We start from the raw sequence: 144,179 nt of genomic DNA, 5'->3' as shown, positions 1-144,179 counted from the left end.
CTAAGTAAACCCCCTCAGCCACCACCCGTGAATCTGTGCATGTTGCGTATGTATTCTTTATAATTTGTGTCTTAGTTTTATTTAGTGCATACCCCGCAACCCGCCCAAATTGCTCCGTCTCCTGCTCCATTTTACTGATAGCCTCTGCCGGTGAGGGTGTGATAATTGCGATATCATCCGCGTATGCTAGTACCTTAATCGGTCCCATTTTAGTATCTAGCGGCTTAATTCGATCATTTAGCTCCAATTTCTTAATTAATGGGTCTATGTAAAGTGCAAAGAGCAGGGGTGAGCACGGGCACCCCTGTCGTGTGCCTTGTGTAATTCTAAATGGGATAGTGCGACCTGTATTCACCCTTACACACGCCGTTGGTCCTGCATATAATATTTGTATCGATTTTATAAATCCTTCCCCAAATCTCCCTTTCCTTAGCACTGCCCAAAGAAATTCCCACGCCACACGGTCGAAGGCCTTTTCGGCGTCTAATAACATGGCTGCCATTGGTTTCTCCTCCGCCCCTTGTACGTCAAATAACGTGATCATCTTTCTAACATGCAATGTTGTTCCTCTATGTGGGATAAATCCATGCTGGTTAATACTTACTAGTTGCCCTATTACCCTAGCAAGTCTGTTTGCTAATGTTTTAGAGAAGATTTTTAGGTCAGCATTAATCAGTGTAATCGGGCGGTATGATCCGGGCTCTGTGGGGGGTTTCCCTTTTTTAAGGATTACGACAATATCTGCCCCTGCCCAGCTGGCTGGTATAGAATGCCCCGCCTGTGCCTCCCTAAGTGTCCTGACTAGCTCTGAGATAATTGATGCAGAAAACAATTTGTAAAATTCCCCGGGTATCAGGTCCGGCCTGGCAGCCTTGCCGGAAGGCAAACTGAGCATAGCCTCTTTAATTTCTTCTGCCTCTAAACAAGTCTCGAGAGAGTCCCTATCTACCTCCTGTAGGGCTTTACTTGGTAGGTCTTGCAGGTACCTCTGAATATCAGCAGGATCCCTGTCCTGCTCCTCCTCATAAAACTTGCTATAGAACTCCCTAAAGACCTCGAGGATACCTTCGCTATCTGAAAACATATTGCCTCCGCTGTCTCTTATCTCCCTGGCTGCATCTCAGTGCTTTTTAAAATGTGTTTTAGCCACACTGCAAAGCATCTGTACTGCTGTGCAACATGGCTGCACAACATTGCCAAAGACAATAGCTCTCATAGGTGCGACCTTTTGGCTTTGTCAATGCTTGTTCTTCTTTCTGTTGATTCAATTTTCGCCTGCTGTCTTTAATCCCCTCCACCTCCACCTCTACAACCATAGCCCACTTGTGTCTTCTTCTGAGTGTGGGAGTTTAACACGAGCAGAGCCGCTCCTGCGAAGATGCTCGTGTTTGCACAATGATGGTGCACACACTATGTGTCTAGACACTACTCGACCTGTAGTGTTAGAGCCGGTACATAGAGCTTTACAAATTCAAACCACGGTTGAGAGAGATCCTTACTGTGTATTCATTACCAATCATCGCTTTTGTTCGCTATTTTCTTCTTCACCCTAAAACATTCCTTATTTGTGAAACTTTCGGACTTTTCACTTAGTATTCACTACTGACAGCGCACGGTCACCCAAAGCGGCCACTCTGCCCACGGCTGCCTTATTCAGGCCAAGGATGGCCACTGTTACCCAAGGGGGCTCTCTCATGCTCAGGACTGGACACAGGTGCCCAAAGCTGCTGTCTCCTGCCGCGGGCAGGATACTTCTGCCCAAGGCTCCCCCCTTCTACCCAGGACTGGGCACTGCCACGGAGGGCTCCCCCCTTCTACCACGGAGGGCTCCCCCCTTCTACCAAGGACTGGGCACTGCTGCCGCAGGCTGCTCTCCCCTGCAGAGGTCCTTAGCAGGCATCCCCATTGGCTAATGGTCTGTCTTGGACCTCCATGGGCAGTTGCAGAGGGTAGGCTGGAAGGGTGCGGGGGAAGCTGCGCTTCTGGTGGGCTGTTTGGTCAACCCCGCACATGCCAAGGGCGCAAGTAAGCTGGGCATAACGGCACAGCCCCTTTTGGAGATAAAGTTGAGGGTGCAGGGGGTGCCCGGGTGAGGTAACCTTCCGGCGAACTGGGCCCTCTGCGCAAGATCACTCCGATCGGAGGGTGGCACCTAGCGTGACCTTGACCTTGAACCAGTCATGGACCTCGCCGTCGGCTCAAACAGGGTTACGCAGGATCATTTTGTTGATCACTTAGCGCATGATAGGAACGGCAATGTATTAAAAACAAGTTAAGTGTAGCCAAAATCACACACTGTACATATCGATGAAATGGAACGGACTTTCTGCGTATTGTATAAATGATGTCAATATTGAGATGAATGTTTTGTTATTGCTATGAATTAAATATGGCTGGGGTTATTTCGACCCTTAAACCAAGCTGGTGTGTGTCCATATTGTTGCCTTGGGGAAAGAGGGCAGAGAATCTGACTGGCCTGTGGGGGGCGCAAAAGGTTTTGAGTTAAGAGTGGTTAGCTGGGATAAGGGAGGGGACTCAGCAGGGACTGCCCATATCACCTCTGGTGATTGTTTATGTGCACTGTGCAGGAAGGTGCGCCTTCCTGGACATAAACAATCCTTGAAATAAAGACGCTTTACAAGTTCCATGCGTGCTAATGCAGCGCCCATAGCAGTTGTAAAACGCCGTTTCTGATTGTTTCTGCGCAGCAAGGAGACCCTTCCCACACATAAACAATCCTCCCCGTGATGCAGGCATCCTTGCACCATGGTGCCTGTGCCGGCGCATGGCAGCCGTTTGTGCGCCAGCGCAGGGGGAAGCACAGAGATGCATCCCTGCGCTTCTTAACTAACGCAGTCCGTTGTAAATCTTCCCCTCAGGGCCCCAATTATGAAGGCCTGCGTCACTTTTGCGATACTGGTGCGTTAGTTTTAGAGACGCAGCGTAAATAATGCACCATGTTGCGCCATATTTACGAAGTGTTGCATCCAGGCAGATGCGTCACTTCTTAAACCCCTGCGTTACATTATACCTGCGTCAGGTATAATGTATGAAGGGTGGGCGTTTCCCGCAAGAAAGGGTCGTAGAAGTGTCGCAGTGAAATCTATGAGATTTCGCTGCTCCATTTCTAGGACGCCAATGAGTCAAAACCTTACGCCTGCCTCATGGCAGGCGTAAGACTGACGCAGGCCCTTTCACATGGGGCTTCCTCGTGTGAAAGGAACATTGCTGGAGTTGCGTCAGGCTTCCGACACAACTCCAGCAATGCGCCACATTTGCACCATCAGATACGTCAGTAATACTGACGTATCTGTTATTCCTTGTGACATGAAGCGTCATGCAGTAAATATGACGCATCATTGGTGTCGCAAGGAGGGCGCACTGAGAAGTGTCGCATCGCGGCTTTCACGCGCCCATGCGTCACTTCTCACATGCGAAGCCTCAGCCTTTCCTATGTGGGTGATGCCTCGTTCATCCTCCCAGGCTCGAGGCCTCCGTGGTTTGGGTGTAAGCTCTCCGGGTCACGAGTGAAGGGTCGTTCGCTTGTCTCTGGGTGTCTATATGATGCGGATTGTGGGAGAGGATAGCAGGGGGCTGAAAGGGACCCCCGCTCCACTCCCCCACCCCAATACTCATGCGTTTCGTACGTGTCTGTGGCTCGTGGCGCCGCCTTCCGGCAGCTCTTCGCTTTGTCCCTGCGTACCACTGACACCTCGTGTTCTCCTCTGCGAGGCGAGCCTGGAGCGGAGACATTAATACAGGGAATAGGGCCACTGAGAGGGGGGGGGGGGGGGGTGCCATGAGACGGTAGCCAGACAGCCTCCTGCCCCCACCCACACACTTTTCACCATCCCCTGTACCTGGCCCTGAGCACCTGCGAGAGAGTGGAGGGAAAGCACCGCAGGGGGCCGAGTGCTCAGCCCCTAACCCCCCTCCCCGTCACCATCCTTGTACCTGGCCCTGAGCACCGGGCGCAGCAGAGATGGGCAGACATTACCACCTCTTCGCGAGCTATACAAATGTATTGATTGACCTCTTCAAGAGGCGAGAAGTGGGGGGTCCCAGGACTCGCCTCACTGGGAGAGAAGCCGCTGCGGGGGGCTGAGTGCCCCCTCACCCCTCTTTATCAACCTTGTACCTGGCACAGCGAGGATGGGCAGCCGTTATCGCCTGCTCAATAGAAGAGAGATGGAATGGAGGGAGGGGGGGGGGGGGGCGGGCACAGGCAGATGGGGGGAGATTCTCGCCTCATTTCTGATGCCGGAGGCCTCGTTTACTCGTGTGATCTTGGGCAGCTCCGTAAGGGCCCAGTTCTCGAAGTCTGGCGCTGCCTGGAGCCGAGCGCGGGTGGCACCGTGCGAATGGATGCATTTTGTGATTTCTACCCTGGCATTCTTGGTTTGTTAATAATAACTGCGCCCGTCCAGGGGCGGGGGCGCTGTCATCTTATCTCTATTCTCTGTCACACACGCGCCGTTGTTTTCTCAGGTGACCTTGAGCTCACCACACCAGGCAGCACGACCACAAAGATAGCGACAAATATAACATATGAATGTGTTTAAAAGTCTGTGAAGTAGGAGAGGTTCATTGTGGCCTCTTTGTGCTGCCCCAGGAACCAGCTCACGTCACCAGGGAGCAGTTTTCTCTCTTTGTATATTGGTAATAAATGTTCCTCAGCGCCTAGAAGCCACTTTGGGGTGTAGGCTGTGATCTAAAAATCTGCCGAATAAACTCAAGGGCGGGTCATCAATGCCTCTACACTGAGGCGTGGCTCCCAGAGCCCCCCGGGCCCTGCAGTGTCTGCCGAGCGCCGCTCGCCTCTTTCAAGGCGCTAGATGGTTTTGATTCTGTGTTAACTGTTCTGTGTGTCCCTGTTCTGCGCCCATGGGCCGGGTTGAACACCGTTCCCACGAGAAGCTGCTCCTGGGACATGTATGACACACCCCTGGGGGTGCAGGCCTGCGCCCGTTGTGGGGTCTCCGGCCCCCTATGTGAGCTCGCCTTTCATGCCGCTCCTCCGGCTGGACCCAGACAGACTTTACCGAGAGGGTTAGCTCTGCTTGTAGGGACAGCTTCAGCGGGTATCCTCTTGGGGGAGAGGGCATGACGTGTTGTGGTAAACTGTGTGACCCAACTTGGGGCACGTGAACGACAATCAGGCCTAGTAAGACCCCCCATGCACAGTCTGCCCGAGTGACACCCCCGTGCCTGCCCGGGGCAGGGCCTCGAACGCCCCCCATGACCTTGGTTTAACTTTAAAAGTCGTGTTTTCATTCCCCCAGAGGGGCAGGGATGGCCTGTCCGCCCCCTCCCCTGGGGCTCAGCTGTCACCCCCAGGTGTTAGTTCTGCCTTTGCTCAAGCCCCCCCCCCCCCCCCCATCCCCTCCCACGTGTGAACTTGGACCGTCCTAGACGGACACGTCACCGGGGCCAGCACTTCACACCTCCCTGGACACCCCAGGGCTGAAGTCTCGTGCCGGAGGGGCGGGGGGCTCGGCCTAATCTCATCACCTGAACCCCGCCCCACAATGTTGCAAGGTGATCACATCAAGGGTCCAATCAGAGAGCCCCCCTGTGCAGGCTCCGGGGCCCCAGGTACAAGTACAGGCGCAGCCCCCCTGACTGCAGCTCTACGCGCCAGAGAACTGCAGAGGGTCCTGTGTGAGGGGGCACCTGCAGGTGAGGGGTGTCTCTGCCACTACCGAGGGGTGCTGAGCGATCTGGGGGGCTCTGACCAGCCTGAGGGGAGCCGATCGGTCTGAGGGGTGCTGACCGGTCTGAGGGGTGCACCTGCAGCCTGAGGGGTGCTGATCGGTCTGGGGGGCTCTGACCAGCCTGAGGGGTGCTGACCGGTCTGAGGGGTGCTGACCAGGCCGAAGAAGGAGTGCTACCAGAGGGGTGCTGACCTGCCTGAGGGGTGCACCTGCAGCCTGAGGGGTGCTGACCGATCTGAGGGGTGCTGACCGATCTGGGGGGTGCTGACCGGTCTGAGGGGTGCTGACCAGGCCGAAGAAGGAGTGCTACCAGAGGGGTGCTGACCTGCCTGAGGGGTGCACCTGCAGCCTGAGGGGTGCTGACCGATCTGAGGGGTGCTGACCGATCTGGGGGGTGCTGACCGGTCTGAGGGGTGCTGACCAGGCCTAAGAAGGAGTGCTACCTGAGCGGTGCTGACCGGTCTGAGGGGTGCTGACCAGCTTGAGGAGTCTCTGACCAGGCCGAAGAGGGGCCACGTACGCTGCGGACTGCGGGGACCCCCGAGACGAGGATATACGGTAAGCTCCCTCATCCGTTCAGCTTTCCTTTTCATTTTCTTTCACTCACTTTATGTCCTCTCCTCCCGCTTTCCTTCCGTCTCCTCCCTTCCCTTCGTGTCTTCCCTTCATGGCCTCCTCCTGTCTCTTTATTTCCTCTCCTCGCGCTTTCCTTTCCTCTCCTCCCTTCCCTTCCCTTCGTGTCTTCCCTTGATGGCCTCCTCCTGTCTCTTTATGTCCTCTCCTCCCGTTTTCCTTTCCTCTCCTCCCTTTGTGTCTTCCCTTCATGGCCTCCTCCTGTCTTCTTCTCCATCTCTCTTTTCTTCCACTCCCTGTTTTCTTTCGTTCTGGGCTTCATTCCTTCCGTCTCTTTCGATTTCCTTCTTTATTTCTCTCGCCTCTGCTTTATTTCTCAAAGTCTTGCTGTCACTCTCTCCGAACTACATTTATTCTTATCTTTTGTTTCTTTTTCCATCTCTCCCTTTCGTCCTGTTCTTTCTTTGTTGTTCGATGCCCTGTCGATCTCTTTCTCGCTTTATTGTGTATTTTTCGTTTTCTTTCGTCCCTCCCCGGGCACAACCATAGCTTTCCACCGGGACCCTCTCCTTCTTCCGGTCACTCCTGTATATACAAACTCCCTCCCCTGGGGGTCCCTGTCAGAGGTCACGGGGCCAGTCTGCGGGGGGTGGGGCCCTTGAGGGGGCCTTGGGAGCCAGTCTGAGGGTGGTGGGGGCCACCAGGGGGCTTTGAGAGACAGTCTGAGGGTTTTGTGGGCTCATGAGAGGTGTGAGAGCCAGTCTGCGGGTGGTGGGTCCCATGGGTGGGCTCTGAGAGTCAGTCTGAGGGTGGTGGGGTCCCATGGGTGGGCTCTGAGAGCCAGTCTGAGGGTGGTGGGGGCCACCAGGGGGCTTTGAGAGACAGTCTGAGGGTTTTGTGGGCTCATGAGAGGTGTGAGAGCCAGTCTGCGGGTGGTGGGTCCCATGGGTGGGCTCTGAGAGTCAGTCTGAGGGTGGTGGGGTCCCATGGGTGGGCTCTGAGAGCCAGTCTGAGGGTGGTGGGGGCCACCAGGGGGCTTTGAGAGACAGTCTGAGGGTTTTGTGGGCTCATGAGAGGTGTGAGAGCCAGTCTGCGGGTGGTGGGTCCCATGGGTGGGCTCTGAGAGTCAGTCTGAGGGTGGTGGGGTCCCATGGGTGGGCTCTGAGAGCCAGTCTGAGGGTGGTGGGGGCCACCAGGGGGCTTTGAAAGACAGTCTGAGGGTTTTGTGGGCTCATGAGAGATGTGAGAGCCAGTCTGCGGGTGGTGGGTCCCATGGGTGGGCTCGGAGAGTCAGTCTGAGGGTGGTGGGGTCCCATGGGTGGGCTCTGAGAGCCAGTCTGAGGGTGGTGGGGGCCACCAGGGGGCTTTGAGAGACAGTCTGAGGGTTTTGTGGGCTCATGAGAGGTGTGAGAGCCAGTCTGCGGGTGGTGGGTCCCATGGGTGGGCTCTGAGAGTCAGTCTGAGGGTGGTGGGGTCCCATGGGTGGGCTCTGAGAGCCAGTCTGAGGGTGGTGGGGGCCACCAGGGGGCTTTGAAAGACAGTCTGAGGGTTTTGTGGGCTCATGAGAGATGTGAGAGCCAGTCTGCGGGTGGTGGGTCCCATGGGTGGGCTCTGAGAGTCAGTCTGAGGGTGGTGGGGTCCCATGGGTGGGCTCTGAGAGTCAGTCTGCGGGTGGTGGGGGCCCATGAGGGGGTTTTGAATGCGAGTCTGTGGGTGGTTGGGGCCCATCAGCGGATGGGCTATTGGGGGGGGGCTCTGAGAGTCAGTCTGAGGGTGGTGGGGTCCCATGGGGGGGGCTCTGAGAGTCAGTCTGAGGGTGGTGGGGCCCTTCAGGGGCTCTGAGACTCAGTCTGCGGGTGGTGGGGCTCCATCCGTAGAGGGGCCCCTGCGGGGGCTTTGCGAGTCACTGACTTCAGTTTGATGCCTCTATTTGCAGTGTTTCTGGCCCCAGGGCCCCGCGTGCAGCTGGGGGCCCCATGGACCCGCCCCATGACACCGAGTCCCTCCTGAAGGAGCTGATGAAGGTCATCGCCCGGACCACGGACACGTTGGACATCGGGCAGCGCTTCGAGGTGGAGCAGAGGCTGGGCCAGGGCACCTACGGGAGGGTGCTGCGCGCCCGGCACCGCGAGTCCGGTAAGTCCGCCACACCCTGGGGCCAGGGGTCTTCAATCATGCGCAGCGATGCCCTCCTGCGTGTCTGCCTGCATTCCTTCCTGACTCATCACTGCACCCACCGGGGGCATTGGGCGGGAACAGCGCCCCCCAGAGGTGGGCCGGGCACTGGGGAGGTAGAGGCTAATGCTAACAGGTGCATGGAGGGGGCCTCACTGGGGTGGTGTAGGGGGGCTTTGAAATGTGCTCTCTTCTTCCCCTTGGAGGCCAGCAGCTGAGGTGTAGGTTTGCTAGAGGTAGCCAAGCTCTGAAGTGTGCTCTCTTGTCCTCATGAGCTGAGGGGAGAGGTCAGTGACGAGGCAGTGGTAGTCCAGTTCTGCAGTGTGCTCTCGTCTTCCTCCAGGGAGGCCAGCAGCTGAGGTATAGGGTTTGCCAGAGGTAGCCAAGCTCCAGAGTGTGCTCTCTTCTTCCCCGTGGAGGCCAGCAACTGAGGTATAGGTTTGCTAGAGGTAGCCAAACTCTGGAGTGTGCTTCCTTCTGCACCATAGGAGACCATCAGCTGAGCTATAGGGTTTGTTAGAGGTAGCCAAGCTCTGAAGTGTGCTCTCTTCTTCCTCCTAGGAAGCCAGCAGCTGAGGCATAGGGTTTGTTAGAGGTAGTCAAACTCTGAAGTGTGCTCTCTTCTTCCCCCTTGGAGGCCAGCAGATGAGGTATAGGTCTGGGTGAGGTAGCCAAGCTCCAGAGTGTTCTCTCTACTCCTTGGAGTCCACCAGCTGGGGTATAGGGTTTCTAGAGGTAGCCACGCTCTGCATTGTGCTCTCTTCTTCCCCCTTGGAGGTCAGCAGCTCCGGCATAGGTCTAGATGAGGTAGCCAAGCTCTGAAGTGTGCTCTCTTGTCCTCATGAGCTGAGGGGAGAGGTCAGTGACGAGGCAGTGGTAGTCCAGTTCTGCAGTGTGCTCTCGTCTTCCTCCAGGGAGGCCAGCAGCTGAGGTATAGGTTTGCTGGAGGTAGCCACGCTCTGCATTGTGCTCTCTTCTTCCCCCTTGGAGGCCAGCAGCTGAGGTATAGGTTTGCTAGAGGTAGCCAAGCTCTGAGGTGTGCTCTCGTCTTCCTCCAGGGAGGCAAGCATCTGAAGTATAGGTTTGCTAGAGGTAGCCAAGCTCTGCAGTTTGCTCTCCTGTCCCCAGGAGCTGGGGGCAGAGGTCAGCGGCATGGTGGTAGTCCAGTTCTGAAGTGTGTCCCTTCCTCCTCCAGGTTCAATGATGGCTCTGAAGTTACTGAGAAGGAACCAGATAAAGAGGAAGGCCTTCCTGCGGGAGCTCTGCATCTCGCTGCTGCTGTCGACTCACCCCTCCATCATCAGCACCTACCGGCTCTCCTGCCACACACCCTACCACTACGTGATCGTGCAGGAGCTGGCCGCCGCGGGGGACCTGCACTCCTGCGTGGATCCCAAGGTAGGGGCAGCCTCGGCTGTGTTGAAACCAGGCCTCAAACTCCAGAAACTGCTGAGGGACAGTAGCATTAGGTTGCGAAGGAGGGGGCCCTTGGGGTAGGGCTCTTCAAACTTTTTAATACTCCCCCCCCCCCCAGTGGCAAATCAAAGCACCACCCCCTCAGAAACGTTCACAATGATTGTATTAAATTGCCAATGTTTAAATATGTTTAGACTTATTAACGCATTGCATGTAAGTTCTGTTACCATTTTAAACAAGCATTTACAATGCAATGGTTTTGCCTTTGGAAAAGTTATTGGCATTGTAAATGACAACATTTGTATTTATGTGTTGGTTTTGAAAACAGATAAATAAATGGCATTGTCATTTACATTGGCATTAGCTTAATCTCTACAGTCACTCTACACTCTCTAGCACTCCCTAGAACTCCCTACTCACTCTGCACTCTCTAGCACTCCCTAGCACTCCCTACTCACTCTGCACTCTCTAGCACTCCCTACTCACTCTGCACTCTCTAGCACTCCCTACTCACTCTGCACTCTCGAGCACTCCCTAGAACTCCCTACTCACTCTGCACTCTCTAGCACTCCCTAGCACTCCCTACTCACTCTGCACTCTCTAGCACTCCCTACTCACTCTGCACTCTGCACTCTCTAGCACTCCCTACTCACTCTGCACTCTCTAGCACTCCCTACTCACTCTGCACTCTCTAGCACTCCCTACTCACTCTGCACTCTCTAGCACTCCCTAGAACTCCCTACTCACTCTGCACTCTCTAGCACTCCCTAGCACTCCCTACTCACTCTGCACTCTCTAGTACTCCCTAGCACTCCCTACTCACTCTGCACTCTCTAACACTCCCTAGAACTCCCTACTCACTCTGCACTCTCTAGCACTCCCTACTCACTCTGCACTCTCTAGCACTCCCTACTCACTCTGCACTCTCTAGCACTCCCTACTCACTCTGCACTCTCTAGCACTCCCTACTCACTCTGCACTCTCTAGCACTCCCTACTCACTCTGCACTCTCTAGCACTCCCTAGCACTCCCTACTCACTCTGCACTCTCTAGCAATCCCTACTCACTCTGCACTCTCTAGCACTCCCTACTCACTCTGCACTCTCTAGCACTCCCTACTCACTCTGCACTCCCTATGCACTCTGCACTCCCTATGCACTCTCCACTCCCTATGCACTCTCCACTCCCTATGCACTCTCCACTCCCTATGCACTCTCCACTCCCTATGCACTCTCCACTCCCTATGCACTCTCCACTCCCTATGCACTCTCCACTCCGCACTCCCTATGCACCATCCACTCCCTATGCACTCTCCACTCCCTATGCACTCCCCACTCCCTATGCACTCCCCACTCCCTATGCACTCTGCACTCCCTATGCACTCTCCACTCTGCACTCTATGCACTCTGCACTCCCTATGCACTCTCCACTCTGCACTCCCTATGCACTCTGCACCCCATATGCACTCTGCACTCCCTATGCACTCTGCACTCCCTATGCACTCTCCACTCCCTATGCACTCTCCACTCTGCACTCCCTATGCACTCTCCACTCCCTATGCACTCTGTGCTCCCTATGCACTCTCCACTCTGCACTCCCTATGCACTCTGCACTCCCTATGCACTCTGCACTCCCAATGCACACTCCACTCTGCACTCCCTATGCACTCTCCACTCTGCACTCCCTATGAACTCTGCACTCCCTGTGCACTCTCCACTCTCCACTCCCTATGCACTCTGCACTCTATGCACTCTGCACTCCCTATGCACTCTCCACTCTGCACTCCCTATGCACTCTGCACCCCATATGCACTCTGCACTCCCTATGCACTCTGCACTCCCTATGCACTCTCCACTCCCTATGCCCTCTGCACTCCCTATGCACTCTCCACTCTGCACTCCCTATGAACTCTGCACTCCCTGTGCACTCTCCACTCTCTATGCACTCTGCACTCCCTGTGCACTCTCCACTCCCTATGCACTCTCCACTCTGCACTCCCTATGCACTCTCCACTCCCTATGCACTCTTCACTCCCTATGCACTCTGCTCTCCCTATGCACTCTCCACTCCCTATGCACTCTGCACTGCCTATGCACTCTCCACTCTGCACTCCCTATGCACTCCCTATGCCAGAGGTCTTCAAACTTTTCCAGGTTGAGCCCCCCCAGCTGAATTCCCCCAGATGTTGGGGCCCCCCACCACCCGACAGAAACCTTGGGAATCCGGCACACCACATGATCGACTGCCACGCGCACACCACAGGCCATATCCGGCAAACAATGCTCAACACAACAAGAGTGCCTAGCAAACTGCAGGCCTGTGAGTGGGTGTGACGAAACGACAGAGGCATACCAGACAGCTCAAAACTCAATCCTCCAAGACAAAATGTGCGCAAATTCTCCCCACTAGGATGCCCTGCCTTACACAGTACACAGATCAACAACAACACCACCAACATGAATGTGACGGGTGTGCCGGTGCCCAGCCACACCTAGACTCTCAATCTGTGGGTGGATCCCTGCCACTGCCATCCTCAGGCTGTGCTCCACATCCAGTTCTAAACGGTACCTAGTCTTCAACACCGCAAGTGCTGAGAACCCAATCTCACAAACTCCCCAACAAATAAACAAATACATTGTAGGATGTAAAGCACCATCCACAAGTGAACCAAAGGGAGGACCGCCGTGATGAACCCACTATAGGGAACACACCATGGGTGCTTCACCAAGCGGAACCCAAAACATGGAACCCGACCTTGCCCATGGGGGCCCCGCATTCAAGTAGCAGCTGGACGTCACGCAAAATGTCACACGCATGATGCATAGATCCCACACATGAGCACACATAGAATACAGAACAGTAACACATAGGCAAGGGAGCAGCCAAACAATTCAAATACCTTCCACTCTGAACCACAGCTCTCATGGCACCAAGAAAGCAAAGGAAGTCATCACAACCCTCCCCATCCATCATGTACACCTTGTCATCCACCAACTCCCCCACCATTCATTCCGTCCCTCCATCTGAGCCCCATCCACATCCAAACCCCTTCAACCACTTGCAAACCCATCCACCTTCCATCCCTCCATCCATCATCTCACCTCTCCATCCCTCCATCCACCCCCTCACCCATACATCCTTCATCCATCCATCCATCCATCCCTTCACCCAATCTATCCCCTCACCAATCCATCCACTCTTCCACCCATCCATCCATCCAACCATTCACCCAAGCTATCCTCCCACTCATCCATCCACTCCTCCACTCATCCATCCACTCCTCCACTCATCCATCCACTCCTCCACTCATCCATCCACTCTTCCACCCATCCATCCATCTATCCATCCACTCATCCATCCAACCACCCACCCTCTCACCCATCCAGCCATCCCCCCACCCACTCATCCATCCACCCAGACACTCATCCGTCCACCCACTCAACCCCCCACTCATCCATCCACCCATCCATCCCGCTCTCCACCCCCCCACTCATGCATGCACTCTCTGACCCATCCATCTCCATGCTCCTCTCCTCACCCATCCATGCACACACCTGCCCATCCACTCTGCCAATCATTCATCCATGTCATCACTCATCCATCCATCCTCCCCCTCTCTCTCCATTCCCCCCTCACCCAGCCACCCATCCCTCCATCCACCCTTCACCCATCCACCCACGAATCCATCCATTGACCACTCATCCACCCCTTCACTCCTCCATCCACCCCCCCGTCCTTCCACCCTCCTCAATCACCCATCCATCCTCACATCCACCCCTTCACTCATCTATCCATCCATTCATTCATTCATTCATCCCTTCACCCATCAATACATCAAACCATCCATCACCTCTCTCATCCATCCACTCACCGACTCGTCCACCATCCACCCCCATCGATCCATCCACCATTTCACTGATCCATCCACCCCTCCACCCATCCATCTACCCTTCCAACCATACACACATCATCCACTCCCATCCATCCATCCACTCATGCATCCATCCTCTCTCACACCATCCATTCACCCCTTCACTCACCATCCATCCACCCCCCCACCCATACATCCACCACTCCACCCTCACACCTTTTATGATTCAAATTCGAATCTGCAGACCAACATCCCTGAACACTGGGTGCCCACACAAAGATCCTCATGAGTTGAGGACCGCAGACCAGAGCCCACTGTCCCGATTCATGGCCAAACCCGGATTGCAACCTCTCCCTCCCTTCCCAAAATAACTGAAGGACTCCCGCCCCCCCCCCCAACTCCCCCTCACTCCCACCCCCTTGAAAGGCTGGGGCCCTGGACCAGAGCCCACCCTGCCCGTGCCTCAAAACCTCTGCGAAACCTTCTCTCCCTTCTGGGAAGAGCTAACTCTCCCAGGAGACAATTAATTCACAGAGCTGACAGCTTCAGCTGCAGTGGGAGGCAAGGGGTCTCCTCTGCTAAAACTGAAAGCGTGTCTGTTTGTTTGCTTTCGTTTTTAGCAGAGGAGACCCCTGCCTCGCACGCAGTCGAAGGTGTCGACTCGTGAATTGGCCCCCTCCTGGGAGAATCACCCAGACAAAGAAACGGGCACAAAGGGAAGATCGAAGTGGAGCCCGCGCCCCCCCTGGGATGGCGCCGCGACCCCCTGGGATGGCGCCGCGACCCCCCAGGGGGGCGCGCCCCACAGATTGAAGAACCCTGCCCTATGCACTCTCCACTCCCTATGCACTCTGCACTCCCTATGCACTCTCCACTCCCTATGCACTCTCCACTCCCTATGCACTCTCCACTCCCTATGCACTTTCCACTCCCTATGCACTCTCCACTCCCTATGCACTCTCCACTCCCTATGCACTCTCCACTCCCTATGCACTCCCTATGCACTCTCCACTCCCTATGCACTCTCACTCTCCACTCCCTATGCACTCTCAACTCCCTATGCACTCTGCACTCCCTATGCACTCTCCACTCTGCACTCTCCACTCCCTATGCACTCTCCACTCTCCACTCCCTATGCACTCTCCACTCCCTATGCACTCCCTCTACACTATGCACTCTGCACTCACTACTCTGCTCACTCACTACTCTGCTCACTCACTCTGCACTCACTACTCTGCACACTCACTTTGCACTCTGCACTCACACTCTGCACTCAATTTTACCAAATACTGAGGAGAGGGGACTGCCTGGAGTGTGCTTATGTGGAGAGAGAGGCCGCCTGTCTGAGTTAAAACACCCCGTCAATTCTGCTCCACGTAGCCTGGGGGGGGGGGGGGCAGGAACGGTTAGACTGACAGCGGGAGGGGGGGCGGGAACGGACAGAGGGAGGGGGGGGTCGGGAACGGGATAAAAACAAAAGCAAACAGAAAAAAGACATTAAGAGCGAAAACGTCAAAATACGTAAACTTACAAAGTGAAAACACATTTATAAACAAAATGCTCCTTACCTGATTGCCTCGTGGGAACTCGAATCTTGCAGCCAACTCCAACAACAAACACTTGTAAAAAGAAGAAAACAGGCCGACTCAAAAAAAAAATAACACACACCCACCGCTGCGATGATGATCAGAAGTGGGTGGAGAGGGAAAAAATCGCGGGAACGCCCCCGAATCAGGTCCGGCCTTGACGGACAGATCCGGCTCCCAATGGCTAGCCTCCATTTATGGAGCTAGCCAATGGGAGTCGGGGGACGTTCCTATAGCCAATATTGTAAACATTAGATTTCGCCTGCGCGAACTGCTTGCGCAGATTGCCAGGTCGAAACCTAAAAAGCAATCAAATACATGATTGCAAAACATACTGTTCCGGCCAGGCGGGCCTTGCTAACGTGTAAAAGTATCCACAGTGTGATTATTAGAAATGGGGGTGGAAGTTTGAAGAATATTTGGAGTCCCTTCCCCTTTGATACCTTCTCCCAGCCAGGATTTAAATGACAGAAGATGCTAGTGCTGGCCCATGACAGAGCGGCTCACTGCGGCTCATTTTATTCCACTGAAACCAAAACACTTATCTGTATCAGGCCAGCAGCTGCTCCCCTTCTCTGGGTTCACCCTAGGGGGGTCCTCCCCTAGTTTGAAGACCCGCTGAATTAGGGGAATATTCTAAGGCTTTCTGCAGGAGTTCTAAAAAGGGATTTAACCGCGCATGTTCTACTTACCATGGAAGGACACTCAACAACCATACTACGGGCACATTTATAAAGGATTCAGGCAGCGCAGCGAACCATCTTTCTGGGATGGTTGAAAGGGCAGACAAGCCCCATATTCCAGGGGTAGTAAGCGCTATATAGATGCAATTACAATACAACACAATATTAACACAATGTGCTGCCTGGGCCAACGCAGGCACCCCCGCACCATGCTGCAAGGGCGCCTGCGTTGTAAGCAGGATTATTTTCATGGAGAAAGGGACACCTTCCTGCACAAACACAATCCATTGAGGCATTTCCTCTTTCTAGGTTTGCTGCAGAATGCAGTGCAAATAGAAAGAGGGAAAGAGTAGGAGAAATACAGATGTTCCTCCTCATTGTGCCTCATCTGGGCCGGCACAGAATTTGTACGCATTCACAGGTCTACTAGGAAATGTAAATCTGTGAATGCAGCAAAACCCCTGGATGGATGCGTGTGAACATCTGTGCTTCACCCATGGAACGCCTCCAGGGGGAGAGTAACGCAACACAGCGATGTGTTCTGCATTGCGTTACCCAGAATTATCAAACGACTCAATGTGGCCCTGCATAGCTTGATAAATCTAACTTGCTAGTTGCATCGCCCTTGCGTGGCAGAAGGACGACACAACTCATTTAAAAAAAAATTCCCATAGGTGCCTCTGCCCCTATGGTTAGCGCCGGTGTTCCACATTTTCTATTGCTTCCATCGGAACTCATGACACTTCCGTCACACGAGTGCTTCTATCTATCTTCTGTCATTTATAATGTCCGCTCTTATTGAGTGCTATAAATAACTGTAGCCAATTTCCCTTGCCTCAAAGCCGAATGATTTGTGCAACCATGAATATATTTTGTCTGATGGACAGGGAAGTCCAACACAACCCATTTGAACAGCAGTCCACTGGGGGAGGGGTTCACCAGTATCTTTGCTCCTTGTAGAACAAGGCATCCCATTGTTGGCATCCATCAGTCCGTCATCTTGTATAACTGGCTTCTCTCCTCTCTGGCACAGGTTGGCATGGCGGAGGAGAAGGTGAAGCGCGTGGCCAGGCAGCTGGCTTGTGCCCTCGAGTATATGCACGACCGCTCGCTGGTGCACCGGGACGTGAAACCGGACAATGTCCTGCTGATGGACAGGGAGTGTCACGACGTGAGACTCAGTGACTTCGGCCTGACGCGGCTGGAAGGCTACTCCGTGGCCTGCACCTCACGAATCATCCCATACATGGCCCCTGAGTACTGCCAGCTCAAGAGGCACCAGACCCTGGTCATGCAGCCCAGCCTAGACGTGTGGGCCTTCGGGGTTCTGCTCTTCACCATCCTCACCGGGCACTTCCCGTGGACCCAGGCGCTGCCAACGGACAGAGAGTTCAAGGCCTACATGGTCTGGCAGGACCTGGCCGACGACAGCTTCATGCCACCCTTGTGGAGGAGGCTCACCCCGGTCGCCAGGCAGATGTTCAGCCGACTCCTGGCCCTCTCCTCTGCCTGGCGGCTGTCCGTGGAGGACATTGGGAGATACCTGGACACCCCGTGGAAGGTGACCAGTCTCCCCAGTAACGCGGTGGGGAGTGTCAGCAGCGCGGAGGAGGACAGCAGCCCGGCCATGTCTGAGGACCCCGAAGCTCCCCAGGTACCCCATGAGGCCAGTGCCCTGTACCTACGGACAGAGCTGCACACGTGGCTCTCCGTGGGAGCAGAGGTGGAACTCACATGAGCAGGAGACACCACTGTGACGCAAGGTAAGCTTCTGAGTATCTGTGCGCGGTATAAATTGATTTAACATAACATAACAAGTAGGAAAATGAAGCTTCATTCAACTATTAAAAACACCTCCATGCACCAAAATACCCATTGAACAGGCAGCTTCTGCAGGGCGGGGAATACCACTGTTTCACTGACGCCATCAGCGACCACCCCTGGGCGTGAAACCAACATATGGGCGTCCGTGATGTCATCACTGTGAGCCAGGAGAGTCGAGCATGATTGGTGCTGGGTTAACAAAGGGGCTTAAGACGTCACATTACCCTTTGGCATTTTCAGAGATGTTTTGCTAGGACAAGGCTATCAAAGAGTGTTGTTTCATCCTTAACCCAGTGCTGCAGGTGGCCCATCCAGAGGGCCATGACACGCCAGCCTCATCTTCTATTCTGGTCGAGCGGAATGACCACGGTCTGGGCGTCTGTCCATCCTCCTCTCAGGAAGGCCAGCCATGCCTCCTGAAGGCTTGTTCTTCAGTCAGAGCCTTCTGAACCAGCATCGCGAGTGCTCAACTCAAACTCCTCCCCTTGGCGTGCTTACACCTCAAAGCGCTCTCTTCTTTCACAGCCTGTAGTACTACTACCTGTAACTCCCTGTGCCTTGGGCGCTTTTCCTGTCCTTGTGTGTAGTGATATGGATGTGAATGTCTGAGTATGAATTTGATTGTATAAAAGGTATGTTTGGATGTATGAGTGGATCTAATTTATTGTCCGGTTTGAAGTGTTTTTGCGTGTCCTAGTTTTTAGACTAATTTTGTATGTTTCTGATTATGTATATTTTTTCCAAATGTTATGTATTGTACAAATGGAATCACTTTAATTATTATCCAAAAAAAATCGTGTTGATTGTCAAAATGAAAATTAAAAACTTTTTTTTTACTCTCTTTGTGAATTGGTGGGTATTCTGTTAATTTTTATTAAATTTTGATTTGTTCTATTTGGGAAACACCCCTTTCATGTTGTTCTCTCATGTTCTCGCCCTGGCGGGTTGTTCCCCTGTTGTCGTTTTTTCCTAGATTCAGGGCCCCTCTTCTGTTTAAAGAACTGGGCGTCTGTCCATCCTCCTCTCAGGAAGGCCAGCCATGCCTCCTGAAGGCTTGTTCTTCAGTCAGAGCCTTCTGAACTAGCATCGCGAGTGCTCAACTCAAACTCCTCCCCTTGGCGTGCTTACACCTCAAAGCGCTCTCTTCTTTCACAGCCTGTAGTACTACTACCTGTAACTCCCTGTGCCTTGGGATGGGGGGGCAACTGGAGCTTCTGTGGAACACACAGGTGGCCATAGATGCATGTCACAGCTTAGCATTGATGTACATTCTAGAGGGCATTATCATACAATAACTGCCCAGCATCCAGACTGAGGAAGGCCAGGGCGCATGAAGGTGGATGCCAATGAACTTGGTACCAAAGCTCTGTGGAAGTCATTCACGCTCCTGAAAGCGACAGGGGTTCAGAAAACCTTAATGTGGTTGACGTGCATTATTTTGACACCACCCTGAGTATGTTGGATATAGAATCCTCAGAGAGTCAGAGGGACACCAGGACTTCCCAACAGAGGGCGCTGTCATCCATCATTCTGATAGTTAATGATGTCAGCGTGTTCCTATTGAATGAGCTCATGTGACTGAAAGTGAATTAATCTTTGCACATCTTCTGTCCTTGCAGGTGGTCTCAGAGACGTGGCTCCAGATGCCCACTGCAGATGGAGGGCACAAGGCCCTGAGTGTACAGCGGGGCAGTGAAAAGGACGGGCCACAGCAGTGGGCACAGACGAAGCTGGCAGATTAAGAAGCACAATTATGAGAAGACATCAGGGATCCCTTCACATGACACTTGGCCAGCTGGCATCTCTCAAGAGTTCTGCATCACAGGGCCAGCCTAGGCAGGCATTGGTACTGATTCAGTGCCCTGGATCACAGGCCCAGCATGGCTTGGCACCTCTTAAGACTCTTGGAACCCAGAGGCAGCATGTGGAGGCTGGGCATGGCTGCACCTCTTAAGACTGCTGTATCCCAGAAGCAGCCTGTGACGCCTGGACATGGCTTGGCACCTCTTCAAAGTCCAGGACCACAGACCCAGTGTGTGGAGTTTGGGCATGGATTGGCACCTCTTCAGAGTCCTGGATCACAGGGCCAGCCTGTGGGATTCCATTCCTCCCGATCACCCTCACTCACCCCTGTGGAGTTTACTAAGCTGGAGATGCCACACTGTTGGGAAATGTAATAAAACAAATAAATCCAATGGATAAACATTAATGTTGATCTGCTTTTTTCTCAATTTTTTTGGTCACTCCACTGGTCCCAGTAGTATCACAAGCTTCCTGCTGGACTTGACACATGCCTACCAGATGTCAGGGGGCCCAGCTGGCAGATCCCATAGGTTGCTCAGCGGGCAAATCCCATTGGGTGGCCCAGCTGGCAGATCCCATGGGGGTCCCAGAGGGCAGATCCCATGGGGGGCTCAGCCGGCTGAACCCATGGGGGTCCCAGAGGGCAGATCCCATGGGGGGCCCATCCGGCAAGTAGCGGTAGTCTTTGAGCCTCGAACTCTGTGCTCAGAAACTGTTATCTTTGGCTTTAGCTCACAAGTTGCAGTCCTGTGGCAAGAAAGAGTGCACTCTAGCACCAGCCAGGGGACCAAGGCCAGAGAGGGACTTTTATCTCTCAGCTACACCTGTCACACGGTTCCTTCAAATTTAGTAGGAATGTGCATTAGATCAACAAAACTTCAGAATGTAGTAGATGTTGGTTTTGGCTTGCTCACAATGCCACGTCTAAACTCCTAACCTTCCAGAGTTATAGATGTTGTCAGTAACTTCAAACATGGCCACTCCGATTCCCAAAGAATTAGTGGAAATGGATCTAACTCTTTTGTTTGTCACTTTTGCATACCCATGGTTTCACAAAGAAAAAATACAAGAATATGTATCCAGTATTAGTAAAGAGCGAACTAAACACCCCTAGGGGTCTCAAGGCGCTGGGGGCCGTCAGGGAAATTAAGTGAGCTATTGCCCAGAGTCACAGGGTGTTGAGCTGCTGCCAGGGGATCGAACTGTGACACCCGCGCTCCAGAGTCAGCCGCTCTGGCGTCTGCACCAGACCTCTCCCTCACCTACATTTTCAAATATTTATTAAAAAGATCTCATCCCTGTAAATAAAAATGAGTTGTGATCATTAGAGAGACGAGACTTATTGTTATGAGCATTATTAGAATGGTGATAAACACAAACAATTCAACCCTCTTAATTGTTCCAAATGTCACCCCCATTTATCACTAATACCTCTACACTAGCGACAGCATGACGGGAGTACCCTTCTGCTAGACCTGTCTAACACCATAGCTTGGTATAATGTGTCAGGAAGCCAGGCACAGTTCATTAACAATTGCACCCCATCTGAGGGTGCAGGCCTGCACACTTCTCTTGCACTGCTATCTTCCTTCTCAGGATGAAGGTCTGGCCTGCAGAGCTGCATCTCAGTCACAGCGCACAGCAGCGTGAAGTGCCTCTCACTGAATTCAGCATGGGTGCGGTTTAAATAATAAAACACCAACTTTATCATACTGTGCTAGGGGCGCAGAGCAACGTCTTTAGTTAGTCACGAGCATGGGTACTCACAAACATTTGCCATGGGGCCACAAAGTATGGTCTGTGGTGTGACCGAGGGCCGCACTGATGCCAGCAGGGTGGTGCTGAGGGGTCGGGGAGGGTCAGGGATTCTGTAAGTAGGTCTAAAACATGTTAAATAAATGAGCAAGTATTTATTTGCAGGTTAATAAATGCTTGCCCATTAATTTACAATTATTTCTGAATATAAGTGTTCAGCAACTAAACAGCAGCTGGTGCTGCTGTTCACCAGGGGGGGCCGCAGGTAAAGATCAAGAGGGCCGCAAGCCCCCCAACCCCGGGTCCTACTTTCAGTATCACTGGTCTACAGAGAATGAGTTTCTCCTATGAGCAAAAAAAAATAAAACCAGGAGAGTGAGTTCTAATATGAATGTCCCTGGAACTAATTGTACAGACTACAGTGGGAGGATAACTACCAGGAATAAGTGTGTGTGGCACTTCCTTGTATGAGGGGGAAAACGTGTGGAAACCACCATCAGAAAAAGATGCGAACGTAAAAAGAAAAGCTAAAATGTAGCTAAAATTGAGATTACATGTAAGCTCTACAACAACCAGTAGAGTCCAGGGCAAACTGGTCAGCTGGGCACTTTGCAGTTGTGGACTTCCTTTAGATGTGTGTCCCTGAAGCGTTGCAGGGAGGAGGCAACTAACCCCTAAAGTTTACTAACTGGTCCTTGGCGTATGTGAGAGCAGGTCCAGCCCTTGGGGTCTCTCTCCCCCTTCTCTTTTTGAAGTCAGTGAATCAATCATATACTTTATTGGGCATTTCTGGGTCCAGTAGCCGCACAGGTGCAGTCTTCCTGTGAGCACGCTCTCTTTTTGGGGTCCACAGGTTATGTTAGCAGGTGCAGTCCTTCTGTTCTTTCCAAGTCCAACGGTGTTCTGAGGCGCCAATTTAATGCCAAATTTGAGTTTGTGGATGGGGAGAACTCACTAGCCAATGGGGCAACCCTAACCACTTTCACATAATTTCCTGTGGGCTTGGCCCTGAACAATCTGACAGTGCATCTTGCTGCCCCAATCCAAGATGTCAGGACCCTTCTGCCCTGGGACAGAACCATGGGCACACCCCTGAGGGGCAGCCATCATAACGAGCCACCTGCCCTGGAACCTGTTTCTGACAAGTACAGGACCTCTTATAGCCAGGGGTATGCCCAGGCCTCTACACACACGCTACATTAACAGATACCAGGTGCCCGTAGTAGGGCAGAGGACCACTTCCGTTCGCCATGCAAGGGACGTTCCCGTCCCAGCACGGGGCATTCCTCAGGACCTATGGGACCCATTTCTAACTGGCCATTTGCTGTATCTGCAGATGTTTCCCTTTAAGTGTGTCAGGTTTATGAAAGTGAAAGCAAAAAAGTGAGCGCATCTATCACCAGGATCCATCTGTTGATAGAAGATCTGTACGGAGTAAAGACAGAGACAAACAAGTCCACCTCAGGTGCATCTCACTGGGCAAAGGTGGTCTGAACCACTCTCAGGTGAAGACGCCACAGGTGGCTGGCAAACAACACCAACTGAGGCTGTCGGATCTGCCGTTCAGATAGCTGGCCAGATTGTTGGCCACTAGCCAGATTCCATGCTAGTGTAGCCACACCCAAAGTCACAATGCTTTCTGACATAGCGGTGCGACCCTGCTCCTCCCTGCTTTTTGACATATCACCTGCCAGTCGGCAAGATCTACAGGCTCTGACCAAGCAAGGGAGGATTAAAAATGCTTCAGGGCAGACAGATTGCCTTCAGTTCAAGCAGTTGATGTGAAGTACCTGATCCTCTGGAGACCAGAGGTCTGTTCTCCAGTTCATCCAGATGTGCTCTCCCACCAAGGATGGAGGCATCATCACCACCATGGCCACCACTGGAGGAGGGTGAAAGCACATTCCTGTGACAGGGCCTCCTCCACCCACCACCTACGACCACCACAGGCCCATTGCAGCGTCCCAGAACACTCTGATGGCATCCAACAGACCTGCGACGGGAACCACTGCCAGCGAAGGCACCACTGGAGCGTTCTGCTGTGCTAGCATGCATACATGACCAGAAGCATGCTGACCTAGCACGCAGACCGACTTCAGGACAGGAGCTCAAACTCCCTCTAAAACATCAGAATCATATTTCAAATGTAGCGTATCCTCTGAAGACTCACAAAGGTGTTCTATCCAGTACTGACCCTATGAACAGCAGTCACTGATGGAGCACTAAGAAGTCCAGCATGGACGATGCAGCTTGTGGGTGGTGCACAATCATCTCCGGCGATCTGGCTTTGACCAGCCAATCATCCAGGTGTGGGAAGCCAGATGGACCTCCGCCACCACCTTGGCCCTTCAACTTGGTGAAGACCTGAGATGCTGATTCCAAAGGAGAACCTAAGGTGACCAACTTATGGAAATTACCCCAAGGGCAAAGGAACAGGAATAGAACAGCAAATAGGGGAGAGGGCTCTGTAAAAAGAGGAAGGGAATGCAACAGGTTGGAGGAGAAGCAACTTGGTACTACTCCTGCAAAGGATGTCGAAAATTTGTAGCTATATTTTGAACCTGTCGAAATAGAGAAAGGGAGGAAAAAAGGCAGGAAGGTCATTTCCCTAAACCGTTCCCAACTTGTATTTTCCTTTACTAAATGCCCTAGTCTGAGGGGGCTGGGATCAAAGGATTTAAAACAAGTAGGGTTTAGTAATAATAATGATGGGAAATAACTTACCAAGGTATTATTGTACTCGAGTTTAGTTAAAACAGCAATTGAGAGGGCGGAAAAAGAGATAGTAAAGGAAGGGATAAGGTTGGTACCGGCTGGAGAAATGAAGAGGAACCAGCAGAACAGAGCCTTTTTAGCGTGTCATTCAGGCTTGGGAAGAAGACAGATAAGTCTGATTTTAGGCGAGGGAAGGGAAGAAGAAAATTTGAGAATGGTAGCTGAGAACTATGAGTCAGGTAACCCGTGGGGTGATTGGTCCGCTAATGATAACTGGCCAGGCGCCCCATATGGGGATAATTCCGTTGATGACCGTCTCAGTGATGTTGAGTAGGGAGGGGGACTGCCGCATAGCATGATCCTGTTATCTTGGAACGTAAATGGGCTAGGAGAGGAGACAAAAGTAGACAGTATAAAAACCCTAGCCCGAAGTGCTGAAATAGTAGGTTTTCAGGAGACCTGGCTATGCGACAATACCCTCGTCTTTGAAGGTTTTGTGCAACTACATAAGCCTGCAAGAAGGAAAAGGTTTGGTCAACCAGCTGGGGGCATTATGACTCTTGTTTCGACTAAGATAGCAAAAAGGGTACTGATAATAAATACGACTTGTAAATCGTTACTGGTCAGCTATGTACACCTGTTGGGCTCGGAAGGGTTGTATGATCACATGCTAATTGTAAATGTATACATTCAATAGGGTTCAAATGAAGAATATGAGATAGAAATGAGACGTTTCGAAAATGACCTAGACTTATTGTGTGAAAAGTTTGAAAATTATAAAATAATTGTAATGGGTGATTTTAATCATAAATTGAACCCCTCGAGATACGACCGATGGTTTAAAGACCTCTTGAGCTCAAATAATATACCCCCAGCGTTGTTTCCAAATTGTACAACCTCTAAACAAGATGTGAAGTTGGGCAAACTTTTGGGGCTAAAAGGATTGTTTTGCTTAAATGGCAGGTGGGAAACAGATAGCCCTGCAAAGCAGACCTTCAAGATAGGTTCCCAACACTGCCCGATTGATTATGTATTCATTCATGCGTGGAATTTTGATCTCATCAAGGGGTTTCAGATAACTCCTTACAATGGTAGCGACCCCAATATTCTGCAATTTGCATTACCAAGGGGACCCCAAAACACTAGAGAATTGGCTCTCCCTCAACAAGTAGAGTCCCCTAAACGTCTGACAACAAGACTTACCTGAAATATATTGAAAAGCTAGCTCGATTCCAACAGGAAGTGAGTCTGGAGAATGTTAGGACTAAGAAAGTGCCTTGGTTCGAGGAAAATACAAAAGAAATGGTGCAGTGCCTTAAAGTAGATCTAAGAAGAAGGATCCATGCACAATGGCTAAACAAGCAATGCAAACAGCCAAGCTGGTTTAACGGGGAGTGTCTAACTAAGAAAAGATAAATAAGAAGAGAAGAAAGAAGCCTGAGGAAAAAACATGATCCAATAAGACACAAAAATGTAAGTAATATGAAGGAGTATAAAACCTAAGTGAGAAATCTGAAGAGGGCCTTCAAAGAAAAATGCTGGGAAAACTTGCTGAAATTATTGAATCTAAAAACTTGCGTAATTTCTGGAATTTGTTGAAGTAAGCATCAGGACAGGCAAAGGGAGCCCTATGTAGTTGAGGAAGCAGCTTGGGAAGAATATCTAGGGGAGCTATACGGAACATATATTGAAGAAGGTGAGGATACCTGGATGGAGGCGGTGGTAGATCTAAAATCTCTGTTTACAATAGAAAAGGTAAATGAAATCATAAGAAGCTTAAACCTAACCCGCGCCGCAGGACCTGATAATCTGCCAGCAATTATCATAAAACCCCAGCAAGATTGGTGGGCGGAATTTTTCTCCTGTATGTTTTTGGCAATATTGGAGTCAGGCAAGATCCCCGAAAAGTGGAGGATAGCAATAATCAGAACCATCTACAAGAAGGGTGACAGAAAAGCACCAAAAAAGTATATACTTATCAACCTGTTGGATATCGGGGGAAAAGGTATTTTCCAAAATAATTCTGGGTAGCCTGAAAGACTGGGTGGAACAGAGGTCGATCGTGCCAGTGGAACAAGGAGGTTTTAAGAAGGGGCATTCCACGATCGATCACTGTTTCGCACTGAGGGCAGTAGCGCAGAAGTCTGTGGAAAAGCAGGGGAAGTTATGCTGCTGCTTCGTAGACTTCCGCGCAGCTTTCGACCTAGTGGATAGGAGATGCATTTGGAAGTCCCTAAGAAAATAAATACAATATCCCAGAGGGGCTCCTGGGAATTATCCAGGAGCTACACAAACATAATTGGGCGCAAGTCATCAAAGACACAGACGGAGCCTTGACACCTAAAATATTGATTAAGGATGGTTTAAGGCAGGGATGTGTATTGGCCCCCTTACTGTTTGCAATATACCTGTCTGATCTCCCAGCCACCTTAGAAGTGAACAGAAGTGGGAGCCCTAAAATGCATGGGAAACATCTGTCCTGTTTGCTGTACGCTGACGATTCGGTAATCTTTGGCCAAACAGAGATTGGATTGCAAAGGAAGTTATATGCCTTTAATGAATACTGCTTGGCCAAACGTCTGACTGTAAACATGGACAAATCTAAAATCCTATGTTTTGGGAAGAAAACTCAGAATATTAACTGATATCTGGGTTCTATCAAACTAGAAATCGTGAACGAATATAGATATCTTGGTAAATGGTTCGAAAACTCTTTAAAATGGGACATCCATCTGGTAGCCCAGAATGCCAAAGCCCATACATCAGCTTGTGGGCTAAGGAAATTTATCCAAATCTATGGGGATATGTCACATAGACCTTTATTGAAAGCCTATAAGGCAAAGATACCCCCACAAGTGCAGTATGGGGCCGAGGTCTTGTATTTGAGTCAGAAGAACAACTGGGACATCGAGGAAGGGAAATGTCTAAAACCATTGATGTCGCTACCGGACTGATCTATGATCCAGGCAATCCGAGTGACAGCATGGAGCATACAGGTACAAGTGGCCCTTTAGGATTTTGGAAAAGATTGGAATCTGAGGAAGTCACAAAAGTGTCACAATGGTGTAAAGAGGAGATCGTGCATAGCGACTTAAATTGGGCCAAGATGATTAGAATGCAACTGGGCACGACATGTAAAAACCTAAAAGTAAAATTTGACCAGGCGACACTGTCGGTTGAAGCTTCAAAGGGGGGGCTTAGAACGGCAGGAAGAGAAGTATCGAGGCAAAATGACATGATATACCGGGGATAGAAAGTATCAGTCCACTATATGATGAATAGCTGGGAGAATGATATGTGGTCCCTTACTTGGATACACTACCCAATGCTGGATTAAGAGCTGAAGTGCTCAGGTGGAGAATAGGGGTCAACCATTGGGCATCTCATGGAAATAGAAAAGCAGAAATGGTACAAGCCGACGGTAAATGGCGCTGTGGATTAGGTACTAAATTCGATAATTTACATATTTTATTAGACTGTCAAAAATTTGTGTCACAGCGGAAATTGTTTTTACGACCTATGTTTTTTAAATATGGTACCACTGAGCACCTGTTAGCAATTAATCTACTTACTGACATGCCAAATCTTGATGTAGCAATCGCCATGGCAAAATATATGAAGGCGATAAAAAGGGCCATCATGGAACCAAATAAGATTGGATAGAAATTGGCATGGAAAATGCTTAAATTACATTATGCTTAGGCTATAACGCTATCTTTATGGTGTTGCTTATCGTAACTCTAGGAGTATTGTCATAGGAATTTTTAAGTTGTGGGAGGGAGGTAATATCTCCCCTATTGGAGGTATCGCTTTTTTTAAAAGTATCATTGAAATGGTTGTATACGTTTTAAATGATTTATTGTAATATGTATCATGTTGTTTAGAGACCAATGGTCTAATAAACGTACTTTTACTACTACTACTACAATCAGACAGTGAACTTATAGTGAGTTGACCCTAGCACAAAACATAGGTACCTCCTGTGACTGTAGGGTTGATATGTGCAATAAGCATCCCCTGTAAGCCACGGAGCTTCATCTAGTCGTCTCTTTCCAGCACCAGAAGAACCTGAGCCAGAGACAGCACCCTGAACTTTCCATGGGAATGTAAAACTTTTAAGATCCTGGAGTTTGGGAAGAGATGAACACTGCTGTCCTTTTTGGGAACCAAGAAGTATCAAGAGGGAAGGGTGCACCCCCATACTATAACCTGTGAGAGCTACTGTTTTTTTTTCTTTTTAAAATTTTTATTCCTCATATACCAATTTTGGGTGCTCTAGAAGGGGATCCTCTCCCCCCCTGACATCTCGATGTCATGGCCACTGAATTTGATGCCAGTGGAGGCAGGAAAAGAAACCCCCCTCTAGTGTTTACTGGTTTGATGTTATGGCCTTCCAGGCTTGTGGAAAGGAGGCTGCCTGCTCTCTAACTAACCGCACCTGCTCCTTCAAGGGGACGCTGATGCTGCGTTCCAGGTGGTGAGCCGGAGGAGGGGTGCTTAGCTTGATGACCCTTTCCTCTTCCCCTCTTTCGGTGCAGCAGCTGGTTTGGCTGCAGTGGTGGTTGGGAGGGCTGACGCTGGTGAAAGCAGAATCCTCTAGAAAAGCCTCAAAACTTCCAGTAGTCTTGGGCAGGTGACTGGAAACCAAAAATCGAGCCCTTCCGGTCTGGAATCTTTCCAAGATGGTGTCAGTTTTGTCCCCAAAAAGATATGCCCTGCCAAAGGTCATATCCATCAGAGCCGTCCCCACATCACACCAAAACTCCACTGACCAGAGCTAGGCATACCTCTGCAAAGTCACAGATGTGCCCATAGCTCTGGTCACCAAGTCCACAGTATCCAGGCGCACCCAATGAGGTGCCTGGAGGTGTTCGGTCTGCGTTTGACCACCTCCGACAAATGGTCTCTACTGTGGTCTGGCAAGTTTGGAGCTATTGATGCAGCCACGCCCCTCAGACCATGCATGTATCTGCCCAGTAGGCAGCTTGCATTGAACGACTGGCTAAGCTTGATAATAAGAACATAGGTTATGCCCTTGTCTTTTAGGTCTCCAAATTTCAAATCCAAATTAAATATTGTTTATGAATAATTTATTAATCTCCTTGTCCTTGTTGGTCTTGAAATTCAAACTTTACACTGTATTATGCAAAGCTGCCTGGTCAACGTGTTTCGTCCCATACAGCACCTATACCTGGGGCTTTTTTAAGGCAAACAGGTTTTAGAGATGCAGGTCTTCCAGTCTGGCCTTCAGGGGCCAACAACATCTGTTTTGTCAAAGATTACCAAGGCTGAGTGATTCCGGGTTGGAATATGTTGTAATGGTGCTTTCCATGCCTGCTGAACAGACTTTCTTCCTGACCACCCCCACCTTCTTCGATTCCCTGTCAGGCTGCGCTGCAGAGACAGCCCCCGGGCTCTAAGTGCAGGAAGGTCCCAGAGCCTTGTTGACGGGCAACGAGGACGGATGACATCACAGCTGGATGCAGAACTTCCACCAAGATGTTCGCTCTGGATGTCACCATTGGTATGGTCCAACTCAAGCATACCAGCTGCCTTTAAGACATTGTGAAATTAAGCCACTTGGCCAAAAGGGAAGAGCTTGCAGTGGCTTACCCTGAAAGACACCATCTTGGTTTCGAGGGAAGTGTCTACACTCTTCGTAGAAGTTCCCTTGACCGAAGGGCAAGATAGCCGACAGGTGGGCGGTGGCAGGAATCTGGCTGACCCACTGCTGTATCTGTATCAAGGGGGATTGTCTCAGGAATCTGTATTGGGTCGAGTCAGGATCGAAGATACCTTTCCTCGTCTTACAATAACACTGGCCCGGCAAGAGGTCTTGCTCAAGATCCTGTTGTCTTCTGGCTTTTTCCACGATCTCTGGACCTCCATCATAAACCTTAATAGTTTTAGTTTATTTGAACAATTGCTTGGTTACTTAAAACCCTTGCAATAATATACAGGATATATATTTACATAGTGAGTTAAAAATCATTAATAAAATCTTTGTTTATTAAATATAACATATTAAAAAAGAAATATGGTAGTTTCAACTTAAAATTGAAAATGCTGGTACATGGAAACATTTCAATTCGTATATGTGCCAATAGATTAAAATTCGCCCTAACGGCCTACCAATTAATATTGTCATTTGATAGTAGCTTATATATATATATATATGTAATAAAACCTGAAATTCATGGTGAGGCAAAATTCGAAATTAAAATCTTTATAGTATCAAAATATTTCTGATTGGTAGGAGGCAAGCATAGGTTGTGATTTAGGGGAAAGGAACATTCAAGGAAGGCATTCTAGTTCATTGGTTGTTCTTAGGGGAATTCAATTAGAGTCAATAGTTCAACCCCTAGTAATGCTATGGGGACTCAGATTTGCTTCGAATTGTTTGGTGTAACAGTTAAATTGCTTCTTATGTCAAGGACACTAGATGATTTTCGTGTTCTTCAAGTCTGCTCCACTTTCAATAGAAATTTGACAAAGCAGCAATTTAGTTGAGTCGATAGGATGGTCCTACCCACCCAGGGCGGTAGTTCCCCCTGTGGTGCAGTGGTAGAGGCAGTGGTGCCGGGGTCTGCGCCGCTGGAGAGAGAGGCTACCTCTGAGGACATTGGCATTAGAATATCTCCGGTTGGCGCAGAGGCTTCTTTGAGGGATGGCAGGGTCGAGGGGGGCCGGGAGGTCCAGCAGGAACTAAAACAAAGCCTCAGAAGGTGCCATGGGGCCCTGAAGTGCAGAACACCTCCATCATAGCATAGAAGCAGGCAGACACATCTGCCTTTGGCGCCCAGAAGTCTGGGTAGGCCACGACCAGGGCTAGAGACACATAGGACAGGGTGAGGTCTGGAAGTGCTCTCGGCACATCTGGCAGCCTCTGCAGCAGTGACACCGGACGGAGTACACTGGAGGCGAGTGGAAAAGAGCTACCTCGCCCGACGCCATTTGTGGCCTTGAGTTGCCTGACCCTACACCCGTCACACCCCCAACCATGCTTTCAATCCAGGCTTGAAATGGATACTGGTTCATTACAAGAGCAACAGGGTTTAAAGCATCATAGAATTATCATGTATAAAACCTTGAGACATGTGAAGTCTGATCATGTTATTGATTTTAATTCTTTTGAAGAAAGGCTTGTCATCCAGGTAGGTGACAACAGGACACATTATTGATGGCAAGTATGATGCTGTCCCTGAGTAGGAGGCGTTAGAACTATGAATGTAGACAATAGTATAGAGCTCTACAATCATGTGGGGCGGGGACGAAAGGCAAAATGCAAAGACCAGATCTGCACTAAATGGTGCACCTGGAAAATAGGGGTGGGCGATAAATCGCGCTCCGCCAGTAGAGTTAGAGGAGTTTTGCTCAATCTGCATCAAGCTTGTAACGTGGAGATCTAGTAAAACTACACCAACCGCCATGCAGGAGAGGTTTTTCTTGCACGACTCGCCAATGTTAAGTTGGCGATTGAGAATTTACATCCCTAAGCCTGGTTTCCGGGCACTGAGGAGGCACCCAGTGAGATATGAGAATTTACATCCCTAAGCCTGGTTTCCGGGCACTGAGGAGGCACCCAGTGAGATATAAGTACTATAGAACATGCTCCTATTCTCAATGCTTCATGATCCATGAATATTCAGATATTATGGCTTAGGAGAAAGGAATCCTCACATTAGACACCTGATATCCCCAATAAGAGCAGTAAATATGAACCACAAGATTGGAGTACAGAACTGTGAGTTGAGATACATCCTTCACTGCCCCAACGCTGCGACTGGACACTACAGACTCGTTCTCCAAAATCTTCATGAAGATACCTTTCTGTGAATTCTGTTGTTCGTTTGACCAACTTCCATGATAACCAGTCGCAAATACCCAACTAATCCGGGTTTACTGCTCTCAAAGAAGAGACTAAAGACAGATTTTATTCATGCGTCGGGTGGCCTTATTCAATCAAGCTGTGGAGAATGTCAAGACATCCGTATCTATAGAGTTCAGGACTCAGCCTGGAGACTACCCTGGCTCTGAAGAGCAGTGGTGTGGGCCAGGAAAGGACAGACTAGGTGAAGAGCCAAGACTTCAAATTCTTGTGAAATTCAAGAACCAAGAGGTGCCTCTGATGCGCAGGAGTACTCGTTCCAGGTTTTAGGATTGAGGTAGAAGAAAGCCCAGCTGCTAGATCTGCCTCTTCGTAAGTGAAGGAGGTGTGTAATTAGGAGTCTGGCTGAGCAGAGGTGTCAGTTAGGTTTGTGGAAGTTAATGAGACTGTTGAGGTAAGCAGGGCCGATGTTGTGCAAAGTTTTGCATGTGTGCGTGAGGCGTTTGGCGTGCTCTTTTGTGGACGGATAGCAAGTAGAGGTCTTTGAGATGTGGGGTGATGTGGGTGCCGGGTGACAGTGTGATTCTGAGAGTTCATCTGGCAGCTGAATTCTGTACTGTCTGGAGTCTTATGGTCCAGTCCAAATTGCTAATGATGGGAGCCTGGATTACAATTCTGCAGGTGTTGAAGGGAAGCCACTTGAAAATCTTCCTGAGAATCTGGAGCATGTGAAAACAGGTGGTGAAGGGTCCGTTCACTTGGCCAGTCATAGCGAGCAGGTTGTCGACTATTATTCAGAGGTTCTTCGCAAGGGTGGATGGGTTAGGTGTCGGTCAGAACAGCAGCCGACCAGGTACAGTCCCATAGCAAGGTGTCTTTACCCAAAGGGAACTATTGTCTTGTCTGTGCTGAGCTTGATGCAGTTGGTTTGCCTCCATCTGGTGACTTCAGACATGTGGGCAGAGAAATTGGCTCAGTGTTTGATGTTTTGTTTGAGAGGGAGAGCTGGGTGTCCTCTGTGTGGGACAGAATGTTGATCCCATCGGTGCGAATAATGCTGGCAAGTGGAAACATGTATGTAACTAGCACTGTGGGAATGCACGAAGAGGAGTTTGGTGGCTGAAGTGAAGAGTCAGGTTGGTCAACTGGGGGCAGCCTATGAGGAAAGAACTATTTCAGCACTGGACCCTGAATGCCTGCATTATATAGGCATTGGATGGGGTGGGAGCCAGTATCAAAGCCCACTAATAGATTCAGAAAGAAGGGAGATACAGGGTCTGGTTTGTTCATGATCAGTCAGATGTCACTCGTGGCAGCAGTGAGGGCGATTGCAGTGCTGTAGTTGGCACTGAAGCTTTGACTGGGAGGCATCGAGGATGTTGTTGTCCTTGAGCTGGACGGCTAGATGCTTGTTCACAATGTTTGCTGGGAAGGGTAGCAGGGAGATGGGACAGTAGTTGGTTAGTGTTTTAGGATTAGCTGAGTTTCTTTACAAGAGGGAGAACCGTGGCATGTTTCCAGTAAAAACGCTGTTGAGCAAGCCATTCAGCATCGGGTGCACTGGTTCAATTGTCATAGAAGCTGCTGATGTTGGGATAGGTCAGCTGCCCAGAGGCAGTGACCTGTACAGGAGGATGTGAGACAGAGTAGGCCCTGCAACAATGCAGCCTATTTCATTACTCTTGTCGCCACCTGACTGGATAGGAAGACTCTCCTAGGTTGTAGCTGAGCCTCCTGGGTGGGCTGTTGGTTGGGGAGGGGGTGTGTAGGAAACTGTATTTTAGTTGCACCCTCCCCAACACTTTTTTAGCTTCAGGATCCCAATTTTCGACTATGCTTAACAGGTTTCAGTGCACTGTCGGAAATCAGTGCCAGTATACCTTCCTTATAACAAGGTGATGTATAATTGTACCCAACTGGAGTTTAGCACCCCTGCAAGTTCCTAGTAAATGGTACCCCAGGTACCGAGGGCATGGGGACTAAAGAAGGTCCCTAAGGGCTGCAGCATACGTTATGCCACCCTAAAGGACCCGCGCACAAACCCCACAGACTGTCATTGCCAGCAGTGTCATGGTGTAAACCATGTTTAAAAACGTGACTTGGCACACTCCAATGTGCCCTGCCAAAGACACTGCATGCGCTATATGTATGTCATCCCTTAAACAGTCGGAGTCCTAAGGCAGGGTGCATTACAGCACGAGAGGCCATATCTGAATAAGCAGATATACCCCTATAATGTCTGGTCCAATTGCTGGATATTTAAAGTGCGCAGGGAAGCCAACTTAAGGTATGTACTGGGTATTGGTCAAAACGAGTTTCCCAGCTACAGAATTTGATTTCACTGAAACCCATGGTGCTTGGTATCAAACACCTTGTATTATTAAACCCACACGGATTCCAGTGTTGGATTTATTAATACCTGCTCACAGAGCATACCTTAGAGCATAGGTACTCACAAACATTTTCCCGGGGGGCAAACAGTTCGGTCTTTGGAGTGACTGAGGGTCACACCAATGCAGACGGGGCGTAAAGTGGGTGTAGGGAAAGCGAAGCATGTACATCTAGTGGCTGCATTCTATTGCACAATGTAAAACCAGAAAACTGGGATGAATCCCAACTTCCCCACTTCCATAAATTGTGTGATCCAGGGAAAATATTTCATTTCAATTTCCTTCCCTTTTCTTTATTATTACATATAAGAGGACCACCAAATACACAACTTCAGGATGCGTGCCGGACGGAAAGCACAAACTCTTTTAAAATTATGTCTGAAAACCATCACTAAAAAAATTGAATGCACTGCCATAATCTGATTTACTAAGCTAAAATGGTTCTACGGGTTAATGAAATACACTTATTGAATTTTGAAAAAACTATACTTTTTACACATTTGCGGTCTTTAAAAATGAAGGCGAAGTTAAGGGTCTCTGGTGCAGAATGGAAAGGTTGGTTGGGCTCTGCAACCTAGGGCCTTGTGGTGGTCTGTCTTGCTGGCAAAATCAGGACTGCTGGGTCTGTGCAGTGCTGATTTCCCTTGACAGCTGCTCTGTCTCTGTAATGTTGAAGTTCGGATTGGACTTGCGGTCTTTGTTTGCTGCAAAGAGTCTGGCATCCTAGGTATTGGTCCTGGTGCCTCTCACATAGTGGAGTGACAGATCTGACCATCAGGGGCACAGGAACCTCTTCCTGGGGGCTGCTGCGTCGGGCTGCGGACTGCGGGGGAGTAGCTTATCTACTCCAAGGGAGTTTGCTGGCAATTTGCAAAGGACTGGCAGTCTCCTGGGGTTCTTGGAAGATGCTCAACTGCAGGAAGAGTCGTTGGTCTCGATTGTCGAGACTGGTATTGGCAGGTGGGGTTTAGTGCCAAAAGTCCACAGCATTCTTCAGTTCTCGCTTTTCTTGTGGCTCTCCTTTGTCCTTATTCTGAATCTATCGAATCTGGTTGAAAGGCTTGGCAGCAGCGTTGAGAAATAAGTCTAGGGATCTGGGAAAAGAAAAAAGACAGGAGTAGGGGCATTGGGTAGGAGGTGGTAAGGTTTGTAGAATGTGCGTAGAGGCTATAATTTGATGCAGAGTTGGCAAGGTTACACTGTAGAGAAGAGAGTATTCTGGTTTGGGTAAAGAGGCCCTTGCATTTGGTAGTACAATCCCACATCCAGTGCATAGTACTGACAACTTCACTTGTCTTTCATCATTGTGTGAGAGGCATGCTAATCTCTTTTGCAACCTTCCTTTATGTAGGTGTGCTACCAAACAACCAAGCACTTCTCTATCGCTCAATTACTTTTAGTTATCGAAACTCTGGACCCAAATTTTAAGGAAGATACCTGGTCCTGGCTCTGTAAAATTTTTTTTTAAAATCCTGGATGAAGTCCAGCTACAATATCTTTATACTGGGGATCGGAGTCCGATGTGGTCAACAAGAGGGCTTCTCTTTAGTAATCCACTGGTTCATTGACGGCTAACCACTCCAGCAGCTTGTAGAAAGCACATGGATAGAGAAATAGCTACCAATGATGCGAGGTAACGAGGAACAAGAACAAGAACAATCGCAAACGGTACCTCTATGTTCACTATCAGTGGCATGCCCATCAACATTGTACGGGACAAAACACAGCATTGTAATCTTTTCTAAATACCCTCATGAAACTCCAGAAAAGGTCTCCAGTAAGGACCGAATTAGAGGCAACTTGTTTCTGATGAAGACGCAGTACGGCTCAATGAGCTATATCTGTATGGACTCAAAGTGAATTTCTCCTGGCAAGAAAAGTCACGTCTGTCTTTAAAATAAAATAAAAGATTTGTTTTCCAGAGAGAAAGGGTCAGAAAACAGAATGACTGTTGCTCTGTTGCCTTTGCTATTGATAATAGGCGAATTTCACTTTTAAAACAGTCAATGTGTCTGCATATGCAGCGGATTTTCTTCTTTATAAGTCTAACCCAGTTTCTTCTCTACCCCCATTTTTACACGAAATCTCATCATTCTCTAAGGTTTCAGGCTATAAACTAAATTTCTCCAAGACCGAGATTCTACCTTTAAACTCTTCGTGCTATAGACATGTTTAACTCTACCAATTTTACATGGTGTCCTCAAAAAAATTAATATTTAGGCACATCGATCTCCTCTAACATTCATGATACACTATCCCATAACTTTATTGCTCTAAAACTTAAAATTACCAATTTGTTGACCTCTTTGTCTCCTTTATTTTTATCTTGGTGGGGCAGATCGATAAAATTAGAATGATTGTTCCCCAATTCACATTATCAATGCTACCATTTAAAATACCTAAATATTATTTTACCCAGATTAATACTATATGTACTAAATTTCTTTGGAACAATAAGCGTGCATGTATTGCCCTATCCAAATTGCTCTGTCTGAAAACCGAGGGGGGGGGTGTCAGATTTCCTGATTTTAAACTATATCATAATGCTTTTATGAGCCATCAATTTTATGCTGTCTAAAGACTATCAAGATTCACCTAAACCTTCTTGATTTACTGTTGAATGTTCACTGTTAAATTAATTTTCATTGCAGAATATTGTATTTATGACTAATAGTACTTTTATTTCCAAATATCCAATTTTGAAATATTCTCAATACCCTTTACATACACTTTTCTTTAAGAAATTGATAAATATCAATTTTTCCTCGCTTCGTGATTATGGTTTAATAAACACATCAAATTTCGTCACAAATCATTTTATTACAAACATTGGAAGGAAAAGGGTATTTTTTTATGTCAATCAAATGATTGTCAAGAATATGATTCTACCTTGCCATCAATTGCAAGAGACCTTTAATCTACCAGATTCATGTCTTCAACAATAGGACATCTTAGCCCCAATACTCCAGAACTGTTTACAGAGCTTCACTTCTCAGCTAATTCCAACTTCATTCACACCGGATACACCCTTGTACCAAGTTTGTTCTGATATTATTCCAAGTGCCTCGTTTCTATATAAAGTTTTATCTACAGCTAATTACACACGGAATGAATCAAATGTTGAGCTTGAATGGGAACAGGATTTATCCCAAACACTGTCCGTTTCTCAATGGGACAAGTTATGGAAAAAACTCTTTAACCCCTTCCATGCTCATGACGAGCTCAGCTCGTCATGAGGCACAGTTGAGCTGTGCTGATGCTGAGCTCGTCATGAATATAGGAGAATAGCTATTTCCAGCACAGGGGAAAAATAACCACAGAAGCGATGTGATTAAGACATCCAAAGCTGCATATATCACACAATCCCTACATTTTATTTAGAATAGTTATTACTCCCCTGCTTTTACATAAGTTTAACCAATCAGTCCGACCACCTTGTTGGCCATGTCTTACTGCTGAAGGTTCTTTAATACACTTACTCTACTACTATCCAAAGGTTCATGCCTTCTGGAAAGCGGTTTGGTGTAAATGTTTATTGATTTTTTTCTTATAAAATTCAATTTAACATCCCCAATGTATTTCTACGTACTATGTCGCCTGATTTTGATCAAACTATCTCCAAATCAATTTTGTTTGATTTATTTATTGCTGTGGCTTTAAAGGTTATATTAACATGTTGGAAAGATAATTCTAAAATATCCTTTTTACTTTGGTGGAATTTAACATGTGATGAACATTGAATTGCTTCGGTGCCTCATGCTTCAATTCATTTACAAATTAAATCTGATCTACTATGGCTACCTTTCACTACTCATCTGTGATTGAATTCACCTTCTACATACCTTTTTTCTCTATATCCATTATTGTCTCTCTCTTCCTTTTCTTCATTTCTTTCCTTATCTCTATTTTCTTCTTTTCCTATCCCTTTCTTTCTCCTTATCTTTTCCTCTTTTTTATAAAAATGTTTATCTAATTATAGTATGCGTTCTCATATTTTCAACGATATTCAATTTACCAGTACACTGTTCAGTCCTATTTTTATTATATATAATTTTCATTTTATAAGGATTAATATAGGTGTTTTATAATCTTTTGATCTTATATCTTTAATTCACTTGTATTTAGGTGTTATTAATGTATAATTGTATACTTATATCTTAATCTGAACTGAATAATATATTTGTATTCCTGTGTTATATTTAATAAAAATTATTTTTAAAAAAGTGAATGTGAAATAGGCACAGATTAATAAAAATAAGGCAAATAAAACAAGCATTGGCATAGCCAATAGGTCTCGCCTTTGGGACCTTATAAATCTTTAGCCATGCAGCACATTTTCCTGGATGCCGGGTGACAGACAGAAAGGAGTGGGCAGATAGCAGCCGTAAGAGCCTGAGCAGTGGGGTGGGGGTGGAAAGTAAGGAGAAGCTGAGAGGAGGAAAAGGAAAGGGGCAAGAGAGGCACTGCCAGTGAAACCAGGAGAGAAAGCTAGAGATTGGGGAAAGGGCACTGGCACAAAACCTCACCAGACTCTGTAGAAAAGTGAAGAAAGGGCACATTAACCACTTGCAAGCTCTGTTTTCAGCATATTAACCTATGCTCTCAAATACTTTACAGGAGCAGGCCCACATGATTTGCAAGTATCACAAACATTTCTGCATCAGGCACTTTAACCCCCTTAACCACGTCACAGGGAGTGCGCCCTTCAGCAGAAAATTTACATTAACATACACGTTAGTGTTTTACAACAGGGCCACAACAAAGACTATTTTGCTTACGAAAATCAGAAGTCATCTGCCTAAATCAGTCTAGTGACATACACGGAACAGACACGTTCACAGAAACTGTTCTGGAGACAATTAGCAGCAAACAAAACAAGCAATGACTAGGAAGGGGAGGAGTGGTGGACACGGGGAGGATGAAGGGTGAAGTAGCAGCGAGAGACAGCAGAGGTATGTAGTATGCGTTCCACATAAATCAGGTCAAAACTATTATGTACTTAGTAAAATGGAGTTTGTGTGTGTTCATCTGAGAAGTGATGAGGGAGAGAGTGAGATACATTCTATGCTCACAGGGTTCCATGGCGACCGCAAAAATGGAAGTTGAAGTGCAGCAGCTGTGAAGCGAGATCAACATTGATCAAATAAAGCAAAACGTGTTCAGTTGTGGACGTGCTTAAAACGCAGCAAAGCAAAAAATACCCAAAATTTATGAAAATAAAAGAAAGGCACATAATACTTCCAATGTAGCCACAATGATGAAATAAAACCGATTCCGTGAACCGCGTGCAGCCCTTGTTCCCAGTTTGAAAACCCAACAACCAACAGTCCGATGAGGTTTAAAACAAGCATTGGCCCCAGGAAGATTAAAGTAATGTGAAAAAAACAACAAAAACACACGCTAGTGAAGCGCGCGCAGCAGCACAAAAAAGTGAAAGGGATTGCGCTGAAAGCAAGCACTAGGCCACCAAAAGCCTGTATGTATGCATGCAACTTGTTCTTAAAAGAACTACTTGGGTTTGGTCCAAGAAACTCCAGTTATAAACAAGGTATTACTCTTGCACTGTTGCTTGGCCAGTGAAGCCATTGTTGGGGTTACCACCGGTTCAAAGACAGTGCCTATCAAAAGCCATTAAAATAATGATCACAAATTGAACATACCCCCCTTCCCTCCCAAAAAATACTGGCACGTCAGAACTTACAGGTAGCTTCATATATATCAGACGTCTAACACGTATTAAAGCCATCATTTCATGCCAATAGTTAACCTCCCACCACACAACCTTAACAGAAATGTAAAAAGTTAGTGTAGTAAGTTTCTACACACCCCTCACCCACCTAAATCGCATTATTCATGAAGAACTTTAATTGCCTGAAAATTATGGTGGAAAACCCCAATGATGCAGCCTTCACTGACCAGAGTTACGCAACAATGCGGGGGCTGCCTGCAAACACATGCACCCTTATTTAACAGAAAGAGAAAGTAGCTCTGGACGCAGTGAAATGGACTTGTGCAAATGAGTAGAACATTTGCCATGGTGGACAAACGCATACAAATTAGTGAAGACGGCAAGTGCCGAGTAAAAAAGAAAAGAAATTAGAGCTACGATAAAGTCAACCAATGGTAGGCCCTGGTGTGCCGTAAGCCCCCTAAAAGTAAATAAAATGACTCGCAAGCCGAGCGTGCTGTCAGAGGTGAGACCCAAGAAAAAGTGAGAGTGGAAAGATATAGCATACCTATATGATGAACTACTCTACATTGAACATGCCTGTTCTTCTTAATTCAGGCATCCCACCTGCTTTCATGAAAATGTGGAGGTTCCTAGTCTTCTAACCAGGGGTGCTGGAGTCATCACTTCAAGACCAACTCTCTCCCAACAGTTACTCCTGTCTTCAAGCTACTGACATGCCTCTGTATGAGGTTGCCGAAGGAAAAAAAAACAAGCTAGTGATGCTCACGCAGCAGCACGAGAAAGTGAAAGTGATCGCACTGAAAGGGAGGCAGATGGCGGCTGCGCGCATGAACGAAAGCGCTAGGCCACCAAAAGCCTGTGGGAGCACTTTGGAATCCCCAATGCTAAATATCTTGCAGAGCACCGTATGCGCTGGCTCAGCGAGACCTAAAAAAATGCAACTACACGTAGAAAAAAGTTAACGGAATCTAAAGAATGGTATTCAGAGAACTTTGTTCCACACAAAAAAGAGGCCAAGTGCCAGTAGACCACGTGATTTTGAAATTTAAATGGAGCACTACGACATTTTTAACAACTTTGTTTTAAGAATTTTATTTGGAAGCTAACAAATAGCAAAAAGGCAGTCCTAACAGACTTTGTATTTTATTTTTAAGATATTTCTTGTTAAAAAAAAAGGTGTTTTGAATCATCTACACCAGGGGTCTCCAACCTTTTGTGTAGTGAGAGCTACTTCTGAGCAGTGAAAATCGTCGTGAGCTACTGAAGGTCGGGCAACTCGCGCATTTTTTCGAGAGACCCTTCCACGCCCAGTTTCATTGACTTTAAGCCTAATTTCTTCCGAACCCATACTGTGCTTTGAATAAAAGGGGCCACTCTCCCTCTTCTGAAGCTAGAGACAGCTGAAGGTTGTGCTACCAGCTACCTGAAGCAAAAGCGTGTCTTGCTTAGAAGCATTTCTGGAAAGTGTAACGAAATACTGCAGGATAGAAGCATGTGACCTGCTTTTATCACTAAATTATTCATACACTGCAAAAGTTAAACTTCAACATATATTCCTTACTAAATGTGAATTATTGAAGTCTAGCTGCAATGTGCACACTAGTTTTCCGCTTCACAAACTGAGGATTAACTAGAATACTCCAGATTTGTCCATGATCCGTAACTCTGCTACCCACAGAAACTGCTGTAGTGTTGCTGTTAATTGCCACAAGCAATGGGATCAAAGAGGTAATAGGAATGGGCAAAATGGGCTCTGGCCCAGAGCCCCACCCATTCAGGCACCCCGATAGAACCAGCTCTGTTCTGCAGAGAGCCTTGCCCGAATGATCTTTAATCTTTTTGAAACAGTTTGATTTAAATACCATTTTCCTTACATTTATTTTGAATGTGCCTGATGTGCGAGTCTATTACAGAGCATTTGCATAGAAATGTTGTGTTATATTTCATGCAACATCAATAAAAATGTTTCTTTTAATAGATTGAAAAAGAACATCACATGTTAGAAATGGGATGGTGGCACAGAGATTATTTGCAGCAATGTTAGTGACCTACTGCTGTGCTAAATATTGAAAACACACATAACTATCCGTGAATATTAAACACATTTGGAATTTGGACGAACGTGCATATGCTGTCAATGAAGAAAGAGTTAAAACCGGTTCAGAAATTCAAAGCTGCGCTGAAGAGTGAAATAATTTACATTCTTATTAGGAGTGCAGATGGGGACATTTTTTTTTATGGTGTACCTTCCGTAAAGGAAACTGAAACTTGGCAACACCCTGCTTCTGCTGATATACAGCCCAGAGCTGGAAAGTGGGAAAAAAACATTTTCGATTTTGACTGTTAGTCATCATTTTGGATGTTTCCAAACTGTCAGGCATTGTTGCTAAATTAAAGGCATCTTTTGGGCCCCTTTCACTCATAAACCACCCGAAATGTAGTAAGCACAATATATTTAGCATTCATAGTTCGGGAGCAGATGGTACTCGGGGGGCTCAGACTTGGCTATAAACAACAAGACCCAGTCCATCAAGTGCCCGTGGCATACCAGCGACTGCAGCACGTTTACAGTACAGAGAACTTCAACAAATGTATAATAAAGAATGAAGCCTAACTTCATTATAGGTAATCTGGAGGATGATGCCAGTACTTTTGGGTGTGTTCTATACAATTAAAATACCAGGTAGTCTGAGCCTGTGTCTCCTACAATGAGACCTAGAACCAAAAATGAACTGTGTGGCCACATTCCCACTCAAATCAATGTTCAGCAATGGCCCTGATGCACCTACGACCCTAAAATTGGTGAAGACAAGCGAGGGTATATCACAGTAGTGTCCATGTGCAAAATGGTGAGGAACTGCTTAAAAGTAGCACTGTAAAGAAACGACGACCCAGGCACTATAAAGCTAGCACCTCTTATTGATTTACGAAAAGGCCAAGCGAGATGGGCGGGGGGAGGGAAGAAATCCAGAGCTTGCGAGTTGTTTGTTGCCGGACCGGGAGCAATAGTACTATAATAAAAGCCTCATTTACAAGTTAATGGCCTTAACAGACGTGTGAAGTACTCGGGTGCGGCTGCAATTAGACGTCGCCAGCCGCGAAGCTGTGTCAGCCCGGGCAGACACACACAACGTTTTCAGAACAAGTACCTTAAAAATATTGAAGTTAACCAACTGTACATCCCACATAACATAAACAAGGAATAAAATCAACGCTCAATAATATTTCAATGAACACAGACCGGATGGAGAACAGAGCATACTTGGCCAGGCCAGTGCTTACCGATATAATGTGCCATCGGGTGGCGTGGGTTCAATAATGCTTGCACCACCTGCATGCTAGCAGGCTTTCCAAGGACCCGCCGCTCCACTCCGGCCCACCTGCTGCTCTGCTCAGGATCACCCGCTGCTTCGCTTCTGGCTCACGTCCTGCATGTTCAAAAGCGCGGTGCCAGGCAGTGAAAGGCAGGTGGCGTGGAGTTCAGGAAACGCGTCATCATTTTTGGCCTGCTCCTCCCCAGCTAAGCTCAGTGAGGCTAATCTGAGCAGTTGGATTTGGTGAGGGCAGACACCGGCTGTGAAAAAAGGCCTAATAATAATAAAGGACGATAAAAGGCTACATAATTTAGATGCAATGCGCGAGCTACTCACGGTGGTTATGCGAGCTACCGGTAGCTCGCGATCGACCGGTTGGAGACCCCTGATCTACACAGAGAAAGGTATGAATATAAGCAAATGGTGAATTTGTGGTGAATCGGAATCTGCTAACCTATAAAAAACCATTAAACAGAATAAAAAGCAAATGCAGGTGGCCAAAGTGCAAGGTTGGATCGAGTCAAATTCTTTAACTTTTGTCTCGCTCATAAAGCAAATAAGATGTTAGTGGTGTTAGAACAAAACTGAACTGTCAGACTATTGGTGTGAACCTCTGTTGGAATTTAGGTAGCCTGGCCTAGGGCAAGACTAACATTTAGAGGCACAGTGTAAAGGTTGCAGGCCACCCAAAAGTAACTTCACGCAATAGCACTCAAAAAGAAAAACACTACACCAAAATTATATGAAAATACGTACTGCTTTATATAAAAATAATATTCTCTTTGTTGTCAATTATTAGTAGCTCACATATAAATAGTTCAAAGCAGTTTAGATCACTTTCAGGGTTAACAATTACACTTTGTACGTTACTAGCAGATTATCACTTTTTTAAATTACTAACAGTCACTGTATTTCTGAAATCTTATCACACTTTTGCATTTGGGGAACCTGTACCTTAGAATCAATAATTACTTTAGAAGCTACTAAACAATTTATCAATAGAGTTTCTAAGGTGCATTTCAGTTATCAGATAATCAAGAATGACACTTCCAATTATATCAGATCCACATTCAGCAGGATTAACAGTATACCTCTTTAAGCACTGTGCTTGTTTAACCTGTTATATTATAGCTTCCTATGACTCTTCACAGAGATAATACCAGCACTTTACTCTAGACCAGACTCCAGTATTCCAGATTGGTAGCTATAACCACCTCAACCACAGTTGAACTCACTAAGATGGCAGGTAACCTTTTGTCTCTTCAGCAGGCCTCCCTCCCCTCTCCTATACACTACTGGAGGCACAGTCTAGAGTATCTACCCCCACTTCTCCTTACTGTAGCGTGGAGACGATGTTTTCCCAGTCTCCACGCGTCGCTGCTGTTCTGGGGCTCTTTTATGGGTCCAAATCGCCGATCTCCACACTCCACGCCCAGCGCACTGCTGACTCGGCGCTGGCGTGGGGAAACTTCAACTACAACAGCCCCCGCTCTAGAGACACTGCCCTGGCGTGGGGAGATTCTATGATGCTCGTAATCCGGGACGACTCCACTGCTGGCGTCCAGCTCCTCGCTCGCGTTCTCGAGGGTTTCCCTCACTCGAGCGGTGCTGCGCAGGCAAGCGCCGGGACACTCCCGCCTCCACCGCCGGCCTCTTCCTCACCACGCCCAGCGGCTCCAGTGGGCATGCGCGAAGAGAGAGCGTCTCTCCTCAGCGACCGCGCAAGACAGGGGACGCCTCTTCCTCACTCCGCCTACCCGGAAACAGTCCGGGGATTCCTCCGCTCCGCAGCTCCAAGCTCTCGTCAGTTACGGCGCCACTTGCCTCGCGCCAGTAATAAACAGACCGGCCTGACAGCTCTCCGGTTCCGCTCCTCAGCTTCCACACGCTGGCTCCCTCGCAAAGCGACACCCTGCTCCTCACCTTGGGACACACGATGACAACACCAGAACGGCGCCGCTCGCCCTGCACCAGACTGGGGGGTTGAAAGGCAGAGCAGCCCGGATCCTCCTGGCTTCTGCTACCCTCCTCAGTGGCGCTCCACCACAGCAGGTGAGAGTTAACGCTTCAGGGGTTTCCACAATAGGGGACAGTCTAGGACAATTTGACAGTCTCTGGACTCTGTATGCTGGGCAGAGGACTGCACACCGCAGCACTGCAGTCTCCTTCTCCTGAAGCTGTCCCTGTATAATTTTAGACAAGGGGCTAGCTAGGCGCCCAGGGTCTCCAGTAACTTCCCACAGCGGGGCCAGGACAAGTAACCAACAGGGGAGTTGTGGGCTGGGCCAAATAGACAGCTTCCAAGTCCAGGAGGTCAATCCAAAGTCCAACCTTCTCCCACCCTTAGCCACCACCTGTCCTCCAGCTGACTTCCACAGGTAGACAAAATGGCTGCCCCGCATTCCGCCTTATATAGGCTGCCCTTCAGTGGTCCAGAATGGACCAGAAGGTTCTGGAATGCCCTATGTTGGTCTATGGCCAGGTTCTGTTGGTGACAGTTGGGGCAGTTGGTGGCCACCATTTTAGGTGGTGCCAACTTTCCTGTCAGAACAGGCCTCTGGGCCTAAGGTAAAAGATTATGAGGGGGAGAGGGAACACCTATCCCCCTGGCCAACACCTATAAAAAGTCAGTAGACACAAAAATTAATAAGGGTATGAGGGGCAAAAAGGGGACAAAATAAATAAAAGTTAGGAGGGACTTCGCCAAAAAGTCAGACAGGTCTAACACGCGTCCCCCCCAGCTGAAAGTGGGGAGAACTACCCAACCCCTTGGGAGTCCTCATCACTAAGGCGGAAATACCTGGAGAGACCGTCTGCATTGGCGTGGTCCACTCCAGGCCGATGTTCCACCCGGAAGTCCATTCCCTGTAGGGAGATGGACCACCTCAACAACTTGGGATTTTCCCCCTTCATTTGCATCAGCCAACGAAGGGGTCGGTGGTCAGTCTGAACCAGGAAGTGCGAGCCAAAGAGGTATGGCCGCAGCTTCTTCAGAGCCCACACCACCGCAAAAGCTTCCCTCTCAATGGCACTCCACTTCTGTTCCCGGGGAAGCAGCCTCCTGGATAAGAAGACTACAGGTTGATCCAGGCCCTCTTCATTGAGTTGCGATAGCACTGCCCCAATGCCATGCTCCGATGCATCCGTTTGGACAATGAACTCCTTGGAGAAGTCTGGGGCCCTCAGGACCGGTGCCGCACACATTGCCTGTTTCAACTTTTCAAAGGCTTGCTGACAAGCCTTTGTCCAAACTACCCGTCGAGGTTGTTTCTTGGAGGTGAGCTCTGTGAGGGGCGCTACAATAGTGCCATACCCCTTCACAAAGCGACGGTAGTAACCTGTGAGGCCCAGGAAAGCTCAGACCTCAGTCTGTGTCTTGGGGGGTTCCCAGGCCATGATTGCCTCAATCTTCGCCTGCAGGGGCTGCACAGTCCCCCTACCCACCAAGTGTCCAAGGTACACAACCGACCCCTGCCCAATCTGGCATTTGCTGGCTTTGATGGTCAATCCAGCTTGTCTCAGGGCCTGGAGAACGGCCTGCAAATGCTGCAGATGGTCCTCCCAACTGCTACTGAAGACAGCAATGTCATCCAAGTAAGCAGCAGAGAAACTCTCCATTCCAGAGAGGACCTGGTTCACCAGCCGCTGAAATGTGGCAGGGGCGTTCTTGAGCCCAAAGGGCATCACACAGAACTGGTAGTGTCCCTCAGGCGTGGAGAAGGCTGACCTTCCCTTGCTCCATCTGTCAAGGAGATCTGCCAGTACCCTGAAGTGAGGTCAAAGGTACTTAGATATTGGGCAGCTCCTAGCCGGTCAATCAATTCATCCGCCCTAGGGATCGGATGAGCATCAGTCCTTGTCACTGAATTCAGTCCTCGGTAATCCACACAGAACCTCAGTTCAGGTGTGGTGCCTGGTGGTGCGGCTTTTGGCACGAGCACCACCGGACTGGACCAAGGGCTGTTGGAAGGTTCAATTACTCCCAGCTCTAGCATCTTGGCAACTTCTCCATGTATGCTAGCCTTCACCTTGTCAGACAGCCGGTAGGTCTTGGACTTCACTGGTGGGCTGTCTCCTGTGTCCACATCATGGGTACACAGGTGGGTCCTTCCCGGGACAAGGGAGAACAAAGAAGAGTACTGCTCCAGTATCTGGCGGCAGTCCTCCCGTTGCTCAGGAGTGAGAGTAGGAGAGAGATTCACTCCCTCCACTGACCCATCCTTCTCTTGGGATGAAAAGAGATCTGGGAGAGGTTCACTTTCCGCTTCCTCTCCCCCGTCAGTCACCATCATCAGCATGACTTCGGGCCTCTCATGGTGGGGCTTGAGTCTGTTGGCGTGTAGCACCCGTAGGGGCTGTCGAGGGGTCTTAAGGTCCACCAGGTATGTGGCCTTACCCTTCTTTTCCAACACCTCAAAGGGGCCTGTCCAGCGATCCTGGAGGGCGCTAAGCTCTCCAGGTTCCATCACCCACACTTTCTGTCCAGGCTCCAGTTCCACCGGGTGAGCGTTGTGGTCGTACCACTCCTTCATGACTGCCTGGCTGGCCTCCAAGTTGTCAGAAGCTTGCTTCCACAACTTCGCCATTTGGCTCCTGAAGGCCAGCATGTAGCTCACCACATCCTGGGGGGGTTTCCTGGGAGATTTCTCCCAACCATCCTTCACCAGGCTGAGAGGACCGCGTACAGGGTGCCCATACAGAAGCTCAAAGGGGCTGAAGCCCACTCCCTTCTGGGGCACTTCCCTGTAGGAAAAAAGTAAACAGGGTAGGAGGACATCCCATTTCCTCCGCAGGCTCTCGGGCAGACTTCTGATCATGCCCTTCAAGGTCTTATTGAACCTCTCAACCAGTCCATTTGACTGGGGGTGATAAGGAGTGGTGAACCGGTAGGTCACTCCACACTCCTTCCACATTGCCCGCATGTACGCTGACAGGAAGTTGGTCCCCCTGTCGGACACAACTTCCTTGGGAAATCCCACTCGGGTAAAGATTCCCATTAGGGCTCTTGCCACTACAGGTGCAGTGACTGTCCTCAGAGGTATTGCCTCTGGGTACCTTGTGGCATGATCCACCAGTACCAGGATAAACCTGTGACCAGCTGCTGTCGGTGGATCCAAAGGCCCTACAATGTCGATGCCCACCCTCTCAAAGGGGGTGCTAACGACTGGAAGTGGTTCCAGGGGAGCTTTTAGCTTCACCCCTGTTTTCCCACTGGCCTGGCAGGTTACACAAGTCCTACAGTATGTGTTGGACGCCGCTTTCATCTGAGGCCAGTAAAAGTGGAGAACAAGCCGTGCAAAGGTCTTGTCCTGACCTAAGTGTCCTGCCAGGGGTATGGCATGAGCCAGTTCCAAAAGAAAGGCTCGGTACTGTTGCGGGACTACCAAGGCCCTCGATGAACCAGGCGAGGGTACCTTGGGTTCACTGTAGAGGAGTCCATCCTCCCAGTAAATATGGTAATGTCCCGTAACATCACCTGCTGCTTGGGCTTCAGCCTGTCGCCTCAGTCCCTCAAGGGTGGAGCACTCCCTCTGCCCCTTACAGAATTCCTCTCTGGTAGGACCTCCCTCCACATGCCACTCCGTAGGGATGGGCAAATCCTCCAGAGAGTCTACTTCCCCCTCCACGGACTCCTGGTCCACCACCGCAGGTGGCCGATCTGTCTCATGGGGTGTGGAAGCCGGAGCAGGCTTTCTCTGTCTCCGGGTCTGTCCCTTCTTAGCAGCGGGTTGGGCCATTGTTCCAGGCTCCAACCCAGGCGAACTCCCTCTCCGGGCAGTCGCAGACCGTGTGCTGACACAGGCCCAGTCAGGTGTACCCAGCATCGCAGAATGCGTCCGGTATTCCACCTCTCTCCAAGTATTGTGTTCCATGTCATTCCCCAACAGACAATCGACTGGCACGGCAGGGCTTACGGCAACTCGAAGTGAACCTGCAACCCCCTCCCACTCAAAGGGAACCTCAGCCACTGGATAGTGGCCCATTCTGCCGTCAGCCATCGCGGCGGGGTGGAGTACATTAGGAACAACCTGCTCTGGGGACACCAGCTGACTTCTCACCATAGTCATGCTGGCTCCTGTATCCCTCAGAGCCTCCCCTCTCTGGCCATTGATGGTAACCCATTGCCCATACTTTGTAGTATTTGGGGGCACCTGGATCTTTGGCACCATCTCCCGTTCTCCCAGGGACACTAAGGTGACACCCGCCCACTCACCCCCCTTATCTAAGGGCAACTCCTCCCCGAGCGCTACACTAGCTACTCCCGGTGACTTTCCTCCGGTGGGAGGGGGTGGTCTCTTTGGGCATCTGACATCTCCCTTATAATGTCCAACGCCACCGCATTCAAAACAGTGGAGAACCCTGGGCTGCTGGCTCTGGCCAGGATGAGGGTTCCGGGGCGGGTTTGCCCTAGGGGTGAAACCTGCTCCCTTCCCTTGGAAGTTATTTTGGGGACCTTTAGAGAACTCTTTCTTTTTCTCCCCCCCCTCCTTCTTCTGGGGGGCGCCCTGTCCGGCTTTTTGAGATTCCCCTCCAGTCCCCTTGGTGGACACCCGGGTACTTGTCCAGATGTCCGCCTCCTCTGCAAGCTTCCGGGGATTGGTCAGCTTGCTGTCTACCAGGTGTTGGCGCAGCTCGGGAAAACATTTCTCGAGGAGGTGTTCTCTCAAAAACAGATCGTACAGCCCCTCATAATCTTTTACCTCACTGCCCTTGACCCAACCCTCTAAAGCCTTTCTGGCGTAATCAAGGAAGTCCACCCAGTTCTGAGTTCCCATCTTGTGGCTCCCCCTAAACTTCTGTCGGTACCTTTCTGGGGTGAGCCCGAACTTCCTCAATAACGCCAGCTTCATGGTGGGGTAGTTTGTCTGTTCCTCTGGCTCCAGGGCCAACAAAGTGTCCCGACCAGCAGGAGGCATGTACTTGTACAAACTACCCCCCCAGTGCTTCTCCTGCACTCCATGAACCTTCAAAGAAACCTCATAAGCGGCCAGCCACTTAGCAACATCATCCCCCTGACTGAAGCTCGCTATCAGGTCCTTTGGGATATAGGGTTTGGTCTCCCTGGCTGATTCTTTCAGTTCGCTGCCACCATTCCTAACAGGAGAGGACCCCCGTTGTAGACTTTGGAGCTCCAGTTCCTTCAGCCTAAACTCGTGGACCATCCTCCTCTCCTCTTTCTCCTGTTCCAACTTGGCCAGCTCCCACTTTAGCTGTCTTTTCTCCCTCCTATCGGTGAGCTCAGCTTCTGTTAGGCTTCTCCCAGAAATGCTACTGCCCTTTCTGGAATAGGACACTGGTCCGGTGAGCAAGTTTTCCCCCTCATGGTGGAATAACTCCTCCACCCCCCCTTCTGTGCCCTGGTCAACCTCTTCAACCTCCTCCTTTGTCTCTTGGTGTGCCTCCACCCAGGCCCTAAGGCTAGTCTGGAGCTCCCCCTTCCTAGCGCCATGTTTGAAAAAGACCCCCATTTGCTGGCAGAACATTCTCAATTGGGGCACGGAATAGACTTCCAGGTTTTCCACCGCAAACTCCATGGTGAATCTGGCAAACCTGGATACACACCAGAAATTTCAGAAGGGTGAGGGTAACCTAAAACCAACTCCACCCACCACCAGGAATAAATTTAGAAAAAACAAAAAGACTAATTGGGAGGGCCGCAAGGAGAAAACTCCTGGTGTAGGTTGGGTGTATTACGCCAAATTACTAGTAAGTAGCTGCAACCAAGTCCGCAATCCCACCGCTAGGCACCAATATGTTGGAATTTAGGTAGCCTGGCCTAGGGCAAGACTAACATTTAGAGGCACAGTGTAAAGGTTGCAGGCCACCCAAAAGTAACTTCACGCAATAGCACTCAAAAAGAAAAACACTACACCAAAATTATATGAAAATACGTACTGCTTTATATAAAAATAATATTCTCTTTGTTGTCAATTATTAGTAGCTCACATATAAATAGTTCAAAGCAGTTTAGATCACTTTCAGGGTTAACAATTACACTTTGTACGTTACTAGCAGATTATCACTTTTTTAAATTACTAACAGTCACTGTATTTCTGAAATCTTATCACACTTTTGCATTTGGGGAACCTGTACCTTAGAATCAATAATTACTTTAGAAGCTACTAAACAATTTATCAATAGAGTTTCTAAGGTGCATTTCAGTTATCAGATAATCAAGAATGACACTTCCAATTATATCAGATCCACATTCAGCAGGATTAACAGTATACCTCTTTAAGCACTGTGCTTGTTTAACCTGTTATATTATAGCTTCCTATGACTCTTCACAGAGATAATACCAGCACTTTACTCTAGACCAGACTCCAGTATTCCAGATTGGTAGCTATAACCACCTCAACCACAGTTGAACTCACTAAGATGGCAGGTAACCTTTTGTCTCTTCAGCAGGCCTCCCTCCCCTCTCCTATACACTACTGGAGGCACAGTCTAGAGTATCTACCCCCACTTCTCCTTACTGTAGCGTGGAGACGATGTTTTCCCAGTCTCCACGCGTCGCTGCTGTTCTGGGGCTCTTTTATGGGTCCAAATCGCCGATCTCCACACTCCACGCCCAGCGCACTGCTGACTCGGCGCTGGCGTGGGGAAACTTCAACTACAACAGCCCCCGCTCTAGAGACACTGCCCTGGCGTGGGGAGATTCTATGATGCTCGTAATCCGGGACGACTCCACTGCTGGCGTCCAGCTCCTCGCTCGCGTTCTCGAGGGTTTCCCTCACTCGAGCGGTGCTGCGCAGGCAAGCGCCGGGACACTCCCGCCTCCACCGCCGGCCTCTTCCTCACCACGCCCAGCGGCTCCAGTGGGCATGCGCGAAGAGAGAGCGTCTCTCCTCAGCGACCGCGCAAGACAGGGGACGCCTCTTCCTCACTCCGCCTACCCGGAAACAGTCCGGGGATTCCTCCGCTCCGCAGCTCCAAGCTCTCGTCAGTTACGGCGCCACTTGCCTCGCGCCAGTAATAAACAGACCGGCCTGACAGCTCTCCGGTTCCGCTCCTCAGCTTCCACACGCTGGCTCCCTCGCAAAGCGACACCCTGCTCCTCACCTTGGGACACACGATGACAACACCAGAACGGCGCCGCTCGCCCTGCACCAGACTGGGGGGTTGAAAGGCAGAGCAGCCCGGATCATCCTGGCTTCTGCTACCCTCCTCAGTGGCGCTCCACCACAGCAGGTGAGAGTTAACGCTTCAGGGGTTTCCACAATAGGGGACAGTCTAGGACAATTTGACAGTCTCTGGACTCTGTATGCTGGGCAGAGGACTGCACACCGCAGCGCTGCAGTCTCCTTCTCCTGAAGCTGTCCCTGTATAATTTTAGACAAGGGGCTAGCTAGGCGCCCAGGGTCTCCAGTAACTTCCCACAGCGGGGCCAGGACAAGTAACCAACAGGGGAGTTGTGGGCTGGGCCAAATAGACAGCTTCCAAGTCCAGGAGGTCAATCCAAAGTCCAACCTTCTCCCACCCTTAGCCACCACCTGTCCTCCAGCTGACTTCCACAGGTAGACAAAATGGCTGCCCCGCATTCCGCCTTATATAGGCTGCCCTTCAGTGGTCCAGAATGGACCAGAAGGTTCTGGAATGCCCTATGTTGGTCTATGGCCAGGTTCTGTTGGTGACAGTTGGGGCAGTTGGTGGCCACCATTTTAGGTGGTGCCAACTTTCCTGTCAGAACAGGCCTCTGGGCCTAAGGTAAAAGATTATGAGGGGGAGAGGGAACACCTATCCCCCTGGCCAACACCTATAAAAAGTCAGTAGACACAAAAATTAATAAGGGTATGAGGGGCAAAAAGGGGACAAAATAAATAAAAGTTAGGAGGGACTTCGCCAAAAAGTCAGACAGGTCTAACAACCTCGGATTGAAGAAAAAACTAGAAGGTAAAAAAAGTTCCAGATGGAAGGTGTTCCGATGGAGAACTGAGTTCAAACCCTCCAAAAAGCGGATTACTTTGAAGCAGATTCCCCTGAGCTCCAGCATGTGCAGCAGTGAACTGCAATCTGGTGAAGTAGACCTTGGTTCCTTAAGATGAGCATGCTACGTAAGCTTGGTCAAAAAGTCAGGCAGTCGATGGGTCTTGAACTATTTTAAATATTCTGTGGAAACTTTACCACCAGGCAGCGTTTGGTAGTAGTGGACTAAGTAAATAATTGTCTTATTACACTTCGCCATACCTTCTGAGCAACAGGTATAAATGCGGGTTGAAGGTTCCTCCTAACCCAGCCTTGCATCCCACCGCATCATCTCAGAAGGGTAACTGCAATCGTCTGAACACCCAGTGGTCAGGGGTTGAGTCAGGGAGCTGGCTAGGTTAATCCTGGAAGCAAGGTCTCTGCAAAGCAGGATCTCTGGTAGAAGGAAGAGCAGCTCTTCTCAGGTTTCGATCTATGGTGTCAGACACTAAGAACTCTCAGCATTTTTGTAAGGAGAACCCAAACCTCTACAGTGCATCTTCATTTTCTTACTGAACAAACCATAAGCATTGCTTAAGCTAGCCCACAAATCCCTTTTCTCCCTGGTCTTCAGGCTCTTCCAGAAATGTAGGAAGCAAGAGGGTTTCCAAACCCTGGGTGAAGATCATTCCCGAAACCAGATTTTGGCAGCAGCAAGATTATCCTCCCCATTTGTAGCATCGGATGGAAGGAGTGGCCAAGAGCAGGACCATGCCAGATTCACAACTATAGGAAGGTGTAAGGGCATATATGATCTGCAAGGTTTAGAGGCCCATCTCCATCCAAGCCTCTAAGAGGAAATTAAGCTAGTGTGTCTTGAAAGGGCATATAACAACAAGGGGAAAATGAGGTAAGTGGGTAAGACGTATGATATATATATATATTTTTTTATATAGCTGTTGTAACATTAATTAAGAAAGTTATCTGTGAAGTGATGAGGCACCAGAAAGTCCTTTCAAAAGCATGTCTGCAGGACAGGTATATTTAGCAAACATCTCTTCCAAGCAGGATCCCTTCAGAAAAGAGGTCAGATAAGGGCGATGCTACTAACCGAAAAACTGAAAGCATGTGAAAAAACAACTTTGCAGCACCAGCGAAGTAACACAATGGCCTACTTTCTCTGTGTTGCGATATGCGCACAGCTACTCCAAGGAGTGTCCCAGCACAAAAGCAGCAAGGTCGGAAATAAAAAGACTTAGGCCTGCACTAAAAAGATGTACGTTTCTTTTTAAGCAAAGCTGTATCACTCAAGGTCCGCAGCTCGAGCAGAAGCCGATTCCATGCCGTCGAACCCAGATATGCTTAAAGTATTCTGCCTGCTCTTTCTCGCTGAGCCCCAGGGATCTCTGCCAGACATCCATTGGCAGAGTCTCAGCTGCCTTGTAGGGTTATGAAAGCTGAAACTGTTTCTAAGGTGGGATGGCCCCCTTTTGATATAGAGCATCATGGACCAATGCAAGAGCCTTAAATGTCCCTGATGGGAAACCAATGGGGTGAACGCAGATATGGTAAAATATGTGCTTGCATCAGTACATTTAACAAGAGCCGGACCGCCGCATTCTGGATCACTTGGAGTTTGTCCATTAGGTACTCTGGTAAGCCAAAGTGTAATGTACGAGTGTTACTATTAAAAGGAGGGGGGGGGGGTGTTACTTGCATTACAGGGTGGTTTTGGGGAGCACAAAAAAAGGATTCCAATAGGGGGGGAAAAAACAAAAAATAGTTTTGAGATGTTTTATAGAAGATGCTTCTGTGGTTGTACACACACCTTTGGCTGCAATGTCAGCAACCCTGATCTCCAAGTATTAATTTTTTTAATTCTCTTGCCCATATCTCTATTTTGCTCTGCCTTCACTCTGTTCACCTCCTCAGAACAATATAATTACCTTTTCCATGGCCACTACTGAATCTTTACTCCCACTGCTTCCTCAGTCTTACTTCTAATGTATTCCCATCAATCGTAACTCCTACCGCAATCTTAAAGCGAGTTAAATTACAGTCAATTAAAAGTTCTTATTTTAACCCTACCCCTAATTTAAGATTATAAACTACTTCATCTAACCCCATTTGAAATGTATTCTAAAAATATTTGTATTCAAAACCTAATGTCATTATAACACATTAATTTCAATTGTATTCAACTATTTTAGTACCAAGTGTAAAAGGCAGATTTATTTATAATTACATAAAATGAACGTAATATAGAACATTACTCTATTGGAACCTGGAAGTAATGCTAATCAATTATATTATTTCAATGAATTACTACCAATTCAGGTTTACAGTAATTACATATTTTAACCCTCATACTAAGTTAAACATAACTCAAAGGTAACCCAAAGTTGCTGTCAAAGTAAACGCGAGAAAGTAAATATCAGATGGAAAAAAATGCAGTCAAAGTAAAGCGGGTGAAGTAAAAGTGACAGAATTATTATTATTTTTTTTTTCAAAGATGAAAACCTTTTAGTGTGGTCCTCCTACCATGAAAACACCATCTATTTGGCGGCTTTAAGAATCCTGTTTTTTTCCATTTTTTCCTAACCCATATCAGTCATGACGAGCACAGCCCCTTTGTTCTTAGAGAGGCGGCACAAGACCAACAAAAAGGGTCCTCTGGGGATACCCAGTTTTGTATCCACATCAGCACATTCTACAGATTTTAATATAGCTGACAAAGCGCGGAACTGAGATTAGCTGGTAAGTGTGACTTAACTACAACTGGTAGCAAAGTGCAGCTACAAGCAATGATAACTTATTTGTTTATACAGCACTTCATTCCACAATTTTGGATTTCTCTACGTCAGGAAGTAGCCAAACTGTGATAGGACTGGGGAGTGTGGAAAGAGATGGTGAAGGTCAGAGGTCAAATGAAATACTGAAAAGGAAGAGAGCCGTACAACCAATCAATCCCTCGAATTGCAGCCCAGCCGCTGCCCTACAGCACCCTCTCCAGAGCAGGCTTCATTCTAAAGTACTTCAGGGCAACTACAAAAAAGTGGCATAGCAGATTGTTCTGAAACACAATGGATACAGTTCTAGTGTCAAGTGTATTTATTTTAACACATCAAAATATCAAAATAAGGAACTCAAAAGATGGATGCAGATGGTCCAGCTGCACCACAGCAACAGCCAACATGGAACAAATTTGGAAAGCTAGGGGAGACAGTCTCTCAATCAATATTGAAACGAGGCAAATCGTTGCCAAGGATGACTTTGCGTTCGACTCCCGCTTCTGTAATCGCAGCCAAACGAATCACGCCACCACTGGAGCCATCTCGTTCCATTGCCAAAGCAACAGCTGCAAGAAAAATCAGACAAAACAGCTTGAACGGAAGCTTTGCACAAGCCTGCAAATCAATCCTAGTATCAGCCAATAGATAGATCTCCCTGGCATCAGCCAAGGTAGGGTAACTATAATTCCCAACAATTCATGTAACACTAGGAATCAAATGCATCACTACTTGAGATACACACAGAGCACATATTTATTAAAGAAACATCCACAAAAAAATCAGAGTGCAGACATGGATCTTGTTTTGAGTAAAATTAACCAGAAGTATTTAGAGCACACAGCTGCTCTGCTAAAGAACTATGATGAACAAAATAGCCGCTAACACGGACTCAAACAACTATCAGCGCAATATACCAATTACAGGTTTGCATTTACATAGCGCTTGCTACCCCCAGCGGGGTGCTGAAATGTTTTTTCAGTGAGTAGCACGCTACTCCGTAACCCATAAAGGATTAGTGTTGAAAAGGAGTATAGTGAAATATGAAATTAATTTGAATGGTGGATAGTCTTATTTGGATTGAAAAAGCTAGTGGAGGGATAAGAAGGGAAGGAGTACGATCTTTGTTGTTGTTTTAGACCTCATAGCAGTAGGAGGAGGCTTGGGATAAGTAAAAAGGGAGAGTTGGGGGGGTAAAAGGGAGGTGGAGGAGTCTGAGTGAGGTTTTAGAAAGGCTTGTTTTGGGAACCAGAATACTAAAAGGAGGGGTGGAGTAGGAAGTCTCTAAAGAGTTATTTTGGGGATCATATGAGTGGTATGGGGGTTTGGGATGAAAGAGTGGCGGTAATGGATATACGTATAGAGGTATAGAGTGAGAAATAGGGTAATGCATTGGAAATAGTAGAAAGAGGTTTGAGATGAGTCTGAGTTAGTTGAGCTTGAGAATATATTGAGCGGCATAGGGTGAAAAATAGGGTAGTGCATTGGCTATGCTGAATTAGAAGAAATGCACTAAATGCATAGATCCAAAAGTAATAAAGATGTAGCTCCATAAGAACATGGACAGTATATAGACGCATGAAAGAAGTTGAAAAAATAACAGCACTGATATTTGGTTATGTTACCGTAGAGACTCAAATACCAGACGCAAGTGCTGTTTGTGGTAAAAGTGCCTAAATAACCGCAGACAGTGGAACTTGTTATCAGGATCTGCGCCATTGAGTTTCTTCAAAAATTCAAGGTCTTTTAAGCCAGTTTTTTGCATTAGTTTATTATTCCTATGTGAGAATCTTTGCAGACAGATACATCGATTAAACCCCCCCTCACCCCACCTGAGCCCCAGTGACATTTCGGTTATAATCTTGACAAAGAGGTTAAAAGGGGGGGCCTATCACCTATCCAAAGAAGGATAGCTTGATACACGGGCTATATTTGTATAAACAATCTTCCATAACAATAAAAAAAAGTATTTGACAACCGAAAAACATGATCTTTGGTTTTGAAACATTAATTATCAAATAGTTTAGTTTGTTGTAGTCTTCAAGTCTCATTAGGTGGTGTATGATAGGTTATTTACTCACTCCACCCAGTTTCGCTGCTAGCACACCTGTATGTTCTAATAATTGAGGGAGAACCACTAAAGAAATGGTGAACAGAAGTGGTACCAGTGTCCAACCAGGTTTTAAACCATTTGCAGTACTTTTTGAAGGGGAGAGTTCCCTTCCATTAAAGAACTTTACTTGCACCCAGGTGCATGTGTACAGTTCTATCAAGAAATGCAATATTGTATGGTCAATTCCCAGTTATTGACATATGCACATTAGCACTTCCCGTCTTCTTTCTCGAAAGCTGAGCAGTAATCAACACAGCAGACAACTAGCACGGGTAGCAATAGGTTTCATCCCATGATATTGTCTGTAGTGAAACAGTTGGTAGAATAAAGTCTCAGGGAAAACTTGAAAAAAAAAAAACTTTCTTCGTGTGCATTCAGAAAGTATTGTTGGTACAGATTTAGCAAAGAGATTGCCATAAAAAATTAGTGATCCATATAGACAATTTTTAGGGTCTGCCATGTTTATGCGGTGGTTCTAGGGTGGACACTTTCCAGGAGGAGGGTATAACCGCAAGGGTCTATATATTAGTTTAAAGATAGTTAGTATGCTATTCAACCATGTGGGGTTGTCCGTGAGGAAAGCAAATGGAATACTGTTCGAACACAGAGTCCTTGACAAGTGACTTCACTTAACCTTGCTTTCAGAAAGGTTAGGTTGGATAACACAAGTTGGCGGTGCCCAGTTAATTGTGCGATTAGTAGAGTAGATGTTTGGTGTGAAAAGGAATGTTAGACGTGTAGCTATTAACACTACAGTTCAGTGCTGTGACTATTAACAGCCAACTGAGCCTCGAGTCTTTTATGCTGTGTTCAGATGCTATCTGATTTCAGTCCTATAATGTTAAGTGCTTGTTGACTATAACCGTCTTAATTTTTTTACGCTCCAATATCAAAATGAAGATATTGGTAACTTTGGAAGAGACTTCCGTTGCAGACTTATTTGACCCACGGCCAACCTGCCAAAATTGCTGTCACACTCTTCACGAAACCGATTTACAAATTGGTCATAAAATACTTAAAAAGAGTTCTTCAAACTTTGAGAGGCATGTCGAAGAAAAGTTTTGGAATCATTAAATTGCGGGTGTATGTTAAATTACAAGTGTACAGAAGTCACATGGCTAGATAAACCCACATTTTGACAAAAGGCTGGAGTATTGGGTTTGCTTTTTCTGCAGAAAATAATTTCTAATTGGGAACAGTCATGAAACTGGGACACGTAAGAAGGTATGGTTTGAAATCCTGCTGCCGCCATGTGAGAAATAGGGCAACTGGGGCAATAATTACCCTTTAAGCGGTGGAAGCCCAGCTAAGTGTATGGTTGAAAATATCACTTTGTGGCACATTGATGAGTGTAATTAAATCATAGTAGGGACATAAATTAGTGATCATCTAGTGAACCAAATGTTTGAGAACTAGTTTCATGTTTAGGTCAATTAACATGGTCGCCCCCAGTTATTATTAAAGAATTTAAGTGTTTGATATCCCAGAAAACAGACTTTAAAGCAGACTTACTTCTAATAGCTGCTGGGGGGAAAAGAAACATTAATAATTAACAATTTTCTGAGCGGACAGGTGGCTATGCAGGGTCTCAAGCATGACAGGAAGCATACATTTGGTTTCCATAATACCCAAGGTAGAAAGAACCAGGGTGAGGCGACCGCCGCTAGCTCGGTCACTGGAGACCTTTGAAGCTAAGTTTTGTATGTGACAAAAGGTCTTAAAAGGGAAGTGAAGTCCGCTTCCAGGATTCTTGTAGACAGATAACAGAACAAGAATATGCATGGAGTTCTCTTCACCCAATTTTAGTTGCTTATCTACACGATCCCGTTGCCAGTCGGATTCCTGCACTGGCTGAGCTCTGGTTAGTGAGGACTAGGATGTAGACTTCTTTGTAAAGTAAGAACTCTTGGTCCCTTCTAGTTAAAACTATTTCCACTGTGGCTTGAAAAAAAAGGTGTGCGGTTTGATGGTGCAGGATGAAGTTGAGCTTTTCGTCTTAAAATAGAAGGCCAATTTGATTTAGGGATCCCATTTCTTAACAGTTTCTGGGGCTTAAAAAGTCGGATAGTTTTTCTCAGATTTCATTTGCTCATGTAATATCAGGTCGAAAGCACCATTCTAGCCATTTTTTTTAATGAAAAAGCAGGGAAAAGATCCAATACGTTATGATTTCAGAGAAAAACTTTATGCAGTTTGTGCGGGGCGAGTCAAGTACCCCGATTCAAACAACGGATCCATGATGAGGAGGCGGGTGCTACTTTGGACAGAACATTTATGATGGAAAAGAAAGTGATCCACCAGTTATCAGTTCTTCATAGGAATCTCCAAATATTTCATAAGCTTTCGTGGTCCCAGGGCATGTTCAAAAACGCTAAACAAAAGTCACTGATAAGCTTTGACAAGGAGCATTATGGGTAGGTTTCAAGTGACAAAGCAATGTGTTGGAGGTACACTGTGGTTACAATTTAAAACCTACCATGCACCAAAGTGTAGCAGTAAGTCTCATTCTCACTAACAGAGCACCAACACACAAGCATTGGCAATGCCAATAGGTCTGATTTTAAAGGAATGCTTTATGGTAACAGGAAGCATCAAAAGTAGATAGCATGGCAATGGATATATGTCTGTGTGGAAGCAATTTACTTTAGAATAATATTGGTGTAGGTTAAAAGGTCAAGTGACAGCTGCACTGGCAAACCAGACCTAAAATCCATGTAGGTTAAGGGCTGGCTTCTTACCATCTGTGCTGCTGCCAGAATAAACCCTATAATTTATCCACGACATTTTAATAGCATTACAATGTCATGCATATGCCCCTCAAAGTTCATGCTCCGGCAGCTAGATAAACAAATGTGGGGAGGGCAAGCACCTTTTTGTGGAAGCACAAATTCTGCCAATCAAAACATGCACTCCCAGCTTCCAACATGTGGGCGTAGCTAAGCTCCTCTAATGAGGTTCTCACATAATTGTCTGGCAGCCGCTGTGCTGTCAAAGCAGCCCCTCAAGACTGAATCTCTCATGAGCCACACATCTGCAGGTGGAGATGCAAATACAGCAGGGAAAGCTATGGACTGGTCATGTTTTTGGAGGCAGAATCCACCCCTGTGTGAAACCCACACATCCTGTAGTTATTCAAGAATCTTTCAAACAAAGGTGACCACAACAAAAACATCTAGTCAAGTCTGTCAAACAATGTGAGGGACCCAGTTGTAAAATACAAAAACACAAAAACCAATGGCTCCTACATTGGATGAAGGGAAAAAAGGATCCCATGTCTAACAGAATGTGTTTATTTTCCAAACTTCGCAATCCTGTATCCAATTTAACCTTTCAAATGTTTCTCTTGCTCGGGTATGCAAGACTAATAGCTAAAAACAACTAAACAGATGTACAGTATACCATAGAAATGATCTATGTCGAGTACGAATCCCCAGTCAATAGTAGGTATTTTGAGAAAGCACATAAAATGTTAAAACGCTATCTAACAGATTATCAAGGAACTTCGCATACATACAGTAAGTTAAACAAGCATTGGACCTTCTAAGTATCTAGTTATGCAGCACAATATTCTAGGTGCAACAACACCTGCTGCATGACTAAACACTGTAAAGGTCCCAAAGGCGAGGCCTATTGGCTATGCCAATGCTGGCTTATTTTAAGAGGGAGAGTGCCTGCACTTCTCAAGAGAGATGTCATACTTTTAATTGGAGAGTAACTGCACTGCTCAGAAACGAGCAGGTACTTTGGTACAGGGTAAGATCCTCCTGCGATTTCACCAGTCGGATTACATAACGGGTAAAAATCAGTCCCTATATGCCCGCACGACGGGTAGGGAAAAAGTTGGCCAGTTAATAATAAGGCATCCGTGGTATGCGCTTCGCCTAACCTGAAATTAGGACCTTTGTTGGACCGCATACGATTACCAATGTTGAATTTGTTATTTCTAAATAACTTAAGTGCGCTTGATATTTGTGTGTCACAAGTTTGATGTCAAACGAAAATGTGTATATTTATTTGGTAATTGGTATATTGCTCGTAGTGCGTGGGTCTCCGGGCTCAGACACGTAGTAATAAAAAAACACAAGTATAAAGAATGATGGCCTATGGATGCCCTCCCTGAAAGTGCGAACACTCCTCCCAACTGAGGGTGATAAGTGATAACCCCTGGAATAAAATGATAACATTTAAATTACCGTCTATAAACTTCGGAAAACAAATACTTGTACTGCCTTCTGATCTGCACCTCTAGGTCTGTGCCCAGACAAGCAGTACATTAATTAGGCTGTCAGAGTAATGGAATGAGGTTGCTCTACTTGAAAAATCTCTGGCGCACGCATTCCAGTTGAACACGTCAGAAAAGCCGCTCTTTGACCTGTCAAGTTGCAGAGTTCTGGTCAAGACTTAAGTACGCATGGCATGACCTGAGTGAGGGGACTGTTTTTATGAGGTGTTCAGACCATCGTCAGACATGGACTGCACAAGCCCTCTACTACTTTTTGTAAAGAGTCATCTGAAGGCAGAGAAGTCAGGACGGACTGCAATGGCAGCAGCACACAACGCGCAGACAGGACTAGGAACGCGTGAGCACAGCTTGATAGTCAATCATAAATTACTGATTGCTATTTTCACACAGTAACGCATGGAGTATGAACAAAAGTGGTAATACATTTTTTTTTTTTAAAGTATAGTCATCTGCGGGCATGGAGCTTTGCGGCATATTCAAAGTTGTTTGGCGGTAACACCCAGACAGCAAAACAGACAAGTAACAGAAACATAAAGCTAGCAAAATTGTTCCAGCATACATATGTCCGAAGTTGAAAAAAAGAAAACCGGAATAAAATCCTAAAAACAAGAATCCAATTTTTTTTTTTACAAATTTGATCGGACATTGTTTTCCAGCCTTTTGGCTTTGCCAGTGCGTAGCATTGGCCGAGCAGCTGTGAAAGTGACACAGCTGCGAAAGTGAAAGTGATCGCGATCGCATGGCGGCTGCGCGCATGAACGCAAGCTTGAGGCCACCAAAAGCCTGTGGTGGTATTTTCGAAAGCCACTTACAAAATGTCTCTCAGAGCAGTGCATGCGCTGGCTCAGAGAGACCTAAAAAGATCTTACTTATTAAATCGGTATACACCACAGTTTCAGAGGTATCAGTCTTTACTAGGTGCACGGCAACCTCAAGTTTCCGTGTATTTCAGCACCTGCAACATCCATTTTACCCTCAGTATGGCATATATCACTCAAAAGAACAAGAAGTGTTTCCCACCCGCTACCCCGTTTGACCAACTGTAGCACAATATAGTGTGACCATATGGAAAGGCCTAATGAAAGGTATAGCATTTCAAATGTAGAATGCCAACGCTAAACTTAAAAGTACAATACTCTCGTCAACACTGGCTACATTGTATCTAGTTACGGGTCACTTGAGTAGGCATTTTCAGGTTAGAAAGGTTTTGGTCAGTCTTGCGTGGGTGGTACCCAAGAAAAAAGCCCTGTGGCTATGACCTACTTGGTAACGTAAAATGTTACATAATTATGTTCAGCAGTTTTTACTACAGCTATGACTAAAAAATTAATGAAACCCAAAATGAAATAGGCTTATATCCGACAACTCCCCACCCCCAAACTTTCTCACTGATTAAGGCATCTGCAACCAGTTTGGCTAAATGTGCGTATTGTGAGCACATTTTCGTGCACTTTTAAGAGGTATGAAAGAATTGTAACTGAATTTATGTTATGTTATTTTATTTTGTATAGCGCGCAGATGCCGCAACCAAGAGGCGTCCCGGCGCTTTAGGAGATGGTGGAATTTACAGTCTGCATGTATCATAAATCACTTCTGAACTTCGCCCCAATGTGCATAACAGTAAAAAAAAAAAACACTAATAACATGGCAGGGAGAGAATGAAAACTCACCGTTGGCAGTAAACTTCAAGCACTCTTCTTTTGTCATTCCTGCCTTGTAAGAGGAGTCCACAAAACCATAGATGTAGGAACTACCGGAGCCACCAATGGAAAAGGGTTGACGCACCATCATTCCACCCATGGGAACACTATAAACCTGCGAACAGAAAAGACAACTGGCTCACGTTTGGACCAACAGATATTTAAGGCAGTACCTACAGAAGACTTGCTTCAGTTCAGGCATGGAATACCTACATTTAGGAGTTTGTAGCAGTTTATTTGGTCACATTATTAATTCCTGTAAGAACCACGATCTAAAAGCAGCAGTTAGCATATCGCGTAGCTGCATGTACAGACTGGATTTCTATATGTTAAACACTACGAGCTCACACAAAGCCAACGCCTACAAAGAGACCGGATTCCCCCAGCTCTGTTGTATTGAAAAGCCCCCCACATATTGTTAACTCCTGGATAACCCAGGAAATTTTCCTGGACAACCTCAAGATTGGACATATCCTGTCCCAGCAGAATGCCTACAATAGATCCAGCCGAACATGCCAACTTACTATAACCCACCTCCCATTTGTTGGGAAAAAAAAAATTGAGAAGGCAGCAGGCATCCACCTACAAAGCACAAAATCAAGAATAATCTACTTCAAGACTATTAATCCAGGTTTAGAATACACTGCAGTGTTGAAACAGCCAAGGTCCATGTAGTCAGTGACGCCCCTTCCTCATTACCAAAAAACAACTTTCTGGTCCTGTTCGACCTCTCAGCAGCTTTCAACATAGTCAACCGTTCAGCAATAATCATCTACACCCTGAAAGTTTGCATGGGCGCTGCCGGCACTGTCCTGCAATGGTTGTTCCCATCCTACCCCAGTAACAGAGAACAACTTGTTCACATAAGAACAACCAATCTCCCCAGTCAGCTGCGGCATCCCCATGGATCATCCTCCTTTATATGGAATAACTGGGAGCCTTCCCTGCAGAAAACTTCAAGCTCCACCAGTATATTGATGAGAACTATTTCAAAATCCCCTCAGCCAATGACCGGATCAAAGCCTGCTCCACATACGTCCAAACCTGGATGTCAAACTACGGGATGTAAAACCCCACAAAGACACCATCACTTTTGTTTACCAACAATGCGAAACATTTTCTGATTCACTCACGACTCTCCAACTTAAACCGAATAGGCTTCACACCCCAACTGACACCAACAGGCTGGATAACAGATTCACCCTGGACTAGAATCGCTCTTATAGAACACATTGCCATAAAGACTAAAACAGACTGGTTCCAACTCACTCCCTTAAAAAAGTGGAGAATGTTCTCCCAAGCGAATGACAGTTCAAGTCCTAGTCCTCTCCAACCTATATAGAGGCAACACCCCAAACAAAGGAATCTCAGTGGCAGCCCTCACTTCCCAGAAAGGGTTCCTTCACGTAGAAGCAAGGCTCATCAAGGGGCCGGAAAAAAAACCAATACAACTAGATTGCCCTCACACCAAATACCTACACTGAATCCACTGGCAAAGCCGGATCAACTTTAAGATCAGCTGCATCACGTAAAAGGCCCTCGACTCCAAGACTCCTGTATGTAGCTAACACATTAACAATATCTGGAAGTCATTAGAAACTAAACACTGCAGGAAGGAAAAACGAGGCCACCTCACTCTATGCCCCCATGATATTGAGCAACATACCCCCAATATCAGAAAAGCACCAACCCTCCTATAACAACTGGAACACTCGCCTCTTCAACGAGCCCTACAAATTCACTAGCACTGCCTCCTCCATCCGTCCCACCCACCAGCTCATGTATCCCAATGGGGGTTTGCACCCGTACAGTGCTCCGCTGCTAGCCCACTAAGTTCGTGCTATGGAAATACCGAAACATTATTCCAGGATTATTGTGAAATGTGTAATTGAACAGAACATTGAGGCCAGGAAGCAGATATTAAGAGTGCAGAAACTAAAAGCCAAGCCTATAATGGAATAAGAATTATGCAGAGATTTAGATAATGTGGTGGATACCAGCCGATTTGGCAGGATTTTAATGAAATGTATGGATTTTACTGGGATTCCACAACAACAGAATAACGTTTTTTGATTATTGCAAGCACCTAAATTCGATGTTTTTTTTGTTGTTTTTTTTAACGCCTGAAAAGGACTCCCCCCCATTGACAGGGCTCGGTGACTGCTCTTACCTGGCCTCCTTTCCTGGAGTCCCAGCCAGCTACGAGAATCCCTGCCATGAGCTCCTCCCGGTACCTGTAGCACATCTCCTTGAAGAGGTTGGCAGCGGTGTGCACCAAAGGTGGCTCGCCGAGCTCAATGCTAACAGGCAATAGAGAACAGGACAGTCATTAGTAGATAAAGACACATCAATAGGTCCTTCCCAGAGGGACAGAAACTTTACACATTAACGCGAGCGCGAGTATATGGAAAGACGGAACTTGTGATAAGGATTTTACAGGGCTTGACCCTTATAAACATGTACAATGTTACTGGTTGAACTACAAGTACAGAGTTCCCATTAATAGTTTTTAGTTAGCATTTTAAAACTGGACTATTACAGCAATAATGAAATCTATGGTACACAGAACTGCCTAACCAGAGCACTGCAAGAACATTCCTGTTGGATCTAGAGGGAGTCACCAGACTGAGGGATCCAAAAGAGCTGGAGGCAGAAGCCTCCTCTCTGAGATCGGAGTACTCTCTCATTAACCAGATTACTGCACAATGGTACAACAGGTATGGTAAGAGCGCAGAAATGCCAAGTGTGGAGGGCAGCTTAAACGAACAGGCAGGCCATACATCTTCCTAAAGCCAGACTAGTCAGCCATCATTAGGCACTCTGCACTTTTCATAGCACAGCACCCAGCCTTTGCAAAGTTTTCCCAATCCTTTTCTAGTTTCCAAACTGGCTTTCAGGTGCACCAGGCTCGATTACATGAAGAGTGGAGTCTTCATCCTCTCTCTTTATTAAGGGTCTACATTTCGATTACGATCAGAACTTTCTGCAGGCGCTATTGTTACTTCGCTCCTCCTCAATGGTCACTATGAAGCAGTTACCAATCTGCATAACGCGGTTCTGTCCTGCATGGGGACAGGATGACTAACACTGCCCTGAAGCTAGGAGGTCATCCCTGCCCAAGAGAAACAAAAATAAGACCAGGGTCAATACCTTCTTAGATTGCCTTCAGAAGTAGCGAAGCGTGAACCTGCTTCACCCTAACCACCCCAGGGCCCGTAACCACCCCAGGGCCCGTAACCATGTCTTCCATGGAACCCAAAGACAGTCTTCATTTCTCCCAGTGAGGGAAGCCTCCTCGTGCTAGAGGAAAAAGTGAATTTTGAATGTTTTGAACCATCCATGTAGCCTTACTCAATGAGAAATGGATGGTGAAAATGATGTCACCCTTGTTTAACTAAACTAGTGGCAACAGGTGTTACCTTGAGGGTGCCTCACTACAAGAAAAATGCCACTACGACCAGTAGATTCCGAGATTTAGTTGCAGGCAGAAAAAAATCCAACTCTAGGGAAAATACTGTGGGTACTGGCAAACTAGTTTGCACTGAAACAAGTCAAGCATCTGGTAGATAACGCACAAAAGAATTACCTTCAATATGTGCGTCGATAATCACAGAGCGCTTGACCTCTGAGGAAACCAGTGCTTCTCGTTCAAACGCAACACAAATGCTACTTTGATTGATAGTACAAAATTCAACTACTGAATGGTTCAAGCAAGCAGCATACCAACACTCCCAAAATATTTTCAAGCCAAACACACCAACAGGTCTTCATGTAGTCGCAGGTTTGCACTACTAGCTTATCCTTCAAATTCAGTAAGTGTCCGTTTTCAAAATATTCTGACCCTGAAGAGATTAGTCAAAACCACAGATTATACCTCTTCCCGATTCTGCACTGTAGACTGAAGTGCGTTCGGTGATAAATAAACTCCCTTTGTCTCCGTTATATTTTATGTGCAGACGAAAAAAACATTATATGACAACAGGTCTAACAAAGAGGTCAATTATTTCAGGGAAAAGGGGGTATCTTTCGCCATCACAGCAGACGTGCTCAATTAAGTCAGACACTGCATCTCTGGCACACGTAAAATTGAAGGTCCGAACACTAGGTAAGGTACTTAGATAGAAAGGAAGGGAAGAACTCTTCATTTAAATGTGATGAATAGCATGATAAGCTTTGTGTTTTGAATACCGCCCCCAGCCATTTAACATGTTTGTGATCAACTGAATGGTACATTTTGTATTCTGGAGGGTACCGTGACTTTTGTTTACTTACTTCATGGTCTCTCAAAGTACAAGAGCATACCTGCCCACAGGTTTGATGCTAAACTGGAATCCATGATTAGTAAGGCATCATACAACATTGGGAACAGGTTCATTGCAGATTAGAAGACAATGCTTTTTCGTCACTTAAAGGGGAGATCAATTTACCACGTGAAGCTTGGTGTATCACATTTTCACATGGATGCATTTACGAGCTAAGGTTTTTGGCCTCCCTCACACTTGAAAAGTGTTTTACTGAAATGAAGATTGTTTAGCAAATACCATTCCTCCATCGAACCACACAACTACTAAACCACATAAAGTTAATTTTTTTTTTTTATTTTAGGCACCAAAACGTTTGGCAGATGAACTGCAAGGACCATTTCACAAAGAATCTAAGCATCTAGTGAATTGTATCAATATCTGTGCCTTGGAGCTGCTAAGTTGACACTTCGTTACTTGCATGCAAACAACACTCCATACAAAGTGAAGAAACTACCTATGAAATAATCAGCAGATAGGATATATTTTGTACAAAGTTTACCCAGGACATACAACTTCAAGATCCTGGTGCTCAAGGGTTGTCTCGTCTCATTAAAATACACTTACAGAACAGTAAGTGGTGTAACAGGTACGGTTAATGCGAATTAGGAGACGTTGACAATGGTTAATCAAACCAGAAAAGTAATCAACAACAATGAAACAAACGAGGGCATAACTCGCCCACTGTGTGCAGCTCCGTGGATTACAAGCTGGATGATGTTGGCCATTTTACTGACTCTGGGATTTCTGAGAGTGAAAGACACACCGGGGTGCTTGAGTGGAATTGGACGTAGACTAGACAAAGTAGCTCCTGCAGGCTCACCTGTGGAATCCAAGCTGGTAGGTGACTGCGTCAGCAATGGCTTGCGTGTCTGCAGCAGAGCCGGAGCGACAGCAGAAGATGCGGTCATGAATCGGAGTCAGCTTGTCGGTCACTCGGTTTGCAATATAAGCCCTGTAATAAGAAAGCAGAGTGTAGACTCAGGGGATGGTGCATTCCTGTGAAGAGACTGTATTTATATCTTTGGCAGAGAGAGGCAAGGGTTAAAATGAATACAGATCAATAGTGTTTTCATAAGATGATGCAAAGCACACAGTGAGCTGCAGGAGTTCAAGTACCCGGGCACTACCTAGCAGTGGTCAAGCAAAGACCACAGAAGCGCCAATCATTTGATTCAAGTCAAACTATGAAACAATCAACTGCTTATTTTTACTTTTTAATAACTTAACACAAAAAGGATCACAGTGAAGTATAGATAATACACAGGATACATAAAAGAAAACTATCATACACCTAGAACAGATCACAAGCAAATTATTATTCACGATCAATTATGGTCTGCCTTACAAAGAAGTTAAGGTACATACTTTTGGGGGCACTGTGCATTTTAACTCGTAGAGGAGACTGTAAAACAGAGCACCTCACACCTGGCAGAAAACAGACACATGGAGACTGTCACTTCTTCGAACAAAAGGGGATTTATTATATATTTCAATCAACCTAGGTATACGGTGAAACTGCTCCTATGTTCCAGATTTGCCCTGCAGTCCCACTGACGGGCCTCTGGAAGCCCGATCCATTGACAAACAGGCCAGAGAACATTACAGTACATTTGCATTTATTAAGAGGGTGATTCAGGGGGCCGCCGCACCACCAACACTCGGTGCGTGGCAGAAAGACACGGACTGGAGCATGGTTAAGGAAAAGGAGGTATATGTGGCTAGGGGGTGCCCGAGGAAATGGGTAGCGGTGTGGTCCAAATGGAATGAATACAGGGGAACCATATGTGAGCCCCCCATGACTACGACTGTTGACGAGCTAATTGATTGATGATCACAATAATATAAGAAATGACTTAGACCCATGATAGATATTGATTTGCCAGATTTTTAATTACTGTGATTTCCTGATATGTATAATGTGTAATAATGCTCTGCCCTATGTGTGACCACACTTAATGTTGCTTTCTTTGAGAAGAAAAAAAAAGGGTGATTCAGGACACTGGAGTGTACGAAGAAACACAAAAAGGTTTGTAGGTCTTCTAAAGCCAGGAGGGCCCTCTTGATACAACTGCTGGTTTGTGAACAGTTTCAGTGATGCATGTGAATTACTGGGACAGTCGAACACATTTCAGAAATAAGTCATTAGTTCGAGCCTACTAAATACCGTTTAAATATTGGATCCTTTCCTCAGTTCCATAAAGTGGTGATATGTATCAATTGCTATTCTGGCAAACAGGTCACCTCTTCAAAGCACTACAAAAGGTAACCCATAGCGTTGCAACCATTGTCACAACTTCTAGTCTAGTACAAACTGTTCAGAACGCAGACATTACACTTCCGGTCACCCACAAAAGTGTCGCTCAAATCTTCCTCCACACCACGTTAAGTGTACCCATTGCATAACAAATGGAGACCTTCAGGTGCAGCGCATTGTAGCAATAGGACAAGCTCTGTCAGATCTCACACCATACCCATCGCCATCACAGGCGCTTCAAATACCTGGCTCACAAACACCTTGAGGTTAAAAACCCTACTCCTTTACTGGGACATCACACGTGAGAGTACACATCGACCAGGATATTCAGTACCTGCTGTGGTAGCATTGGGAATACCCAAACCTGCAACTATAGAATTATAGACGACTAGTCACACTTACCACCCAACCTGTCTGCTGCTCTATATTAAAGTTTCAGTAATAGGACTCTCCTGCTGCAGCTGATCAAAGGTTACGCAAACGCAGAGCATACAGTACTACTCCAGCTTACAAGTGTTAACTGCATCACAGGAGTGATCGATCTAAGGACAACAATATGATGTCAACATTCTTACGTATGTGACTAAGAGAGTCAGGATTGCTCTTGGGAAGACTAACACCATTAGGAAACCAAAAAGGCACATATAAAACGTTAAAAGATAATGACCGAATGGTCTCAATATTAGAATACTACTGAAACAGTGCAGCAGGCAAGAAACTACATAAACAACATAAGCCATAATTCAATTCCCATGCGGGCTATAATAGGCCCCACATAATTAGTGCCGAAATCCTGCGGCGTGGGCTTTGGAATTCACGTCCGATGAGAGATTTCGGCACTAATTATGTGGGGCCTATTATAGCCCGCATGGGAATTGAATTATGGCCGTTTCCAACAAGAGAAACTAAAAGGTCACATACTTATCTGTATATGGAACTATGAAATGACGAACTTATAATAGGGGCAAGCATATTTTGGAACTTGTCCATCGGGCTTCGGAAAACGCAACAACCTGAGACACTAACATATTCAGGAGTTATGACAAACCTTTTCGGAATCACCCGTTAGGTGGACTTCCAGATTTCTAACTCGTGAGATAGGCGGACTTCACCTTCTTTAACCCCTTCACTGCGGGGTGTCCCCCCCCCCCCCCGCTGTGCGGGGAGGCAGTGCGCGGCGCCACTGTGCTTGTGACGAGCTCAGCTCGTCATGAGGCACGGTCGAGATGCACTCATGACGAGCTCAGCTCGTCACGGCCACACCAGTTTCGGAACATTCAGCACAGCGGGGAAATTATCCCCACGTGTGAACGTTCCAACGGCCGTGACGAGCTCAGCTGGTCATGAGTACAGCTCAACCGTGTCTCAAGACGAGCTGAGCTCGTCATGAGCACACAACGGGTTAACTAAGAAAGTATTGGTTGTACCGTGGCCGCGTCTGGCATTTAACTTTAAGAAACATAATTTATCAAAGAAAATATTCTTCTTTGAAAGCCTTGAGGAAGTCACTGGATGTGACGAAACATTTGTCAGCTGTTGCGCTTTTTGGATCGAGACTGTAGAGCTTCAAACATCCCTTATAACTAGCCTCTCCATGGTTATGACTTTCGAGGAATAAGGGGTCTTTATGGTCTGGATTGAAAATTGTGATGCTTTAATGTTTTTGCTTTTATTAAAAATAACATCTTTTGTACAAACCCATCTTTGTCTGTTACCAGTGATATAATGACAACACGGAATGTTGTTTACTTATAAAGGTTAGACATAAAGAAACAAGCATTGGCATAGCCAATAGGTCGTGTCTTTGGGACCTTATAAGTATTTAGTTATGCAGCACAATATCCTTGGTGCAACATCAACTGTTGTAACGGCTAAACACTTAGAAAGTCCCAAAGGCGGTAGAGAGAAGTAGATTTAGAGAGGTAGTACATTGAGTGCAGTGACGGTCTTCCCTTGTAACATAACTTGCAAGCCAGCAGGTGGTGGTACTGTAAATCGAGTCACCACACAGTTCAGTATGTATTGCGCTATTCAAGACTTCAGCAGGAATTAAGATCACATTTAAGACCTATACCAGGAGTTCCAGAAATGACCATTATGGGGAAAGCACATGAACGGGGCATAAATTAAAGACTTATCACACCAGTTAGTCTGGGGCAGCTAGAGCATCTACTTTAAGTGGCAGACAAGCCCAGATAGCCCGAAAGCAACAAACTAGGTGGGAAGAAAATGTAAGCAAGACCGGTTTGGCTTTAATATTCTCACCCTCATCTGATATCTGGTCATATACCAGACGAGGGCGAGATGTTTTGCGACGTTTATCAGAGAATCTGCGGAGGGAGATGCATTGAAAATTACAACACGGATTGGACAAATCAGACATACCTTGGAAAATAATGCAACTAGCAAAGAGCCAGATATATATTCTTGTATCTTTCCTTATGGGAAAAAAATAAAGGAAGCATAAAAATGCATTTAATAAATAAAAAATATATATATCATTATAAACGTAATCCTAGCAGCTATACCAGGAAGAGCATGGACAACAGAGGAAAACCATCTGCTGATGCAGCTACCAGCGAACTGGCAACCAGTGCAAAGGAACATTCTGGAAGCAGGAAGGCAAAAGTTGGTGAGGGAACGTAAAGCTTTTTTTAGCCCTTAACTGCTTAGAGTGGAAATGAGAGTCTTTTCACAGCAGTGCCAAAAGTGAAAGTCCGTGACAGAGGAGACAGATGGCGGCTGCGCAATAGTATGACATTTTCTGCCGGAGCGTCAAAATCAGAGAGGTTTTCTTTGTTCGCTGTCTCTGTAAGGCTTGTGAAATAGTTAAAACCGAGTTTCTCCGGTTGTAGCTCAAACTGTCAGTTAAAATTAGAATTTAGTTACACGCATGCTCATAAAATCACCCTTTTACTTGAAGACAAGAGACTTGACACACCGCTATAGTCTTCGCCCAAGACACGGAGACTTAAGGGTGAATAGAAAACAATGTTGAAGAAGGAGTGGAACTGAATAACCGGGTGCTAAGCCGTTCCTGTGTTTATTGTAACATACGCCATCCCGAGTGGGCCATTGACGCAGGGCTTATTACTGCGCCTCTGTGTTCAGATGCTTCCTGTTTGTAACATATGGGAACCTAGCGCCGCCTAGTGGAAACCGTTTTAAAAAGTCGTTCTTAGGGAAAGCTGCAGAGAGGCATAGATTTACTTACTGGCGTTACTCATCGTTGGCTTTTATTGAGTGCAGCACGCCTCTGTGAAGCCACCCACGGGCGCTTACGTTGTATCAGACTATAGGGGATTTGCATGGTGTTGAGCGTGGCCCGGGACCACTTGCTCAGAAGGCAGATAGCAGTGACGCGGGCTGTGCGCGCCACAGCGCCAAAAGTGAAAGTTTGTGACGGAGGAGACAGATGGCGGCTGCGCGCGTGAACGGAAACGCTATGCCAGCCAGTAGCACTTTCAAAACGCACCTACTAAAATGTCTCTGCGAGCAGCACATGCGCCGGCTTAGTGAGACCTAAAAAGGGTATCACTTTTGAATGCTGGGGTACCCATTTTGTACATTTTTATAAATATCTCGTGTGGTTCTTTTTCACTTAATCTATACTATAAGATTGCATTCTGGTAAAACAAGCTGCTTTACACTCCTTCTGGAGTAAACCTGAAACTGCTCTCTACAGCTACTACTTAAAGAGCTTTTAAGGTTGTCTAAGACCTCTTAAATCACCAGAAGGGTTGTCCGGACTGGTGCAAGGTGCCCACTTACATTAGTGGACATCCCATACCAGGCCAGCTTCTCACAGTAATGGTGGGATTTTTATTGGAGGTTCCAGAGTCCGTAAGAAGAGGCAAAGAGGGATGCTGGTCTGAACACTAACTGGGCATTCCTGATCGAGATTTGGGCATTCAAAGCACTCTTACTAGGCATGGACATAAACAAAAGTCAAGTACAAAACTGTCTCAAAAACTCTAAGGAGGCCTAGTCAGTGATGGTAATGCAGTCTGACTGCAGTAAGGACGTTTCCTCCGTGCAGACACCAATACAGCGAGATATTCTTGCTACCAGTAGTAGAAGCAGCTTTTGTCTAATTGGACTCCACGAACATTTGAGGTCTGTAGGAGACTAGCTCCTCACTACAGCTGGTCATTTGAAGTGATCATTATTGGTGAGGTGGAGTTGCCTCATCTGAAGACCTGACTATCATGGACAGGAATAGTAGCTTCACCAGCTGTGGCGAGAATTGTACTGCCTCGTTTTCTTCAAACCTTTCAACCCTCTCTCGCCCGAGAGTAGAGAGATATGTACCCCACTGACCCACTGTAAGCTTCTGTACTCTGACCAAAAGAGCTGTGTAATGATGCTCTGAACAGACTCAGTCTTCATCTGACAGCACTGTGACGGATTAAAAGCTTCCTAGTTAGCCAAACCACCTGAAAGACACTTCTTGGCCATACAGGCACCCATGTTCCAATGCCTGGGTGTGCTCAGGGATTGGCTTTATTTTGCAGCACTTTCTGATCAGACGAATCGCTCTGATTGATGCTCCGTGCAGACTAGCACCATCTCAGCGATGGTCTGCTTTCTGGCCTTCATCAGGCACCTCAATGAAATAAACTTCGCTTAATGCCCTTCTGTGGAGGTCAATCCTGGGAAATATCTGTAGATCTTTTCCCGAAGACATATATAGGCACGTGGCCGTCCTTACTGTGATATTCGGCAAGGTCCTGGAGGTGGTCTTGTTCCAGGGGAGTATATGAATTTGTGTTTCATCATTGTATTTCCAGAGTCGACAGACAACCATGGCGCTAAAGTCCCTAAGACACCATATATTAAGGCAGAGGTCTTCAATCTATGGGGCGCGACCCCCAGGGGGGCCGCGGAGTCCTCAGAAGGGGGTCGCGCATTCACCAGCCTCACGTCTGCCTCGAATCCAAAACGTTTCCTCTTCGTTTTGGATTAGAAATACTTGCATCTCAGGAGGCTCTCTGATTGGAGGACTAGGTAAAATAAGCCAATCATAATGTGGCTATGTCATCAAAACCTTTCCTCCAATCAGAGACTGCAGCATGCTTAATAGGAAATGCCCGCAAACTTTGTCCACAAAGATTTGCAATGCAGCCTGTACTTCGAGGGAGTTCTGCAATATTCCACGCAGTCCCCGCTGCCTTCCTTGGCCATCCCTGCTTTCACCTCGTGCTTTGTAGCTCGTTGCTGCCTCTTCCTTGTTACTTTCGCTGATTTCCAAGGCAACTCAAAGCTTCCCAGTTTAAATAGGTAACCTGCCTCTTCCCCCCTGCAGACATTCACTGAAACTATCTCGCGCACTCACACACGCACACAGATCCTTATTTGTTTCCCTGATAGAGCCACGAGGGGATTTGGGCAAAGGCTCCAGTTAATTTTTATTTCCTGTGTTCTGTCCGTTTTCTTATTCTTTCCTGCATGTGTGTCTATTTATTTATGCTGCCTGAACTCCGTGGTCTATGTCATTTATTGCTCCAGAGAAACACCATGGAAGAGAGAATGTTTGTCTTTGAACACGGCACGTCCGTGTTGTGCTTGATGCTGCTGACAATGGACATTCACTGTGAAATGCTTGAAAAGATGTTAACTAAGCAAAATGATGCTATACATATATATTTTTTTACTTTTCAACTAAGCTTATAGAGACTAACTTGTTTGTACGTTAAGTGCAGTGAATGGACTACTGAAGATGACAAAGTTGGTGTCTGAAACATCATTGCTTTTACGTTTGCTTAAATATCACTGCAGAAAGATTCAGGCAGCATGGTTAAATGAAAGTGTCAATGCTCGTGTTATTTGTCTGAACGGAGAATGTATTTGTTCAATAATTGACAAAACCAAATATTTTTACAGCATCAAAATATTACATGGTAAAGCCTATCCAATTCCAATATTATTAAACACATTTGGTTGTAGAGTCTTTGCTCAAATAAGCAGCACCACAATGTAGCGGTGTGGGTTTTGATGGTACTATTATGTTGCCCACTAAATTGTCTTAATTTGGAGCAGAATAGGGTAATCCACATTTACTTACTGAAATTATAACTTTTTTAATTGATTTGTGCAGATCAAACATCTAGGTCTCACATGTGGCCTTGAAGCTGAAATGTACTTCAATATAAACTCCAGGGTTGGGGCAAAGGCTCCAGTTAATTTTATGACTTTCAAATGTTTATTTTCAGTGTGCTTTCCGTTTTCATTCTTGTAGCAGCAGTTTAATCTGAGACTGGTTGCCACCATTTCCAAAGAAAAGTGCTGGCCATTTGTTCATGTGTAGAACTCTGCAAAGGCTTGGGTATGGTATTTCGAATTGAGCTATTTTAACATTGTTTGCATTTAATCTTAACATGGTGAATTAATGCATGGAATTGTGAACCACTTCATATCAGCTTTACCAAACAGGGATGAGCAGTCATGCTGGAAAGAATAAAGGGTGAAGACTGTGTACACCTTCCATTCTGTGTGGCTGTAAGACAGTTTCCAGCAAGATATCATTAACACACTGCAGCAGTGAATGCTTTGTGAGTCTTCAGCTCATTTAGAACACATGCTACCATTAATCAACCAGGTACCGGGGAGAAGGAGGAGACAATGGTGTGGGGTAAACATCTGTCCATCTCATGTCAAGGCCAGGCTCTCACAGAATTACTGTGTATGCTGATTTGGATGCTATCCAGCTCCTTGCTGTCAGCCTGTGTGATCTTAAATAATCTAGTTTACCTTTCTCTGTTAGATATCCTGTGGTTGGTAGCTGCCTCTGAGTACAAGGAACGTCACCCACAAAAATGAAACAGGTGTCTTTTGGTTTCCATCTCAAGACAAGTGTATTTTGCTACCTTTCACAGCCTCTCTTCTGACCCTCACCCTGCGAAGGCCTTCCCAAGACGAAGGCTCAGTTGAGCCAGTCTGACCATGCAACATGTTGCCCTGCACCAAGTGCAGTGGAGAAGCGTGGCTCAATGGTTAGAGCGGCAGACCCTGATGCAGAGGTCTAGTCCGGGACCAGGGTTCAATTCCCACCTCGGCGGCTCTTGGGCTCAATCTCCCCGGACCCGATAATTTTCGCCTCGGTGCCTAGTCTAATCATGGGTCCCACTCTGTGACTCTGGGCAATAGCTTGCTTAATCTCCACAACGGCCCCAGCAGCGCTAGGATGCCTGGCTTCACCTTGGGGGTGCCCAGGAGTGGTCATCTCACAGGAAAGCCAGGAAGGGTTCCACAGCGGTATGAATACAGCGCTACGAGACCTCTGGGTAGAAGGCGCTATATAAATACAAACACACATTTACGTGTTCACAATGGATGTCATTCTTCTTCTAGACACTAAGCCCCCCACTGTACTGAACGTATGGCCTGAAAAGAAGGGCACTTCTAGGGGCACTGACGTGAAAGAGGTCATAGGTCACCTGCTAGGGACAAGAGACACACCGTGAGCATAGGTAGTCTGCTCCAAAATGGCCTTTGAGTGTAGCCCAAGCACGCAAATCACAAAGGTATACCCCATGGCTGTACTTGTACCACGTGAGCATAATTATAGCCTAGGTGACTGGACACCCCGGCAGCCAGCCTCTTAGCATTTTCTCGTGGCCTTCAGAATTTATTGTTCACTTGGCCAAGATGGTTACCAAAAACCGAAACAAATAACAAAACCCAAAAGACCACGAACCACAGTCACCCACAAACCTTTGGTTTTGCTAAGCACTGTTTGATTCTATTTCCCCACCGTAAAATGATTTGCCGTGGGAATTTGGGGCGCTTTTGGTTGACGATGATGGGGAGTACAAAGTTCTTGATATTTTGATTGGAAGAGGGTCCTTATTCCAAAAGTTTTTTGACAGGGGGGTCTCGGGATCAAAAAGTTTGAAGACCTCTGTATTAAGGAGATTTTTACCTGATGGAATTGAGAGGGTTGGGGGGGAGTTACATTCCTGATTAGCACAAATCAGTACAGTAGACACTTGTTCAGAAATGACTAAGGCCTAGTCTGCAAAGGAAGACAGTTTTAAGACAAGAATACAAGAAATATACAGCTGAATGGACTGATCTAGATCATGCTCTGCAGAAGGCAAGAACACAAATTGATCACACTACAACTAGCACGGTGGAGCAACCACACATATGGGAGGAGTTGGTTTGGGAAAGGGAAAATCACAAGGAGCAACACAGGGAGATGCTCAAATAGATCCAACACAGAAAATCACCAATGTCACAATAACGAGCAGATTTCTGGGATCAACACAGACGTGAATAAAGAATTTGAAGGCTTCTTCTGGCTTTATTTTGCAACATCTTGCAAGCATTTGGTGTCTGAGATTATCTTAGAGCACACTCACAGGATTTTCTCTGCACTGCAATCATGGACAATAGGGACAGCAGATGTATTAACCAGAGTCCACTTTTTTCCAGCAGGATATTCAATTTAATGGGGAGAGGATCATGGTCTAACAAGATTGCCACCCTGTTATGTTATATCAGTTCAGTTCTTTTATTTGTTTCGAAGGTTAAAAACCATCATGAAAATACATAATAATAATACATAATCTCATAAAAAAACATTCTGAACAATATGACATTTTTAAAAAGAACATCAAGTTAAAAAGGGTTTTTGTGAATAGTAGAACCAGAGTACAAATATGATACAAGACCCCATATGACTTTTTGGATACCTCCCAATCCCACCAATTTTATCAGCCCCTTGTGTTTCTTAATTTAAAAGCAATTTTAAGAAAACTTGTGATAGCAAATAGAGTTCGCATTTCAGTGGCTCTTTGCAAAAACAGTAAAGCAGATTTAGCATGGATAATATTTGAGTCCTTTAAAACATCCACTAAGAATCTTTGACGCGGTGTTTTATAAAAAGAACACAATAATACAAAATGTAGGGTGTCCTGCGGGACCTATTGTCCCAGCCGCAGGCACCCTTCTGCTCAATTGTTTGAGTGAACCCAGATGGATAAGCTAAAATATGGTGCAACCAATTGAGCCTAAAACGAGTCACTAAAAACCTCTCGTGTTGACTGTACATTAAAAAGAGGTACGGTTCCATGCCTGCTTGATTAGAGACAAGCGAATGAGCAACTGCCGAGGGTTTAGTAGAGTCAAGCTCCCTCCTCCTACCATCAAATTTTTCCAACAATTGCCTTTGTACAGAGTGTCTGGAGTATATGTCCCAAAATGCTTGAGTAGGCGTAGCACACCTTTTTTGGGTTTTTTTTGAAAAAGAGATTAAAAGCAGGTAATCCCAAAGTCGATGGTTTCACACTTTTTTGGGCGCCCCAGTGTTAGACCGGTCTGCTTCTGGGGATGTTCTAACCATTATTATTTATTTTTGTCCTCCTTAGCCTCCCAGAGTTTCTATTTTTATATATATGTCCATCAGGATTTTTCAGTGCTGTCAGGGGGCTAGGTGTTCCTTGGCTATGACGCCATTTTTCCCTCATAACCTGTGAGGCCTAGTCAGGCCCCTTGAAAATCTAGGGACATCCAGAAACCTAAAATGGTGTCCACCAACTGCCATAACGGACACTACTGGAGGACAGGCCCATAGGCTTACATGAGGAACTTTCCGGAATCATCTAGTGACTTCTGCAGGTCTCAGGCCACCCTATAAAAGGCCAATGACCAGCAGCCATTTTGTGCTGACCCAAGAGTGGAGGAGTGAGGCAGTGGTGAGAGGAGGTGGACGCACTGGGAGCAGCTAGTTTGTCTTTGAGGCAGACAGTCACTACAGAGAGACGTTCCCCCTTCAACCTCTGACCAATCCCTCCCCAAACATCAACTGCTGAGAATCAGAATAAGCTACGTGTGAAGGAAGACCCTTCTAAGACTGAGCCCCAACGAATCCTGACAGGTCGCTCTGAGTAGAGGGTTTCCCTAATTGCCAATGCCCAGCGCTGCACCTACCAGCGTGGGGGGGGAACAGCTGTGAGCCCCGTGACGTGGCTGGAGTTCCTTGTCGTGCCCTGGTGAAGTCGTGGGTCTGTGGAGCCATAAACGTCCTGAGGAGCGAGGGCGCTGCTTGAGAACATCCTTCCCCTGGAGCCGGTGAGGGAAGTGACTGAGGGAGAGCAGCGGCGCTGCTCCGATAGTCTGCGGGACCCCGGGGGCACCGGCCGCGTCAATATCACCCCAAGGCTTGGAGAGTGCAGAGGCGCTTCCGCGCATGCCCAGAGCACGTCCGCTCCTGAAGGCAAGAGGGGCCGGGAACCGAGCAGGTCCAGGCGAGTAGCGTCCTTCCTGTGAGCGGCCGCCGGAGGAGGCGGGAGAAGAGCGAGCGCTTCCGCGCATGCCCGGTGAGGAAGTGTTTGGCCTGAGGAGAGGCGCCGAGGGAGCGTCTCCGGATCGACGAGTGGACCGCCGCGCAGAGGGCGCTGCTTGAGGACATCCTTCCCGGTGAGGAGCAGAAAGGAGGCCAAGGCGTGGCTTCGTCTTTACCCCCCCCCCGCTCGAGTGTCACGGAAAGAAGCTGACGCGAGCAGGAAGGGGGGAATTGTGAACACCGTCATTCCACAGCCCCAGCCCCGAGCAAGCAGCTGGCTCGGCGGGAGGAAGAGACAGTGAGATCTTGAAACCAGAGGGAGCCTTAAGGCAGCGGTGACGCGTGGGGACTGGGACAACATCGTCCCCACGCTAAAGTAAGGAGTAGGGAAGAGGGGCCCCTGGGAAGTTCTGAGAACTGGGGGTAACTTTGCCCTGATTAATAATCTCAGCTGTGGAAAGGAGGAATAAGAGCATATTACAGAATTTAAAGTCAATTAAGGCTGAGGTCTAGTTTATATCTCAGGGTATTTTCAGAATTGAATGCAGAGTGGTGATGCTGGAGACTGATGCAATGTCTTATTGAAAATAGCTACTGAAGCAGGCTAATATCACTGCAAGTGGCACACTGAATCTCTAATGTGAATTTACCCTTCTGTAACCAGTGATTAAAGGAGTAGACTGATAGAGTTAACTATAAGCAATTTCCAAATGCAATGTACCTTTGATTCTTATTTACTGACTAGGAAAAGTATTAGATGTCACTTGAGAGCTATGAGAAAAGTGTAAATTATTTGTGTACTGCTTTTATTTAAAACAAGAACAAGAAAGTATATTATTTTTATAAAAGGTACTGGTATTTTCCTAAGTTTGGTGTTGTGTCTTTTATTTTAGTGGTTCATCACTGAGTTACTGTGAGTGAGTCTTGTAAGCACTTAACCAACGCCTTGAGTTTAGCTGTAACCACTACTGTGCCAGGCTACCATATGTAGACTTGGATACCCTAGGTCCAACATAATTGGTGTTTCAGCGGTGGGATTACGGATTTGTGCTTACACTCACTTAGTAGTAACGCAGTGCCTACCACGGGACCTCACCTGGAGTTTTCTCCCTGCGGCCCTCCTAATCTAAATTTTGCTTTTTCTAAATTAACTACTGGTGGTGGGTGGAGGTTGACCCCAGGTCACTTTTTGGATTCCTCCTGTGTAAAAGTTTATACTCTAAATAGAAATGGAGATAAATGTGGAAGAGCTGGAAAATTATACCGTGACCCAATTGAAGGAATGGTGTCAGCAGCAGGGGGTGTTTTTTAAGAAAGGCGCCAGGAAAGTTGAGCTGCTGACCAGTATCCGGGCATGGGTGGAGGCTCATTCCGGGGAGGAAGTAGATCCTGAGGGGAGTGACAGGGACACTGTCCTGGAGACCGCAACACTGTACCAGGCGGGAGGGGGGAACCTTTTAACAGGCCCTAGGACACCTTCCAGAGTGGGCAGTAGTGTCTCGGAGAGGGGTTTGACCGACGCCGAGTTAGAGGATAGGAGGGAGGAGAGGAGGATGAGAATAGAACTAGCCAGGATGGACATGGAAAGGGAGGACAAGAGGTTGGCGCATGAGCGGACCATCAAAGAGATGGATTTACAAGCCCTAAACCTAAGAACCCCCAAATCCGAGAATGGTGGCAGCGATACCCAGACCAACATCAGGGAACCCAGACCTTACCTACCAAAAGATATTATGGCATGCTATGTACCCAGTGATGACATGGCCAAATGGCTAGCCGCCTACGAGGTCTCACTGAGGGCCCATGGGATCTTGGAAGCCCACTGGGGGGGTGGGTTATATAAATACATGCCCCCCACTGGCAGGGATACCTTGTTGGCCCTAGATCAAAGTGAACAGACCTACTACCCGGCTATGAAGTCAGCGCCGCTAAGAAAGTTTGGGTTGACCCCTGAGAAGTATAGGCAAAAGTTCCGGGGCAGCCACAAACTAGGCACGCAGAACTGGGTAGACTTTTTGGATTACTCCAGGAAGGCCCTGGAGGGTTGGGTGAGAGGCAGCGAGGTAGGGGACTATGAGGGACTATATGACCTCATACTCAAGGAACACCTACTCGAGAAATGTCTTCCCGAACTACGACAGCATCTGGTGGACAGCAAGCTGACCAGCCCCAGGAAGCTTGCTGAGGAGGCGGACATCTGGGTTAGTACCCGGGTGTCGACTAAGGGGACTGGAGGGGATTCCCAGAAGCATGGACAGGGCGCCCCCCAGAAGAAAGAGGGAGGGGAAAATAAGAGGGAGTTCTCAAAAGGGCCACAAAATACTTCGCAAGGAAGGGGCAGAGGATTCATCCCTAAGAGTAACCCCCCTCGCAACCCTACCCCTGGCCAAAGCCAGCAGCCAAGGGTTGTTCATTGTTTTGAGTGTGGTGGTGTGGGACACTCTAAGGGAGATGTGAGATGCCCAAAAAGACCACCCCCTCCCACTGGAGGAAAAGCCCCGGGAATAACTAGTGTAGTGCTCGGGGAGGAGATGCCTTTGGGTAACGGAGGGGAGCGGGCGGGTGTCACTTTAGTGTCCCTGGGAGATAAGGAGATGGTTCCAAAGACCCAACTGCCCTCTAATACTACTAAGTATGAGCAGTGGGTCACCATCAATGGCCGTAGAGGGGAGGCTCTGAGAGATACAGGAGCCAGCATGACTATGGTAAGGAGTCAGCTGGTGTCTCCAGAGCAGGTCATCCCAGATGTACTCCATCCCGCCGTAATGGCTGACGGCAGATTGGGCCACTACCCTGTGGCTGAGGTTCCCTTTGAGTGGGGAGGGGTTGCAGGTCCACTTCGAGTTGCCGTAAGCCCTGCCGTGCCTGTTGACTGCCTGTTAGGGAATGATATGGAGCACAATGCTTGGAGGAGGGTGGAGTACCAGACTCACTCTGAGATGCTGGGACCCCCCGACTGGACTTGTGTCAGCACAAGGTCCGCGACTGCCCGAAGGGGGAGTTCACTTACGCTGGAGCCTGGAACAATGGCCCAGCCGGCTGCCAGAGAGGAGAAGGACAGGAGGCCGGAGGACCCTGCCTCGACATCTCCACCTCGTGAGACAGACGGGCCACCTGCGGAGGTGGATCTGGAGTCCACAGGGGAGAATGTTGCTTCCCTGGAAAACCTACCCATCCCTACTGAATGGCATGTGGAGGGAGGTCCTTCCAGGGAAGAGTTCTGCAAAGCTCAGAAAGAGTGTCCTACTCTCGAGGGGCTGCGGCAACAGGCCAAAGCCCAGGCAGCAGGAAACATTGTAGGGAGCTACCGGATTTACTGGGAGGATGGACTCCTCTACAGTGAGCCCAAGGCACCTGGACATGGTTCATCCAGGGCCTTGGTGGTCCCTCAATGCTTTAGAGCCTTTCTTCTGGAACTGGCTCATGAGATACCATTGGCAGGACACCTAGGACAGGACAAGACCTTTGCCCGGCTTGTCCCCCACTTCTACTGGCCTCGAATGAAAGTGGCGTCTGATACATATTGTCGGACGTGTGTGTCTTGCCAAGCCAGTGGGAAAACAGGGGTGAAGCTAAAAGCTCCCCTGGAACCACTACCTGTCGTTAGCACCCCCTTTGAGAGGGTGGGCATCGACATTGTAGGGCCATTGGATCCACCAACTTCAGCTGGTCACCGGTTCATACTGGTTTTGGTGGATCATGCCACACGGTACCCAGAGGCAATACCTCTGAGGACCATCACTGCACCTGCCGTGGCAAGGGCCCTGATGGGGATCTTCACCCGAGTGGGTTTCCCCAAGGAGGTTGTGTCCGACAGGGGGACTAACTTCCTTTCAGCATACATGCGGGCTATGTGGAAGGAGTGCGGCGTTACCTATCGGTTTACCACTCCTTATCACCCACAAACCAATGGTCTTGTGGAAAGGTTTAACAAAACCTTGAAAGGTATGATACGGAGTCTACCTGAAAGCCTGTGGAGGAAATGGGACGTCCTCCTACCCTGTCTCTTGTTTTCCTACAGGGAAGTGCCACAGAAGGGAGTGGGCTTCAGCCCCTTCGAACTTTTGTACGGGCACCCTGTACGGGGACCTCTCAGCCTGGTGAAAGACGGATGGGAACAGACTCCCAGGAAGCTTCCCCAGGACGTGGTGAGCTACATGCTGGCCTTCCGGAGCCAAATGGCTAAGTTGTGGAAGCAAGCTTCAGACAACTTGGAGGCCAGCCAAGCAGTTATGAAAGAGTGGTATGACCACAACGCTCACCCAGTGGAACTGGAGCCTGGACAGAAAGTGTGGGTAATGGAACCTGGAGAGCTAAATGCCCTCCAGGACCGTTGGACAGGCCCCTTTGAGGTTTTGGAGAAAAAGGGGAAGTCCACCTATTTGGTGGATCTTAAGACCCCGAGGCAGCCCCACAGGGTGCTGCATGCCAATCGCCTCAAGCCACATCATGAGAGGCCCGAGGTTGTCTTAATGATGGTAACCGATGGAGCAGAGGAAGAGGAAAGTGAACCTCTCCCTGATCTTCTCTCGTCCCAAGAAAAGGATGGGTCGGTGGAGGGAGTGATTCTCTCGCCATCCCGGACTCCTGAACAGCAGAGTGATTGCCGCCAGATCCTGGAGCAATTTTCTTCTCTGTTCTCCCTTGTCCCAGGTAGGACCCACCTGTGTACCCACGACGTGGACACCGGAGACAGCCCACCTGTGAAGTCTAAAATCTACCGGCTGTCGGACAAGGTGAAGGCCAGCATCAAAAGTGAAGTCGCCAAGATGCTGGAGCTAGGAGTGATTGAACCTTCTGGTAGCCCTTGGTCTAGCCCGGTGGTTTTGGTACCAAAAGCTGCCCCACCAGGCACCACACCTGAATTGAGATTCTGTGTGGACTACCGAGGCTTAAATTCAGTAACCAAAACTGACGCACATCCCATCCCACGGGCGGATGAGCTTATTGACCGGCTGGGAGCTGCCCAATACTTAAGTACCTTTGACCTAACTTCAGGGTACTGGCAGATTTCCCTTACCGAGGAGGCGAAGGAAAGGTCAGCCTTCTCTACACCTCAGGGACACTACCAATTTCGTGTGATGCCCTTTGGGCTCAAGAACGCCCCTGCCACTTTTCAGCGGCTGGTGAACAGGGTCCTTTCTGGAATGGAAGCTTTTTCTGCTGCTTACCTGGACGACATTGCTGTCTTCAGTAGCAGCTGGGAGGACCATTTGAAGCACCTGCAAGCTGTTCTTCATGCCCTGCAACGGGCTGGCTTGACAATCAAGGCCAGCAAGTGTCAGATCGGACAGGGGTCGGTGGTGTACCTAGGTCACTTGGTGGGCAGAGGGACGGTGCAGCCCCTCCAGGCAAAGATTGAGGCTATCATCGCCTGGGAGCCCCCAAGACTCAAACTGAGGTCCGAGCCTTCCTGGGCCTCACTGGATACTACCGTCGCTTCGTGAAGGGGTATGGCACTATTGTGGCACCCCTCACTGAACTTACTTCCAAGAAACAACCCCGACGGGTAGTCTGGACGGAGGCTTGCCAGCGAGCCTTCATGACCTTGAAACAAGCATTGTGTTCCGCTCCCATTCTCAAGGCCCCTGATTTTGCTAGAGAATTCATTGTCCAAACAGATGCGTCAGAACATGGCATTGGGGCAGTGTTATCGCAGCTAAATGATGAGGGCTTGGATCAACCCGTGGTCTTCCTGTCCAGGAGGCTGCTCCCCAGGGAAAGGAGGTGGAGTACAATTGAGAGAGAAGCCTTTGCGGTGGTTTGGGCTCTGAAGAAGCTGCGGCCATACTTGTTTGGCTCGCACTTCCTAGTTCAGACTGACCACCGCCCCCTTCGTTGGCTGATGCAAATGAAGGGGGAGAAGCCCAAGTTGCTAAGGTGGTCCATCTCCCTACAGGGAATGGACTTTAGGGTGGAACACCGACCTGGGACGGACCATGCCAATGCAGACGGTCTATCCAGGTATTTCCGCCTTAGTGAAGAGGACTCCCAAGGGGTTGGGTAGTTCTCCCCACTTTCAGCTGGGGGGGACGCGTGTTAGACCTGTCTGCTTCTGGGGATGTTCTAACCATTATTATTTATTTTTGTCCCCCTTAGCCTCCCAGAGTTTCTATTTTTATATATATGTCCATCAGGATTTTTCAGTGCTGTCAGGGGGCTAGGTGTTCCTTGGCTATGACGCCATTTTTCCCTCATAACCTGTGAGGCCTAGTCAGGCCCCTTGAAAATCTAGGGACATCCAGAAACCTAAAATGGTGTCCACCAACTGCCATAACGGACACTACTGGAGGACAGGCCCATAGGCTTACATGAGGAACTTTCCGGAATCATCTAGTGACTTCTGCAGGTCTCAGGCCACCCTATAAAAGGCCAATGACCAGCAGCCATTTTGTGCTGACCCAAGAGTGGAGGAGTGAGGCAGTGGTGAGAGGAGGTGGACGCACTGGGAGCAGCTAGTTTGTCTTTGAGGCAGACAGTCACTACAGAGAGACGTTCCCCCTTCAACCTCTGACCAATCCCTCCCCAAACATCAACTGCTGAGAATCAGAATAAGCTACGTGTGAAGGAAGACCCTTCTAAGACTGAGCCCCAACGAATCCTGACAGGTCGCTCTGAGTAGAGGGTTTCCCTAATTGCCAATGCCCAGCGCTGCACCTACCAGCGTGGGGGGAACAGCTGTGAGCCCCGTGACGTGGCTGGAGTTCCTTGTCGTGCCCTGGTGAAGTCGTGGGTCTGTGGAGCCATAAACGTCCTGAGGAGCGAGGGCGCTGCTTGAGAACATCCTTCCCCTGGAGCCGGTGAGGGAAGTGACTGAGGGAGAGCAGCGGCGCTGCTCCGATCGTCTGCGGGACCCCGGGGGCACCGGCCGCGTCAATATCACCCCAAGGCTTGGAGAGTGCAGAGGCGCTTCCGCGCATGCCCAGAGCACGTCCGCTCCTGAAGGCAAGAGGGGCCGGGAACCGAGCAGGTCCAGGCGAGTAGCGTCCTTCCTGTGAGCGGCCGCCGGAGGAGGCGGGAGAAGAGCGAGCGCTTCCGCGCATGCCCGGTGAGGAAGTGTTTGGCCTGAGAAGAGGCGCCGAGGGAGCGTCTCCGGATCGATGAGTGGACCGCCGCGCAGAGGGCGCTGCTTGAGGACATCCTTCCCGGTGAGGAGCAGAAAGGAGGCCAAGGCGTGGCTTCGTCTTTACCCCCCCCGCTCGAGTGTCACGGAAAGAAGCTGACGCGAGCAGGAAGGGGGGAATTGTGAACACCGTCATTCCACAGCCCCAGCCCCGAGCAAGCAGCTGGCTCGGCGGGAGGAAGAGACAGTGAGATCTTGAAACCAGAGGGAGCCTTAAGGCAGCGGTGACGCGTGGGGACTGGGACAACATCGTCCCCACGCTAAAGTAAGGAGTAGGGAAGAGGGGCCCCTGGGAAGTTCTGAGAACTGGGGGTAACTTTGCCCTGATTAATAATCTCAGCTGTGGAAAGGAGGAATAAGAGCATATTACAGAATTTAAAGTCAATTAAGGCTGAGGTCTAGTTTATATCTCAGGGTATTTTCAGAATTGAATGCAGAGTGGTGATGCTGGAGACTGATGCAATGTCTTATTGAAAATAGCTACTGAAGCAGGCTAATATCACTGCAAGTGGCACACTGAATCTCTAATGTGAATTTACCCTTCTGTAACCAGTGATTAAAGGAGTAGACTGGTAGAGTTAACTATAAGCAATTTCCAAATGCAATGTACCTTTGATTCTTATTTACTGACTAGGAAAAGTATTAGATGTCACTTGAGAGCTATGAGAAAAGTGTAAATTATTTGTGTACTGCTTTTATTTAAAACAAGAACAAGAAAGTATATTATTTTTATAAAAGGTACTGGTATTTTCCTAAGTTTGGTGTTGTGTCTTTTATTTTAGTGGTTCATCACTGAGTTACTGTGAGTGGGTCTTGTAAGCACTTAACCAACGCCTTGAGTTTAGCTGTAACCACTACTGTGCCAGGCTACCATATGTAGACTTGGATACCCTAGGTCCAACACCCAGGATATTGTCCCTTCTGGCTAGTGTGGGACATGAAGTAAAGACTAGTATCCGGAGAGTGTAGGGGGTCCCTACACTGGATCCTGTGGGTGCTCCTACGGAGGATAAGAACCTCAGTGTTCAAAGTTTAAGAAAAAAGTTCAACAGACAATGAATTTCCATCAAGATATATTTATAGTCCAAAGTTCATATATTATAATCCATATAGACTTGGTTAATGTTCAACAGACATTCTATTTGTTATTCTCCATCAAAACGAATTGTGTTGCCAAAATCCCAATGCATTTCGGGACAAAGGTCCCTTCATCAGGGGAATAACGTGACTCTGTAAGAGAAGCCAAACACTATGTAAGGGAGTGGACATTTCAATGAGAACGTAAACAATAACGTCGGAAACCTCACCAAGTGACATGTGGTACTAAGAGAGAAAGCTGTGAGTCACTGAGTGAACATTTCAGTAAGAACGTAAAACCTGATAAATGAAGTCGATAGCGTCAAGAACCTCACATGTGGGTGATGAGAAGGAAAGCCATGAATCACTGAACGTGCTGTAAACAAGGTCAAAAAAGAACGGGGGGCAAGGGTAGTCACACTATTATTTTGGCATATACGGTTTCCCTAACCACAGTCACTTGCTGTTTGGAGTGCAACCCTTGCCCCCCGTTCTTTTTTGACCTTGTTTACAGCACGTTCAGTGATTCATGGCTTTCCTTCTCATCACCCACATGTGAGGTTCTTGACGCTATCGACTTCATTTATCCCCCGTAATGTCCACTCCCTTACATAGTGTTTGGCTTCTCTTACAGAGTCACGTTATTCCCCTGATGAAGGGACCTTTGTCCCGAAATGCATTGGGATTTTGGCAACACAATTCGTTTTGATGGAGAATAACAAATAGAATGTCTGGAGTATATGTCCACCATGGAGGGGTCCAGAAATAGCCTTTGTTCGTCAATATCCCCCAAGGTATCTTTGACATATTTCAGCCAGGGGATTTGAAGCCATTTCTCTTTCATCAGGCAATCCTGGATGATCTGTCTGGATAATTCCACATTGGGGTTTGACCAAATTTTGAGCCAGGCCAGTATAGGTCTCAGTCTGATCAGGTCGGCTATGTATATGGTTCCCAGCTCCTCGTGTGTTATTGCTGCGGGGATGCTCAGCGGAAGCTTTAGGAATTTATCTTCCTCTCTTTGTATTGGTTGTGCATCCCTGAAACCCCACACTTCGGCTCCGTAGATGGTCTTTGAGATGCTGACTGATCTATACAATGTCATCACCTGCTCTGGGGACCAACGTCCCATTCCTCATGAAATCAGAGAAACCCTTGATTAAGAGCTGCAGGCCAACAGCCGTTCGTGCTAGGAGGACCGAGTCATCGGCGTACAAGAGTACCGGCAGATGACGCGAGCCCACCTTTGGGCAGTCAGTTCCCAGTGCTATCAGGGCACTCTCCAGGCCATTTATATAAAGGGAGAACAGGAATGGCGCCAAGATACACCCCTGCCTCACCCCGCCCGAGCACGGGAAGGGATCAGTACTCACCCCCCGCACTATAGCGGACCTTGGCAGTGGTGTTCCAATGTAGCTCCCTCAAGATGTTAATAAGATCCGGGTCAATTCCCAGGTTGGACATGAGTGACCATAGTTTGGCTCTGTTGACATTATCGAAAGCCGCTGCTAAGTCCATGAACCCCATGTATATGGAGCCATCAGTCGTCTTGGTGTACTTAGCAGTAAGAAGGTATAGGTTAAGGCATTGGTCACTAGTTGACCTGCCTGTTCTGAACCCATACTGGGTGTCCACCAAGATGTTGTGGGTGTCAGACAGCAGATGTATTGACGAGAGTCCACTTTTTTCCAGCAGGATATTCAATTTAATGGGGAGAGGATCATGGTCTAACAAGATTGCCACCCTGTTATGTTATATCAATTTATAAAGCGCACAGATACTCAGAGTGTCCCGGCGCGTACTTTTGGGAAAAGGAACCACAAACCAAAGCACTATTAAAAGAGAAAGGCTTTTAGCTTTTTTTTTTTTTTTAAAGATAACAGAATCTTGAATACTGCGCAATGCCAAGGGTGAAGCATTCAATGGCAGGGCAGCTTTACGCACAAAGAAACTCCCACCTAGGGGTCTACATCAAAAGTTGGGAGGATGAACACAACTGTCTCGCAAGGTTATAGAAAGCGAACCTCTTCTGAAGGTAGGTAAAATCCAAGCCATATAGGGCCCTATGATAAATAGCCAGTGTTTTGAGGTTTATTCGGGACTCCACCGGGAGCCAGTGCAAAGAGCACAAGTGAGCACGCACACTACACCTGCGAGATATCCCCAGCAGGAGTCTGGCGGCAGAGTTTTGAACAACCTGCAACCTTGTTACAATGTGCGGCTTCAAAGACGTATTGTTTCAGAGGATAGAAATCATTCCGCATAGATGAGGCTTTTAAATGCATCTCTTTCCTGTGCAATGACAAGCAACTTACAGCAACACTGGACAACGCTTGGACAGGGGCGCATTGAGAAGCATGCCAGGGGCAAAGAGAACGCAAAGGGCTAGTAGAGACTAAAGTGTTTGAGGAAGAGTCAAGAGATCGGAATCGCACAATGCATTGTCTGAATGGGCTAGGTCAAATCCGGCTTTGTCACATTTTAAATGGCGCATTATGACCTTGTTCTACTCGCTAGATATTTACCTGTTTAGCATCTTCGTATCCCACTTAGTTACAAACATGTAAAGATGTCAAATGTATATCACGAGCAGTAACATCATATGCTGTACATTGTTGCAAACAGTGTTTTCTTAATTACTAACATTAGTAGCACTGTGGTGGCATGGAGGCCATCGCATGGTCTTGTTTGAGCAGTTATTTTTTTAGGATGAGCTGGAGAAATTCGGTCAATTGCAATTTTTGGATTAGATATATGACTTTAGTGAATGGACTCTAAAATGATTCACAGAGAGCGAGAGGACTGATCTCATTTCTATGATCCTATTGGTAATAGCAGCGACTTTCTAAGTAGCTTAATTTTTTAATTAATTAACCCAACTAATGTGATAACCAAATAGCAGGTACCAATTCTCCTATGAAACAACGCTCACTTTTGAAATGGTGACACTTCAAAAAGGTATCAACATTATATTGTTCTAAACACAAATGCACATCAGCTGCACTCCTTGTTATTAGTTTCAAGAACATTCTTATGCAAATAATACAAGTAAAGGGGTTACCATTTTTCTGAAAAGAGATCAACCTATCATTTGAGGTACAGGGGCAATACAATGATAGAGAAGGCAGAATACTAGGCCTCAAACAGGAATTAAGGTCTGATCATTTAAGTCTGCTTCAAACTTGTAGCCCTAATGAGAAAAAAAAAACTTTATGCAAACTTACTCCATATTGTTTCAGGGCTTACCTGGAGGCAAAGGTAAATGTAGGTGGATATTCTAACATCATGCAGACCCCAGACCTAAATAGAGCAACACCTCACACATACCTTCCATGAACAGAGTTAGTTGTATCAGGCCATTCAACACTTACAGTTAATTGATGTGTGAAACTGAGAGGCACTTCACTCACACGTTACTTTTGAAGCTCCATCAAACTCATTATTAAGTTCTACAACAGGTGCCCAGGTTTTGTTTGACCATACGCTGCCACACTGACACTGGCTGATACCACAAAAAATCTTGCACATCCATGAGTCAGCTTTCCAAGATCTGGCCATGACAGCATCTACCAGGGAAACTTAACTGCACTACTCAGAGGAAAAGGATATCGTGAATTTACTTGAGATAGAGTTTGGGAGTGCAGCTATTAGTCTTTAAGTGCCCATACTACTAAATTAATGTGTGTTGACAAAGCTAAGTGATTAGCTGAATCCCAACTATGTGGATTAAAAGCACAATACAAGATTCTTTGACAGGACTTGGGGATAAGAATTGGAGAAGAGGTACCACAGCAGGTGGTTCGAGAGAATGTAATTTTACATTTCGTTTTATTTTAGCATCTTTTTTTAGCGATGGTTCGCACGCTTACCTTAATGCGAGAATGTGCTGTGCACGCAAATATTTCTGATAGAAACTGTCACCCTGCAGTCTGCACATCTCATTCCAGGGGCGCACAACTGAGAACACGATGTCTAGTTTTATTTTCATAACCTTTTACAGGCTTGCACACTCAGACGGGAGTGCATTCGTGAATGCACTATGGCCAGCTTGCTAACATATAGTAAGTACTAGGGTATGGGGTTGGGTCATCCCAATAGTCAAATCTCATGCCGCATTTACCAAGCAGACAGTCTTCAAAAAAGCGTTGGGATAAAAACAAAGCTAAAACACAGAATGCATCTCGGCGACCAGAGTTTAAAAAAAAAAAAGTTAAAAATCTACGTAACTGTGATACACTTAAGCAGCCTGAGAGGTAGCAGTATTCTGATAAACATCCTGCTCATTCTTTTCAGGACTCCACAGACAAACAATGAGCGAGGAGACCACAGATGGGACCAACCAGACACAAAATATTTTACCAGCTTTTACTCCTCATAGAAGGTAAAGGTTCAGCATAGAAACCCACACACAACGTAGGACACATCCTAGATGTCATTTTTGCTAAAAATGAACTAGTTACCTTTCAAACTTTAACTCCGGTCACCATTTGCTTTCTTTCCAACATAAAACACTAAGAATCGAACCTAAAACCACATGCATGCATCAACCTATTGACCATGGAACAAACTCAATTTGGAACACTTAGAAACACAACTAACCTCCAGTACAGAGCTAGAAACAATACATTCTGTTAAAAAAACGACATGAGTGGCTACAGGAAGCTTTTGATATCCTGATAGCACTCAAAACCACACAACAAAAAAAGAAAACAAGCACCATGGAGAAATACAGAGATAGAAAGGCATAAAACAACAAATTAGAAAGCTGCAACGTGCCTGGCTCAAGACAAACACCAATCATGACAAACTTTGCATACAGAAAAATAACAGACTATACAAAGGCAGCTATCAAAAAGCAAAGAAAAGGTACTATTCAGACCGAATTCAAGATGCTAAATGTGCAAATAAAGAATTCTATAAAATACTCAATGAAATTCGTAAACCAAATTGCCTAGAAGGAGCTCATCCCATTACTCAAGAGTTTGCAGACAAACTGACAAAGCAGACAAGGTGGACTCATACTTAAAACAAAGAAAGTACCAGCGCTGACCCTTTTCCAAAACAACAATCAAAGAATACTCTAACCCAGCTCTCCGTTCCTTACAACACATTTCACACAATGAATTTATATACCTGGTCAGAGCAAGCAGGCCTGCCGGTAGCTTTCTGATACGTGTCCACTGCAAACTTTCAAGACAATTCTTCTAACAACCTTTGTTGCTACTCCAGTAAGAAGAATCATCAATGATTACTTAACTACCGGAATATTTCTCACCCTATACCTCTATCAATATATCCTCTACCTCCTCGCAATTTCTCTCATGAATCCCAAACCCATACCACTAATACCAAAATAACCCTTTCTGGACTCTTCCCTCCTTGCATCATCTCATACCTCTTCTACTACACCGACCCCCCCCAAAAAAGAGTTTCTACACCCTTCCCTCTGACTGTTCTCCTTCCCATCCCTTTTACTCATTCCAAGCCTCTTCCTACTGCTATGACCTCCAAAACAAACAAAAAGTCTAAATCCTTCCCTCTTCCATCCATTCACTATCCTTTTCAATCCAAATAACAGACTAACATGTCCACTCATTTCACTATACTAATACTTTATAGGTTCCAGAGTAGCGTGCAACCTGCCTAAAAATCAATTCAACACCTCATCAAGGAAAGCAAGAGCTATATAAATGCAACGTTTTCCCTCTTCTAGCCCTCTGCTATCCTTCTCAATCCAAATAACGAATATCCATCACTCAAATTACTTTCATATTTCACTATACTAATTCAGCACAAATCCTTTATGTGTTCCAGAGTAGCGTGCCACTTTACGAAAAAGCGATTGGACGCCTCGTCAGGGGTAGTATGCGCTATATAAATGCAAAAACAATACAGTACGATTACTGGAAACCGGGGACTCCTTCTGAATCAATGTTGGAATCTGGGGACCTTTACTGAGATATACCGGGGACTCTAGCCTGAGCAATTTCAAAGTAATAAACCTCAAATCACAAGCATTGGTAAAGCCAATAGTTTTGACTATGTTCGAGGTATTGGCTTTGCCAATGTGTTTAGCCATGTTCTACACCAGCATGCCTGCTTTTCAGCATGGCTAAAAGTGAGTGGTGTAAAGTGGCACAGAGTGGCATAAAGTGTCGAAAAGTGGAGAGGCACAGTCTGTTGTAGAGTGGAGTGGCACAGTGTTGTACAGGAGTGGCACAGTGTTGTACAGGAGTGGCACAGTGTTGTACAGGAGTGGCACAGTGTTGTACAGGAGTGGCACAGTGTTGTACAGGAGTGGCACAGTGTTGTACAGGAGTGGCACAGTGTTGTACAGGAGTGGCACAGTGTTGTACAGGAGTGGCACAGTGTTGTACAGGAGTGGCACAGTGTTGTAAAGTGTAATGGCACAGAGCGTTGTAATGGGGAGCAAGGTCAAGAAGGTAGTGGTGGGGAGTGTTGAAAAGTGGCATTGGGTGACACTGTGTGGAGGGATTCATATGATATATGGTGTGCGTGTAGAGGAAGAAAAAACCCCCACAAGAAACCAAAATCATGGGGCGTGGCTGTATTCAATCTAAATATTGTAAATACAAATCCTTCCAAATCTGCCTGGAGCGAGACTAGCCGGCAAAATAAAACCAGCCGGCTGCCAATGAACACAAAGGGAGTGAGAGTACCGAAGACGCCAACCAATGGAAAGTAAAGGCTGGGATGTAAGCCCTTAATACAATATATGTTGAAGAGACAGCACATGCCTGACGTGAGACCTAAAAATGTGTTTAATCAAATAGCCAAATGATTAAATATTTAATTCAATCTCCAAAAGGTTACCCATTCATAGGAAGCACTCGGACCACCTTTCAAGCTGCAAGCCTTTTACTGGTATGTGTAGAGTCCAGGTTTAGATTCTTTAAGTTTAGAAAGCTTTATTGAAGTATATAAGCACACGTAAACAGCAATTTCTCCCTCTGAAGCGTTTCGAAAATGATTTCTTCTTCAGAGGCGCGGATGGTCGACAGTGTGCAGGGGTGGCACATCCTAGATTTAGCATACGTAATGGCACGCCCTGATTGGGCAGTCCAAATGAAACTTGTGCCGTGCATGCTTGGACACGTAGTTGCTGATTAGATTTCCCGCAGAGCGCCTTGAGACCTCTTTTGGTGATAAGTGCGCTATATAAAAGCATTTGACATTTGACAAATGGTTGCACACCCAATTTCTGCACGTAAGAAGGCTCTGTATGGGCCTCGAAACACAGACCTGTCCTTATCCATGACGATGGCCCCACAATGCCAGTTCAATAAATATCGCCCTGAACTCTCCCCTCAGGGATTTACAGGGTGGTGCATTCCTCGCGGCTGGGCAGCCGCGTATTAATTCAAGCTCCAAAGGTTCATTCATAGGAAGCACTTGGACCACCTTTCAAGCTGCGAGCCTTTTATTGGAATGGGCAGAGTCCAGGTTTAGATCCTGTAAACAGCAGTTTCTCCTTCTGCCCGACGCGTTTCGAAAATGATTTCTTCTTCAGAGGCGCGGAGGGTCGATAGTGTGCAGGTGCGGAACATCCCAGATTCAGCATGCATAATGGCATTGCCCATCCAATAAAAGGCTTGCAGCATGAAAGGTGGTCCGAGTACTTCCTATGAATGGGTAACCTTTGGAGCTTGAACATTATAACAGTTTTAATGTTAATGAAAAGGTTGGAGTTACAGTAAGTTTTTACATTTTCAATGTTGCTTCTTTATTGATGTAAAATGTGCTAATATTTAATTTTCTAAGCAGTCGCAGACGCCCCTGAGTAGGCATTGAGGACCCAAAGAGGTCCGCAGACCACAGATTAAGAACCACTGCTCTAGAATGCAAGCAGGAATACATTATATAGAAATAACTTATGCCTAATATCATTCAACAAAGCTCACTTCTTACCCAGTGGTGGTTCGAGAGTCAGCACCAATGACAACTCCTCCATCAAACTCCACAGCCATAATTGTAGTCTGAAAACGAAGAAACAGGGTGAATTCTAAGATCAGTGGAGCAAGTTCAAGTTACTGCAAAACACTAACATCATCTACCACAGAGCGGAGGCATCATCATTCCAGACTGCGCTTTTTGCCCTTTTCCACAAGGCAGATGACTCGCACGAGAAGGGACCACCGAGTTTACTTGCTCCTCACTTAGGGACAGGAATTCAAGTCCCCTCTCAGTGCAGACTCAACAGCCTCATCTTACTCTGCTCACCTTGGCCATCTGTCAACCCTGGGCTTATCAAGCTTCTCGCTGTCCTCTCCCCAACGTATTCCATACAAAACACCTTTACAAAAGCACTATTAGTGGTAGGGCATCTTCTCTCTATTCTGGAAGTAAAAACACAGGGTAATATAGAAGACCGGTTTAGTGTCCATTAGAAGGCATATTTATTAATAAAATCACAAGAGGAGACCATCAATGCTACAACTATTAGGAGCAAAACATCCTACTAGGCCATTTCACGTGCAATGGTGCCTGTTAAGTCTAGGTAGCTTCTGTTGGGTTTTTCCTTGGGGTGCAAGCAGTGTTTAATCTGTTAAACAATAAAAAAAAACGAAACCAGGGAAGGTGCTCAAGTTTTGGTAGGAGCCTGCATCAGCACTGCCACGGTTGCAGAGTATCAAGGTTCTCCAGTCTTGATTCCATTTTGTGACTATTACACCAACCAGTCCTTCCATATGCTTTATCACTCGTACGGGTTCTTTTGCATTCCTGCTTTCTCTATTTGTGCCAATTTCCTTATCTTTCTCTTAATTTTCCCGATCGTTACCTTTTTCTCCCTTACTTTATGTTAAATGAGGATGATGAAAAATAACAAAAAGTGTTTTTGTAAAGCCCACATTCACCTTTGGGGCAATTTAACCAGAAGGGGTTTATAATCACCCAGCCAAATGAGACTCATTTCACAGCCCTTGAAAATATGAACGGCTGAGTGAACCCACCGAGATTTGAACCCGTGGCCATGAAGTTAAACACAGGTGTCTGGATAGAAAGCATTAGTCCAGAATAAAGCCACCAGACCCTGTGGAAACAATAACTCATAGTCCCAAATTAGTGCTGGTGGCCAAACCTCCAACACTAATTGGTTCCTATGGCGGGCAGCGACTACTGGGCAATATCCTCTGTTGGCACTGTCATTTATGCCAAATGTGCTAATACTATAGCACTGAAACTGGAAACCCAGCAGCGAGCGGTTGTGTTGTGCTCGATCTTAAAAAAAATAACATGGCCTGTTCACACATGTAAAAAAAGAACTAAACTCAGTGTGAAAAAAAGGACAGCAAATAGTACTAAGATTAAATGTGTAGCACTAAGATTAAATGTGTAGATTTTTCGCCTGCACCCATCCATCTGTATTAACATCGGTCAATCTGTTTTTCTATCTGCTTGAAGGACTAAGAGAGCATCAGCATTATTGCACATTTACATGCATTTCAAAATGCCCTGCCATATTGTCATCCCCAAGTGTAATCTGTGCATGTAGCCTGACTATTCAAGTATAGCAGCAACATTCTGAAGCCGGCGCAACAAAAAGAGAACTGCAGATTTAGTAGAATCCGTCTTTTACCATAACTCACTGCATCTTTCTTCTATGCCTTCTGGCATTCTTACTACAAGAAGAGCAATGCATCTGCTTGTTAATGTCACTAAGAAGTTCCTATTTGATCATGTGTTCTGTCCTACGCTTGTTGTATTGAGAAAAGGTATATAAAAGTAGAGTGGAAATCTCATCTCCTACGCTGACGACACCACCACCGCCAGAACCAGCCTCCAGGAAGAATTGAAAGACGTCGCGGAATGGATGAAGCTCAGCTGTCTGAAACTGAACTCAGACAAGGCAGAAGTCCTCATCCTGGGACCTTCCCCCTCTGCCTGGGAAGACTCCTGGTGGCCCTCGGCCCTGGGCTCCGCCCCCAAGCCAACGGACCATGCACGCAACCTGGGCTTCATCCTGGACTCCTCGCTCACAATGACCAAACAAGTCAACGCCGTCTTGTCATCCTGTTTCAACACCCTGCGAATGCTCCGTAAGATCTTCCGGTGGATCCCCACCAAAACCAGGAAGACGGTCACCCAGGCCCTCGTCACCAGCCGACTGGACTACGGGAACACCCTCTACGCGGGAACCACAGCCAAACTCCAGAAAAGACTCCAGCACATACAGAACGCTTATGCACGACTCATCCTGGACATCCCCCGCCACGACCACATCTCTGCCCATCTGAGAGACCTGCACTGGCTCCCAGTCAGCAAGAGGATCACGTTCAGGCTCCTCACCCACGCACACAAGGCTCTCCACGACACGGGCCCCAAATACCTCAACAGCCGCCTCACATTCTACACACCCACCCGCCAGCTTCGATCCGCCAGCCTCGCCCAACGAATCCGCAGAACTACCGCTGGAGGAAGATCCTTCTCCTACCTGGTGGCCAAGACATGGAACTCCCTCCCCGCCCACCTTCGGCTGACCCAGGACCATCTCTCCTTCAGGAAGCAACTCAAGACCTGGCTGTTTGAGCAGTAGCGTCTCCCCCTCCTCCCAGCGCCTTGAGACCCTAGCAGGTGAGTAGCGCGCTTTACAAATTTTGCTGATTGATTGATTGAAATATATAGACGGTAGCATAATATGCACCAACCAGGCAGACACTAAGCACTTTTTCGTTGAAACTGCAATCTGCACTTAGAATACTTTTTATGCTTTCTATTTTTTACATTAAATGTATGTTAGACTTCTATGAGCTTCTGAGTAATTTTACAGTTTTGATAGCAACTGGGCCCAAAGCTTCAGATGTTATCCTGTAAGGCTGTACTTATACCGTTCATGGCCATATTCGGTTTTCTGTCTCTCCTGCGCCCTTTTTCTGCCTTATCTCTGTCTTTTATTGTACCTTTTGTACCAGTGTCCTCTCTGCTCACTTAGTCATTTTCTGTCTCTGTGCTGTTCCCGCCGCTGCTGCCCCCGCGGCCTCTCACCCCCACCCCCTGCCAGTTACCGCCTCCCAGCTGCCCTTTCCTACCCCTGCATCAACTTAATGGCAGTTGTGCCAAAGGCAGGCCTGTCTGCACCCATCCGCAGCCAGCACCCTGGATCTATGACACCCCACCGCTACAACTCCGCCGCCCTCCTGTCGACAATCCCTCACCATCAACAGCCCCCACTCCACTCAAGAACCCACACATCACCGAAGCCCTGACGTGCATTCTCCTCAACGTGCGATCCCTACACAGACACACCATGGAGATCTGGGACCTGCTTAACACCCTCTCGCTAGAAGTCGTCTTATCAGAAACATGGACCAACGCCACCTCCGCCCCCGAAATCGCGACTGCCATCCCAGACGGATACAAGATCCAAAGAAAGGACCGCCCCCACTGCCCAGGAGGAGGACTTGCCATCACACACAAGAGCTCACTCCGACTCTCCAGCACCAGCAACCCCCTCTCCAACACAGAGCACCTCCACTTCCAGACCAGCCCCAGAACCAAGCTGCGCGGGACCCTCGTCTACGGACCACCCAGGCCTCGCGCCTCCTCCCGCACCACCACTGCCGACCTCGTTGTACCCCACGCCATCGCTGCCACGGACTACATTCTCATCGGAGACCCTAACTTCCACCTTGACAACCACAGCGACCTCGACTCCACCACCCTCTGACAACCTCGGACTGAAGCAGCTCGTCACCACCCCCACCCACTGAGCCAGACACACCCTCGACCCCATCTTCGCAGGAGGGACAAACATTCACTTCAGCCACACCACGCAGCCCCTCGGGACAGACCACCACTGCGTACAATTCACCTTCAACACCACCACAGCACTCAAACCTGCCCCGCGCCCGCCACAAAGAGGAATAAGATCACAGAGGAACATCTCAACTCCACCCTCCTCCACTACCCCCCCCTCCGCCATGACCGACACTAACTCCGCAGCCAAAGAACTACACCGCTGGATCTCCAGCTGCGCAGACAAGCTCCCCCCCCCCCGCCACCCCATCAAACAACGCCCCCTGAAGGCCACCTAATTCACCACCTACCTCCAAGAAGCCAGGCGCTACTGCGGACGCCTCAAAAAAAACTCTTGAGGAACAGGAAAACCACAGGAACGCCCTGGATGAACAATAGCTGCCTGAAGCTCAACTCTGAGAAGACAGAGGTCCTCATCCTCTCCTCCACCGCCTGGGACAACACCTGGTGGCCTTCCGACCTCGGAAAACCACTGACTCCATCAGACCACGCCCGAAACCTCTGCATCATCCTAGACTCTGCCCTCACCATGACCCGCCAGATCAACAATGTCGCCTCCACCTGCTTAAATATCCTCTGCAAGACCTTCAAGTGGACCCACCCACCCCAAATGCAGAAAGACAGTCACCCACGCACTTGTGACCAGCAGACTGGACTACTGGAAAGCCTTCTATGCCGGAATCAACTGAACCCTGCTACACAAGCCCCAAACCATCCAGAACACTGCAGCCAGACTCCTCCTCGCAACCCCACGACAAAAGCACATGACCCAGCACATACGAGACCTCCACTGGCTCCCTGTCAAGCAGAGAGTAACTATCAAGCTACTCACCTACGCCTACAAATCCCTCCACAACATCAGACACAAATACCTCAACAAGAGAGTCTCCTTCCACGTACCCTAAAGGAACCTCCGCTCCGCCTACCTTGCCCTTGCACAGACTCCACACATCCGCAGAGAAGGCAGAAGAGCCTTCTCTTAAGTACGAGCTCTCAGTCGGCATCAGACGCTCCCCTACTCTGCACACCTTCAGGAAGAGCCTCAAGACCTGGCTCTTCAACTGATCTGAGCTGCAGACAACAACTGGCCTACAGGTGTCTGGGTGGGAATGCTCCTGGGCCACTGAAAGACATTTTTTGTTAAGTTTACAGTCTTTACATCAGGGAAAAAAGCATCTTAATGGCACGTTCTGGTTTTGAAGGCTTCTAGAGTAAGAAGTTACAGGTCAGACAAGTTATTACTGCTACTGGACAGCCAGCAATGGAGGTGGCGGGTTTAACTCTAGCAGGGAGGGGGGGAGACCAACTGGGGACAAAAGGAAGGACACTACCATTCAATGATGAAACTAGTTTCGAGGAGGAGGTCCCAGGGAAAGATCATGTAGTTGGTCAAGGCTAAGATGCATTACTTGCCATATTGGGCAGTAGGAAATCTATGTACCCTACGCACAGCATCATTTACTTTTGTCCCATGAACACTCACATATGTGGCTAGGGAAATACCATAGTTATGGAGGACTAAACAGAACTGGACTGTAAGGGGGTCTTACCCGAGAGGAAAAAAAACGTATTGTCCTAGACTAGAATCAATATTCTACAACTGCCTGTCATGTCACAGCAGGGCGAGCTCAGCTCTAATCTCCATCACTAAAACAACAGTGACGTTCAGGAAAGAATTAAAAAACACCAGCGCTTCCCAAAGCCCCGGAGAAGAATTTCAACCCAACAGATTATTGATATCAAATTTTTCGTGCAGAAGGTATACTAATAGGGGAGATTAAAAATGCATACCAACTTCTCTTCTTAATGTTCCTGAACCCCTCCACCCCATACACGATACAGCCTCTAAACCCCTTCACACCAGCAGGGTCCTCCAACGCCAACCTGTAACTCTGTAGCCTCCCTGCTCACCCGTAGCATATTCCTGACCCCTTCACTGTTGTGAAGAACCCCATCCAAAGCCATAGTTCTCTTTCCAATTATATGAAGAACACCCTGCCTTAGGATATAAAGGCCCTAACCAGAGGGTCCAACAAATATGTATGAAGGGGTGATTAGCCTAGGGGTTGACACAACACATAACAGTCACATGGTCAAATCAAGAATGAACAATACAATTCATATTTGAAAATATATATGTTTTTTTATTTTTAAGGATAACAATGATATAAATATAAAGTTTTTAGGTATCACATGTATATATAGATCATAAATAAGACAGACATAGATAAGCAAACAACATAGTAAGGAAAATTCTATCCTACCCAGTAACGGCCACACTACACACGCTCTAACTCACTTACTTCAATCTTTACCCACTCTTTCCTATTTAATCTCATTCACCATTCATGCTACATTCATTCATCTAATCCTGGCGAGTACAACACAAGGGTGGTTTAACGTGTTGTATAGATCGGGGTGTTTTAATCCAGGGAGATGGTTTTGACTACGGGTCCTGATGTAAAAAGGACAATAGCCATTTTCCTGGAGACATACGCCGACGCGCGTTTCGGTGGCAGGCCAATGGGGCCACACCTTCGTCAGGGCAAAGGGCAGTATACTGGGAGGGGGCACAGGAGAAAAAGCAATCTGAAAGATAGAGAACGAAAACAAATTTCATTTTACTTATATCTAAATGTATATGTTTTTCAGAGAGTACTTCTGTGCTAACAACATATATTCTTTACAATTTAATATGCAGTAAAACATCTTAGACATATGAAATCACTAAGGTTCAGGAAACTTGATTTTAACCCTCTGATAAACTTTGGAGCCAGGCTCCTACACTTGACCGGTGATTGCTGTGCACTGTCAAACCCTCTAGAAACACTCCCTGGGAGGGATTCCCTATTACGTGGAATCTATAAAGGCGTCAAGATAGCCTTAACCAAATGGACCATAGAGCACAATTTACAACAACACTCAATCTTCATTTTCAAACAGATATTAAAAACCTTTTTTTGTGTATCAGCCACATTCACATAGTTCATGGTACATACCAGAATTATTTTCTTTTGTACACACATGATCCTATAAATGAGGACAGGAGCCTGGTCCTCGAGGAGCAGATAGTTAAGCTAATCCTGGTTCAGTCAATGGAGGTCTTAGTTGAAGGCTAAACCCAAATTTACTATCGCTTTTTCTCTCAATATTTTTACCTGTAGGTGTATTTTATTCAGCTATTCAAGAGATGTCCTAACGCAGTTGGGGCCAGTTTTTTGTAGGCAACACTTCAAGTCGGTTCGGGTCCTGTAAGGGGGATAAATTAATGTCATCCTAGTTCCAACTGCTCAGATGTTTCTATTTGGGCCAGAAATTCAATCGGTAACCCATATCCCTACTTAACTTAAGCGCTATAGGTGTATAGAAAACCCTTTTTGACATCCCTCTAATTTTTAAGAAAGGAGGTCAGGGCTCCTGCATATGATCTGGTAAGGGGGAGTTTGTCTTTAACAGGCTGGGGATAATATGGCGCTTTCATGATTCAGGATACCTACTGTTATCACCAGCACCTCAGCGTAGTGTTTTTCTCTTTCAAGGCTCACAAATCTCATGCACGCTTTGAACAAGGATGTGCATCCGTCCAGCCTATAGATAAAAACGTGGCATGGATCACTATGATGGTATGATTAGAAAGATAAATTCTTTACAGTGTGAGGTAAGAGGCACAATTCCCAAACAGTGTTTTAGGGGGTTACATGATCACATTTAAGTGCAGCTGATGGTCTGAATACATACCAGCGCCGCCGGATAGTACAGGCTAGACTTTCTTTTTATATGTCCTGGGGTCCACAAAGGTATACAGGTTTAGTTAGATGTATGGCAAGCCTGTGGGAAAAGGTGGCATTTAGTAAGTGCTAAGCCGCTCAGGGTTAAAGACATTTACGAATTTAGTCCCATAAAGGGGCTGGCTGATCTAGGGCCAAAGAGTGAAAAAGACAGAGTAGTATCATCAGTTATTTTAAGCCCATGCCGGATTCCTATGTTTTTCCTATAAAAACATCGGTTTCGCGGGCTTACCTTTATTACGAAAAGCTGTCTCTGTGGAGCAGGGGTTCCGCCGACCAAGTGTACCGGCCAAATGGTGACAACTGGATTCTCCCTCGTAACTTTCGGCATTTCGATTAAATAGCGCCATGTTCGCGCCTTTGTTTAAGTGATACCAGCTGTGTGTGCTATCATAAAGATAGACGACGGACTATCTATTTCCCTAGATCAGCCAGCCCCTTTATGGGTCACCTACCTCCGAGGGAAGACGGCACTTAGACCTGTATCCCACGAGGAAAATCCATTATATACCAAAAGAATTGCTCATCTGAACCCCGGTCTAGGAACAGCACTTATTATATGGAAGGTAAATCTGGGACTAAATTCGTAAATGTCTTTAACCCTGAGCGGCTTAGCACTTACTAAATGCCACCTTTTCCCACAGGCTTGCCATACATCTAACTAAACCTGTATACCTTTGTGGACCCCAGGACATATAAAAAGAAAGTCTAGCCTGTACTATCCGGCGGCGCTGGTATGTATTCAGACCATCAGCTGCACTTAAATGTGATCATGTAACCCCCTAAAACACTGTTTGGGAATTGTGCCTCTTACCTCACACTGTAAAGAATTTATCTTTCTAATCATACCATCATAGTGATCCATGCCACGTTTTTATCTATAGGCTGGACGGATGCACATCCTTGTTCAAAGCGTGCATGAGATTTGTGAGCCTTGAAAGAGAAAAACACTACGCTGAGGTGCTGGTGATAACAGTAGGTATCCTGAATCATGAAAGCGCCATATTATCCCCAGTCTGTTAAAGACAAACTCCCCCTTACCAGATCATATGCAGGAGCCCTGACCTCCTTTCTTAAAAATTAGAGGGATGTCAAAAAGGGTTTTCTATACACCTATAGCGCTTAAGTTAAGTAGGGATATGGGTTACCGATTGAATTTCTGGCCCAAATAGAAACATCTGAGCAGTTGGAACTAGGATGACATTAATTTATCCCCCTTACAGGACCCGAACCGACTTGAAGTGTTGCCTACAAAAAACTGGCCCCAACTGCGTTAGGACATCTCTTGAATAGCTGAATAAAATACACCTACAGGTAAAAATATTGAGAGAAAAAGCGATAGTAAATTTGGGTTTAGCCTTCAACTAAGACCTCCATTGACTGAACCAGGATTAGCTTAACTATCTGCTCCTCGAGGACCAGGCTCCTGTCCTCATTTATAGGATCATGTGTGCACAAAAGAAAATAATTCTGGTATGTACCATGAACTATGTGAATGTGGCTGATACACAAAAAAAAGGTTTTTAATATCTGTTTGAAAATGAAGATTGAGTGTTGTTGTAAATTGTGCTCTATGGTCCATTTGGTTAAGGCTATCTTGACGCCTTTATAGATTCCACGTAATAGGGAATCCCTCCCAGGGAGTGTTTCTAGAGGGTTTGACAGTGCACAGCAATCACCGGTCAAGTGTAGGAGCCTGGCTCCAAAGTTTATCAGAGGGTTAAAATCAAGTTTCCTGAACCTTAGTGATTTCATATGTCTAAGATGTTTTACTGCATATTAAATTGTAAAGAATATATGTTGTTAGCACAGAAGTACTCTCTGAAAAACATATACATTTTGATATAAGTAAAATGAAATTTGTTTTCGTTCTCTATCTTTCAGATTGCTTTTTCTCCTGTGCCCCCTCCCAGTATACTGCCCTTTGCCCTGACGAAGGTGTGGCCCCATTGGCCTGCCACCGAAACGCGCGTCGGCGTATGTCTCCAGGAAAATGGCTATTGTCCTTTTTACATCAGGACCCGTAGTCAAAACCATCTCCCTGGATTAAAACACCCCGATCTATACAACACGTTAAACCACCCTTGTGTTGTACTCGCCAGGATTAGATGAATGAATGTAGCATGAATGGTGAATGAGATTAAATAGGAAAGAGTGGGTAAAGATTGAAGTAAGTGAGTTAGAGTGTGTGTAGTGTGGCCGTTACTGGGTAGGATAGAATTTTCCTTACTATGTTGTTTGCTTATCTATGTCTGTCTTATTTATGATCTATATATACATGTGATACCTAAAAACTTTATATTTATATCATTGTTATCCTTAAAAATAAAAAAACATATATATTTTCAAATATGAATTGTATTGTTCATTCTTGATTTGACCATGTGACTTATGTGTTGTGTCAACCCCTAGGCTAATCACCCCTTCATACATATTTGTTGGACCCTCTGGTTAGGGCCTTTATATCCTAAGGCAGGGTGTTCTTCTTTTCTATTTGCATTGGTTTTTCCCCCTACTACCTGCCTACATCCTAAAGTTACCCTTGGGGAACCCCCTTCTGTGTCTACTCTTTCCAATTATAGTCTACCCACCTACTCTACAGCTGCCTTCAGAAAGCCATTTCACCAGTGGTGGTTCTCCTACGCTACTACTTTATTTTCATGTCAAATATTGCCAAACTAAGTGCACAGGGCATAAAGGGGCCCATTAGGATGGTCCGCCCGCCACCCCGGCGTAAAACAGATGCGCCCTCCATAAGGGCATCGGTCCGGTGGGGGCCATTAGGATGCGCCCATCCCGCATTTTTAACATTGCGGCGGGCGGTGCTTTGAGCACCGCCCGCCGCAATGCTAAAAATGCACATTGCGCAGTTCAATAGACAACGTGACAGACCCGGTGCGGTGCATGCCACGTTGTACATTGAAGTGCAAGGCGGTACCATAGGTACCCCCCATGTGCGCCCCCCACCTCCCAGAATCCCTGGGGGCCCGCAACAGCCCCCGCAGGTGATTCCCCGCATGCCTTTCCGTGGCAGCAACTCTGCCACGGAAAGGTGGAGAAGTGTGGCTCAGGGGTTAGAGGCGGCAGACCCGGAAGCTGAGATTGGCCCTGGACCAGGGTTCAATTCCAATTCCCCGCCTCGGCGGGTCTTGGGCTAAAAATTCCGCGGACTTGATAATTCTCGCTCCGGTGCTTTCTCGACTCACGGGTTCACACTCTGCGACTCTGGGCAATAGCTTGCTTAATCTCCACAACGGCCCCTCGCTGCGGGATGCCTGGCTTTAACCTTGTGGATACCCTGCCTGGGGTTATCTCACAGGGGAATACCAGGACGGGTTCCCTAAGCAAGCGCCGGGAAACCCACTGCGGGGAGCTGTGCGCTATATAAGCTCAAATACATTTACATAAGCATGTTCCCGCCCACATCCTAATATGGATGGCTGTATCTAACAGACACCGCATAAAACCCTTTTCCGCGCAGTTGACATGTTGACCGGGCGGAAAAGCGGAGGACGGTCTTTCTGTCTGCCACAGCCCCCCGCCATAGTAATATGGCAGGGGTGGGGGGAAATGGGTGGAGGGCGGGTTAGTATGTCAGGCTGATTGCCACCGCCCGACATCCTAATGGGACCCATAAAGTGTCAAATTGTCATCTTGCCCGTTTTCTGTGAATGTATGCCTTTGACCATGTGCCTTTTCTGCACTGGTGAAATGTGTAGCTAAATCAATGCTGCCTTTTTTCCATGTACTGCACTACATCAATTTTCCTTAGCAAACAAGGAAAAAGGAATGCCCCAAAAGACTTTTTGCAAGTCATCTTAAGGATCAGGCTTCTCCCAATCTTTACTTAATGCAGGACAGACAAACGTAATAACCTTTTTGGCTCAAATTACTGCATATAGTAGTATGTACAATTTACTTGAGGTTTTATATCAAATCAGGTCTGCATCAACACACTTCACTATCACAGATGACAAAACGTGTAGCAAATCAAACTATTCAGTACATCTACAATAAGCAGGTTTAAAAAAATATATATTATTCGGAGTCAGCGTTTCCCCCTTCACTTGCAGAACTAAATGTTAAGATTGCATGGACCATAGATTAAACCTTGCAGTCACACACTCTGGCATAGAGTACGTAATTCCCTGAAATATCCTTTGAGTGAGAAATATCAGACCCCCCTACAACCAGGTTTGAGATGTCTCCCCTACTGTCACTCCTGATCGGACCCCTTATACCCCTCATTGGCAATATTGCTACTAGATACTCCTTAGTTGGCCCCATAGAGTGGTCACTGGTACCCCTGGTCTCTAATGGTAGACATGCTTCCAGGACCACTGCACATGTCAAACAACATTCGACCCAAGAGTGTCCGACAAGCCTGGCTGTCTGTAACCAGAACAGACAGAAAAGCGTATTTATATTTCAGACTTGGATTAGAGATGCCAAAGACCCTCCCAACAGGATTTATAATTTCAGCCAACCGTAATCAGACCAGGTAGTCAAGTCCTTGAACACGAAAGGGTCATAGGCCCAATGCTAATCCGATTTACCACATAAAAGCTGAAGTCCCGGGTGACTTAAGAATAGTCAATTCCCACAGGCCCTACTTCCATCTGCCACCCGCTTGATGCCTGGACACACTGAAGCATTATGGATTATATTATAAGCACTGTGACTTGTGCTAAGGGGTGGCTGTAAAGCAGATCATCCACCTGCCCTCCGACTCCTCAGAAGAACCTACAGGATTACACATCGGCCACACAGTACAGGAAGAGCAACTAATGCAGAGTGTGCCCGGCCTGTCACTGCTGTTCCCCATCACAGAGGGAGGCCGGCGACCCCCAACAGGACAAGGTACCTTCAGGGCACTCACACACAACACCACAGCGCCTCGAGGAGTCTGGAGCGCTATATACCATGGCATTCACACTTCCTGCCCCTGACTCCTCAGTGGAGACCCCCACCTCGGGCTCACTACACCGGTTGGTCTGACTGTAGTCCAGTGCCGGCCCTTGCAGACACAGCCCCCTCGCAGCACTCACCCCGGTGCTGACTTCCCGCCCCATCCAGTCGGGGCAGAGGTCAGCGCAGCTCCCGGGCCGGGCTCCGCTGTGTCCCCGCTGCTGCTGTTGCATCGTTGCCGCCGCCATGTTGTGCTGTGTAACGACTGTCGCAACTCGCGTCGCTTGACGGCTGGAGCGAGACAGTGCGCATGCGCCAAAGCGGACGCATGCGCGGATCTGGCTGGTGTTTCCGGGACCGACAGCCATCTTGGAGGAACTCTAGCCTGCGCCGTCACGGCAAGGTGTACTGCGCATGCGTCATATGAATAAATGCTTGAATGAAAGTGACATTATTAGTAAAACTCGTCCTACGGATGCGTTTATTTATTTATTTATTTAATGCATTCTTATAAAGCGCGGACTTTACCCGAAGGTGTCAGAGCGCAGTGCAATAGAGCCAGTTACTTTACATGAGAGAACTGTTACAGGAATGGAACAAATAACAAGCATTAGAAATGCAATAGGTCTCGCAGCATTAGAGTTAGTGCTTTTAGAATTGTTAATGGTTTTTTTTGTAAATCTTTAGCATGAGGGTGAGGGTGAGTGAGGGTGGGTGAGGGTGGGTGAGTGAGTGTGAGTGAGGGTGTGTGGGTGAGTGTGGGTGAGTGTGGGTGAGTGTGGGTGAGTGTGGGTGAGGGATTGAGGGTGAGGGGTTGAGGGTGAGGGGTTGAGGGTGAGGGGTTGAGGGTGAGTGAGGGTGAGGGGTTGAGGGTGAGTGAGGGTGAGGGTGAATGAGGGTGAGGGGTTGGGGGTGAGTGAGGGTGAGGGGTTGAAGGTGAGTGAGGGTGAAGGTGAGTGAGGGTGAGTGTGGGTGAGTGTGGGTGAGGGATTGAGGGTGAGGGGTTGAGGGTGGGTGAGGGGTTGAGGGTGGGTGAGGGTGAGTGAGGGTGAGTGAGGGTGAGGGGTTGAGGGTGAGGGGTTGAGGGTGAGTGGGGGTGAGTGAGGGTGAGGGGTTGAGGGTGAGTGAGGGTGAGGGGTTGAGGGTGAGTGAGGATGAGGGGTTGAGGGTGGGTGAGGGTGAGTGTGAGTGAGGGTGAGTGAGGGTGAGTGAAGGTGGGTGAGGGTGAGGGGTTGAGGGTGATTGAGGGTGAGGCGTTGAGGGTGAGTGAGGGTGAGGGGTTGAGGGTGAGGGTGAATGAGGGTGAGGGGTTGAGGGGTTGGGGGTGAGTGAGGGTGAGGGGTTGAAGGTGAGTGAGGGTGAAGGTGAGTGAGGGTGAGTGTGGGTGAGTGTGGGTGAGTGTGGGTGAGGGATTGAGGGTGAGGGGTTGAGGGTGGGTGAGGGGTTGAGGGTGGGTGAGGGGTTGAGGGTGAGGGATTGAGGGTGAGGGGTTGTTGGGATAATTATATTTTGTACAGAACAGCGCAAGTGTGTGTTGAGGCTTTTTATCCCTCATCCCTATGAGAGAGGGGTTGGGAGGACGGTTCAAGCAGTGAAGAGGGCGTGGGGGGGTGAGCACGCAAATACAACTGTGTATCGAGATAGCATGTGCTTGCGGTTGCAGAAGGAACAGCTTCAATAACCCAGTGATAGTGCATAGATGGGCAGCCTTCCCAAGTACCACGCACGGCATCTTAATTGCAGCGAATACGCACAGCGAGCACTAACTTTTATTTTCAAGCCGCCTTCAACGCTCACGTCTTTCGGCAGCTTAATTTATGCTAATATCCACTCTTAGCTTTAAGCCGCCTTTGCTCATCATGTTCCCAAAGATATTTAAATGTAACCTAATGAAACAGGTTACCTTTATATATATGGCGAGTCAGCATTAAACTCTAGTTCTAAGCCGCCTTTAACATCTATGTCCTTGAGCACCCTCTCCTAAGCAAGTGTCTCTGCGAGCTCCGCTGTGTTAATGTATTTTAAACAAATGAGTTAGTTTAACTCCACTCGCACCTTAATTGCAGCGAGAACGCACAGTGAGCATTAACCTTTATTTCCAAGCCGCCTTTAAAACTCACGTCCCAGAGCAACGTAACTGATGTTAATATCACTTTTACCTCTAAGCCGCCTTTGCTTATCGTGTTCCCAATGATATTTAAATGTACGGCGGGAAGGGGAGGGGGCGGAACGGGGGCGGAGAGGGGAGAGGTGCGAGTAAAATAAACAAAAAAAAAGAAGCCGGAGGGAAGAGAGGGGAGGGGGGAGGAGAAATGCGACACGGCGGGAAGGGGAGGGGGCGGAACGGGGGCGGAGAGCTGAAAAGTGTTGCTGCAACGTGTGGATGCTTGTGAAGGACATCATGTAGTGGCGTAAGGAGCATAGTAGAGAAGACGTGGTGAGGAGGCTGATAGCTGGTGAGTTCAGGATTTAGCATGCGGCCTGTGCATGTATGTAGGGGACATGCAAAAAGACCAGAGATGTACTTCGATCCTAGGACAACAAGTGAACGGGGTAGCTGGTTAGTATTTTAGAAAGGGTATATGCTGGATCTGTGTCACACGGCGGGTAAACTAAACAAAAAAAAAGAAGCCGGAGGGAAGAGAGGGGAGGGGGGAGGAGAAATGCGACACGGCGGGAAGGGGAGGGGGCGGAACGGGGGCGGAGAGGGGAGAGGTGCGAGTAAAATAAACAAAAAAAAAGAAGCCGGAGGGAAGAGAGGGGAGGGGGGAGGAGAAATGCGACACGGCGGGAAGGGGAGGGGGCGGAACGGGGGCGGAGAGGGGAGGAGCGGGTAAACAAAGACGGACATGCACGCGCCCGTGACTTTTAAGGTCAATGCGCATGCGCATAAGCTTAATGCGCATGCGCATTGACCTTAAAAGTCACGGGCACTGCAAGGAATCGCCACGATTCCTTGCAAGCTAGAAAAGAGTCGATGAGCCCCTATAGTCTCGCTTGCTCGATGCGCATGCGCATCGACAGGCGAGACCTAAAAATAGCAGGCCATAGAATCAAAGTGAAAGGCACACACAAGCTCAAGCACAGCAAGCACAGCCAAAATAAGAATAAATATGTGTAGCATACAACACAAGGAGAATAGATAGTGTTGTTTGATAAGATTTATTAAAACAACAAGGGCCCGCAGTAGCGGGATGAACAACTAGCATGAAGGGAGTCAGCTGTCATCTGTCACCCAACAACCGGTGACGTCACCTAAATACATTGCGAACATTCCATGGTGATGCGGTGTGACGCTGCATAACAGAAATAGAAAACATACTGCCTATGACATTGTCTCATAACCAGCATAACAGTACAACATCTCCCTTCCTCCACGAAAACTTAACCTGAATTTCATTCCATAACATAGTCCTTAAATCTGGTAGGCAATTTGATAACTCTGCCCGTTCTTGAAGGCTACCCTCCGGTTAGATTAGTATCAACATCACTCATGCCAGTTACAGTATTTTCATTTCCCTCTGCTTCATTGTCTATCATTGAATCTTCCTGAACTAAAGCAGTGTCCTCGAAACCAGAAGAAAGTCTGGTAGAGCTTTCACCTGAGACCAAAGATGGTCCTCGACTGGCATTGGAATGTAACATATCTGGGCTACTAGACACATCATCCCATTCTAGGACACTATTATCTAGACTTCCTTCTCCCTTTTCAGCTCTTCTCATTATAATTTGTTCATGACCAAGTTTCAGTTTTACTATATCATCTTTATTACGCCATCCTTCACCTTCAACAAACACAGCTCCACCTGACGCTCTGCCAACTCTCATTGGTTTGCTGAGCTTAGACTCTCCCTTGCTCACCAGACCAGGTTTTTTTGCTAGCACCCAATCACCAGGTGCAATGATTTTATCCTTAGCTCTGTTCACCTTGTCAGAATATGTCTTATTCTTCATTTGTTTACACATTATGTTCTCCCTCACATTGAGTTCCTTTTCACACACTTGTCTTGCTTCAACAGCTGTTTTTTCCCATTCACCTATTTTCGGTGTTATGACAGTGTTGCATACTCTTCCTCTCATCAAGAAAAACGGAGTGAACCCCGTGGCTTCTTTAGGCGTATTGTTGTACGCATTGATCTTTATCTTAATAAACTCCTTAACATCCATATCATTCGCAATAGCCATTTGGATTCCTTCTTTAAAGAATCTGTTTATCCTCTCTACTTGACCATTGCTCTTGGGACTGTAAAGAGGTGTTTTCTCCTGTTTTATTCCACGTTTTTCTAAGAATTCTACCATCACACGTGATACCAGTTGTGATCCATTATCAGACACCATAACCTTTGGTTGTCCTTCTCTTTCAAAGGTTTTTTCTAGAAATGTTATTACCACTTCCGTTGTAACCATTTTCACGAATTTGTAACACACCCACTTAGTGTAGTAGTCCGTCAAAACTATCAAATATTTGCATTCATCTGGCAAGATATTGAAGGGTCCAGCAAAGTCTATCGCTACTTTGGCCCAGGGACCATCAGGGATTTGCACCATCTGCAACTCATTTTTTTCTATTCTCCAATGTTTGTCAGATCTTAAACATTGCTCGCATTTGTCAACAAGATTCCTAACTTCGCTGTCCACACCCGGCCACCAATAGTGCATTCTTAGAACGTTCCTTGTGGCCGTGGTGCCTGGATGTCCTCTGTGAGCCATCTGAATTATCTTCTGTCTGAGTCCTAATGGCGGCACAAAGACCTCACCTCTTTTTAAGAATCCATTTTCTAGAGTCAATTCGTCGCTCACTTGTTGATAATTCTTTAGTTCCTTTGGTATATTCCTCACATGTGGCCATTTGGTTTGTACATACTCCTTCACCTTGGCCAAGACAGTATCTTTCTTCGTACTCTCTTCCCATTCCTCATCATTTATGGATCCTTCGCACATTACAGTTGCGTCAATATGCGCAACTACACATTCGTTGTTGTCCCGTTCCTCATTTATTTTCTCCTTCACTGGCAATCTGGATAAACAATGCGCCCTACTGTTCTTTCCTCCTTTAATGTGTTCAATTTTGAAGTTAAATTCCTGAAGCTTCATCGACAATTGTAGCATACAACACAAGGAGAATAGATAGTGTTGTTTGATAAGATTTATTAAAACAACAACAAGGGCCCGCAGTAGCGGGATGAACAACTAGCATGAAGGGAGTCAGCTGTCATCTGTCACCCAACAACCGGTGACGTCACCTAAATACATTGCGAACATTCCATGGTGATGCGGTGTGACGCTGCATAACAGAAATAGAAAACATACTGCCTATGACATTGTCTCATAACCAGCATAACAGTACAACAATATGACAAATTATACAATGACTAAAGAACTTCCTGGCGAAAAATAGCAGGCCATAGAATCAAAACAACACAGGCAAAAGGAACACAATCTCAAACACAGCAAGCACAAAATGTACAAACAAAAATATAAATATATATGTTGGACAGGCCCCATGAAGGGCTCGCTCCCTCCCCGCATGACAGGGCCCGGACACCGGCTCTCCAGGTGCTACCCACAGAAGCAACCCACAGCCCGTCCCCTACGGGACGCCTGCTCCCGGATATCTCTGTATCACTGGCCCGGGCCACCGTCAGCACCATTGCCCGACCCAGCCGCCATCTTGGACACTGCACCACGAGGCCGCGTGTCCTCAGCTCGACCCCAACCCTGGGCCTGGCCAGGCCCCGACATCCCGGCACCACCATCCACCCAGGAGGTGAACGGACCACTTGGCAGGTCAATGGGAGAAAGAAGTGTCGATGGCTCTCCCCCGCCAGGTGCCGATCGCCCCCAGCCTCCCCGGGCGCTGGCTCCACCCCCCTGCTGGGTGTCTGGACTTCCTCATCCCGGACCTCCCGACCTCCAAGTGCGAGGGTCCGGACATCAAAGGGCGCCAGACCTATAACTGAGGCAGCTCCAGAGCAGGAAGGCAGTTGTATCCTGGAGTCGAGAGACACCGTGAAGAACTCATCCTTGACGGACTGTTGGCGCTGCCGCAGCCCTGCCTTGTGAACTGTCGTCCTGCCTGCTGGCGCTGCCGCGGCCTTCTGCAACCATCATCCTCGTCGGGACGTGCTGGCGCTGCCGCGGCCTTCTGCAACCATCATCCTCGTCGGGACCTGCTGGCGCTGCCGCGGCCCGCTGCTACCTACGACCACCTCGGGACCTGCTGGCGCTGCCGCGGCCCGACCTTCCCGAACGCCGAGCTCGAGGATTGTGAGCTACCATCATCTCATCTCAAATACCAGATTGGTAACAAGACTGTCCCGCTACCCCCTTTCCCTTCCAGAGACTAGAATTGAGAGGATCCTCGTGTCCTGATCTCATTGTACCGTACTACCTTACTTCAAGAACTGCATATAAAGAGCGTTAACCTTATCCTTGTGTGGTGTCCATCTGTGGGGGGGAAGTTACTTGTCTGTACGATCGCTGGAGACGGCCCTCACCGGAGGCCTCTCCCCTTGTCCTCGGCCGACCCTCCAGGTCCCTGTCTAACATTGGTGGCCAGCGGCGCGATCCGAATCAACGCGTAACGTACAGAAAGTAACTCACCCCACGACTCAACCACAATGACAACAAAAGAGAGCGGACCCGCAGAGAAATTCCAGATGGAAAAGCTAGAAGATTACAACCATCGAGAGCTAAAGCAATTTTGCATGGAACTGGGCATTGCTACCACCGGGCTGAGCACAAAAGAGGACTTCAAACACGCCCTAGAATCTTGGGCAGAAACGGGTGCGGCTGCACCCCGGAACCGAAACAGCGAGACACCCGAAACAACCACCACTCCGACGGAAGAAAGGAGGACGGGTCTCTCCCCGGAAGAGATCCAAGAACGAGAGAAAAGCCGACTCCATGAATTGGAGTTGGCGCGGCTCCGGTTGGACGGAGAGCTGAAACTGGCCGAACAAAAGATAAACTTAGAACACTTACGGCTCCGAGAAGAGCAGGAAGAAAAGCAAAGGCAGAGAGAACTAGAAGAAAAAAGACTGGCATACGAACATGAGCGCAAGCTAGCAGAGATAGAAATGCGGAAACAGAATAAAGATCTAGGGGTGCCCGAGCGCCCGCACACCCCGGGCACCACCGAACCAAAGGTCCACATCCCCAAGGATGTGGTCCGTGAATATTTTCGGAACGACGACATACAGCAGTGGTTCAAGGCCTACGAGATCGCCATGACCTCCCACCGGATCGATCGAAGTGACTGGGGAGCCGGTCTATGGGGGAGGTTCGTCAACGAAGGCCGCGATGCCCTGCTACAGCTCCCGGACCATCAAATGACGTCCTATGACCACATGAAGGCCGCCCTCCTCACTCGATATGGGCTTACGCCCGAAATGTACTGCCAGAGGTTCCGCGACTGCACCCGGATCCCGGGTACAACTTGGGTAGAATATGTGAACTATTTCAGCCGAGCCTTCGAGGGATGGATCAAGGGTAGCCACGTAACAACCTACGAGCAGCTCTTCAACCTCATTGTGTGGGAGCACCTCTCCAACAACTGCTTCGTCGAGCTCAGGCAGCACCTCCTCGACAGTAAATTGACTGAACCACGGCAGCTCGCCGCTGAGGCTGACCGGTGGGAAAGCACCCGAGTGGCCCGGAGTGGGCCCAACGAGCAGAACAGAACCAACCAAGGTCAGCATCGTCCCCGAGGAGGAGGAGGAGGCCAGGGCCGGGGCAGAGACGCCGTCCCGGCCGCTCCCGCGAACAACACCCCGCCCCCGGCCGGCCGGGGCAACCCCCCGATGCGCCCGGGGTTCCGAGCCAATGTTACTTGTCACCGATGCCAGCGAGTCGGCCACTATGCCAGTGACCCGAACTGCCCAAAGAACCAGACTCCTGGGCCCCGCCAGGTGGCTGCCGCCGCCTTAGGAGAAGAGCAAATCTCCGAAGAGCATGAAGAGTACGAACAGGAGCAGCCCGAGTGGGAACCTGCCGCCATGGTCCTGGCTTGCCTAGGGGGAAGAGACATGATCCCGCGGGCTCCCCTACCCGCCAACACCAGGAAATACAGCCAGTGGGTGAACATAAATGGGCGCAAAGCCGAAGCCCTGCGTGACACGGGGGCCAGTGTGACTGCCGTCCGCTGTCACCTGGTGACCCCAGAACAAATCCTGGATCTACTGAGAGGGTTTAAGGTATTCCAGATTATGAAAGGCGCACAGCCGGGTAACCGTAGGATATTTTATGGTTGTCAGGTATTGTTTTTTCCAGGCAATGGGGCGGGCGGTAATCCCTCGTAACCGCTCGAAGGTGGACCAGAAATCCACACAAATGTACAAAAGCAACAGAAGCCCCTGCTCTAGGAAGAGAGTATTTGGAACTCAATGGTCTCAGGTAGGGAATAACATTAGTAATAGAAGCACATCAACAATGTTACAAAGTCAGAAACCAATGTATCCAGAAAGAAATATATAATGGAGAAGAATCCTTGATATGGAGAAAACTTTATTGTTCCTCTTGTTGTGGCCAACACGTGTTTCATCGCAGGGAAACAAGCTGCGAATCTTCAGGGCTGGGTATAGATACAAAAATTATATTTATAAGGACGTTCTATACGTGTGATATTAGAAGTGGTAGGTGAACCCTTCGTGATGCAGAGAAAGCATGCCATTGGGTGACATGGTGTCATACATATGTGACATGAAATTTTGGAATATTGGTGACTTCAGTGTAGGTGATTAGTGATCTCCTTTATAACGTGATTATGCAGAATGTGTGGAAGTGACTTCGAATAGTCTGCAAATATATCTTTCTAAAAGTAAACACTAAAGAGCAGTGTATTTAGATATGGCTATGGTTCGGGAAAAATTCGGACAGAGTCTACAAAGTAATAAAAACCAGCGAGCAAGTATAAGTGCTGGTGAACAAGTATAAGTGCTAGTGAGCAGGTGTACAAGCCATTGTAACCTGTGGTGACTTGTCGGTGAGTTTAATATTATAGGTGCTCTATGAAAGCAGTCTTGTTATTGGCATAAACACTTTAATACAGTACAGTCGACAAAAATATTCTGTTCAGTATCCTGTCACAACTACATTGGTACATATGGTCTGATTCAATAAGTATTTTGTATTGGTAGCAGGATATTGTCGATATAGGGTGGTGGGTCTAGACGGTTAATGCTTTACCCTTGATGTTATAGGAAATTTAAAATCTGTTCCCGGTTTAAGGTTTGTAGTACAGCCATATGGTGGTGTCTACAGGTATCAATGAAATCACCAATCATTAGTCAAATGCCACTGGTCAGGCTGAGCGATGGCACGGAAAGAGGGGGGATTTATCTAGTAAAGAAATGTGTTTAGTAAGCACACTTTATTTAAAGACTATTAATTTGATAGTCAGACATAGGTCATCACGTGTTTTGTTAGAAACACGCATTACATGCATAGGCTCGAGCACGTTTCTGTAGAATATAAATGTATTTATTTTATTTAAGTGTAAAGCCAAACTCGAGTTGTCCTACCCGTCGAAATTCGAAGATTATACACATTACAGCAACTCACCCTAGTTCCGATGGAAGCCGAGATTAAAGTGATGTGGCCAGAAGCCCATGCGGGCGAGAGTGTGATGAAGGCGCCTTAAGCGCGTAGTATAATTCGAACCTATATGCGAGACGAATGTATAGCGTCAAAAGAATGTGACAAAACGCTATAAGAGTTAGTTACCACAGGCAAAAGAATTAATCATAGAGATGCTCGTACCTTATTGAGTTCTTAAATGGGCCATAACCGGGAGGAGAAAAAGTTTGTAACTGTAATGATCGAACAGCAAAAACAGGCGGGTACACCTGTGGAGGAAATAATAAACAGCAAAGCGCTGTGTTATAGCATTTTTTGTGCCAGTCTGGTGTATATTAAGTTCAGGCGAGAAAACGCCGGTACGAGCGTTTTAAGACGGTTTACCTGGTTAGCTTAGTTCCCCCTCTTGTTGTTCCCGGCGCCGTTTGTCGAAGACGGTCGCCTAACAGGAAGTGGGGGCGGGTACTTAAAGGTTATTTCCGCTACTTTTTTCTCAAAGTTGATGAGAAACTAGAGCGCGGACTTGTCGTTCAGGTGTAATTTATGACTGTTTAAAGAAGAAATACTATAGTTAGTATGACGGAAAAGGTGAGAAACCTGTGGTATCGTAGGGGATCGGTTTGTAGGGAAAAAAACGAGTATTTATTTGCAAATATTGTTGGCCAGTGGGTATACTGATAGCGGTATTAAGCTAGCAGAGTGAGTGTGTATAAAAACGGAATTAGGGCTTGGTTATTATTACGGAGGCTGTTTGGTATTACAAATTCTTAATCATGTTAATAAAGTATATATTTGGTGTGATCTAGTGTATCAATCCGCAGGCGATTTGACAATAAAACACATTAAGGTGAGGCACATTCATGACCCAGATACATGTAGTTACATGGGTATGGTTAAAAACGAAAAGTAATAACATTTATAAACTCCAATACAAATGGTTGCATAGGTATGCTTCTAAAGAACAGTACTAACAGGGCGTTGCGGTATATGGGTGCAGTTGAAAAATGCGTGTAAGCATAAATAAATAAAAATGTTGCCTTGTTACAATGGGCCTCTTGTGTTCAAGAGATCTTAGAGTTGGTCTATGCTCTCGTATTTTCTGTCTCTTTTAGTCCCCTAGGAAGTATTGCATCTCAGGGTCATAGTTCAGACCGAATTCAATGCTGCGTAGACGCATAATCCAGGTTGCTTCCTTGCGTCTTAACATCAGTTCTCGGTTGCCACCCCTTATGTGAATAGGTACAGTGTCAATGCCGTAAAAGCAGATGCGGAAGTCTTCGGTGTTAGGTTGGCATTTGGCTACATGAAGCGCAACAGGGTATTTGGGGTCTTCCTTTTGTATTGCTCTCACGTGTTCTGAGATCCTGTCTTTGAGACACCTTATTGTGCTGCCCACATATTGTTTGCCGCAGTGACACTCAATTATGTATATCACATATTTCGTGGTACAGTTGATGTTCACTCTGATGTCATAAGTGTCTCCATTTGGTCCGATAAACTTCATTGTCTTATGCTTTGCCCATTTGCACATGACACAAAAACCGCATTTGAAAAACCCTTTGCTGCGTTGTGTCAGCCAGTCTGGAATCATGTCTATCCTTGGAACTGTTGGACTTAGTCTGTTCCTAAGGGTTCTTCCTTTGCGAAAAGTTATTTGGGGAGTTGGAGGAATTAGATCCTTGAGTACTGGATCTTTTTTAAGTAGATTCCAATGTTTGGACATACTGGTACGGATGGGTCTATGTAGACTGTTAAATTCTGTAATCATCCTCACTGTTGAATCTTTCGCCTTGTTAGTATTGCTGCATTTAAGTGTTTCTAGTCTCGTGACTTTACTAAGTCTCTTTTTTGCGGTGGACAGGGTGGCTTGGGGATAACCACGTCTTCCGAATCTTTGTTCCATATCTTGTATGGTCTCAGTAAGCTCGTTGTCCTTACTACAGTTTCTTCTAGCTCTCAAGAATTCACCGAAAGGTATTGATTTAATCTGGTGTGGTGGGTGGTAGCTGTCCGCTCGGAGAATAGCATTGCATGAAGTGGGTTTTCTGTAAAGTTTACTGTGTAGTCTATTATCGTGTATGTAGAATTCTAAATCTAGAAACTCTATATTGGTTTTGCTGGACTTCATGGTGAAGTTGAGTTCCCAATCATTGTGGTTGAGGTGTTCGAAGAAACTTTGGAGAAGTTCGTCTGTACCTGTCCACAATAAGATACAGTCATCAATATACCGACCCCAATATAATATGGAGTCGGTATAGTCGCTGCCACTGGTGCCCCAAATGTGGCTGGTTTCAAAGGCACCCATGAATAGATTAGCAAAAGATGGCGCAAATTTGGAGCCCATGGCTACTCCACGTTTTTGTCTGTACCAGATTTTCTGGAACATAAAGAAATTATTGTTGAGGATAAGGGTCATCATAGAGATTAACATTTGAGTGTGTGCCCATAAGGATGCTGGTCTATTGGACAGAACTCGAGTTATGGCATCTATGCCTAGGACAGGATTGATGCTCGTGTAGAGGGCAACCACATCCATAGTTACTATGGTGGTGTTGGGTTGCCATTCCAGGTCACTTAGTACACTTAGTATGTGCTTGGAGTCCTGAATGAATGAGGGTAGATTTTTGACCAGAGGGCCTAGAAACAAGTCCACATATTCTGCCAATCTCTCAGTTGGGCCCCCTATGCCAGAGACAATAGGTCTGCCTGGTGGGAAGGGGAGATTTTTGTGGATTTTGGGGAGGGTGTAAAGCCATGGATATGTTGGTTTATGTACCTTGAGGTACAGGTATTCTTCTTCGTTTAGTAGGCCATCTTCTTTCCACTTGTGCAAGTGATCGTTAATTAGTGTGGTCAGCGTGCTCATTGGATTGAGGGTGGTTAGTTCATAACAAGAGTTGTCTGCCAATTGGCTCAGTACTTCATTGTTATAATCGTCTGCATTCATGATTACAATGTTCCCTCCTTTATCCGCTTCACGGATCACAATGGTGGAAGTCTGTGTGAGTGTAGTGAGGGCAATACGCTCTCCTTTAGTGAGGTTATCTTTGAAAGTAAATGTCTCATGAAGTTTCTTTGTATTTAGTTTGTTGATGTCCTCAAGAACTCGCTTGTGGAAAATGTCGATGGTGTTTCCACCTGGTAGTGTTGGTGTCCAAGTGGATTTGTTTTTCAAGCCACTAACAACCCCCAGATCTGTGTCTATATTCAATTCTTCTAGCAGTTGTCCCATCTCTACGGGGCTGTCCTCACATTCAGTAATAGATAACAATAGGTGAATTGCTTGTATATCTTTTATTGTAGTCACATTGTCTGTTAATACATCAGGAATATTCTTAACATTTCTTGTGTTAGTGGTTTTTCCAGCAAAATATTTCTTCAATTTAAGACTCCGTACAAATTTAAAGAGGTCTATTTTAGTCTGGCATGTGTCTCCTATAGAGAAGGGATTGAAATTTAAGCCCTTGGAAAGGAGATTTGTCATATCGGGAGTTAAAGGAAAGGAGGAGAGGTTAACTATTTGGACCTCGTTGTGTTCGCTCTCTATCTCCTTGCTGTTCCTGACCTCAGTTTTTTTCGGTAGTCTTCGTTTGCCCCCCCTACTGCCTCTGTGGGTCTTGGATCTGTTGTGTCTCGTAGGGGTTGGGTCTTGTTCCCTTTGCGCATCCTTCCTAGCTCCACTAAAAAAGGGGTACTGTTAGTATCTAGTAGATCCCTGTCTGGTTCGCTTATGCCTGCTGAATTAAGTGAAGCATTACTGGATGAGACAGAACTCGGGGCAGATGTGACATTGCCACTTCTTCTTGGGTTGTCTGCTCGAATTAGAGAGTCGTATTTCCGATCGTAAGTGAAAATACGACCATTGCGATAATCCGCGTCATCCCTTTTGATTTGTCTGGCCTTCCTGTTTTTTATTTCTTCCTGATGCTTCAGTAAAACCTCGTCCAGAATGGTGTAATTTTTAACAGTTGGTTCTGGTAAATTGAGGTCTTTGATTTCTTGCTCCAGTATCGCAATTTCCCCCAGTAGTTTACTGGATTTGCGATCTGCACTTTCTATTAAAATGTCCATGAGGGCAAAAGAGTTATTAGTAACAGACTCTTCCCATTTTTTCACCAGATCTAGATCGAGATCATCATATGTTGGGAAGGTGTTGGAGCGTAAGCCTCTCGGTATTTGTTTAAGGCGCATGTATAATTTAAGGGTCGTAGAGTCCCACCAACGTGAGTTCTCTTGTTTTTTAAGTCTTTCTAGTTTTTTGAATTTTTCTTTAAGGCCCTCCACTCGGGGTGGACCTGCATTCGCCGTTGCAGTGTGAGTAGGCATGCCTTTTGCTAGATTATCGAATAAATCTGCCGCTATTTTATCTCTATCCATGTTGGTATGGAGATGTGCTTGTTGTAGAGATCTGATTCGTGGAAAGATAGTTGGATTACGGGGGGCAGCCTTGACTGGAGATCGGTAAACTATGGATCTACTGAGAGGGTTTAAGGTATTCCAGATTATGAAAGGCGCACAGCCGGGTAACCGTAGGATATTTTATGGTTGTCAGGTATTGTTTTTTCCAGGCAATGGGGCGGGCGGTAATCCCTCGTAACCGCTCGAAGGTGGACCAGAAATCCACACAAATGTACAAAAGCAACAGAAGCCCCTGCTCTAGGAAGAGAGTATTTGGAACTCAATGGTCTCAGGTAGGGAATAACATTAGTAATAGAAGCACATCAACAATGTTACAAAGTCAGAAACCAATGTATCCAGAAAGAAATATATAATGGAGAAGAATCCTTGATATGGAGAAAACTTTATTGTTCCTCTTGTTGTGGCCAACACGTGTTTCATCGCAGGGAAACAAGCTGCGAATCTTCAGGGCTGGGTATAGATACAAAAATTATATTTATAAGGACGTTCTATACGTGTGATATTAGAACATATGATGATCTCGATCTAGATCTGGTGAAAAAATGGGAAGAGTCTGTTACTAATAACTCTTTTGCCCTCATGGACATTTTAATAGAAAGTGCAGATCGCAAATCCAGTAAACTACTGGGGGAAATTGCGATACTGGAGCAAGAAATCAAAGACCTCAATTTACCAGAACCAACTGTTAAAAATTACACCATTCTGGACGAGGTTTTACTGAAGCATCAGGAAGAAATAAAAAACAGGAAGGCCAGACAAATCAAAAGGGATGACGCGGATTATCGCAATGGTCGTATTTTCACTTACGATCGGAAATACGACTCTCTAATTCGAGCAGACAACCCAAGAAGAAGTGGCAATGTCACATCTGCCCCGAGTTCTGTCTCATCCAGTAATGCTTCACTTAATTCAGCAGGCATAAGCGAACCAGACAGGGATCTACTAGATACTAACAGTACCCCTTTTTTAGTGGAGCTAGGAAGGATGCGCAAAGGGAACAAGACCCAACCCCTACGAGACACAACAGATCCAAGACCCACAGAGGCAGTAGGGGGGGCAAACGAAGACTACCGAAAAAAACTGAGGTCAGGAACAGCAAGGAGATAGAGAGCGAACACAACGAGGTCCAAATAGTTAACCTCTCCTCCTTTCCTTTAACTCCCGATATGACAAATCTCCTTTCCAAGGGCTTAAATTTCAATCCCTTCTCTATAGGAGACACATGCCAGACTAAAATAGACCTCTTTAAATTTGTACGGAGTCTTAAATTGAAGAAATATTTTGCTGGAAAAACCACTAACACAAGAAATGTTAAGAATATTCCTGATGTATTAACAGACAATGTGACTACAATAAAAGATATACAAGCAATTCACCTATTGTTATCTATTACTGAATGTGAGGACAGCCCCGTAGAGATGGGACAACTGCTAGAAGAATTGAATATAGACACAGATCTGGGGGTTGTTAGTGGCTTGAAAAACAAATCCACTTGGACACCAACACTACCAGGTGGAAACACCATCGACATTTTCCACAAGCGAGTTCTTGAGGACATCAACAAACTAAATACAAAGAAACTTCATGAGACATTTACTTTCAAAGATAACCTCACTAAAGGAGAGCGTATTGCCCTCACTACACTCACACAGACTTCCACCATTGTGATCCGTGAAGCGGATAAAGGAGGGAACATTGTAATCATGAATGCAGACGATTATAACAATGAAGTACTGAGCCAATTGGCAGACAACTCTTGTTATGAACTAACCACCCTCAATCCAATGAGCACGCTGACCACACTAATTAACGATCACTTGCACAAGTGGAAAGAAGATGGCCTACTAAACGAAGAAGAATACCTGTACCTCAAGGTACATAAACCAACATATCCATGGCTTTACACCCTCCCCAAAATCCACAAAAATCTCCCCTTCCCACCAGGCAGACCTATTGTCTCTGGCATAGGGGGCCCAACTGAGAGATTGGCAGAATATGTGGACTTGTTTCTAGGCCCTCTGGTCAAAAATCTACCCTCATTCATTCAGGACTCCAAGCACATACTAAGTGTACTAAGTGACCTGGAATGGCAACCCAACACCACCATAGTAACTATGGATGTGGTTGCCCTCTACACGAGCATCAATCCTGTCCTAGGCATAGATGCCATAACTCGAGTTCTGTCCAATAGACCAGCATCCTTATGGGCACACACTCAAATGTTAATCTCTATGATGACCCTTATCCTCAACAATAATTTCTTTATGTTCCAGAAAATCTGGTACAGACAAAAACGTGGAGTAGCCATGGGCTCCAAATTTGCGCCATCTTTTGCTAATCTATTCATGGGTGCCTTTGAAACCAGCCACATTTGGGGCACCAGTGGCAGCGACTATACCGACTCCATATTATATTGGGGTCGGTATATTGATGACTGTATCTTATTGTGGACAGGTACAGACGAACTTCTCCAAAGTTTCTTCGAACACCTCAACCACAATGATTGGGAACTCAACTTCACCATGAAGTCCAGCAAAACCAATATAGAGTTTCTAGATTTAGAATTCTACATACACGATAATAGACTACACAGTAAACTTTACAGAAAACCCACTTCATGCAATGCTATTCTCCGAGCGGACAGCTACCACCCACCACACCAGATTAAATCAATACCTTTCGGTGAATTCTTGAGAGCTAGAAGAAACTGTAGTAAGGACAACGAGCTTACTGAGACCATACAAGATATGGAACAAAGATTCGGAAGACGTGGTTATCCCCAAGCCACCCTGTCCACCGCAAAAAAGAGACTTAGTAAAGTCACGAGACTAGAAACACTTAAATGCAGCAATACTAACAAGGCGAAAGATTCAACAGTGAGGATGATTACAGAATTTAACAGTCTACATAGACCCATCCGTACCAGTATGTCCAAACATTGGAATCTACTTAAAAAAGATCCAGTACTCAAGGATCTAATTCCTCCAACTCCCCAAATAACTTTTCGCAAAGGAAGAACCCTTAGGAACAGACTAAGTCCAACAGTTCCAAGGATAGACATGATTCCAGACTGGCTGACACAACGCAGCAAAGGGTTTTTCAAATGCGGTTTTTGTGTCATGTGCAAATGGGCAAAGCATAAGACAATGAAGTTTATCGGACCAAATGGAGACACTTATGACATCAGAGTGAACATCAACTGTACCACGAAATATGTGATATACATAATTGAGTGTCACTGCGGCAAACAATATGTGGGCAGCACAATAAGGTGTCTCAAAGACAGGATCTCAGAACACGTGAGAGCAATACAAAAGGAAGACCCCAAATACCCTGTTGCGCTTCATGTAGCCAAATGCCAACCTAACACCGAAGACTTCCGCATCTGCTTTTACGGCATTGACACTGTACCTATTCACATAAGGGGTGGCAACCGAGAACTGATGTTAAGACGCAAGGAAGCAACCTGGATTATGCGTCTACGCAGCATTGAATTCGGTCTGAACTATGACCCTGAGATGCAATACTTCCTAGGGGACTAAAAGAGACAGAAAATACGAGAGCATAGACCAACTCTAAGATCTCTTGAACACAAGAGGCCCATTGTAACAAGGCAACATTTTTATTTATTTATGCTTACACGCATTTTTCAACTGCACCCATATACCGCAACGCCCTGTTAGTACTGTTCTTTAGAACCATACCTATGCAACCATTTGTATTGGAGTTTATAAATGTTATTACTTTTCCTTTTTAACCATACCCATGTAACTACATGTATCTGGGTCATGAATGTGCCTCACATTAATGTGTTTTATTGTCAAATCGCCTGCGGATTGATACACTAGATCACACCAAATATATACTTTATTAACATGATTAAGAATTTGTAATACCAAACAGCCTCCGTAATAATAACCAAGCCCTAATTCCGTTTTTATACACACTCACTCTGCTAGCTTAATACCGCTATCAGTATACCCACTGGCCAACAATATTTGCAAATAAATACTCGTTTTTTTCCCTACAAACCGATCCCCTACGATACCACAGGTTTCTCACCTTTTCCGTCATACTAACTATAGTATTTCTTCTTTAAACAGTCATAAATTACACCTGAACGACAAGTCCGCGCTCTAGTTTCTCATCAACTTTGAGAAAAAAGTAGCGGAAATAACCTTTAAGTACCCGCCCCCACTTCCTGTTAGGCGACCGTCTTCGACAAACGGCGCCGGGAACAACAAGAGGGGGAACTAAGCTAACCAGGTAAACCGTCTTAAAACGCTCGTACCGGCGTTTTCTCGCCTGAACTTAATATACACCAGACTGGCACAAAAAATGCTATAACACAGCGCTTTGCTGTTTATTATTTCCTCCACAGGTGTACCCGCCTGTTTTTGCTGTTCGATCATTACAGTTACAAACTTTTTCTCCTCCCGGTTATGGCCCATTTAAGAACTCAATAAGGTACGAGCATCTCTATGATTAATTCTTTTGCCTGTGGTAACTAACTCTTATAGCGTTTTGTCACATTCTTTTGACGCTATACATTCGTCTCGCATATAGGTTCGAATTATACTACGCGCTTAAGGCGCCTTCATCACACTCTCGCCCGCATGGGCTTCTGGCCACATCACTTTAATCTCGGCTTCCATCGGAACTAGGGTGAGTTGCTGTAATGTGTATAATCTTCGAATTTCGACGGGTAGGACAACTCGAGTTTGGCTTTACACTTAAATAAAATAAATACATTTATATTCTACAGAAACGTGCTCGAGCCTATGCATGTAATGCGTGTTTCTAACAAAACACGTGATGACCTATGTCTGACTATCAAATTAATAGTCTTTAAATAAAGTGTGCTTACTAAACACATTTCTTTACTAGATAAATCCCCCCTCTTTCCGTGCCATCGCTCAGCCTGACCAGTGGCATTTGACTAATGATTGGTGATTTCATTGATACCTGTAGACACCACCATATGGCTGTACTACAAACCTTAAACCGGGAACAGATTTTAAATTTCCTATAACATCAAGGGTAAAGCATTAACCGTCTAGACCCACCACCCTATATCGACAATATCCTGCTACCAATACAAAATACTTATTGAATCAGACCATATGTACCAATGTAGTTGTGACAGGATACTGAACAGAATATTTTTGTCGACTGTACTGTATTAAAGTGTTTATGCCAATAACAAGACTGCTTTCATAGAGCACCTATAATATTAAACTCACCGACAAGTCACCACAGGTTACAATGGCTTGTACACCTGCTCACTAGCACTTATACTTGTTCACCAGCACTTATACTTGCTCGCTGGTTTTTATTACTTTGTAGACTCTGTCCGAATTTTTCCCGAACCATAGCCATATCTAAATACACTGCTCTTTAGTGTTTACTTTTAGAAAGATATATTTGCAGACTATTCGAAGTCACTTCCACACATTCTGCATAATCACGTTATAAAGGAGATCACTAATCACCTACACTGAAGTCACCAATATTCCAAAATTTCATGTCACATATGTATGACACCATGTCACCCAATGGCATGCTTTCTCTGCATCACGAAGGGTTCACCTACCACTTCTAATATCACACGTATAGAACGTCCTTATAAATATAATTTTTGTATCTATACCCAGCCCTGAAGATTCGCAGCTTGTTTCCCTGCGATGAAACACGTGTTGGCCACAACAAGAGGAACAATAAAGTTTTCTCCATATCAAGGATTCTTCTCCATTATATATTTCTTTCTGGATACATTGGTTTCTGACTTTGTAACATTGTTGATGTGCTTCTATTACTAATGTTATTCCCTACCTGAGACCATTGAGTTCCAAATACTCTCTTCCTAGAGCAGGGGCTTCTGTTGCTTTTGCCCAGAACAAATCCTGCCAAACGTTCTTTGCCCCGTCCGATCGGCCGACAATTCTGAGAGCCTGTGTCGGATGGCCTGCGTCCCCTTCGAATGGGGAGGAGTGTCCGGTATGCTAAAAGTGACTGTCCGGGATGATGCCCCCATGGACTGCCTCCTGGGAAATGATCTCGAGAGTTCCCTGTGGGCGGCCGTTGAAAGAAGAGAGCACCTGGGGATGTTGGGCCTCCCGGACTGGGCGTGCGTAACAACCCGGTCCATGGCCGCCCGCACCATCCCCAAACCTGAAGAACCCGAATGGCCAGCACCTCCTCCCCCGATCGCTCCAGAGGTAGACACCGTCCATACCGACCCCCCAGAACAAACCCAAGAAGGGCCCGCTCAGCCCCAAGACCTTCCAGACCTGGCTCAGTGGCGTCAAGAAGGGGGACCCACCCAGGAGCAATTCCGGCAAGAGCAGAAGACCTGTCCCTCCCTCGAGGGACTGCGACAGCAAGCACTCGCCCAGAGCGCGGGAGACACCGCAGGGGCCCACTGGATCTATTGGGACAATGACCTACTGTACAGCGAACAAAGAATCGAGGAGTTGGGGGCCAGTCGAGTGCTGGTGGTGCCCCTCCGCTTCAGAGACTTCCTGTTGAACTTAGCCCATGATGTCCCCCTGGCTGGACACTTGGGGCAAGACAAAACCTACCACCGCCTGGTAACCCACTTTTACTGGCCAAAAATGAGAAATGACGTCTCTAACAACTGCCGGTCCTGCCCCACCTGCCAGGCCAGCGGGAAGAGCGGCCGCAAACTCAAGGCACCCCTGTAACCATTCCCTGTTGTTACCACCCCGTTCGAAAGGGTGGGCATAGACATTGTGGGGCCCCTAGACCCCCGAACAGCACAAGGGCATCGATTCATCCTGGTCCTGGTGGACCACGCCACCCGCTATCCCGAGGCCGTTTCCCTTCGAACTGTAACAGCGCCAGTGGTAGGCCGAGCCTTAATGGGGATCTTCTCTCGAGTGGGCTTCCCCCGGGAGGTCATCAGCGACAGGGGCACGAACTTTATTTCGAAGTATATGAAATCCCTCTGGCAGCAGTGCGGAGTCACCTACCGATTCACAACCCTCTATCACCCGCAAGGAAACGGACTAGTCGAGCGGTTTAACCGCACTCTCAAGGGGATGATCATGGGGCTGGAAGAACCCCTACGACGCCAGTGGGATGTGCTACTCCCGTTCCTCCTCTTCGCCTACCGAGAGGTCCCCCAGAAGTCCCTCGGCTTCAGCCCCTTCGAACTCCTGTACGGACACCCCGTTCGAGGGCCCTTCAGCCTAGTTAAAGAAGAATGGGAAATGGCCCCCCTGAAGACCCCTCCAGACGTCTACAAGTACCTCCTGACCCTCCGCAATCAGACCAGGCGATTCAGAGAGATCGCCAAAGCCAATCTTGAGGCCAGTCAGGAGGACATGAAGAAATGGTACGATCAACATGCCTCCTCCATCGAGTTCGAGCCTGGTCAGCAGGTATGGGTGATGTCCCCCATCGAGCCTTGTGCCTTGCAGGACAAGTGGACGTGGCCCTTCAAAGTGGTCGAGCGCAAGAGCCCCGTCACCTATCTCATTGACATGGAATCCTCCCGGAACCCCCTCCGGGTCCTCCACGCCAACAGACTCAAACCACACTTCGTGCGCTCGGAGCTCAGCCTGCTGATGGCGACAGACAGTGGAGCGGAAGAAGACTCCGAGCCCCTCCCTGACCTACTGAGAACCTGGGAAAAAGATGGTTCAGTGGACGGGGTCCGACTTTCCGATGCCCTGACCCCGGAACAGCGCCAAGACTGTCGGACCCTCCTGTTGCAATTTGCAAATCTCTTTTCCCTCACTCCCGGAGTCACCCCCTGGTGCCTGCACGACGTGGACACTGGGGACAGTCCCCCTATCAGACACCGGGCGTACCGAGTACCAGATCGGGTGCGCGCCTGCATCCAAGAGGAAGTCTCCAAGATGCTCGCACTCTGAGTCATCGAACCCTCGGACAGCCCCTGGGCCAGCCCAGTCGTACTGGTCCCCAAGGCTGCTGGCCCGGGCACCACCTCTGAGCTCCAATTCTGCGTCGATTATCGGGGTCTGAACGCTGTCACCCGAACCGACGCTCACCCCATCCCCCGAGCAGATGAACTGGTCGACCGCATGGGGGCTGCCCGCTACCTAAGCATCTTCGACCTGACAGCAGGCTACTGGCAGATCGGCCTCACCCCCAGGGCTCAAGAACGATCCGTTTTCTCCACCCCGGATGGACACTACCATTTCACAGTGATGCCATTCGGCATGAAAAACGCTCCAGCCACTTTTCAACGACTTGTGAACCAGGTATTGGCGGGCCTCGAAGAGTTCAGCGCCGCCTACCTGGACGATATCGCGGTATACAGCCGCCACTGGTCAGACCACCTCCGCCACCTCCGAGAGGTCCTGCAGGCCCTCCAACAGGCCGGCCTCACAATCAAGGCCAGCACGGGCCAAATTGGCCAGGGGTCCGTGACCTACCTCGGACACCAAGTGGAGAGCGGTCTGGTGGCCCCCCTCCAGCTCAAGATCGCTGCCATCCAGTCCTGGCAGCCACCCGTCACCCAAACCGAGGTCCGAGCCTTCTTGGGGCTCACCGGATACTACCGGCGGTTTGTGAAGGACTATGGCAGCATTGTGGGGCCCCTCACGGAACTCACATCCAAGAACCACCCAAAAACAGTCAACTGGACTCCCGACTGTCAAGCGGCCTTCGAGAAGCTGAAGGCCGCCATGTGCACCGCCCCTGTGCTCGAGGCCCCCGACTACAGCCGCGAGTTCATCGTCCAGACTGATGCCTCAGACCATGGCATTGGGGCCGTCCTCTCCCAACTGAACCCCGAGGGAGTCGACCAACCAGTGGCCTTCATCAGCAGACGCCTGCTGGCCCGAGAACAGCGCTGGAGCACCATCGAGCGGGAGGCCTTTGCAGTAGTATGGGCCCTTAAGAAGCTCCGGCCCTACCTCTTCGGTACCCACTTTCGGGTGCAAACAGACCATCGCCCCCTGCAATGGTTAAGGCAGATGCGGGGGGAGAATCCCAAACTATTGCAATGGTCCATCTCCCTGCAGGGGATGGACTTCACTGTGGAGCATCGCCCTGGCCAAGACCACGCCAACGCGGATGGCCTGTCCCGCTTTTTCCGCCTCGACGAGGAGAGCCCCCAAGAGGATGGGTGACTCTCCCCGCCTTCAGCTGGGGGGGACGCATGTTGGACAGGCCCCATGAAGGGCTCGCTCCCTCCCCGCATGACAGGGCCCGGACACCGGCTCTCCAGGTGCTACCCACAGAAGCAACCCGCAACCCGTCCCCTACGGGACGCCTGCTCCCGGATATCTCTGTATCACTGGCCCGGGCCACCGTCAGCACCATTGCCCAACCCAGCCGCCATCTTGGACACTGCACCACGAGGCCGTGTGGCCTCAGCTCGACCCCAACCCTGGGCCTGGCCAGGCCCCGACATCCCGGCACCACCATCCACCCAGGAGGTGAACGGACCACTTGGCAGGTCAATGGGAGAAAGAAGTGTTGATGGCTCTCCCCCGCCAGGTGCCGATCGCCCCCAGCCTCCCCGGGCGCTGGCTCCACCCCCCTGCTGGGTGTCTGGACTCCCTCATCCCGGACCTCCCGACCTCCAAGTGCGAGGGTCCGGACATCAAAGGGCGCCAGACCTATAACTGAGGCAGCTCCAGAGCAGGAAGGCAGTTGTATCCTGGAGTCGAGAGACACCGTGAAGAACTCATCCTTGACGGACTGTTGGCGCTGCCGCAGCCCTGCCTTGTGAACTGTCGTCCTGCCTGCTGGCGCTGCCGCGGCCTTCTGCAACCATCATCCTCGTCGGGACCTGCTGGCGCTGCCGTGGCCTTCTGCAACCATCATCCTCGTCGGGACCTGCTGGCGCTGCCGCGGCCCGTTGCTACCTACGACCACCTCGGGACCTGCTGGCGCTGCCGCGGCCCACTGCTACCTACGACCACCTCGGGACCTGCTGGCGTTGCCGCGGCCCGACCTTCCCGAACGCCGAGCTCGAGGATTGTGAGCTACCATCATCTCATCTCAAATACCAGATTGGTAACAAGACTGTCCTGTTACCCCCTTTCCCTTCCAGAGACTAGAATTGAGAGGATCCTCGTGTCCTGATCTCATTGTACCGTACTACCTTACTTCAAGAACTGGATATAAAGAGCGTTAACCTTATCCTTGTGTGGTGTCCATCTGTGGGGGGGAAGTTACTTGTCTGTACGATCGCTGGAGACGGCCCTCACCGGAGGCCTCTCCCCTTGTCCTCGGCCGACCCTCCAGGTCCCTGTCTAACAATATATGATACATTTACAATGACTAAAGAACTTCCTGGCGGGGTCTGAGAAGGAGGGAATTAGTTCTGAAAGTGTCTTTGGAATAAAAGAGATTTGAGGTCCGCCTTGAAGATCTGGATGGAGGTGATGGCATGGAGCAAAGGAGGAAGTGAGTTCCAGATTCCCACTGCAATTACCTGAGAACGATTGCGCGATCAATTTTTCCCTTTTGAAGGAGGGGGGCTCAAGAGGAACATTTCTGCATTCCGAGACGGTCTTCAGCCTCCAGACAATTTCAGTTTATTCGCCAGATAGCGGGGGGAGGAAGAGTGCAAAGCTTTGTGGGTGATGCACGCCGTTTTCTAGATAGCTCTAGCCTCGATGGGAAGCCATCGGAGAGAAGGCAGGATAGGGGTGATGTGGTCACTTGGTTTGGAGCCTGAAATGAAGCGAGCTGCTGAATGGAGGACATATTTTAGGGGGGAGAGGTGAGATTCGGGAAGGCCAGTCAGAAGAGAATTACAATAATCCAGTCTAGAGAGAACTAGCGAATTGGACCAAGGTTTTTAGGTCATTCTCCGGGAAGAATCGACGAATCCCCCATAAAAGGCGCAGCTGATAACGTGCGCTCTTGGCCATGGAATTGATGTGTGAGATTAGGTTGAGTCTTTTGTCAAGTATGACACCCTAAGGATTTAGCGCAGTCAACAATGACTGGTTTACTGTTGAGTAAATTCAACTGATCCATCCCGGATTGAACAGGAGGCGGGAGAGAGAGCCAGATAAGAGGAGGAATTCCGTTTTGGAGGGATTGAGAATGAGTTGGTGAACTAACATCCAGTTGTGAATAGAGTTTAGAGTACAGTTGAGTAGTGAGAGATTGTAAGAAATGGGGGTTACCCAAATCTCCAAGGGGGTAGCATGGAACCAAGCGGGCAGGCCAAACTTCGGAGGACATGTGAAGCATTCACGCAGTACCCATAGTCAACACACCAGGCACACCACAAAAGAGGCAGGACACCAGTTTGAGTTGGAAAAAGATAAGTAGTTTAGTAGTGTTTCCAACCTGCAAGGCAAAAATGCAAAACAGTAGTGTCACAACAGGACGCCAATTGGCGCCAGAGCCAAGTGAATAAAGGGGGGATTATTTACATGGGAAGTAAGGGCTGAGTCTGTAAGTCCAAAGCTGAAAATAAAGAAGAATGTTTACATTGTTATTGAATAAACCTGGAGTCACAATGGCGGGGCCAACTCAGGCTCTCATCCTTGGCAGTTTCACGCCAACCCACCTCTGTAAAAGAAAACTTCAGGGCTTCACCGTAAATCCCAACAAACAGGAACACCTGTATTAAATAAGCAGTGGGATATAACCAGGGGCCTGGAATGACACGTCAGGCCAACCAATAGACCAACATTAGGTAGAACATAAATCGCTCAGCTTTACCATCAGGTAGGGGTATTAAACATCAGGCGGAGCAGGCCTAAATCAAGGGGCAGGACACCTGCAATAAAAGGCACATCAAGGTTTCCTCTTTGGCAGGGGGTATAACCAATGGCATGAAACCGTCTCCACGCATCAGGCAGAACGTTGGCATCACTATAATCATAAAACATCAGAGTGTACACAACAGCCAACCCTCTTCATGAACATTAGGCATACACATTATAGAGCAATGGCAGGCATTAAACCATGAGCATGAGCCTAATCCTCCCCACTGGTGCAGCATTTAATGAAGGCTCCCTAGGCATCTGTTCCCTCCCGGCCCACCCAAGCCAACCTATATGGGGGCGTGCCCTAGGTCATAACCACACTGACACACTGGGCGTGAAATTCAGCGAAAGCACTGCCTTGCCACACTAACACAAACCCCAGGGCCTACACTAGCTGGCATTCACCTGGACCCCCAGGTAGGGGTTAACTAATGTCTTGGCCCAGTTCAGAGACCTGGCAATCCCGCCAGTACTTCTCACCGGGGGCTCTAGTGTATAATTAGGGCCCACGAGCTCAATTACAATGTCTCCCAGGGGGGGGAGGGGCGAGCACCGACCCTGTGCCCCGTTGCCCTCTCCACTCCCCACACAGTTTAATTAAGGCCCCACTCACCGGGCTACTCCGGGGGTCCTCTTCCCCTGCAGGGCTCTTTTCCGTGGAGGGGGCAGGCACCGGCAATGTGCCTTGATGCCCCCTCCTCTCTCTCACGATGACAGCCGGGCCCCTCCTTCCTCACGGGGGCCCGGGACTTAAAGGCAGCCTCCGCGAGGGGCTCTCTTCAGCTTCGAGGAGGAGGGGCAGGCACCGGCAATGTGCCTCGATGCCCCCTCCTCTCTCCAGCCTCTGACTGCAACACTCGGGCACTTTTCCCAGGCGGAGGCGGGGTAGGCTTCTTCCCTCCGCTCTCTCCTTACGGCCAGTCAGGTTGCTTCCTCTGTGCCGGTGGGGCTGGCACCGACAGTGTGCCCCGGCCCCACCTCTTCCACCGGCCCCTCACTCAGTGGCACAGCTCACTCAGTGGCACAGACCGGCGGGGTGGCCTCCCGCTCCGGTCGCTTGCAATCGGGGCTCCCCCTTGACCACGGGGGCCCCGCAACAGCACTTCACCTGGGTCCCCCTCCCTCACGGGGACCTAGGGCTTCGCATCGCTCCTCGCGGCCTCCTCGATCCGGGCCACAGACCGGCGGGGTGGACTCCCACTCCGGTCGTTCTTTACGGGGCTCCCTCCTGACCACGGGGGCCCCGCACCGAAGCTTCACCCGGGTCCCCCTCCTACCGCACGGGGACCCGGGGCTTCGACTCGGCTTCTTCCTGCCTTCCCGGACGCCCGGGCCGGCAGCCAATCCCTGCGCGGCGTTGGCGGGGCGGGCCGATGATGCGGCCGGGCGCCCCCGTCACGTGAAGCGAGTGCCGCGGCCTCAGGGCCTAGCGCTGCCCCTTCTTCACTTCGGCGGCCCTCTCCTGGTACCGAGGGCCGCCGCAACGATGCCCACAGCAGTGTGGGGGTCCCCACGACAGCGCCGGGCCGCGGCGGTGATTTCCGGCGGCAATAAGGGGTAGGCTCCCTTCTATTTAATTATTTATCTCGACAAAAGCGCGCCTCCACAAACGGCGCTATTCACAGGCTGCCACAGTCTCCTCAGTAAACGGCGCTATTCACAGCGCACTGCTCCTCCCTCTGCCCACAACCTCAGCTCCTTCCTCAGACCACTCAGAGGGGGCAGGAATTTAGCACTTCCTCAGCGCTTCGCAACTATAGCGCTCGACAGGCAGGCTTTACAGCACTAGGGGGCCACAACAGTCCCAGGGCCCAGCGCTTTCACAGGGCCTAACAGTACCTCAGCCAGAAGCAGTTCTTTTGGGGGCACAATCTTCCCCATGGTGCTTCAAAGGGGGCCACAGCTTCACAAGGGGGCAGACAGTCCCACAGCAGTTCCTCAGGGGCACACTCCTCACCTCCTGGGCGCTTCCTCACGCAGCGCGGGTGTGGTACCCGGTCCAAACAGCTTCAGTGACCTGGGTAGGGGCCCTCCCTTGTCAGGGGCCCATGGGGACAGTAGAGTAGGGGGTTTTAGGGGTGCAGGGCCCAGCTCACAGGCCCCTGTGGCGGTAGCTCCTCGCAGCAGGTCCCCTCTCTTCCTTGTCCCAGCTCTGACTGACTCTCTGGTGGCACTTCCCCCTTACTTATACCCTCCTCCCAGGCAGTGCCAGAACCTTCTAGAATGTTGGCAAAGCTGGCCTAAACTGGCTCAAGGGGAGGGGGTGAGCACCCTGGGTGCCAGGCTTTCCCTCCAAAAGCTAGGGGTAGCTGGGTAATATTATCTAGACCGCTGACCTATGGCAGTCCAGTGGCAAAACCCATGGCCATGGCATCCATTTTAAACACAATACATTTTAGTCAGGTGCATTTTTAAAATGGGGAAATTTACAAGTGCTCACACCATTACATAGCATTATAATTTTAACAAGGTGTCTCACACCACTCATGGCCTATACAGGTTTAATCCCATGGGGGAGACATCCTAGACAAGGGGGTCAAAAGCGAAAAATTTTGGGGGAAAAGGCCAAGTCCAACAGAGATCATGCGAGGAAGACACCTTGAGGTAGATTTGGGTGTCATTCGCATAGAGATGGTAGAGGATTCCAGATTTGCTTAGGGGGTTCCCTAATGGTTCCAGATAGAGATTGAACAGAGTGGGAGCAAGGATAGAACCTTGAGGGATGCCTTGACCAACCACCAGTGGAGACGAGAGACTGTTCGCAATCTTGATCATTTGGGATCTGTCCAAGAGGAATGAGGCAAACCATTTGAGTACTGTGCCTTCCACGCCCATTCTCTGTTGAAGAGTGCTAAGGAGGGTGTTGTGATTAACAGTGTCAAACGCTGCAGAGAGGTCAAGAAGAATCAGAAGGCATGATTCCTCCGAATCGAAAATATGCTGCGCATTATCGATCACTCGCAGCAAAGCTGTTTCAGTACTGCAATTTTGAATAAAGCCAGACTGGAACATGTCGAGGAGATTATTGTCCATATGTGTTGGTAAAGTTGTTTTGCAACACATTTTTCTGTGATCTTTGAAAGAAAAAGGAGATTGGTGATGGGGCGGAAGTTATTGAGGTTGTTTGCATCTGCAGAGGGTTTTTTTTAGAAGGGGGGGTAACCTGACCTGTTTTGAGGACAACTGGGAGGGATCCTTGACTGAGGAAGAGATTAACTAGCCTGGTCCAGTAGGGAAGAGTGTTGGTATAGAAATCAATGGCGATGACACTGGGTATGGGGTCAGAAGAATTGTTGGAGGGTTTGGCTTCGAGGATGCATTTGAGAAGATCATCTTCCAAGATGGCGGTATAGTTCTGCCACGTGACTAAGGATTTTCGCTCCTCAATGGAGGTGGGGTGGGTGACCTGTTCCACCAGAGATTTTACCTTTTGATTAATAATATAGCAAACTCAGTTGCTTTCTTTGAAGCATCCTCAGGTTTGATGGTTTGGGGAGAACAATTTGTGTTTTTGATGAGGTCGAAAAGTTTTTTGGGTCTGTTTTTAGCTGAATCGAGGAGGGATATGAAATGTGATAATGTGGTAAATGTGGACAATTACATCGCCCAGCCTGGTGTCCCTAAATGGGCAATATTCCTAGTTAGGTCTTGCCTAGCGAACGTGCCGCATGTGCTGCTTCGCCTTGACAAAACTATTTTTGTGGGTTTGGTGAGCGAAGGGAGACAAACCATGTGCGCGCACGGACAGGCGATGTGCACACGCATAGTGTCTCCTCTCTGCCTCACATGCTCCCACCGCGCGCTCACACTGTTTTTATTTATTTATTTATTTTTGTTTATTTATTGTGATTTTATATAGCGCGAACATTACCCGAAGGTGTCAGAGCGGTTTACAAAAGTACCAGTTGCGTTACAATAGGACTTTGGATTACATGAGTTACATAGGAGATATCAACAGGAAAAATTGCAAATGTACAAGTTGTAAAGTCATTCAAGGAAAAGATACAAACAGATAAACTCTACAATCACATAGGAATGGTAGTAAGTACAAAAGTCTACTACATATACTAGTGGTTAGAGTTATATATACAAGTGGTGTGAAAGGAGGGAAATATTGTAAATGTACAAGTTGTAAAGTCACTCAAGGAAGAGATACAAACAGATAAACTCTAAAATCACATAGGAATGCCAGTAGGTACAAAGGACTACTCCATATACTAGTGGTTAGATATAAAAATATATACAAATTGCCAATTCACTCAGGATTACATATATAACATATTAACAGAGCAGGGAATTCTTGCCATCGTTCAGCCAGGTGTTCAGGGGGCAGGGGAAGGAAGAGGGGAAAGAACAGAAAGAAAGGGAAAGGAAGGCAGGACAGGAAAGTAGACTAGAGGGGGAAAAGAGTAAGAGAGTTAGGAGGAGGAGAGCAGTAGGTTTCAAAGTCATAGCTGTACTGTCCATGAGCATAAGTTGAAGACGTGCCTGAAGAGCAGTCCGTCACGGTCCAAGAAGAGATGGCCATCGGCGTCCAGCGGGAAGGGCGTGCGGCCACTCACTGCGCCCTTCAGGAGCGAGCCTGGGTAGCGCTGCACCATCTGCCGCTGCGTTATGTACAGGTAGCTGCCGCCATTTAGCATGAGCAGCAGACACACACTTGTTGCTTATTGAAAACCATGACTTGAAGAAAGGGTTCACAACCTCTCTTTCCTTCTTTCATTTAGTTGCTTCCCTGTGAAATGGATCCAAAAAAGAAAACACTCTTGCAGCAAATGCCCTTTTTCTAACATTTTTCTATTCCAAAGTGCAGCCTCAGGATGGAGAGAAATAAAAGGTTTTAAATATGAAAAATAAATACATAACTAAATAAAGCAAGACAGAGTGGTTGCAAAGTGGCCAGATTGGTTTTATTCACATCCAAACTCATCAGCCTCACTCTACAGACTTTGCAGTGAAGCGCTACTTTTGTTTTCTCGTCTTTCTTTGAACAGCATTGTTGTCACCAGGTGGGGAAGTGTACCATTACTGGATGTATTGCAATACCTGGTTGACGGGTGAATTAGAAAACAAAATATATACCATGGCTCTGTGTTTATGGACGTGGTCTTTTTAAACCATACTGCTTACGTTTTGTAAGGATATAAGCAATGGACATTGAAACGGTTCCCTTCAGGGCCCTGTAGTCATGTCCTTAACTTTTCAGGTAAAACCACTCGCTGATTTCTGAATAGTGAGTGAGAGATCGTTAACCCGTTCAGCGCGGCGCAAATTCCTGCGCTGTGCCGGACGTTCCATTGGGCCAATGGAACCATGACGGAACGGTTCCGTCATGAGCCCAGGCCAACCGACGCTCATGACGGACCCGTTCCGTCATGAGCATGGAAGGGGTTAAGGTAACCATCTTGTTTCTGCTTACATTTCACATGCTTTTCTTAATTTTGCACTCCCTATGAGTGTTTGCTTTTACTTTTTTTTTAGGCAGGATATTACTCTTATCAAGTGCATAATTTGAATTGAGCCACATCCAAGTGTTTATAGCGGGCACAATTTGGTTGTAGCTGAAGGCAGTGCGAGTTTCTCTCAGTGGGGCAGCATGTTGTTCAGAGGGGGAGAGGATGTGGCACTATGGCCAGAGCTGTCGAATTTGGAACTGGGGTATCGGGTTCAGCCTTCATGACCAGTCCACCAGACCACTCTACTGAAGGAGCATATTCCCATGCTTGACCTTTGAAGGCCCGGAAGACCTTAGAAGGCCTGATGTCTTAGCACAAGCAGGTGTACCCTAGTGGTGTCAATTGTGGGTTAACCTTGAAGGCCTGTCCACCACAATCCATACTGAAGTTCATCTCCAGTCTTGCGGGCAGGCCTACGAAGCAGCACACCCTAGAGCAACAGTGATCTAATCACTGTGACTCTGTCACTGAGGTCACATGAACCTTGAGCAGGTTAGGGTGGTGCGAATGGTGTGACCGCACTGGGTACCTATTTTGGGTGGGTGCGTAGTGTTTACAAGTATATTATGGTTTAAACAAAATTGCTGCTTCCTTCCTGGCCTCCAGCAATTTTCAGCAGCAATAAAAATGCCATGATAACTTCAGTGATTAATGTTCTTCAGAGAGAGAGATCAGAGTTTTGTCTAGTGGAAGGGTTGACCCCTGAAAAGATAGCACAGAGGGTTAATGTGCCTGCTGCAAAGAACATGTACCATGCAAATCACAAAGTGCACATAATGTTAACTAGGTTAGTAGGTTACTGCTTTTGTCAGAGATCCTTTTGTTGCTTGCAGTCTATAAGTTAATATCCTAACATAGAACAGTGAACTATTAAACTATACTGCCTATTAGTATTGTTGTCATGTGGCTTCTACACCTTGTAGTCCTTTGTCTTATGTAACATTTCCTATACAGTGATTTACACACATATAAATGATTGTCTCTGTGTAGTGTGTGTGATGTAAAGTGCTCTGATACCACACTCTGGTATGAGTGACGCTGTAAATCAAATTAAATGCATCTGAGAAAGAGTGTGGTTATGGAGACTTGAGGGGGGCTGTTAAAGGGTGGTGGTGAGGGGTCCGAGGTGTAGGTGATCATTGGGGGCACCAACAAACATTGTCGCACAGTGTGCCACCACCACTAAAGCCGGCCCTGCTATCGAGGCCAATCCACCTCACCCATTGGTACCTCCATTGGCCTTGTTTCAGTAGTAGTAGCTGCAGCTCATCAAGGATCGGCAATGCAGGATTTGCATGCACACCAAAATAAGTTACAAACTTCACAGTCTCTCTGCTTCATGCACAAGCACTTTTAACATTTGCTACCTGCTCTAGAGCCACTGGAATTATGCAGCAATGGGGGACAAAATAATGCTGCAGTGTTGACTAAATTATGCAACAACAAAAAAGGCTACGGGGTAATGCAATATATTTTCTTATACTTTATTATGTAGACATTTTTACACATGCTAATAGTCTGCAAAGATTCTGCCTCATCAGTATCAGTGTAACATGCAAATGCAGCAGTGAAAAAGGTGATCAGTCAACCTTTGCAACGGGCCGTCCACTTTGCAGCAATCAAGTCACGTTGTTTAGTAACTTTTTATCCGTTTGAGATACAAAAATGATTAGTTAAAACTGTACGATTATGCAGTGGGGAATGTATTATGTGGCAAATATGGCAGAGCAATAATCCATACTAATATAATAAAGAGAGAGCCCAAACCTTTGAGGCGGGTAATCTCCGGAACCACAGCACCAATCAGAACACCCAATACAGCGTTGGAAAGGGCAGTTGCAGCAGAAGGACATAGACTATGCAGACGCCCACCATATACATTTAAAAGGTAAAAGAACCGTGCCAGCAAAGTAGTCCCTTGTGGGCGTGTCTACGTTGTGCTGTGGGCGTGTGCTGGGGGCGTGACAAATGCTGGGGGCGTGTGGTACGTTCTGCCCTTCATGCCATGTCTCATATCGTGTGCTAATCCCACCCTGCTCCCTTTAAATACCCCTGCACCCCATAATCATAACCCACCCTTACTCCTTAAAATACCCCAACACCCTTAAACACTAACCCATCTTAACCCTATAAATATACCCTGTACCCCAAAGCCCAAACCTATCCCTAAACCCTAAAAATACCCCTGTACCCCAAAACCCAAACCAAGCCCTGAACCCTATAAATACCCCTGTACCTCAAAACCCAAACCTACCCCTGAACCCTAAAAATACCCCTGTACCCCAAAATCCAAACCTAGCCCTGAACCCTAAATAAATACCACTGTACCCCAAAACCACCCCTGAACCCTAAAATACCCATGTACCCCAAAACCCAAACCTAGCCCTGAACACTTAAAATACCCCTGTACCCCAAAACCCATTCCTACCCCTGAACCCTGAAAATACCCCTGTACCCCAAAACCCAAACCTAGCCCTGAACCCTAAAAATAACCCTGTACCCCCAAACCCAAACCTACCCCTGAACCCTCAAATACCCCTGTACCCCAAAACCCAAGCCTAGCCCTGAACCCTTAAAATACCCCGGTACCCCAAAACCCAAACCTACCCCTGAACCCCAATAATACCCCTATACCCCAAAACCCAAACCTAGCGCTGAACACCAAAAATACCCCTGTACCCCAAAACCCATACCTATCCCTAAACCCTAAAACTACCCCTGTACCCCATAACCCAAAACTATATCTGAACCCTTAAAATACCCAAACACCCCAAAACATATATTTATTTATTTATTTAATTTATATAGCGCGTAATCACCCCGGGGTCTCTAGCGCTTTACCAGGTATATACCAACCAAGTTCTACAGCCGATCGTCAAATTACAGCACACCCCATGCTTGCTGAAAAAGCACTGTTTTTATTTTTTTTCGAAAAGGCAACAAGTTGGGTTCTTTGCGCAGTTCAGTAGGTAAATTATTCCAGACAGCTGGGAAGATGTTAGAAAAAGCACGACCACCCAGGGTGGATAATTTGAAACGCGGTCGAGTTAGCAAGGTAGCATCTGAAGAGCGCAGCCGTCTACCAGGTTTGTATGGGGCCAGACGGGCTTTGATGTAGCTTGGCGCCTTTCCATACAGGACATATACCTCAGTACCCCAAAACATATACCCCTATACCCATACTTACCATATCCAAACATTAAAAAAAACATGCTTTTACCATTCATGCATTTACAACGAATATTGTTGTACATGTATTTGTGGTAAAAGCATATAAAATGTAATGCCATGCGTTATAATGGCATTGCGGAGTCATGGTACTTTCGTAATGAAAGTATGCGGAGTGATGGTATGCGGAAAGAAAGTTGCGGAATAATGGGTGTTTGCCCACT

General features: G+C 47.4%; 2 protein-coding genes, 1 long non-coding RNA gene and 1 other non-coding gene across 4 annotated transcripts; 1 reads left to right on the top strand and 3 right to left on the bottom strand.

Annotated features, from left to right (window-relative positions):
* Nucleotides 1–8,263: 8,263 nt before the first annotated feature.
* LOC147678775 (serine/threonine-protein kinase SBK1-like) lies at nucleotides 8,264–17,756 on the top strand. The gene is made up of 3 exons (XM_086946636.1): nucleotides 8,264–8,423; nucleotides 9,658–9,860; nucleotides 17,052–17,756. The coding sequence occupies exons 1-3, from the start codon at nucleotides 8,264–8,266 to the stop codon at nucleotides 17,754–17,756; spliced, it is 1,068 nt and encodes a 355-aa protein (XP_086802762.1).
* Nucleotides 17,757–37,133: 19,377 nt separating this feature from the next.
* LOC147678773 (uncharacterized) lies at nucleotides 37,134–40,773 on the bottom strand. The gene is made up of 2 exons (XR_015302496.1): nucleotides 37,672–40,773; nucleotides 37,134–37,535 (listed from the first exon to the last, which is right to left on the bottom strand). It is a non-coding gene; the product is annotated as an uncharacterized LOC147678773 (long non-coding RNA).
* On the bottom strand, nucleotides 39,818–39,953 carry LOC147678774 (small nucleolar RNA SNORA50). The gene has a single exon (XR_015303000.1). It is a non-coding gene; the product is annotated as a small nucleolar RNA SNORA50 (small nucleolar RNA).
* A 15,303-nt stretch (nucleotides 40,774–56,076) lies between the features above and the next one.
* On the bottom strand, nucleotides 56,077–109,899 carry PSMB6 (proteasome 20S subunit beta 6). The gene is made up of 6 exons (XM_086946227.1): nucleotides 109,748–109,899; nucleotides 97,066–97,133; nucleotides 69,215–69,346; nucleotides 66,261–66,390; nucleotides 64,061–64,205; nucleotides 56,077–56,603 (listed from the first exon to the last, which is right to left on the bottom strand). The coding sequence occupies exons 1-6, from the start codon at nucleotides 109,853–109,855 to the stop codon at nucleotides 56,476–56,478; spliced, it is 711 nt and encodes a 236-aa protein (XP_086802353.1). The 5' UTR covers nucleotides 109,856–109,899; the 3' UTR covers nucleotides 56,077–56,475.
* Between the last annotated feature and the right edge of the window lie 34,280 nt (nucleotides 109,900–144,179).

Source organism: Lissotriton vulgaris, chromosome 12 (assembly GCF_964263255.1).
Source record: "Lissotriton vulgaris chromosome 12, aLisVul1.2, whole genome shotgun sequence".
NCBI lineage: Eukaryota > Metazoa > Chordata > Amphibia > Caudata > Salamandridae > Lissotriton > Lissotriton vulgaris.
Note: the sequence above shows the minus strand (reverse complement) of the source record. Positions and strands in the feature narration are given on the sequence as shown.

Excerpts from the sequence above, each read along its gene's own strand:
- PSMB6 (XM_086946227.1), bottom strand. The coding sequence starts at position 109,855 with ATGGCGGCGGCAACGATGCAACAGCAGCAGCGGGGACACAGCGGAGCC. Across the intron at positions 69,347-97,065 it reads GACTCTCGAACCACCACTGG|GGCTTATATTGCAAACCGAG; the intron begins GTAAGAAGTGAG and ends TTCTTATTACAG. Across the intron at positions 66,391-69,214 it reads TACCAGCTTGGATTCCACAG|CATTGAGCTCGGCGAGCCAC; the intron begins GTGAGCCTGCAG and ends ATTGCCTGTTAG.
- LOC147678775 (XM_086946636.1), top strand. The coding sequence starts at position 8,264 with ATGGACCCGCCCCATGACACCGAGTCCCTCCTGAAGGAGCTGATGAAG. Across the intron at positions 8,424-9,657 it reads CGCCCGGCACCGCGAGTCCG|GTTCAATGATGGCTCTGAAG; the intron begins GTAAGTCCGCCA and ends TTCCTCCTCCAG. Across the intron at positions 9,861-17,051 it reads ACTCCTGCGTGGATCCCAAG|GTTGGCATGGCGGAGGAGAA; the intron begins GTAGGGGCAGCC and ends TCTCTGGCACAG.